Source organism: Semicossyphus pulcher, unplaced genomic scaffold (genome assembly GCF_022749685.1).
Source record: "Semicossyphus pulcher isolate SPU_LCO1_2020_fin unplaced genomic scaffold, fSemPul1.0.p SCAF_11, whole genome shotgun sequence".
NCBI lineage: Eukaryota > Metazoa > Chordata > Actinopteri > Labriformes > Labridae > Semicossyphus > Semicossyphus pulcher.
The window spans coordinates 28,243,750-28,367,579 of NW_027211615.1; the positions used below are offsets into that span (position 1 = coordinate 28,243,750).

The following is a 123,830-nucleotide window of genomic DNA, read 5'->3' on the forward strand; positions in this document are numbered from 1 at the left end:
CGTGCAGCAAGCACGACTCGGCAGCACGACTTGAGTCTTGAGGCTTTATTATGTACAAACTGTACATTAGTTCTGTTGTTTACACAGCTACCGATCACTCCTTTCTTTGCTCCTTCGCTGCTCCGGTCCCCGACACTTCACATGACTCGCACACACACACTTCTGTTCTCTCTCACTCGCTCTACACCCCACACTTGCACGCTTAGCTCCTCCAAAAACAGAGCTACGCTTGTAGTATAAGACCGTGCTACAACTGGTTATCTCAACACCAACGCACCTCCGAAGCGCTGCATGTACCACTACGTTACCAATTTGTAGTTGTTGTTTTTGGCGAAAAGTTATTTGGGGGATGGTTGACGTTCGTGTTCGATATAATTATTTCTGCTGTTAAGTTTAACAATGGGGCTCTAGGGGGACTGACTCACTGCTGGAGACAGCCTCAAGTGGACAAGAGAGGAACTGCAGTTTTTTGCACTTCTGGTTAGATGGCTGTTGACCAGTTGCCAGGACAAACACAAGCACCTTCACCACTTACATCACGCTTCTACATTAATGTAAGAGTAATAACAAAAGGAAACAAACGTATAGTCTTGAAACAGTCACAGGGGAAGTTTTCCTAAATAGACATGGATACTTTTTAAACACAGTACCTTGTTAGTGATCTTTCCTCTGCTCCTGCCACTGACACTCTAAGCTGCTCCGGACAGCCCAAAGTGCTCTGTGGGTCCTTCTGACAGTTTGATGGATAGAGGAGAGACTCCGCAGTTTGGCTGCAGGGCTCAACTTGAGGTTTGGATGCTGTGGTGGGCCTCATAGGAAACTGTATCCAAAGACACACAGAGCCTGACAGCCATAATGTTCCTGTCCATGAGAGAAATAAGAGTCCATTAAGTATCATTCGCTCTATTACCCTCTGCTCCATATCCACTGAATGCCTCTCCCTCACGTGTCCTACTGCTTGACTTTACCTTCAGGTTATTTCACTTCCTGTTTTGATTTTATGTAGGAGCGCCTCTTTAAAATCCCCAGAACAGGAATCAGGTAATTTAGGACCATTTATTTTCTCCTTGAGGAGCTTTGCTGTTTACCAAGATGCAGGGATGCAGTCTGACCACTGGGTGGTGCTCATGTATAGAGGTCAGGTAGTTATAAACTAGTACCTGAGAGGGTTTGTTACAGATGATTACAGACCACGGTAGCTTCAGGAGGGAATGGCTTCACATTTTGTGTGGTTGGCAAAAGACAAACTTTAGACTTTAAATCATATTACTGAACCTCTGTTCAGTATTCTTGCTGCCTGTGTAAGCTGAAATAAGCTGTGTTGTTTATAAGATGTTGGAGTGGGAGTACACTGATAACAGAAACTGTGATGTGGGCGGTCTTAGAAGAAGGAAACAATGTCAGGCATCACAAGCTTGTCTGTGTTTAAATAGACATGATGTTCAAGTTGCAGCAAATTCTAAAAGACTCAAACTGTCAGAGCCTAAAGTTATTTTTTTCCTGCAAAAAACACACTTATCTGAGACTTTTCTTATTTCTCTGCAGGTTCCTGGCTAAGTGTTTCTTGACCACAGAGAGGTCAAAGGTCACTGCCCAGGAAATGATTCTAGCAGCTCCACAAGCTGGCAAGATTTCAGTGGCCCAATCCCAAGCTCCACACTAAAGCCTGAGCACTGAACCCTCTCTGACGTCAGGCGTGCAGCGCTTGAGTCCGTGAGGGTTTGAGAACTGCAAAAAAAATCAGGAATGGGACACACGATCATGACATCACACGTTGCCTGGCAACAAGTTGCGCCATTAAATAATTGGAAAAAAAGCCGTCATCCAGTATAACTGTGTGTCTCGCATGAAAGTGTTTATTTTATTTACATATTTTAACAAACTATCAAAAGACAGACAGGAAGTGATATTAATCATTTGAGAATATTTCACTGAAAAACACAAACATTAATAAATATGCACATTAGTGATGAACCTCATGTTGTCTCCTGTTTACGGTTCCTGTCACCTCCATGCTCGCTTTGTTTACAGTTAGTTTTAGTTCAAACTTTATTGATTACCAATTCAATATAAAAACATTTGTTAACATTTAGTGAGGGGCTGGACTATGACGTTTGCATACGACATCAAGTTGGCTATGAACTCTGGGTAACTAAGGAAAGTCTGCTGAAATGCAGACGGAAGGAACGTCACACACTTGGTGACCTGACAGGTGGACTGCACCAAGCACTCACACACTTACCGGGAACGCGCCTCAAAGTCTGCGAGCGTGGAGACTGGATTTGGCCCATGTTTTGTGAAAGTGCTCGTCAGCAGTGTGAAGGGCCGTGATGACCTACAGACACACTGCGCCAAACAAGTACAACATCTCCCTGCTGCTGCTGCAGGGATTCAAACAAGCACCCACACGGCTGCAAACAGGTGACAGGAAGTACACGTGTACAAGTTTCATGAGTGTTTTTATTATTGTTCACAGCATCTTTAACATGTTTAACCTGTTAACAAGGTCAAACAGAGATTAGAACATTTTTATATCTAAAATACAAGAACAGTTAGAACACAATATAAACAGACGGCATTATCAAATATATAACACACTATATAACACTGAGCCTCTCTGCAGTACACAGGCCGAGCTGCATATTACATCTATTAATGAAACACATTCGTCCTCTGTCGTCTCTTATACAAAATAAAGCTACAAACATCCGGGTCAATCCGTCCTCACCTTCACCGTTACACCACGAGGAGTTCCATCAAAGGAAACATCTTCCCGACGATGGCTGAAGTGTTTGATTAACAGTGTTTTCCATCTTTGATTTTGTCCCTGATCAGGTTTGATTTGAATGACTTTGGTGATCTTTGAAGCTTATGCAAACATAGCAGCGGAGTATTATTTAAATATTGCACACCATGTGTGTTCAGTCAGTTCACGTCTCTTAAACGTTGCAGCCTGAGCTGTGTTAGTGACACTTCTGACCCGTCTGGTACCTGGAGACGATCCATTCGGGCTTCAGCAGTGTCTCCAGGCTTGTGTGTTAACTTTGAGGATTGCTGGCGCCCACTGGTGGTCAGCTGGAGGCTACACACTCTGCAATCTGCACACTCTGCAGACTCTGGAACTCTGCAACAACAAAAGCACATCTACAGTGAAATAAAAGCAATTATATTTAAGAGTGAAATAACCCACTTAGCATCTTCATAACATGTTTCATACTACCTTAAAAGAAGTAAAACAAGCCTTTATAACCCTTAATTAAACTTTATACCTTGTATGTCTGCTTTGTCTCCATGACGCTCCTCCTCTTGTACGGCAACATCTCTTTGCAGGACAGGAAGAGAGGAATTCACGGAGCCTGTGGAGCAGCATGAAATTTGTCATGTTATTTACACATTCTAAAGATCTGGTTAGGATTACAAACCATTCAGATATAAAATACAACATAAACATGAATCAGATTCTTTCACACACCTTTCTGCAGCTCAGACGTCTTTATCTGACTTTCCTCCAGTGATAAGAAGCAGCCGCTCTCCTCTCCAGTCGCGTCGTCTGTCTCCATGTCACAGGTAAGCACCGCGATGAGACCGTTCCCCGACTTCAGGTGGACCTGGATGTTGTCCTGTGGCAACAAACAAACCCACATGCAAGACAATCTGATGATGTTGCCTCTATTCTGCTACCTCTGGAATACATTTATTTGGTTTATTTAGCCTTTATTTAACCAGATTTATCCCAAATCAGCTCCACAATGAAATCTACATGAAATACAATTCAAAATATCACCAATATCAATAACCAAATTACTCAAAATTACATGCACAAGGCACATTTGAGTTTCTGATAATCATCCTGAGAAGTATTCTTGAGTCATTCAGAGTCTTTGTCGTCTTGTTTACCTGTGTGGGTGCAGCAACCTCCAGCTTGGTTTCATCTGGAGCTTTGATGACCATCACCGTCTGCTCCTGGAAGGCTTGCAGCCTGCTGATGTCCTCCAGAGTCACGTAGGCCAACGTGCAGGAAAGGGATAAAGAAACACTTCATCCTTTTTTTGTGTGTTATTGCATTTAATATTATGTAGAACTTTTTATAAAGTTATAGTGCTCCTTAAATCAAGTGTCCCTGAGGCAGATTCTGGATCATCTTTAAGCACTTTGGGTCAAATCCTGTGTTTTTTTACTACATAATTAAAGAGACTAAACTTAACTTCAGTATAAGGCCCAGCTATGCAGCTAATATAAGGCCTGTTGATACATCCAGCAGTTATGCGGCAACATGAGGATAAATTCAGTTTGGTCACCTCATAAATGAAATAATAATATTCACCATCTTTTGTTTGTTTTGTCTCAACCAGCTCCTGAGGGAAACAGCCGTCTCTTTATCGGCTAGTGTTCCGATGATTAGCAAAGATACTGACCTTTAAAATATGTGTACACCGGAAATAAAATGAGGGCTGTTTCTTTCTATTATGGTCTGTCCCTGAACTGAAGTGAACGTACCTACTAAACAGCACATCAGTGAGACTCATCCTGCGACACTTATCAGCAGTGCCTCTGCTGCTCTGAGCCGAGTCTGAAAGGATATGCGGCGTTTCCCCGGTCATCCGTCACGTCAAAGAGCTGCTGGGAGCATCTTTTGATGAGGCTGTCCAGCCTCTCCTCCTCCAGCATCAGGTTCTCCATCTCTCTCTGGAACACCTGCTGGCTCAGAGAGCTGGCACTCTGACTGCTCCCTCTGGAGAGAACAAGTCAGACCATAGAAGTGATAGTTTAAATAATAATCTAAACAGCTTTTACTCGGATAACAACAGAGCAAACTACTCCTACTGATGGAAGTGCTTTTCATTACGCTAACGTATGCTTCCTCGCCCCCTCCAACCTGGAAATAATTGTCCTTACTGCATCCTGGAGGTTGCATTGTTGCTTTAGTTGGTGTAACCATAAGAATAAATAAGTACATATATATTGTGTGACTGATAAATAAACCTAAACTCTTCCTCTCACTTCAAATCTGTTCACTCACAGCCACTTGATCCAGTGCCTCGACACCTTCTGCACCAGGTTGATGCCTTCCAGGACGTTGTTGATTTCATTGATGCGAGTCCGGCTCGTCTGCAGGATCGTGGACACCTGCCTGAGGTCCAGCGTGCCGCCCTGTGCCGTCAGCAGCAGCTGCAGGTAACGCTGAGTCCGCGTGGCCAGAGAGACACCTGAATACAACACGACACCCAGTGTCACACACTTTTTACAGCAGTATCAGAAGTGCATCATTACTTCTGATGTTAACCGTACAGAAAAACTGAAGAAATAATATTATATATTATAAGAGCGAAGATAGAACTTTATTAATCCTGAAGGAAGTTTGAGAGCCAGATTTCTCCTCAGTTACAGTACAAAAATAAGAGTAACACAACAGAGCATTAAATATAAGTAATATACATATAAATTATAAAGTCATGTATGTTCATGTTAAAAATATACTTTTATCAGACTCTTTTTCTTTCTAAAATATTGATACAAACGTGCAACGTTTACCACAGCTGCTAGTTTGAAACGGCCAAACAGCGGGAGGCTTTTATTGTGAAACAATCACAAACACATTTGTCACGGGGGTTTGTGTTGACAGTGATCGTGCATCACATTGTGGTTACTCAAAAAAACTAACCGTGGCTGAACTGACTTTTACTTTGGCTTCACACCAGATTTAAGTAGAAACGTCTAAATGTCTAAAAACTCAGTTTCAGTTTAAGGAGAGAAAAACTCACCAGATCTGACTCTCTTAGGCCGGTTGAGGTCTTTCCTGACGGTGGGAAGAAAGAGACGATCGATAAATCTCACTCAACATTAACTTCAATTTGTCTCACGTAAAAAAAAAAAAACAACCTTATGCCAACACCTGCAGAAACCTTCAGTGTCCAACTATAAAACCTGTTTACTGAGACCCAATTAAATTCTAACAGACGAATAGTTATCTGTGGTTTTCTGCACCTATAGAATAGGTGCAGAAAATGAATCCAGTGTGCTGCCTCTGAATATGTGAGAGAACAGAAGCTTGGAGGATTTTTACCCAGTGGTCTTTGTCTCTGAAGTCTTCTTGACATCTGGAACCTGGAATACAGGAAGTAAGAACAGAGCAGGTTAAAGATTCCCTTGTTCCTAATATGAGTGAAGTCTGATTATGATTGAACATGTTGTCAAACATTTTGATTAAGTCTGATATTTACTTATCTGTTACGTAAAAACTAATTTACAAAATCCTTACATACCTTTAAAACATTTAACTTATAATAACTTTATAATGCAGCATTCAAAACCAGAGTTACAAGGTGTCTCACAGGCAGACATTAGAATACAAGGGGTAAAAACAGGCAGACAGAAGACATTTATACTAAGATGCTAAAATATAATAATAAAAACATATGGAACATTATGGAACAAATGAATAAGAATGTGTTTAATAAACTTCACACATATAAAGATACAAAGATCCTGACCTGCATTGGTGGATTCATGGACGGACGTGGAGCCACTGCAGGAGGTTCTGGTGTAGAAGGATGGAGTGCAGGAGGATCTGGTGCAGGAGGTTCTGGTGCAGGAGGATCAGGTGCAGGACGTTCTGTTAAACAAGGTTCTGGTGCAGGCAATTTGGCTGCTGGAGGTTCTGGTGTTGGACGTTTTTGATCCCGAGGCTCTGGTGCAGGAGGCTTCGTTTTGGCAGGACCATAATGTCTACCTTCATAAGTTTCATCATCATCATCATGCCACTGGTCCTCTTCCTCCGACGACTCGGCTGCCCAGGAGCTGATCACGCCCATGGGCCCGTCCAGGTAGGGGGACATGATGGGAATGCCGTCACTGCTGACCCCATCTTTGGAGATGTCCCGTGGCAGGAAGTGGTCTTCACAGATTAAATGCTGCTCTGTCGAGTCCTGCTTGTCCGTCTCCCTCAGCGCCGCCAGCCATACCTGCAAAAAGTCAGCAGAGTTTAACAGCAGTCACATGAATCAGGAATAAAATGCTAGAAGTAATAATACATAAATGTAACACTTCGAATGGGGACATTCGCTTAATAAGTACTTTTACCCTTGATTGTTATTTATTGTTTATTGTTATTCTTGTTTAGTTATTTATCTACTTTAACATTTACACATTTGAAATAAAGATATAAATCAATAAATCAATCAATACTTTGTTGCTAGAATTCATAGTTTGAATGCATTACGATACTTTTACTTGTAACAGAGTACTTTTTCACTGAGGTTTTTTTTTGTTACTGCAATGATGAGGTTATTTTAAAAAAAACCCTGCTAATAACTCGGGTACCACTAAATTATCTTCAATGATAAATATGAACTTGGTTTATTGATTTACAGCTACATGGAGATGATTAAATCAATCTAACAAATGATTAGAAACGATTTTTTAAAATAAACAATCGTTATAAGTTATTTAAAGTGTTGGTTTGTCTTAAAAATCACGCCATTGACGTTTACACAGGTAGTTAAGGTCACGTTATCTTTTTTTAAATCACGTTAAGGGATAAATAACGTCAAATTAACTTGGTGCTATCAAGAAAACTTTCATTTGAAATTAAATCCCTCCGTACCTTGACCCGTATGGGGTCTTTGGGGAAGCTGAAAAACTTCTTCGGTCGTCGGTTGAAGATCCCCAGGTTATCGTTAGAGTTTCCCTCGTGGTTCGGACACCCGGAAACAACACACTTCACCATGGTAACCGCAAAGCAGCAGGGCTAACGGAACATCAGTGAGTTGTTTTTAACCGTTAGAATTACAAAACTACCGCCACGGTACACTCGCTCGGTTTGTTTACGTCTTGTTTCACGTTGGTTTCCCCAGACCGGAAGGGGTGTGTCTTCGACCCGGAAATACAACAATGCAGGCAAGTGAAGCTTCTTGGCGCCAGTTTTATGTTCATATACTTATGTTAAAGCAATTGTCAGCGTCTTTTGTGGTTATCCAAAAATGAATCATTTACTAATTTTTAAAGTGAACATCATGTTGTGTTACTTAAAGTCTACCATGTTTTTTTTTATATTCTTCTTTGTACTTTTCTTTTGATCGAACGTTTGATCATCTTATGTACTATGTACATTGCAAAAGACTATGGTTTGAAAACATTAGACTACATGTTTGTTTGTTTTTTGAATATTTATCCTTTGATACCCCAAAACAAGTGAAAAAATCCTGCACACTGTTGGTAAGTTCCTTACTTTATTATTTATATTTTGGTCCACAGATCTTGATCAGGTAAAATGTTAAGTTTGTTCCTAAAAACTGATGTTTAGGCCTAAACATTTTCTCACCGGACTTAAAGTCTGCACTACAATATCACTTGTTTATATTGCTGTAGATTAATAAGGAGGTATTTGGTCAACAATAAGGTTATAAGCATTTTGGACAGAAATGTTTTAAAGCTAAAACATAAAAACTTGCCTCTTAAAATAGATGTTGTACCAAGGGCCAGTGACATCAACTTTTAGTCAACATAAGAACAGCTCGTAAGCAGTGTTGCAACACAAGATTTATTCAGAGCAAGAGATGCCAACACCAGCATGATAAAAATTGTACAAACTTCACAAGTCAAATTAAAATATCACGTAGCAACTCGTGACCTGGAACATACAGCAAAAATACCAACGAAACCCATGCCATGTGGTAAGAAAACTGTTGCTGAAAGTTTGCGAGTAGCAGAGAAAAAGGGGTAAAAGGAGAGAAAATGAATGTTGTATAAAAACCCCTTATCAATGCACTGCGGAAAAGGAACTAACATTTTCATAAACTGATGATTTCACAAATATTCATATGGATTTCTTTTGCATTCTAGCATGTCACATGTTAGTGTTGAGATTCTCTATGTAAATAGTTACAGTTTAGCTTTTACATCTGATATTACAATATCTAGTCTATTGACTTTCTTTAAGTGGCAGAATTGTGCTTTTACTCCCATTTCCTCTGTTATCAGTAAGAATAACTGACTAAATTAATAAAAATACAAGCCGTCAGTCTATCTAATGCAGTAGTTTACTGGCAGGAAGCTGCAGACACAAAGCTTTGGACAGAGATGTGAAGTCAGGGAATGAGGCTTTGCAGTGAAAGTCCAAAGAAGAAACATCTTGAAAGGAAAACTCCCCCTGCTGGCTGTTTGCCCTTTGATTTTACTTCCTGTGGAAAACTGGACTGAGAGCAGAGAAAAGTTTCAGTCATCAAAACAATATCAAATTCATCTTGTTTTAGGGGTCAGTCCGACAGTCACCAATCAGATGGTGATGGTTTGGTTTAGTGTTTAGATGGTTTTCCAGAAGGTTCTCCGTTTCTCTGGATAATTTATTAACCAAGTTAAATAAGATGAAAATCATCATATAGTGAGGTATAGTTAAATTAGTCTTGTAATAGATCAGTACCAGAGTTACACTATTCAACTATGTTGTGAATTACTAGTCTACTATTGCCAGACCATTTTGCAAATGCAAAGTAGTCTGTAAACGTTCTACATCAACTGGTTCTATGAAATTCCCATTTTTAATTTTCCCGTTAATGTCATCCCCTAATTTAGAATCACAGGATGGTCCTAGATATCTAACACCTTTTTAAAGTGGAGAAATCAGGTTTGTAATTTTTGTATGAAAAATGGCTCAAAATCCAAAATCAACCCTGAATCGTAATCTCTAGCTTCGGGTTGTTATTGAGCTTTATGATTGGGTTAGCTGTTAATTGGTGGCTTGAAAACCAGCTTAGAGGTACATTACTGCCACCAACTGGTCGGGAGTGGAACAAGGGGAGTAGATTTTGAGAAACGATCAAAAGAATGGCCCTGAAGTACGACCTGGTTCAACTGGTTCGTACTGAAGAGCTGTTCCAAAGAATCAGATCCTAACAATCTAAGGGGACCAGAGGGAGAGTTTTCCTTTAATAAACAAATCAACTCCTTGACATTTGCTCCGGGTTGCTTTCAAACAGGAATCACCAGCACAAAGTCTTGTCGAAGTCACAGTTTCCACAAACTCGCTGTACAGTTTTTGCTTCATTTACCACGTGATAATACTTTTGACATACTCCAATAAAGTGCATGCATGATCGACGGTGTTCAGAAAACGTTCTCCACCAGTGCTGTGATTTCAGACTGAATGTCATCGTAAGGCCGATTCAGATTTAAATACTCAGTCGGTAAGATTCAGTGCACAGGCATCGCTTTAGGACTGCTGGCTCAAGTTTTCATTCATCTTTTCAATAACAATCAAAGATAATTAAAAATAAAAGTGCTGCTAGGTCATCATGTCGTCTGGCATCATGTCCCATCGTGGCTCAGACAGTAAGATGCATGATTGGAAAGACGTTTTCTACAGGACGAGTGCAATATACAATGACGGATGGGGACGTTTGACCCTGTAAGTCCAGTGGAGCCATCAGCCTTTAGAAAGAAAAATCATATCTACAAATCCTCCTGCCTGCCAAGTGCCTCTTAGTCGACAATAAAAACATCAAAACATGGAAACAAAGGTGTCCCTGTGCAAAGTCGAACATGACAGAACCAAAGTCCTTTCACCCGCGTCAGATTCCTAACACATGATTGTAGTAAAAGGTTTGTACAAAACGCAATACATTTATAGTTAGTAAAAAGATCTATCAGCTCTTTGCTAGTTTTATTCATAAGAAATTGCATATACCCAAACATTTTTCATATAGATTGCATCCCATATCTAAACAAACGATTTAATATTCTCATACCAATATTGCTGACACGTTGTCCTATTAGCTAGTCAAGGTAGATGATTAAAAGAACTTCAGAATGGCAGATTGTCTCCTACATTTTCTGTAGCCATTTGTCTTTACGCTTCGATTTTCGTACGAACAAAGTAAAGCGATAAAACAGGACAGTTTGAAACGAAACAACTCCGAAGGGGATGATGGGATTTGCACCAGTAAGTTTCCGTGTCATGATGTTTGAAATCTTCTTGCTTATAGCAGTGGTTCTTCTCACAATTTGAGCTTCAGATTTACAGTAATAAGTGGCCTCGTAGTCCACTTGAAAACATTAAAAAAACGAATGAATTAACATCATTAAACAATCTCCAGCTTAAAAGCTCATGAGAAAAGCCTTTCGAAAATGATTGCTCTTCACGTTAGCTTCCTCGCCGCTCTGCTCCCCTTTAAACCCGTGACGCCCAGATTTTTTTATGTATGTAAATCGCATTAAAAATAAAAAATGATTCAAGCTTACAATAAATAAATAAATACATACATATACACTAGAATGTGCATACATTAGCAGCTATAAACAGTACATCACATTATATTAGATCATATGAAAATGTACAAAACGTGAATGTTCGTTTAAAACGTTTTCCAAAGCAAGGCAACAACAATCAAAATGATAAAAAAAAAGAGATACCCATGGAGTTGAGAGAATAACAGCAGACAAAATAAAAGAACTATGGTAGATTACTGCAGCAAAAAACAACCAATTCCCTTCTATTTTTTTCTGTTGTTTTTGCTTTGCATTTGTTATTCTGGCCTCAGTCAGGGCTACACCTGGATACCCTGAACGGCCTGTTTGATGTTCTCTAGCAGCGCCTTGTTCTCCGGGCTCTGGTACTGGTCCTGGTGAGTGTACATGTCTGTCAATGTACTCACATAAGTATCAAAGTTCTGTTCATTCATTGGTTCCTGTGAGGGGGAAGAAAACCATGAAGACAAACAATCAGAGAGATTAGAACAGGTGTCTATGTGTCACAAATAATCAGCATACTGTCTGTCAAACATTGCAGGAAAGGAATACAGGCGGGCAGCAAGGGAGGAAAGGAACACCATCAGGCTCACTGAAAGACACCTTTTCTATTACATTCAGGATTATGATCAACATCTATACTGCAGCCTGTGGTCTACGCAATGCAACTTCAAGACATGCAAAATCAGGAAAGGGATGGTTAGCTTGTGGATAGATGGAAGGGCCATGGGAAGCATATGGAGACAAAAGCTGGACGCTAAAACTAATGGAAGGTGAGAGAGAGACAACCGGTAGTTCCATTTACATTAGACAGCGGGATGTTTTTGTTGCTTAAATACAGAAAGAGTGGCTTTGGCCTTAAAAAAAGCCTTAGTGGTTTAGTTGGGATTTCTGTATTTTTGTGCAAGCAGAATTAGTTTTATATGTGGTGTACCTCAAGGCTCAATTTTAGGCCCAGTTCCTTTTAGCTTATTTGTTTAAACTGGAAATTAATTGTACTATAACATTTTTGACGCATTTTACTCCGAAAGTTAAGTTAAGAAGTAATATTTGAAATTACCTCCTTAGGTTCAATTTGGTAATCTTTGGCTGTGGCTTCAAATAACCCGTGTTGCTTGAGTTTAAAGCAAAGCAAACAAGCATTACTCTTTTTAAACAGATTTATATTCATTCAGCTTCAACTGGAGAGGTTAGGATTTCAGTTTTAGCATTATTAGTTTCACATGTGGTGTACCTCAAGGCTCAATTTTAGGCCCGGTTCCTTTTAGCTTATACGTTTAAACTGGAAATTAATTGTACTATTACATTTTTGACGCTTTTTACTCTGAAAGTTAGATTTTGTAGTTCAAATATTGTAATAGATACACCTTTATAGCTTTTATATTACAATACATATTAACCAGTTTTGCCCAAAAAAATTTAAATGACCACCTTAGATTCAATTTGGTAATTTTTGGCTTCGGCTTCAAATAAGCCGTGTTGGTTGAGTTTAAAGCAAAGCAAACAAGCATTACTCATTTTAAACAGATTTATATTCATTCAGCTTCAACTGGAGAGGTTAGGATTTCTGTTTTGGCGTTATTAGTTTCACGTGTGGCATACCTCAAGGCTCAATTTTAGGCCCAGTTCCTTATACACTCAAACTGGAAATTAATCGTACTGACTTTATTACATTTTTTGAAGCTTCTGAATGGATTAAATTTGGTCATTTTTGGCTTTGGTTTCAAAAAAGCAGTAGGCAAAGCAAACAAGCACTACTCTTTTTTTTTTTTTTTTAAACAGACTTATATTAATTTAGTTTTTACTGGAAAGATTAGCATTTCTGTTTGGTTTTTTTGTACTAGTGCTATTAGTTTTACATGTGGCGTACCTCAAGGCTCAATTCTGGGCCCAGTTCTTTTTAGCTTGTATGTTCTTTCACAGACCAGTGTCTATGAATAGTAAGCACAGATGAAATAATTTTGATCTTGATCATGAAAGGAGTCTTATATTTGACATTTTCAGTAATATTTAGTTTTACTTTTCAGTTCATGTGTTTATGTTTTATGATTAATTATGATTCAAGCTTTCCAATGATGGTGAAATAAACTAGAGGTCAATCCCTGTCACTCTATGACAAACTATTTTACAAGCAGTTTTAGCTTCTCCAATATGATATGTTTTGGTCATTAGAGAGAACCTCATCAGATTTTTTTTGTCGGCTATTTGAACCAGTAGGTTTGTCATATCTAAATGGCTTGTAATCTGCAGTACTCATGGGAAGTTGTGATGTGCAGACGCCACAGCGGGCTAAAGGAGTTAAAGGAAGGGGGGGATGACAGTGCAGAAGAGAAGGATAATTGGATAAAGGATAAATGGATCTCTTACTCTGGGAGGCATCTGTAAACAGCAGTTATGCTTTACTGGGGCCTCTTTCTGTGGCAGCGGTCTCTACAGGAGAGGGTGTACAGAGAAGTCTATTAGCCTGCTAGACTCACGGAGGGTCAACAAGGCTATATAAGCTACACTGAGAAAAAAGCACTGTCCGCCTTAGCAGGTCATTTCCACTCCGACTGTGTGGCTTTAGGTTCTGAAACCAGCAAAACAAAATCAAATGCAAACCGTGTGTTATCATACTCAAATTGACTGTTTTAGATTTTCATGTGCACACAGTTAGAGCTCTTTTCTGAGGAACGATACGTATAAAATGCCCTGTGAAGACAGACATCTTTTTCATGCATTTTGATCTGAAGGTGTCCTGCACACTAATGGAAGGACAAGAAGCCAAGAGTCCAGTTATCAAGCACCTTGTGTTCATACTGTCTATAAAGATTATCCAATTAGCCCCAATCTTCTTTCTACACTGAGACAACATGATATCCAAACATGAGAAATTCACGACAACGTTTTCCTTATTTAAAACTGGTGAGGCGTTGTAAAGCACAGAAGAAGCACAGCATGGACTGTGGCGAACAGAAAGAAGCAGATGAGGAAAAAACCTGAGTGTCAGTACAGAAAAGTCGACGTTAACGCTTCCCTGGATTGAGATTGTGAGCAGAAGTTAGCTGGAATCAACTTTTTTATCGACCCACAAAGACATTTCAATGAATAGAATAGAGAAAGACACAAATGTAACACATTAAATATGATACAGGCAGCAGATCATTTTGTAAAGGTGACTCCTGCTCACCATGTGTGGAAGCTGGATGTTAGCTAAGCTGTTGATGAGCGACTGGCTGAGGTTGGCCAGTTCGTGCAGCAGCGAGTCGTTCTGCTGTTCGATCACCTTGTTCTCCTCCTCGATGGACTTCAGGTTGGTCTCCATGGTGGTGATCTGCAGGATGAGGAAACAATTCATTCTTGGGGGAGATTTTATGGAGAGAACAAGTCAAAGAGTATGTGGGCACATACAAGGACTTTGGTGCAGACCAGTCACAGCAGTTAACTTGGTAATGAAATGTTCGACACCAATTCAGTCAGTTTATGCTACAATAAGCACAAACGCTGTCTTACTTGTGTCCTCAGTTTTATCATGTCTGATTCCACTTGAGTGTTGGACTCGTTCAGATCTTTGATTTCTTCATCCAGCTGTTTGATTTCTTCATCGTTTTCGATGCCTGAAACCAAAAACAACATTTAATTTTGGCCAGATAGGTTTTTTTTCCCTGTTATTGTAGGGTGAGGGGTTTGGCTCTGACCTTTGCTTGCTCTTTGCTTGATTGTCAGCATGTCTACGCTGCTCATCCGGGCCTTCTTCATGGCCGATGTGGCCCGGGGACAACCGGAGAGACTGGGGAAAAAGATGCATGTTGATGAAAGTCTGCTTCAAGTTTGTCAGTCCGTGTAATTCAAGCAAAGACGTGCAACTGATATAGATGAAGACTTTGTATTGTGATAAAAACAGTCATAACAAACAAAAGCAAACTTTGATAGAGTTGAAACAGAATGACACAGAGCCACGCCCACCTCCGATGGGTCAGGAAGCTCCCGCTGACGTGTCCCGAGCCGTCGCAGCCGGGGGTCGGGCAGGTCATCCCGTCCGTCTTGCCAGATTTCCAGACAAACTGCGAGCCGTTGACGTAGCTGTCCTTCTGCCTCTTTGCCGCCAGGGGGCAGCCTGACGCACTGCGGTGGGAGGCGTACTTCCCCGTCACGTGACCCTGTCCATCACAGCCCGGTACTGGACACCTGAGAGGTTGAACAAGCACAGAGGTGTCACTCTGTCTGGATGACCACTGCTCGCTCCTCAGCTGCCTCTGCTCTGCCTCCCTGAACGCCCTCCACAGTGACATTTAGGCTGATTAGAATGAGCCCAGTGTCTGCAGGCCGCTCCCACCCGAGCGCAAGTTAAGCTTAATTATTATTTCTCTGTTAATGATGATTGTGGATGGAACGGAGGTTCAGCAACAGCTGGCTGCAGACTGACACCGGCTGAACTTTAGATTATTCACAAGGTCGTGTTGGCTTAACATTATGGCTCTGTTTTAAGGAAAATGTCAGACGCTCACTACGGCTAACCTTTGCTGCGCTCGGCCTGCTGGGAGCGGGAGGTGAAGTGGAGGTCTGATCACAGCTCCTCTCTAAAATATTCTCTCCTAAAGTTAGAAAGGTCAGCCTGCACAGGCGGCATTTCAAGAGTCAGGAGATGGATGAATCGACCCAAACGTATGACAGATAGAAGGCCTTAATGTGAACGCTATAATACACTAGCATTATAAGTGTGTCCACTAAAAGTGTTTGTTTTTTCCACTGACAGGCTCAGACCGTAACTAAGTGTCTGACAACATTACACAAAGGATCCCTACAGAGATAAACCTTTTCGTTAAAGATAAAGATCCTTTTTTTAAGCAGAAACCGTCGTTACATCGCTCCGTCAGAGCCACCAAACTTCACTGACAAAAACAGTGATTTTACAGCTGCTGCTGTTTTAAAGGGTTAGCTCGGCTACAAAACAACACAATCCAGCTAACCTGTTTAAAAAAAAATAGAGCCCTGGTTCTGCGTTCAAATTTTTTACTTTTAGTATGACATACTTAAAGTACCAACAGTAATCTTCATGCAGAAAAAAGAACTGTTTAATATTAATGCATTAATGTGAAAAACGTCTTACTTGATTGGCTCCTGGTCGTCCTTGTCTTCTTTGCTGTGGAGGATTTTGATGCCGCTCTTCTTGGCTCGAGGACAGCCGGACAGACTGCAGGACAGAAGACAAACTTAAAGAGACAGGTAATGTGAAGTGCTACATACATCTGTTTTATTTTCAGACAGCGGTCATTATAGAAACACGGTTACTGTACCTCCTGTGGGAGGCGTAGTTTCCTGTGATGTGTCCAGATCCATCACAGCCGGGGGTCGGACACCTGAGGCACAAACACGAAGGTTAACCGGGGTCACAGGAGGTCAAACATGATGAATGAGCACTGCTCTGTAGTTTTAGTTTTGACCGTTGAATTGACCCCCATTTGGTCTCAATCAGAATCATAGACTGTATAAAAAGATGGCCGACATGACGGCTCCCTCGAAGTGAAGCCAAACCCTCTCTGTCACCCCCTGCTGGCTGGCTGCAGTATAGGTCATAAAGCCCGCCCCCTCCATGTTAACAGATGGGACATGAGTCAAACTATAAAATCACGTCAAATACATTTTTCTGAGAAGTTTACTTTTAATAAGTTATTTGATGCTATAAAAAGGGGGTGTGGCCTCATGATTGACAGCTCTGTTGACTAATCGGGCTCCTGCAGCGTTCTGCTCCTGAGTAGCAGAGTAGAGGAGGAACGGCGAGAGGAGACGTAACTAACACTAACACTACAGTCACTGAACTTTCCATAAGCGTGAATATCTGCTTCAGACCGACACAAGAAGCTGTTCTGCTGCAGACTGAGCCCACCTGAGGGCTCCAACACGCCAAGGACACCTGAGGGCTCCAACACACCAAGGACAAAGGGGAAAGGTGTGTTTAGGGTAGAGGAAGGGGCGGGACTTCAGTGGGTCCACCAGCAGATCTCTACTGCACACACTCTGGATACAGATGGCTTGGCTTCACTTTTATACATCATCCATCTTCATGTACACTCATTGATCTGACTCTACAAACTGCTCAGACCCCGTCTTGTTTCGTGCTCTTGGCTGCAGCCAGAAAGCACTTTGCCTTTGCAGACTCACTTGAGTTCTTGAGAGTTGGTCGTCATCATCCCGCGGATGTTCTTGTCGGCCAGCTGGCAACTTGACAACCTGCAGGAGGAAGACAGACACAAACTGAGCATCACTGACACTTTGACTTCATGCTATTGTTTGTTTTTTTAACAATAAAACGCATGTGAAGTTTAGATAAATGGGCAGACGTCCAACACAGTGAAATGAAGGTGAGGTATCTGTTTCCCTCAGTAGGTGAGGATCAGTTGAAGTTTTCTCTGTCCTCAATACAGAAACATAATTTACTCTTTTGAGCTTTGTTGAGCAGGTTTGTACGAAGAATCTCAAGGCAACAAGTCCGATCTAAACACTTTGAGACATTCTATGCTAAAGTTTTGTCATCAGAGGTGCGAGCGGCTCTTACGTGATGAGCTCCTTCTTGCCCTCCTTGCAGGCCGGGTACTTGTGGTGTTTGGGGCTGGGCATGGTGACCTCGGCCGGGTAGCGCTGCTCGTCCAGCAGCTCCTGGAAGGGATCCAGCTCGTCGCTCTGGTGCAGGGACGAGAAATAAGCAGACTACGACATGTCACTACGGGCTGCACTTTAACACAAGCACACACAGAATAAACCTGCAGCTGTATGTTTCCTTTGTCAAGATTCTCTGTGTGCAGGATCTGTAGCTCTTCTTCATCTTATGTGTCAATAAACTGAATATCTTTCTTAGCAATGGTTGGACTCAGCACAACATTTGATGACATTACATTGAGATTATGAAATAACTAACAATCTTTTATTATTATTATTAATTAAATAAGATTTTTAAGATTTTATAGACCAAGAAAAAACAACAAAGAGAATGAGCAGCCCTCAGCTTTTTTCTTTAACATAGATTAGTGTTGTATAATCTCATCGTCATTCATGTTTGGCAACATTTTCGAGCGTTTTTCCTTTTTGTTGTTTTGCGTTTGTGTCAAAGAAAGTAGAGGTTAAAAAGTAATTTGACTTTTTATAAACACATTTTCACCTTTATAATTTTTTTTTTATATTCTTATGTCTTTATTTTAGAGAGAGAGGACAGTGGGTAGTGTCAGTAACGGGGAAGAGAGAGTGGGGATGAGGCGGGAGTCGCATCGAGGACTCTAGCCTCTGTATATGGGACACCGCATTTAACCGCTGAGCTGAACCAACGCCCCCCTCACACTTCTGACTTTATAGACACTACAGCTGAAGAGAGACAGGTAACACTGGGAGAAGAGAGTTGGGGATGACGTGCAGCAAAGAGCCGAGCGTGGAAGTCGAGCCTGCAGCCGCTGCGTCGAGGACTGAAGCCTTTGTATGCGGGCCGCCTGCTCTACCCACTGAGCTAAACCAGCGGCCATGTTTTTTTGCTTTTAATTTGTGCTGACAAAAGCTCATTGTTAGCTCATATCTTAAAAACATTTTTATTTTAACCCAGTAATACATCTTTGCTTATAAATGGGATAGATGAATTCTGTGTTTGAGGAAAAAACACTGAAATCATCCGTGTGTTTGTCAACTGTAAAATCAACAGAATTAAGTATGCATCTTTTCCCTCCTGCTTCCAGCATGTCCACCCTTACATATTAGATTAATCTGACTTATAATAATTGGTTGGTAAAATACGTCAGCACCAGTTACAGAGGTTCATGTTCCTCCTGCAGCAGTCAGACTAAGCTAAGAGGAGCTCTGGTGTCTGAGAGATCTGCAGTCTGCTCTGCAGTCCTCTCATCACACCTCCTCAGCGGGAGCACGAATCGCTCACAGGACTGTCTGCAGAAAATCCCATCAGCCGGCGAGCTCGTGGTCCCGGCCTCCTCCTCTGCCATGTCGTGCTTCATTAACAAACGCAATTACTCTCCTGATTAAAACCTCTCACTTCAGCGCTCTAAACCCAACCAGGCAAATGTAGCAATTTGCTGCATGGGTTGCTCTGTGTGATATCAGATCTGTGCGGACTTAAGCGTGCAGATGATCTATCATGTTTTACTTATGTATTAGCGGTGTAATTCAGCATTTTAATGCAGCATGCTCGAGCTCCTGGAGCGTTCACTCAGAGAGCTGGACGCAGTGCCGCTGTTCACCACATGAGAGCGCACTGTGCCCGCAGCAGAGACGGCTGCTTCCGTCAGATCAACCTGGGTCATTGAGACTGAAGCTGTTGCTGACTGACTTTGAAGGTAAAAAAAACACTCTGGTGGTCTCCTTAAAGTAGCCGCTGGGGTCCTACATGTGTTGGAGAAATCTTTTTAATTCAGAGAGTTCATTTTAAGGTTCAGATTTTAATTTGAAACTGCAGCATTTTCTTGTTTCTCTGGTCTGCAAACCACCAAACTAAAGCATTGATGTAGCTTGCAAACACTTATTGTCTGCACTCGTCAGTAAGGAGCTAAACTATTTTAAAAACAGTAAAATCACTCAGGTTTTTAGGAGGATCACATCCATCTATCATCTATACCGCTTATCCTGTTCAGGGTCACAGGGGGCTGGAGCCTATCCCAGCTGTCATTGGGCGAGAGGTGGGGTTACACCTGGACAACCTTTCACTCTCACATTTTCACTACGGACACTTTTAGAGTCACCAATGAAGCTAACGAGCGTGTGTTTGGACTGTGGGAGGAAGCCGGAGAACCCTGAGGGAACCCACGCATGCACGGGGGGAACATGCAGACTCCACACAGAAAGCTTCACTTCGTCACAGCTGAGGGCGAACTAGGAACCTTCTGTGAGACGACAGCGCGTCATGTTGATTGCTAGTTGCGTCTGAAAAGTGTCCAAAGGTTTGAATCATTTTTACTATTTTGTTTTTAACTTTTTATTTTCAAAAGGAACTTAAGGACGTTTTGATCTGACGTTTAATTTTGAGCAATCTTACAGCCTGAGTTGTTTTAATCTTTGTTTTTTATCCCTGTTGTTTATTTTTCTCTAATTTTACTCCTTTTGTTTCTTTATTGTTTTATTGTTCTAATTTTTTTGTCTTGCAAAATTCCTATTTTATGTTTTTGTTGTTTAGACTTCCGACTTCATGTTTGAATGACAGATTATATATAAAGAAGTGCGTACATGCGTCCATGCTCGGTGGCCTCAGAAGTCCCCGCAGCAGGATGAATAAAGTAGAGCTCACGGCACGTACGCTACTTACTGCTAACAATCCCACAATGCAGTGCGTCACATTTAATAAAAGGAAAAATTGCCCCTGTGCTTCTCCGCAGCCGACAGTGATGATGCAAATGAAGATGCGATATAGAAAATAAGTGAAAGACACAGCTCTCTGATTTCCTGTCCCACCTGTGAGCTCACGTGTCCTCGCTTTGCTCTAAGTAATAACAGAGTGAGTCTCATTCTTCTGTTTCAGTGAGCAGCTTTTTACTTAAGTCTCGGTTCATTCGTAAGTGTAATCTGATAAATGCAGGTCCTTCCCTTTATTGTCACACATATCCTAAGTTTTCAAAACTCAGTCTCCATCTTTTACTTCCTCCAAGAAGAAAATAAGCTCCTCTTTTTAACGGAGGCTATCTTTAGCGACATTTACACAAGCCAAATATTCCGATTCAAACCTGTTTAAAGGCCAAACAAAGTAAAAACGCTCCATTTAAACACCTCAGTGAGAATAAATCAGAATATATCGATCAAAAGGAATAAATAGTCTGCGTGTATCCGCAGCTCGTGTCTCTGTTTCTTATTAGTTATTCTGTTGTAGTGTTTTCTGTTTCGTGGCTCCAGGCTGAAGAACATCAACGAAACTGAGCTACGATTCACAACTTTGGCAGCCGCCGTCATTCTGTGCATTATTTGAAGCCTTCGGTGAGTCGAGGTGTTCGTGTACACACACACACACACACACACACACACACACACACCGGACCGTGCTAAACTCTCAAATCTCCTCTTATGTATGTAAAGTGATGCAAAAATTATGCGTGCTAGCAACCAGTAGTACGCCCTCGCAAAGCAAGTCCACAACTTCACCACGCTGCCTCTCTGCTCTGCATTCCTTTAAACAGCTTCTAAACTGTAATCATCACTTAATCTACGCACACACTCTTTAATACAAACTCTGGGTTCCTTAAATCTTTTAATTTCATGCTTCTAATTATCCTCACTCTGGATGATTAGGGGACTAAATATTAAATTAGGTGTTTAAAGCCCTTAATGAGAGCTATAAGTGCAGAGTGCGGAGCATGACAAACATTTAGAGATGATTAAAGTTTTGCCTTTTATGTGACTTATTGAATGCATTTGTTACTTTAATTCAAAATGAGATGTTTAAGGTGGTTTTAAGGTTTTTAAGCTCCGCCTCCTCGTCAACGTCACTGAACAGTTTGATCTGAAATGACCCCAAACATCCGTCACTGTGTGCAGTACCTGTGTTCAATATGCTGCCTGTAAACTCTCTGTACATACTGAACTCTATAAACTAACATGTCAGGTTTAAACTATAGAAACACTGAATTCTTACTGAACATGCTGATGGAGAATAAGCTCTGTAATCTGTTCTTTCTTGTCAGATGATATTGCACAAGTTCTTAACTGCATCTACAGACCAGCTGTGTTCAAACCTTTTTTGAGTCCCCAAAACGAACACAAATAAAACCATTGTGTCCCCATCTGAGGATTTTTGCTCTTGGATGTTTTATTACAGGAAGTGTAAAAAACACATGACCAAAATAGTCATATGTTTTGTCCTTGCGTTACTAATGGATGAAAAGATAGTAAAAATAAATACCTCGGGACCCCCTGGCATCCCCCTTTAATGTAACCCACTTTGAGAACCACTGCCACAGAAGTTTTTTTGCCTCTGTTAAATTAGAGATTCTATATTTAGTGAGTTTTAAAATTCTTACTAATTTTAGTTTTCTTTAAATTTTGTCGCTTATTATAGATAAAACAGCCGTTTTCCAACTCAATTACTCATAAAGTCACAAATAAATAAGTAAATTAAATATCAAATACATGAATTAATACATTTTGTATATATTTCTTTTAAGTAACTTTCAAGAAACAAAAGTGTTGTTTATTATTCTGTTCACTATTAAAGTCAAAATTACTTGAGTCTGCAAAGGTGTGAATTAAAGTACAAACCTTTCCTTTAAACACTTAGATATTAACTTGTCCTTTCAGCAGACTCTACCTTTAACGTCTGATGTGTTTCTGTGTAAAGAGTAACTTCACATTGTCGCTGTGGGGACGGGTCTCTTAAAATTGCCCGAGAGAACTTGTTATATGCTTTATATGACAATTCAATAACTCTGACGTTGTACTGACTACAGCAAACCAGTCTCTCTCCTGTAGTAGACTGCTGGGCCACATCGACAGGAAGTGCGCAAGGTGGAACTTTCTTTTTTGAACGCCGTAGCCGTCCCTTCAACTGTCGCTGCTTAAAGCACCTAATAATATAACTGTAATAAAAATATACATGGTGCTTTCGTTAACATAAACTATAAACAGTGTAATGCAGTGCTGTACTGCTTTAATGATATGTTAATTGTAAATGATGTATTCTACAATTTGTAAGTCTCTCAGCCTATTCAAACATATTTTTTAAACGCTGGAGTTTAGTCTGTTTAAAGTGACGCAGTCCTTCCTGTTACCTCTTTGTGGTCCTGCTCGTCTCCCAGGCGTTTGATCTTGGTGTAGTCGACGGGCAGGTCCCAGCAGTCGGCCTCGCTCAGCTGGTAACAGCGGCTGCTGAGCAGAGCCTGCCGCTGGGGCGACATCGGCTGCAGGGGGGTCAACACCGTCCCGCTGCCCTCCGGACCGCCGGGCTGACCGGCAACATCCACCGCGCCGCTGTCGTCCATGTCGCCAACCGGACTCTGATGGAGACACAGGTAAGATGAATACGTGTGCAGCAGTTGGGGATAAATCTGAGGGTCAGTGCAAAAGTTTTTAGCACTCTGCGCTGAGCTTTCTGTGATTCAGAAGTCACAGATTAAATTTAAAACGATTGGAGTTAAAGTAGCAGAGGCCAAAACATCCTGACCTTTAGTCTCTCGTATGAGTCAGGCTCCACAAACACTTGATCCTACATAATCTTTATACCCTCTCTGTAATCGCCCACGTCTTTCAAACTCCATGCACCAACTCCGTAACACAGGTAACCATCTCAAGAGATTTTCACCACTTACTTTACACTCAGTGAGAAATATCACCAGATTTTCTTAAATTTTATCTGCATCAAAAGTTTCATGATCAGTAAAGCTCCAGAGTGAAACTTTGACCTGAGGCCGTCTCAAACAACGTGCCCAGGATATGTTTCGTTATCTGGCTTCACTCAGCCTAACAAAAGCAGTCGGGCCAAGTGGTCACACGTTGCTGGTTATCAGCTCAATAAGTCAGTCCTGCTTCTCCCAGTCCGGCTGTGAGTGTGTTCTCATAACAGTGTTGATGCTTCTTATATCTAGTAGTTCTGTAATAATAACGTTGTACTCACCAAGTTGACTGCTGAGATCTGGAAACATGGAAAAAAGGGAGTTTATTCACATTATCTTGGACATTTGATTTAGAGGTTAAACAGCAAGTGAGCACACTGGAAATGTAAGTTATAATCCCTCATTGCAAAGGGAAAAGGTGCGAAAAACAACATTAAATTAAAAGTTAATTTTGTACAATTTGATAGATGTTTTAATCAGACAGTCTGGGTTTTCTTCTCCAAATAAAGTGGGACCTGTCTGATTGTCTTTAGTAAATTCACATTGTTCCCAGATCTCAAAATGTATCTCTATATATCTCGATATTTGGCACAATTGTATTACTTCTTATAGAAGAGAGAGAATTAACCTGATTTATCCTGTGAAATGTCACCTTGATGAGTCAAACTTACTTTCTGACATCATACATATAGTACATCCTTAAAATTCTGATAACTATTACAATGTGTATTTTCCCCCGTCCTACTAGTGTGTGTGAGTGTGATGTATAAAGGCAGACGTGCTGTGTTCGTGCTCTCCGCCTCAGACTACCTGTGTCAGCAGGTCCTGGGGTTTCCCTCCCAGAGCGTGCGGGAGCTCCCTGCACCTCGTCGACAGGTTCAGGATGGCCGTGGCAGCCATGTGCGCCGCCTCCATGTCGTGGGTGTAGTCGAAGCTGCTCTTGCTGCAGGTGCTGCTGGCGCTGCTCCCCCCTCCTCCTCCTCCGCCTCCTCCCCCTCCGCCTCCTCCTCCACAGCTCAGGCTGCTGCTGCTGCTGGGAGCGTAGCTGCTGGTCGTACTGCTGGCCGGGCTCGATGTCTTACAGTAGCGCTTAGCTGTGGGGAGGCACACACACGCGTGTTTGATTTATTAGATTGATGCTGGCGCTCGGCCAGACTGAGCAGCAGATGGATTGTTACAGAGGGTAAAAAATTACAAACACAAGTTCTGTTGCTTTTAAAATATGCAACAACAAAAAAACCCAGACAGACTGATGAGTAGAAACAAAGAGTGATGGAGACGTTCTGTATTAACCAAAACCTTTAATTAATTGATCCCATGAACAAACACTGTCTGCAGAGCCTGATGTATCTTCTTCCTCTGTGTTTTAGAGCTTCATTGTTCTCCACAAACTATTAAAAACACATCAATGAGGCGACACGTTGCTTCATTACCACGAACCAACACACTTATTTTCAATCCCGTATACACTGCCCTGCTTCCTCAAATACTCAATATAGAACCAAATGTGGATTCATCCGCCGCTCAAAATAGTCCCAAGTAAATGCTCTTTCTCCTCCTGTTTGAGTAACATTTTCTTAATCCTGCAGTAGCCAGCTGTTTAAGGACTCTATATTGAAGCTACATTTATCTAATCTAGGAGGTAAATCACAATATTTACACCACAGCCATTTTAGTTTGATGTCATCATCATGTCACTGCTTCTTATTCGGCAAGCAACTGGAAAACAACGGATGGTGAAAATCTGATGGGTCGTATTTCAAGGTAAAAAAACTTACCAGATAACATATAAGCTTCCTTTTAGACAAAAGCTAAAGCTAGCATTCAGCCACTTCTAAGCTAACTTATTGGATACGCTAACAGGATGCAATAGGAAAGGCATAAATTCCTAGCTAGCAGTTGTGTTAGCTAAGACAGGCTGGATGCTAATGCTAGCTGAAAATAGTCCCCAACAAATGCACCTCCTTTGTGTGCAACTTTTGCTAAACATACAATGGTCAACTCTATTAGGAATTTCTTGACAATATATTCAATATTGTAAATATTTAAAAATGTATGTCTAGAGTATAGGAGACAATTTATAATAATCACATGGCGGCCATTTTCCGCTAACGTCCTGCTACGGTTGGGAAACTCAGTTCTGTTTTAATGTTGTGTTCCAGGTGGCAAGTTGTATCCGAAGGGAAAAAGGTGGTGAAATGATAATGTTTCACCACCCTCCCATTGATAAGCAACAGAAAATACAATAAAAAGCAAACATCTGGAAGAGCATTGTGCCGTATTCCAAGTCAAAACAACTCTAAACCATAAGCTAGTTACACAACAGCTAACGTTAGCATTCAATCTGTTCTTAGATGAAATTACAGTTTGATATTCTTACATGATACAACAGGAAAGGCGCACTCGTTTAGCTCACTGTAATGTTAACCAGAAGGTAGCTGAGTGCTAACGTTAGCTGTGAGAGTAGCTAATGGGTTAGCAAAAATGCTGTTTTAGCTTTAATTATGGCCCAATATCCTTTTAGATTTTCACAGTTAATTCTTTTTTCCGTTGCTGAGTTATAGAGAAACTGTGAAATGATGACAATTTGTCAGATTTACCACATTTATACGATTTGCAAACTGGAAAACAGCAGTATGATTCTTTCTTTTGATGGCAGCAGAAAAATGGCCGCCATTGAATATGGTGAAGTCTGAAAGTAAAGACAGACGTACTAACAAATTGTTGGTTTCGGTCTTTTTACTGGATTTGTTGATAAGAAAAATATAAAGTATGACCAAACAAAAATACACAAAGAATCAGAGCATAAATAAGAAAGAAAGGGACAAAGAAGAATGGAGAAAGACATAACGATCGTATGCCGTAGTGATGGTGAACGGGGCTCGGCAGGCTGGAGTGATGCTGATGGAGGGAGGGAGTCGTGATGAAGGGGAGCGCAGACACCTCGTCTAAAAAACCTCCCTCTTTCCTGCGTCTCACTAATGGCTCCAAGCCAAAGAAACAGGGCTCGCCTCCATTATCTCTCTCCCGTTTCACAATCCCTCCATCTGCACCTCCTCTCCCTCCCTCTTTCCATCCCTCCATCCTCTGCTCAGAGGAGGCAGGCTCTTAGCTTGGCATTTCCATAACTCTGCTCGGCTCTCACTCGAGCCATGTGGAGAGGCGGAAAACACCGGCGCTTTCAGCTCTCTAACAAAGAGAATACACTGAGTACTGAGCATGTGTGAGAGTGTGTGTTTGCATGTGTGTGTGTGTTGTCAAGCTTTTATCGTCAAGTACAAAATGTTCTCCCTAGAATAGGAGATTAATAGAGGTACCCTATAGGAGGATTATTTCGCAAGTTTTATTCCCTTCAGAAAGACAAAAGACTGACAGGAAGTTTGTTTCTGACCAAATATTTTTATGCACATTTTGGATTTACTTGTAAGAAATACTTGGAAAGAAAACGTTTTGCCACAGGTGCAGAAAGAAGAACAGGGAAAACATAAATAATCATTGTTTCTTCTTGTTATTCGCCTTCTAAATTGTTTTAATTCCAACGTATTGCAAATGAAGCTACTTTGTATTACTGCCACCCTCTGTGACATCTTTCTTTCCTTGAGGAAGCCCAGAAAAGAAGCAAACATGTCTGTAAATAAGGCCAGCAAACCCCCGAAAAAAAAGAAATAAAAAAGACATTGGGGGAACAGAATTCAGATCCACTTGTCAATTTCTCTTACCGTCGTATCCCTTTGGGGAGGTGTCTCGTCCATGGTGGGATTTGGTCGTCGGGCCTCTTTTTCCGTAGCCGCCATGCTGGCTGTCGTAGCCGGTGTAGTCGTAGCTGGTCTTGGAGTATTTTTCCAGCTCCTTCGCCAAGTTGGACCGCGGTGTGCTGGTGGGAACGTTGTTTTTGTAGCCATACTGAGGGATCTCCAGCTGCTTGACGAAGCACATCGGCCTGAGAAGCAAAAGGAGGCAACAGAGGATAATTTACATGCAGGGATTTTGTTGCACCATTGGGCATCTCTTATTTAAGAATGAAGTGTAAAAATAATGAACACATTTCCCAAAGCCGAGATGACAAAAAAGAAAAAGTGAACGCAATTCAACATGTATGCTGTAAATCTGACTGCACCATTTAGCTTCCCTTATCACTAATTAGATTTAAACTAGGTTAGATTACATTTCACTGCATCATTTGACACACAAACTTTATGTGAAACATTTAAATGTTATCTAAATATGGTTCCAAATCTTAAAAAAAACAACAAGAAGAGCGTATTATGTGCGTACACCATTTGGCATCCTTGCTTAAAGAAACACAAATTGTCTTATGACATCTTATACTTTTTGTTTCTTGGACTACTCTGACAGGCTGGGCTGCAACTGCACTATTGTGCTTCCCCAGTTAGGTGGCTTGTGTGACCTTCAGCAAATCTCATTAACATAAGAGTGGGGATTTTATTGCACTATTTTGCATCCAATATTTGAGTTACAAGGCAAAATGTTGTCTGCTGGTGTCTCTCCATCCCAGAATGTAAACAAAACAAAACAAGTACAGGCTGGGTTTATGGTTTATACTCTAATTCCAATATGCCATTTAGCATCCCTTATTAACATTAGAAAGTTAGAGTTTAAGCTGCAAGAGCAAAACGTTAAAAAAAAATCATATCCAACCTGGTTCCAAGAATAAGAGTTAAAACATTTTTTTTCTGTTGTTGTTATTTAGTAGCATTTTGGCATCCCTGGTTTTAGAAAATTTCACTGCACCATTTGTTCGTTTACAGAATGTTTAGATAATAATTCAACATTTAGCATCCCTAATTAAGATATCACAACAAGAGGTTGCACTGCATGACAAAACACGTTATCGTAACTAATCTGACTCTGTAATAAGAGTGGGCGGTACCTGAGGACACGGTCTGACGTCTGATTGGTCTTGCTGCCGGTGTCAGTCGTGTGGCTCTTCTCGTGGACCTTCGCCATCTTCTCTGCGGCAGCGATGGGACAGCCGGACAGACTGGAGGAGGAGGGAGGGGGAGACAGCACACGACCTGGTTACATACTGTACTTTACACACACGCTAACACAAACACACACACACACACACACACACACACACACACACACACACACACACACACAGCATCTGGCTGTGAATGAAGAGTGGTTCAGCTGTCAGTAACAGAAGTTCAGAATGAATTATGGATTTTAAACGACCTACTTTATGAAGACGGCATTACTGGTTTCCTGATTGATGGTTCGTGACTAACTGACTGGTCTACAAACTCAAGTTTTGACTGGTTTAATGGCTGACTGATTTACAGCTTTTGGACCTGTCTGTAACTCCTTTTGTCAGCTAAACAGAGAGTTTGAGAGTTTGACGTTTATTCCCGGTGAAGATAGTTTGTCCCTTCAGCTCCCCGCAGCTGATGGCTTACAGTCATAATGTAAATAAAGTTGGTGTTTTTTGGACAGACAGTTGTTTCTGAAGTCCCTGACATAACTCTTGTGCTGTGAATTTGTGTTTAAGGAGAAGCCAATCGGATGTATTCACAATTAAACTTCCTGTCTCTCCCTCTGCATCACTCCAGGCAAATCCTAATCACCTCACACACAGAAGGAATGAGATATTGTTATTGCCAACAAACACACACACACACACACACACACACACACACACACACACACACACACACACCTTTTTAAAGCATGATAGGAGTGTGTGACAGATCAGCACGGCGGCTGCTGCTGAGGCTGCTGCTACGGAGGCGTTTCCATGGCGACTGCCACACATGAAAGCTGCGTGAGCTGGTAGCTAACAGTGGCTAAGCTAGCTAGCTAGTGCTTTGTTTCCTCTCCCAGCGGAGCTGTGCTACATAACACACCCTGCAGCCACGTCTGAGCGAGTGTGTGTGTGTGTGTGTGTGTGTGTGTGAGCTTCTCTGTCTGCCAGCGCACGCGTGCTGCTGTCTGCGAGCTAATTTGTGAGTGTCTTGCTGTGTGAGTGTGTATGTGTGAATGTGTGTTCCAGTTAGACTGTGTGTGCATAAAACAGTGTGTCTGTAATCTGACGCTCTACGTATGTGTGAGAAAATGAGTGCAAATCCTAATCACATTACATAATTCAAAAATATGCATGCATGCGTGTGTGTGTGTGTGTGTGTGTGTGTGTGTGTGTGTTTGCAGCATGTGATGCTCAGCTCTGCCTGTTAAGTGGCTGAGCTGCTGATGTGACGCAGACACACCTTCAGCTCACACATGCCAAAATTTTAATTAAAGCCTTTTTTCCCACATGCATCCAATCCTGGGAATGTCGGAGCAGAAAAACCGGAGACGATTTTGGACAATGCGAACATGTTTTATATCAGGATTAAGACAAACCAATGTTACATTTAAGCCAACAGCTCTTTATGAGACCAAAATTAGGACATTTACGGGCAAAAAAAGATTTCATATTTGAGGGCGAATGTAAAACGAGCAAATTACAAGAGACCTTTATTCAATGAAATCAACAGAGACGTGACATCTTAAGCTTTGACTTCAGGCCAGGGTCATGTTTTGGTCTCAGTTGCAGCTTTGAAAGAAAAATATTTTAATGCTGTGTTGTCTAATGGTCAGCCTTCAGAGCCTGAAAGACTCAAATTTTCTTTAATTTTCCTATAAACACTTGAGACTTGACCCTTGAAGATAGGGAAGAAGGGATTTGGGGCGCCGGTTTAGCTCATTGGTTAAACCACGCGTCCCATGCACTGAGGCTCAGTCCTCGATGCAGCGCGCCCTGAGCTGCATGTCATCCCGACTCTCTCTGTCCATATTTCCAACTCTATCCACTGCCCTATCTTACAAAGGCAAAGGCAAACGTAGACTAGGGATGGGCATGGGATTTGTTGTTGAGGGACTCCCAAAAAATACACAAGTTCAACTGATGTAAAAATAAACCTGGGTCTACTGGATGCAGATTTAAAGGAAGTAAATGTGACGTTCTGCGGCTGTAGATGTGGAAGTCAATCACAAACTGTCTCTGCCGCTCAGAAAGTGAAACTAATGTCGAAGGTTTGATTCAGACTTCTCCCTAAACAAACAAACGCACAGTATTTTCACTGTAACTTTGCTTCATTCACATGTCGGTGGTGTTCAGCTGTTAGCGGCCCGGCTGGAGGACGCTCACTCACCTGCGGTGCGAGTTCCTGTTGCTATTGACATGACCCCGTCCAGAGCAGCCAGGAGTGGGGCACTTTAAAACATTCTCATACATGGCAAGGACTTTGACAGACAGGAAAAGGTGAGAAAGACAGCGAGGGTTAGGAGCAGACAGGAGAGTTACAAAGCGATCAGCTACGGCGGTTAGGCATGCAAAGATGCAACACGGACACGGACAAGACGATGGGCCACTAACTGTCAGAAAACAGAGATAATGAACACTGTGACGACGCCCAGCATGAAAGGATTGTGTCAGTAGCAGGAAGTTGACACGCTTTCGCCCTGTTAATACAACAAAAACTGTTTCTACTTAGTCGTTTGAATCACCCCAAATGTTTAAAGTTTAGGTCTCTGTTCTAAATGAAAGAACAAATCCCTCCCAGTGGAAAAGTTTGTGACGAAGTTGGAACAGGAATCAGTTTCTTGCCATCACAAAGTACTCTGTGTTTCTAGTCATGTCTGCTCCGTGTAATCCTTTCCTGCTGGGGAAACACAAGTCTCATTTGCATGTTGATCACCGAGCTCATTTCATGAAATTTCATGAGACGAGAACATACTGGAAGCAAAAGTTTGTCATGCACTGTTAAGATCTGCTGATGACTCTGCAGATGGTACAGGAACAACGTGTGGGGTGGGGAACTTAATGAGTTTGCATCACAAGAGTTGAAACTTCTGTTACAGAAAAGTTACCGTTCATCTAAAACTCAATTTGTTTTCATATTTTGAGAAGTTATCGTCCTGTTTTTTTAAAATATATTTCTCTGCATCGAGACGGTTCATTTCCACCGTGCACTGTCTATAATATTCTGCTTTATGTTTATGACATTTTGCTGGTGAAACATCAAGTATATTCCACCAAAGCCTTTAATCTACTGCAACATGTCATCTGCGCGTTTGGTTTGTGTGATTAAAGCAGGTCTGGATGTTCGGAGGTTTTTTCTCATGCAGGTCTTTCTGTGAGTTTTTGCAGCACAGCCAGTGAATCAAGCTGATTTTTCATGCTGTTCACGTAACATCGGCAGCACAGACACCAAAACCAGACATCAGGCAGGTGCGATGAGGAGGAAGGAAGGAAAGTAAAGGATACCAACAACACAAGATAAAAAACCCTCTCTGTTGTGCCACGGCAAACATGAGACGACGACTTTTAAGAGCGTTTGTTCTATGAAGACTGCAGAACGACTGCATGTTCACTTTAGATACATGACAAGAAGTGATCTCTTTCCTTTTTAACTCAAAACTCTGATAATGTTTTAAAGCTTTTTTGTTTAATCTTGCTTCTTAAAACTGTAATATGTTTTGTCACACATGTGCTCACTGAATAAATATTCATAACAATGCAAATTACTTCTTGAAAAAATAGCAATAAATCCTCTGCTCCATCCGTAGCTTTACAGAGTCAAACCCAGCAAATAAACCAACACAACAGAACACAAGTGTAGAGTCATGCGGGACGGGTGCATGATGGCTGACGGCTAACATGCCCAACATTGTCCAACTTTACAGCTGCACAGTCCTTCTAACAAGTCATTTAAAGTCAGTTTTTATTGTATTCTTCTCAAATGAAGACACAAATGTTTGCATGTTGAGATGAATCCAGTTGTGTCCTCTGGGAATTTAGGAGGTTTTAAATCATCTAAAATCAGGTGATATGATCCTCATTTGACCAGTAAGTAAGTTTGGCATCATAAAGTGGGTGACATGTCCAACAAACTATAAAACTTAGTTTAATGTATTGCAGCCATGATAATGTTTTTTCTACATTGGCAGCAGTTATCCAAAATATATACGCGGGGTACTTTACGCCCTTTGCAGGACTTGTACACGTACAAAATAGGTAGCATGAATTAGTGTTAACTGCATTAAATTTACTATATAGCAAAGTGAGACCAATAAAGGCTAAATGATGACAAAATATAGAGAAATTAGCAGAGTATCAAGAATAAGCTCCCTAGCTATAATTAGCTTCTTGGCGCTAACCCCTAAATTTAATCTAGTAGTTCTTGATGTTTGTAGATGTTGGCAGCCTGCTGAACTTCACACATGATTATTCACGTCTTGCTAAATGTATTCATTCTGCAGGACTTCCTGTTTTGTTATCTAAGTTGGTTTTTTAGCTAACCGTATTATCTTACTAGAGGACAGTAAAATTTGTGGGTTTAGTCTCTACCAGCTGATGTTTGACTAAACCAGTAAGATGATTTCAGCCGCCACAGCAGCTCCATCGCTGAGAAAACAACCAACACAACATCAGACTGAAGCGCTACGCTGGCTGAAATGACTTGTCAGACTGTTTTTAAAGCTGGATGTGTTTTCAGTGCAGCATGACATCAGGCAGTGGGACCTACTCTCAGGCGGGACTCGGTCTTTGTGAGGACACCCAGACAGGCTGCGGTGGTGCGGGTACAGACCCGTCACATGACCAGTCCCATCACAACCCGGCGTCGGACACTTACTGTCCTTCTTCTCCCCCCTGGAAGAGTCTGGAAAAGGAAAGAGAGAGGAGACAGAGGAGGTGAGAGGGAGAGGGTGTTGGATGGACAGGAAACCAGTGGCAGAGTGACGGCGCAGTTGGCTGTGACCAAATGTCAGTCGGATCTGGCCCGTGCATGGGTGCCAAATTTGGCCAGTGGCCTTGTTGTAGATCTCTGCCAGCCACGTCTCAGATTTGATTAGCAAGTCAAATAGATCTGCTGTTGGACCCAGAGACAGAGAAACAATTGAACCATCAGGATTTTGAATGCCAAAGGGTACGGCATCTTCCTACATAGCTAGCTAGCAAGCTTGCTGAAAAGTTCGACAGAAAAATGGCAACATGGATGACAATAATGTAACTGTACGAGTTAGCCCAAGGTGACAACGGTCACATTTATTTGATCATTCATGTTGACAGAAAATTATGTTTGTGGGAGGAATACTTCACTTGTTCCTGATCGGTTTAGGAAGACAAAACAAAATGAAATACTCCCAACCTTCCACCCTTCCAAAAAGAAATCAGCTAAGGGTCCTAATGATCAAATATCAAGTTGCCAGTGAGTGTCTTTGGCCGTTTGTTTGGCTCTGTGTCTTGCTTTGTTGGCACTATAGTGGGCTCTTACCTGCAGCTTTGAGTATGATGAATCGAGGGGGTAAAGCCCATCAGTGACTCTTATTCGCTCTTATTAGCAGATTAGCTAACAAGAAGAGAAACTGAAGTGAGGAATGCATCGAAGAACAAGTTTTTTTTACCTTCACAAGCAGAACAACATGAGCTAACAACACGGGAACCAGTTGCAGCCTTTTATCCAACACATTCTTGATTAGCAGCTTTAATAGGAAGCCATCTGAGCTGTGAGTGATAGTGGTTAGAAGATGGTCAGAAAAACTACTTTATAATGACATTATAAGAAGGTAAGGTCTATGATGTGTCCCTTTTTGAATACGACTACTGCCACCTGATGGTATGGAGAGCTATTACCTCTCGTGCAGTCAGAGAACCTCAGTTTGTGCGGCCTTTGCATCTGCTCCTTCTTTAATGTTTGGTGTGCCTGGTGTCCGGCTGCGGTCAGCTCCAGTCAGCAGCGCTCGTGTCAGAAACACCTGGAACTGGCCTGAGTTTACTGTCCTTGGTCGGACTCGTGATCATAATGAAAGCTTTCCTGTTGACCAATACAAACTTCCTGTGGGCTTATAAACGCATCCTCCGTGCTAATGAAGCCCCTGTGAGTCTGCTGTGTGGCTGATGACTCCCCCTCAGCGGCGGAGGGGTTGTTTCTGAGTGGCTCGGGAGAAGTAGGCCGCAGAAAGCGTCCCACAGATGGATTTGCTCTCCTAACGGGCCGTGCAGATTGCCATTACTCATGCCTGACAAGCCGGCCGTCTGATGTTCCCACACCGGCCTATTTTAACAACATAAGCTGCTGTCAGAGAAAAAAAACCATGCATCTGCAAAAAAATAAAAACTGTGCTGGTCGTGAATGCAGAAAATGAGTGGCCATTATCTCATCTTCGCCCATGTATAGCATCTCTGAATAACACAATGGGATTTAAAGAGGTTTTAAAGCCCAGAGGTCAGAAAACTCATTCAACCCTGGAATGTGCTCAGAAATGTTTGAATCAGGGAGGAAAAGAGACATTAGAGTTATAGTTGTGTGTTTTGTTCCTGCTACAGCGCTCGTAGCCTCCGGCTGCTGCAGTGCTGAGGGTTACTATAAGTCAGGCAGACGGGATAGACTTCCTCCCTGCTGACCTGGGGTCAGATTTTTAGAGTAAAAGCTGATTCAGGTCAAATGTGATGCGCAGAGGTGGTGAGAAATTGGCAGAATTTGGAGAGGAAACATGCTCAGATGATGAATTTGTGAATACAGTTCAAATATTTAACATTTGTTTGAGAGAATAAAGAGTGTTTTTATTGTTTTTATCATCAAACTGAGATTCTGTAAAGCTTCTTTATTACTCTTTAAATGTTTAACTGTTAATTTAATGACTCATCCTTCTTTCGTTATTATAACATTATTATGTTGATGTGAACACTGCTGTAGTTTACACACTGACTGAATGAACTATAGTATAGTAGTGCTGGCATGGAAACACCTTCCTGTCTTTCCTGATGTGACACATCTGAGTGTCGAACCACACGATGAAGACTTTTCTCTGGTTGGAGCTGAAAGTATGATATCAATGAATCTGACGCGGTAAACTACCTCGACTTCCAGAGGAGTCTATAATTAACAGACCAGGAGAATCAACATGTAGTCTCACGACTTTGCCGAACACAGATCGATGCTGACACGGTGAGGGTCAGTGTGTGGGCTTCTGCTGCCTACCTTTAGGGTAGTACGCCCTCTTCAACCCGTCGTGGTGCATCCTGGACTTGCGCTCCTCGGCGGAGCTGCTCAGCCTCGGGCTGTGCTCGCCGTGACCACGATGATGATGGTGGTGGTGATCCCGACGGGGAAACGTGTGCTCTGAGGCCATCCTGTCCCTCATGACCTTTGCCCTCTCTGATTCCAGGGCGATGGCCTTCTCCAGCAGCGACAGGTTTCCCTTGGCCATGTCGAAGGTCTCGTCCGAGCGATCAGAGGCCACCGACGTGGTGTCTTCGTCGCCCTCCTGGCTGCAGCTGGTTGGGTAACCTCTGGACGCCGGGCTCAGCTGCTCCTCCAGCTTCATCAGGTTCACCATGTCGGAGTAGCTGCGCTCCAGAGACCTGGGCTCCCCCTGTGCACCCTGCTGGCAGCTGTCGTACCTGAGAGGTTTGTAGGACGAGAGATGACCAACAGAGACAAGATACTGAGAAACTGTGGCTGCTAAGTAGATGTTGTCGAGAAGCGAAAAAAGGTCCAAATCTATAGAGCCTGAAGAAATAAAGAAACCAGACATAACTTCAAACTTTAACATGATTACGATGGAGGTAAAAGCCTCATTTATATCCCAGATACCACCTTGTCTTACTAAATGTCCCCACGTAAGGGTAGTTAACCAATGTTTTCTGCCTGGTTCTGAGGCAGTGATGTCTGAACAGCACGTAGTTTAGAAAGTCCAACACCTTCTTAGTAACATGTTTACATAAACTTCTCTTTATTATTTAAAGTGCCCTGAATTCAACCTCAGCTGTAGCCCACAGTATTCGATCATTACATTATTTTGTCTCGTAAACAAACAGATGGCGTTCTCGCAAAAATTACATGTTGATGGCATACACAAAAAAACACGTCTGCCATCGACCGTGACTGAAAAGACGCCCATACACCGAGTGCTGATAACCGTCAGTTACATCTCTAGTGTTGTAGTGAAACACAGAACACATATTCACATATATAACTCGTGTTTTTGCCAAATGAGTTTTAACATAAGCTGCTGTTGTTTTGTTGGCTGTCACAAACAGACTGTTTTATACGTATATTTGATGTTTATATAATCAGAATAAAACCCAGGCAGTGCAGACGGATGGTTTTTATTCTGATGGGTCGATCAGTCGAATGTTTTATTTGCCCCTACACATGGAAGCTAACGGGAAGCTACCATGTGGCATATCCCTGTTTGAAAAGTCCTGATCTGGGAGAACAGTAAGCTTTTATGACATAAAATTAGCAAATGTTAGCATGCTAATATGCTAAATCAAGATGGGGAACACAGATGGTAATCGGCCTGTTAGCATTCTGATTTAGCTTAAAATACCGCTACACCTAACTGCAGCCTCATGGAGCCGCTTTGTAGAATCAAGAGAATACAATTCATCCAAACGCTTCTGATTCAACATAAAAAGAATTGTGGCGTGACATGATGTAGAAGCCAACACCTATTATTCCTTTGGTACGAACCAGTGACTGTATATAAAGATGGACAACACGTCTCCACTTCCTCTCGCACTAAAAAGAAGCCAATATTCCCCCTGGAGCGGGCACTGCCATCTCGCTCATTTCTATCCAGAGTGTGTGCAGCAGAGATCGGCTGGTGGAGCCGCAGTATTGACGCCCCGCCCCTTCATCTACCCGACACACACCTTTACCTTGTGTCCTTGGCGTGTTGGAGCCCTCAGGTGGGCTCAGTCTGCAGCAGAACAGCTTCTCGTGTCGCTCTGAAGCAGATATTCACGCTTATGGAAAGTTCAATGACTGTAGTGTTAGTGTTAGTGACGTCTCACGACATAAATCAGCATGATAAGAACTAACTATAATGACAGAAACCATGTTTGAGAAAAACGTATTTGACGTGTATTTTGATTTTATAGTTTGACTCATGTCCCATCTGTTAACATGGAGGAGGCGGGCTTTATGACCTATACTGCAGCCAGTCAGCAGGGGGCGATAGAGAGGGTTTGGCTTAACTTTTAGGGAGCTGTCATGTCGGCCATCTTTTTATACAGTCTATAGTAACGGGATAGTGGATTCAGGCAACTAATATGTTATCAAAGACCAAACGTACCTGTTCAGGTGATGCACCAGCTGCTGCTCTGTTGGGTTTTGGAGTTGGTGGTGGAGGGCGTGCAGGGCGGGCCGATCAGACGTCTGTGTCTCGCTCAGTTTCCGAGCCAGATCGAAGCACTGGTTCCTCAAACACTCCAGACTGCTGAGACACACCTCCTCCTCGCTCTCGTCGGCCTGAATCCTCACTCGTCCGTTAGCGTGGCCGCCGTCATCCACCATGGCTCCTTCTAGGTAGCCGTCCTCGTGCATCAGCGCGCCGTGTCCCTGCGCCAGGAGCTTCAGGGAATCCACCGTCTCCCTGACTACATCGCTGTCCAGGTCCACGCTCAGCTCGCCCTTCCTGTCGCCCTGATCGCTGCCATCATCCTCGTCGTCGTCATCGTCTTCTCCGGCGCTGTTGGAAGAGTTGCTGTTCATCTCGGACTCGGTCATGGCCTGGTAGGCGGCGTCTTCTGCGATCTTGCCCAGGTTGAGGAGCGACTTGGCGACCAGCTCGTCGTAGTTCTCGTAGTCCTCTCCGGTGCCGTTCCCAGCGCTGATGGTGCAGCTATTGTTGTTGTCGTCCTTCTGGATGGGAAGGAGCTTTGATTGTCCACCGGGTTTGTAGTGGTTCTCTACTGTCAGGAAGACAAAAACAACCCTCTCAGGCTTCACTGTGTTCGGGTATCTCAACACAAAACCCATCTCAGATCACAGCCAGGAACAATCAGCATGGTTTGGCTCAGTATTTTGCACTATAAACAAGATAAACAATGGTCAATGGTAAAAGGAAATGGATTTATTCTGTAGATAATAAACCATCTGTTCATTTATAGAGTAAAAATCCTGCAGATGAAGAGGAAATGAAGCTCCTACAGCCTCTGCGATTCTGATGAGCCAAGATTCCTCTCATATATTTCTGAATACATTAGACACATCCCTCCCAATTATGATCCTCTGTTTACTCACAAAAAACACACAACCCAGAGCTGTGCAGAGCAGCGCTAAGCCTCACAGTTGATTTTGGGGACAGAGACGACGAATGAGAGCAGAGGAATTGAAAAGGGAGGCGTGTGAGGCGCTCCGATTCAGGAGCCATAAATATTCTCAGGAGGAGCAGCCGAGGCAGAGCGCATGTGACACGTCCGCCGAGACGGGGAGGCGGGCGGGGAGGGGAGAGGAGGGTGGGAGTTAATAACTCAGCAGAGCTCCTCTCCCGATTATTCGTGAGGCGCTGTCAGAAGCGATTGAGGACACGGGGGGGGGGGTTTGAGGGAGAGCGCAGAGCATCTGGTCGACCAGAGATCCAGCTCATCGTCCTCCTCCTCGCAGACTGCAGACCCAAAATACAGCGCGAACCAAGACAGGACACCAGTGTGACCCAGAACAGGATCAGAATATTTCCTCCATCTGTTTAAGTAATAGTTTTCTTGCTTTCATACATAATTCATCTACCTTATGGAAAAGTTCATGTTGACTCTGTTTAAATATGTTTGGACCCCTGCAGAGAGAGCAAGATATCAGCGTCTATCATGCAAGACTGAGGCCAAGTCCAGACCAGCCTGTTTTAGTTTGATTGAACCGAACCTTCAAGCGTTTGACCCTTCGGTGCAGTTCGTTTGGGTGGTGTGAACGCCGGAATGTGGACCAAACAACTGGACCGAGGTCCGATATAAAAGATGGGTTTCGGTCCGTTTCCAAGTGAACTGCGGTCCGGTTTGATTCTGGTGAAAACGTAAACCGACTTAAAGTAGGATCTAATAAAGGATGCAAACCATGAAACTGTGCATTGCAGTGTTTACGGGTGCTGACATCTGCAGAGACACACAGTTAGATGAGCAGAGGACAGACGTGAGGGAGCGATGAAGAAATAGAAATATGGACAACCAAACAATTTCACAAATACTCGTGGAAACGCACGAGAACACGGAGGTGTTCAAACTGTGAGAAACTAAAGGAGATGGAACTGATCGATCTGTGGAGCGGTGTCGGTTAAAAGTAAAAAACTCCGACAACAAAACTTTAAAGTCGGCGATCATGTTGAGTGTGATCGATCAGTGTGCTCTCTCTTTTTGTTTACTTCAGGGAGTTTCCCACGTGGAAATTCTGACCAATCAGAGAGCAGTTTCCTCGCGTGTCATAACTTTTGGTCCGCTGGTAAAAGCTGCCGTGTGAACACAAAACAAACGTGAGGCAAAATGCAACTTTGTAACAGTTTGGTGTTTGATTCGGATCAAATGGGCTTTAGGTGTGAAAAGCACCCTGTGAGACTGTTGCTCGAAGACTTGAACTATGACCTTTAGTAACACTTTCCTAAAAAGTGACCTCATGTGGCCTCATGTTATTGTACTAAGAATATGATAATTATTTGCATGACCACATGAGGTCACTTTGAGCCCAATGTGAGTCCCATTAATGATCAATACATTTTCAAATCAGGTGATTGTTTGAGAAGTCACATGGGGCCAACTTCATGACAAGCATCATGACCTCTGCACCGACATGAAAGGACCTTTTCATACATTTTGCACGCTCAGCTCTTGTGTGCCATCGTCTGAAACAGATTGTAATAATTCTGGAGGCTTTGTGCAAATATTTGGTTTTCCACACCTGGCAACGCTGCGCCTCCGAAGCACTACTGTGGTTTCTGTTAACCATGAACACAATGCAGCTTTAACTGCAAAGGTTTACACTCTGCAGCAACCTCTTTAAATATGACTGTTTGTTGTTTGTGCACGGCCAAGTCTGTCATTCCTCTGCTAAATTTAAATCGCCTACATGGACACCAAAGACTGACAGGAAACGAGGCATGCATGTGATCGGGCAGCACTGATTTTAATTTAATGAAAGCTTTTATTGTGAAAGGGAACACAGGAAGCAAATCAGGAAACAGTAAAGAAATGCAAGAAGCAGGCAGGAAAAGAGAATCGGAAAACTCACCGCGCTGACGATTCTGCTGCTCCTCTTCCTCCTCTTCCTCCTCTTGCTCGTCTTCCTCTCCCTCATCCTCCTGCTCCTCCTCATCATCACCATCGTCCACATCTTCCTCATCAATCCCGTCCTCCTCCTCCTCCTCCTCTTCCTCTGCCTGCTCTCCCACCATTGTCGTATCCGCTCTCCCCACCTCTATCTCCTCCTCCTCTTCATCCTCCTCCTCCTCTCCCTGCTCTTCGTTGTCCTCCGAGAACTCGTCCTCCACATCACCGTCTTCTTCATCATCTCCTTCCCTCTCCACCTCCTCTTCCTCCTCGTCCTCCTCCACTACCTCGCCCTGCTCCCTTCCCTCCTGCCCCACCTCCATTGCTTCATTTTCGTAGCTGGTGTAAGTGCTGGCGTCTTCCTCCTCTTCCTCCTCCCCCTGGCAGGAGGTGAGGAAGGGCCTCCTCTTGGCAGCTGGCTCCAGTGGCTGTTTTTCCAGAGCCTTCCTCTTCTTGGCCAGCGGGCAGCCGTAGACGCTGAGGTGAGACAGAGGGCAAACACAAGATCAGTTACCATATTTGTTCTCTTATTTACTATTTGATCTTTTAAGCAAATGTATCTTCACCTCCACCGGCTCAGATCGTATCAGTTAGCCGTTAACTGGAGCTAACTCTGGAGCCGTTAACTGGACTCAGGCCAACACGTAAGGGCCTGAGCCAGCCCACATTTGATCCTGTAGAGCCAGAACACAGCCAAGGGTGTCGACACTCAGTCGACTAGAATAGTCACATATTATCTTTGGCCCTCAACATCCGCGTGACGGAAGCTCGTAGAGGCCAAGACGAAACCCAAATGATCTTCTAAGAATCGTGTTATCGTCATTTACATGTGCTACTCGCGTACACGGTTTGAATGACCCTGCAGAAAATTAAAAACATTTAAAATGCCATTCATGATTTCTGAAACGATCCAAAGAAAACGGGTCTTAAAGCACTTTAACATTTTTGTAAATCCAACACATGAAAGTGTTTTTTTGTGAGATCATAAGATCATAAAGGACGTTCAATCACCTTTATTACAATTATTTCAAACAAAGCTGATTTCTGTAACGATAGGAAAATAAAATCTGTGGCCTCTACGGCTTCCAGGTCGGACTGAAGCCGTGAGAGCTGCGCCGGTGTCACTAACATAGACTCTCACCATGGCTTAGATACAACAAAGACTCAGACTTCAGAGAGACGTCTAAATTCATGCGTTTCAAAAAGCAGTTTACTTCTTGACCATCTCAAGCAGGACTATGGCGCACTGAATTCTGGGTAAATTAAGACTTTTTTCAAAACAAAAAAAATGGCGAAAGCAGTAAGTAAGGAGTAAGCCCGAGAGAGCATCTAACTGCTCACGCCTGTGAGCAGCAGAAAATGTGTCGATTGGAGGAAAACAGTTTTAACGGCATTTTACGTCAACAAAAATAAACCTGATGTGGAAAAAAATTGCCGCAACAGTAAACAGTGTTATTCCAACCATTCAAAGAACCATCAAAGACATTCATAATGTGGCGCTACTGGTCAGCAGGTGTCACTGATTGTTACCATGGTAACATGAGCTGAGTTAGCCTGGGGGTAAGGTGTCTCATTTTTTTGGCCTTTAATTGTGTGAAACGGTCTAACTTGCATTAGACTAAGCTATGAGCAGCATTAGGACTGGCCTGACACTGTAGAGCAGTCTCAAACATCTTGAGCCCCTAAACTCTCGTCAGCTGACGTTTGAGCATGAGTGAAAAAAAAGAGGTCCTGAAAACGAAAGTTCCCCAATGGCTGAATACTTCATATGTCTGAGGTAAGCCCTGAATAATCTGAGCAATACTGTACAATAGTATGTACTATTCATTTAAATCATAACTTCTCTTATACTCTTCTTAATAGTTTGTGTGATAGAAAAAGAAAACATGCATAGCCAGCTGACCCAGAGGATGGCCTAATAGATACATGGTACTTTTATTTTGTAACTCTTATTTTGAAATGTGGGGAAGTGGTTTAACAGTTTCACAGCTGTAAATAATTTAACATCGGTCTTTGGTGTTGAGAGAGTTTTTCTGCTCCTGCCTTTCTGCCGAGAACTGAGGCAAACGTCTGCTGTCATTTTATACAGCCAGAATCAGGAGGGCCATCAGAGGGAATGTCTTTGTGTGTTAAGGTCAAAGGTCAAACTGCTGTTACTCCCTCTGCTGTGTTCAGACACTGCAGTGGATTTCCACTCGCCCTCGCCGAGGAGGAGAAGCAGCCTCTGAAAAAAACCAAAGCTTATTCAACCGGGGCCTCAATTACGCAAATCCCATTATAGTCATTAACTGTTGGGAAAATTCTGCTTTAATTGCTCCAAAACAGCAAGCACAATTATACAGGGCTTTAATGTGGATTTTCGGAAATCAATTAGTGCATTTCCATATGAAAGAGCTTATTTTGTGTTTGGAGGGCGAGTTGGAGGAGGTGAGGCTGTTTTTCTGTCTGAACCTGCTGTGCGTTTGTCTGACAAACCTGCTGAAATAAAACATTTTCAACCGTTTTACAATGACTCTCTTAGTTTCCTTTTTTTAAAGTGACATAGTGACACATGTTCAGTCAATGTAATGAGCTAGCCTGACTGTTATTTGTAGGAAACTTATTGAAGGGTGAGAAGTGCCACGAAGACAATTTAGCAAAGACGCATCAACCATGACAAACCTGCCACAAAATATACCTGTGACTGTCACACCTTACAACATTTAAATCACAAAGTGCAAAGTAACCGGCAACAAAATGCAGGAACATGCAGCACACACATAATGTACACATATTAGCTGACCCATAGACTGTATAAAAAGATGGACGACATGACAGCTCCCGAAAAGTGAAGCTAAAACATTTCAAGCGCCCCCTGCTGACTGGCTGCAGTATAGCTCATAAAGCCAGTCCCCTCTTCATCTGATGCTGCCAAAAGGATGATTGACAGCTCTGTTGACAAATATGGCTCCTGCAGCCGATCAGTTCCGGATTAGCAGAGTGGAGGAGGAACGGTGAGAGGAGACGTCACTAAAACAATCACTACAGTCATTGAAGTTTCCATACCTGTGAACGTTAACCTCAGACCAACACACAGAAGCTGTTCTGCTGTTAAACACGGCAGCGTGCGGGATCCTTGCTGTTTTTTCGGTAAGTTAAGTGTGTGTTTTGGTTAGCGGAAGTGGCCACACCTGATCTCTACTGCGCATTCTCTGGCTCAAAATGACGTCACCATCGCAAGATGGCAGCGCCTATCACAGGGCTATTGTAGTGACTTTAGCCGCTAATGGTTGCTAATGGGTTTTCAACATTTCAACAAAAACTTTTCAATTACGTAACGTTTATTGACCATTACACTGCCCGTTAACGTATGTTCTAAAACCAAACCAAATAATCTTGCCAACATAGAAAAACCGACAAAACCAAGACACAGTAAAAAACAATATGCCTCTGCCCATTAGCCACAGCTGTGCTGGCAAGACATGAACTTAAATAACCTTTAGCCAAATTGGCCTCCGGTGCCCGGAGGAACAATAAAAACAAATAATAAATGGCTCCTACAGCTATTTTGGCTTCACTTTCGTATAATGAGAGCAGATGGAGAGCATCGTCCATCTATACAGTCATTGAGCCAACCTTAAACCCTGACACTAACTGGTTCCTTAGTACTTGTAACCTAAACCATGATCTTTTTTCCAATACCTAACCAGGTACTTTTGGTTCTTAAACCACTTGAGTTCGATAAACGGACCTGTTTTTTGTGTATCTTATCACTGGCAACTGATTAAATGGATTTCAAATCATCTGCACTCAACCACCTTGGATCCAATACATCAGATAAGCAGGCTAAAATGCCAAACCATATAAACATCATTGCAGGACTGACAGAGCAACATAAACAGTAGCATCCTCAGCATATTTGCTGTCTTCAAAGACAACGTAACCAAAGTTGGCTGAAAACATCAGAGGACCCAGGATTGACCCCTGTGGAACTAATATACAAACTCATAGGCTAAAAAGGTGTAATACCCCATATTAATCCATTATAATAACATAATAACTTTATCCATTATACTTTTTAATATTATTAAATTCTTGTCTGTATTTTGCAACACTTAATATGCCAGAAAGGCCTATGTGAAACTTTAAATTGATTTGAGACAGGGAGAGGAGAGACTGTGATTAAATCAATTTCATTCACCACACTGCGACACACATTCCTACCAGATAACACACTTCTCCTCAAATGATCCCTCCATCTTTTACCTTATAGGCTGCTCATAGCTTGCCTGTGTGTGCGCGCGTGCGTGTGTGTGTGTGTGTGTGACCTCGGCCACCTTGCTGTCTCCCGCCAATTAAAATTCCAGTGGTAATTAAAGCAGATCAGAAACGAGGGAATGCTGCAGACAAGGGCGAGAGACTACGCATGGTAATTATGTGCAGGGAGAGAGAGGGGAGGGGAGGGGGGGGTTCACATCACATTTTATCCTCTTACTAAACGGATCTGCTGCAGCCTGGCATGATGCACATGATTAAACACATACAGTGTGTTGAATCAATCCATAACTTATTGCTTGTCAATATGAAGACCTTGACCCACAGATTTTAAAATGTACTGTGCAGTCCATTATTGTCTGCTAATGGACACCTGGAGTCCACTATTGTCTCTATGTAGAACCCAGTAGTCCATTATTATCTCTGTGAGGACACCTGTGATCAATTATAGTCTTCACATGGAAACTGGAGTCCATTGTTGTCTCTCTATATGGATACTTTGGAGAGCACATTATCTCTGGAATGTCTGAACATGGAGTCCATTACTGTCCACACGAGGACACCTGAGCTCCATTTCTGTCTCTACATGAACTCCCAACGTCCATCTTTGACACTGTAAGGACACCTGGAGTCCAGTTTACCTTTCTGTGGACACTTGCAGTCCATTATTGACCCTACATGGGTGTCTTGAGTCCATTATTGTCTCTATGAGGACACATGGAGTCCATAATTACCTCTTTAAAGACGACTCAAGTCCATTTTTACCCCTGCATTTACACTTGCTTTCAATTAATGTCTTTACATGGACGCCTGGAGTCAGCTTTTGTCTCTATGAGGACACCTAAAGGCTGTTATTGTCTCCACAAAGACACTGGGAGTCAGTTTTACCTCTAAGTTGATAGCTGTAGTCCCAGATTGTCTCGATATGGACACCTGGAGTCCATTTTTGTCTTTACAAGGACACCTGGGATCCAATTTTTCGGTATCATTCAAAGTCCATTTTTGGACACAATGAGGACACCTGGAGTGACACCTATTGAGACACTCGCAGTCCCTTATTGTCCCTACACGGATGCCTTATGTCAATTTTGGTCTCTACAAGGAGACCAGGAGTCCATTATTGTCTCTACATGCACACTGGAGTCCATTTGTGGCTTTGCAATGATATCTGGAGGCACCTTTTGTCTCTACGAGGACACCTGAAGACCCTTATTGTCTCATGGAGTCCAATATTGACCCAGTATGGACGCCTTGAGTCCATTTTGACTCTGGAAAAGCACATGCGGTCCAATATCGTCCCTATGAGGACACACGGAGTCCTTAATTGTCTCTATGATTTCCTTTTAACTCCTGTGTAGACACTTTCAATAACTGTATCACTATAAGCACTCCTTGAGTCTATTCGTGACTCCAAGAAGACATCTGGAGTCTACAAGGAATCCTGAAATCCATTTGTATTGTGTGTAGACATCTGCAGTCCGTTATTGTCTCCACATGGATGTCTGGTGTCCATCAATATCTCTAGAAAGACATCTAAAGACCACTCGTGTCTATGAGGACACCTTGAATCCATTATTGCCTCCTGAGGAACTGGAGTCAAATTCGTTATCTTCTCGGACACCTGGAAATCCATGACTCTCTAATTGGACACCTGGGAATCCATTATTGTCTTTATGAGGATGCCTCGGGGCCACTATCATCTCCAATACCGTTAACAAAGCAACAAGGAGAGATCTAAATCCACCTTTATGTTCTGAAGTGTGTTTGTAATCAGTTCATCCCCGGTCAGGTGAGTTTCACCGGTCACTTGGTACAGTTCCTACGTTCACCTGCGGTTAAGCATACCTTGAGAAAGGCTTGGACACCTGTCCGCCACTAATAAAAGGGTACTTTCTGAGACTGTAGTATCGTCATCATCAACCACAGAAGTGAGACTTGAATTTAAATTTAGTTTACGAATATCTGATAAACTCTCCACTTGTTCATTCATGAGTAAAGACTTAATTACTGCTCAAACTAACAGTTAAAGTTGCAGGAGTGTGATTTTAATAGTGTCACATTTAAAAAAGAACACAGGTGCCAATGACGAGAGCGATTCAGGCGACCGAAATATCAGCCGCAGTGTGATAATTACGTCCTGGTATGTGTGGTTAGGCAGAGCCATTGGAGGGGAATATATAAGAGATTGGGTGGTGGCTGTGAGACGCAGGGCTGGGGGGGGTGGGGTGCAGGGGGGGGTAATGTGGGCGACACAATGTTCACATCCTATACTAGCGGTTGCCATGGGATACAGGCTGCATCCCTCCTGGTCCTCATACTGCAGCATCCGCACGGTGCTGTCGCCATGGTGACATCCTCCAGAGAGTGAGAGAGAGGGAGAGAGAGAGGGAGGTAAAATGAGGGAGAGAGAGACAAAGAAAGGTAGGGGAGGAAGAAAGAAACAGAGGGGAGAGAGAAAGAGGGGGAGGCAGTGACTTTGAACCTGACTGAGCCCTCCCCACCCCACCCCCACCCCGAACTCATTCAGTACAATGAACAGCAGGAACTGTGGCTCTGCTTCAGGAAGTTGTAGATCCCAGCAGGGGGGATGTGGAGAAATGCCGTATCTCTGTCACCAGAAGGTTTAGTGTTAGGAACAGCATTAGGTTCACAGGACAAGAAATTCTGTCATTGTCTTAAAGGTAACAAATCCCATTAAAAGATGCCATAAGCAGTACAAGTACATTCACTTAAATACTATAAATTGGTACAAATGTCTGGTCTTTGTACTGGAGATATTCCGATACCAACACCAGTGTTGGAATCTGCTTCCGACACAGCCCAACATTTGGCAGGTAAAGTACAGAATTAGGAATCAGGAGTAATGTAGTCAATGCACCCATGCAACACCATCATTTATTAGCCTCTGGTTGAGGCCAAATGATCACCTGCTGCTGACAAAAAACAACAATGCTGTGCAGTCAAATCTAGTACATGTCACAAAGTGTTTCTGCACCTATAATATGTATTCTTTACATCATTCACCATCATCTATACTGCTGATCTTGTGCAGGGTCACGTGGGAGCTGGAGCCTATCCTAGATGTCCTCGGGCGAGAGGCGGGGACACACCTGGACAGGTCGCCAGTCAGTCACAGGGCTGACACACAGAGACAGACAACCTTTCATTAACCTAACGAGCAGTGTTAATTTCGTTAACGAAAATTATGACGATAAATGTTTATATTCCGTGACAAAGAGATCGTTGATAATAAAAACTCAGACGAGATGTTTGTTTTGTTTTAGTTAACATTACGGACATTGGACATTTAAAATCTACGATATTTTAAAGCCTCAAGTTCCAGTAGGAGAAAATATTTATCACGAGGGTGGTTATGAACTTCCTAAGGCTTTCTGCTTCAGGCTCTGAGCGCGCTCAGTAAAAGGGGCGTTTACGCGTCATTGGACGTTCTGCACACAAAGAAGCAATCACCGGCTGTCTGCTTCAGTCATATAGCCAAACATAATCCAGTGTCCTTCCATGCTGTGTGCTCATCGTTCACTACTGTTCGGATGATCTGCTGAAATTTGAAGTTGAAATTTTACCGAAAGCAAACGAGAGGGAGACTGGAGGGGGAGGAGGTCATATTTTCTTAAGAGAAATTGCTCGAATGTGACTAAAACTAATGAACATTTTTATCTGAAGACTAAGACTGAATCTCAAATAGCTGCAAAAGTTTACACTGCTAACGAGCATGTGTTTGGACTGTGGGAGGAAGCCGGAGTACCCGGAGGGAACCCACGCGTGCACGGGGAGGACATGCAGACTCCACACAGAAAGGCCCGCTACGTCTGAGCCGAAATGAGGAACCTTGGAACGGTGAGGCGACAGCGCTAACCACTGTACCACTGTGCAGCCTCCCGTATCGCAATGGAAAAACATTGAAACATCTCCAACTTGTACTTTCATGAATAAGTTTTGTAGGCTACTTTAACTTCACTGTGTCAGAAGGTTCCGGTCTCCATGTTGTCCAAATGTTCCCCATGCGAGGCATTATCCCCTTAATGTAGGTTTGCAGCTTTCCTACACACAGTTACTTTCATATTTAATACAATATTACACCAGAAGTAGGTTATCAGTTCCTGATTGCTTCCTGTCTTTGTGCTGACCTTTCTCTGTACTGTAACACAGCAGACCGATCCTTCTTTGTCTGCGTCTGGAGAAGAAGTTGTGCGACACTTCCACATGTAAAGGAACTTTTAAAAAGAAAACGAGGACCTGAATGATTCTGCTGAAGCTGTACGTCTTTGTAGAATCAGATGTTTGCGTACTGTACGCTCCTGTGATCAGCCCATGATTAACTGATTAACTGATTCAGCCGTCGTTTCCCCAGAGAGGGACCATCAGACGACCTACTTCTCTATTTTTTTCCCACTGTCTGTCTGGCTCCATCAGTCTCTACCTCTGTCTTTCATTCACTGTCACTTTCCTCACTCGCAGTAATTTGTCGGCACGACTATTTATCCGAGAAGATAAAAGGAGAGACAGTCCTGCAGAGAGATTGATGCTGCTGTTTCCAGTGTTAGCAGTGAACTTTGGGCCTCGGCTTTCAAGCGAAACATCAGACGTGCTTTAAGTTCCCGGAAATACACGGAAATTTGATCAGTTAGAATTGTGTTACGCTGACATCTGCTAATGAGGATCATGTATTGTGATTGAGAAGTCTAGAACACCTAACAAGTTATCCTGTAATGTTGTTTCAGACCAACTCTCTTTCAGAGCACGATGACGGGAGCTGCACACTGACCAGTTTCTGTTCAGCTGCTTCTTTGGATTGTTTTTTGTGCTTTTATGAAAATGCAAATGATTCATAACAATTAATATGAAATCAATAAAAACTGGAGGCATGTAAGTCAGCTTTAGGTTCAGGAGGAGTTGGAGTTTGGGAGTTTGTTGCTTTAGATTTGTTTTGCCTTGTTATCACGTGTTTCGCCCTCTGGGGTTTAAATCTTTGTGTTGTTGTGGTTTTGTGTTTTGGGCCATTAGACGTCCGGCTTTCCTCATCTTATGTTTTTAATTTTGGTTCCACCAGTGTTCATTTTTTTAACGAAAATTATGACGATAAAATGATCGTGAACAACCTTTTTTCCATGGCGAAGACATTGACGAGCTAAAAATCATTGATTAAAAAAAAACTCTGACGACGCGTGTGTTTTGTTTTCATTAACGAGGCGAGACGGGACCAAAATGTGCTCACAGAAAAAAGGGTTCTAAGTGTCATTTGCATTTCTTCTTTTTCTCTGAACGGTTGACCTCAGATAGTATGACAAAGAATGCAGTCGCTGCTCTATTTATCTCTCAGGTCTGCTGCAGTGTACTGTGGGGTTGTGTGATTTCTACCCACATCCCTGTATCATGTCTGTAAATGCCAATAAAAATGTATCAAAAAAAAAAAAACATCTATAAAAAGATGTTGCATTAAAAACCAACACTGCTGCTGTAAATAAGACAAGAGAAGAATGTGCAGTATGTGCTCCTGTACCTGCACAGCTTTGTTCTGAGGCTTTACATGCGTAACGTTACGTTCCAGAAGTTTCCATACACACACATAACCTCAGCTGAGGATCTATATGACCTGCGCATCATCGGGAAACAATTCATGTAAGGACGGAAACAGATATCAGGCTGACTGCATTAGTTTAAAGAAAGAAAATGTTTTGACTAAAATGTGACTTTTTATTGACTAAAACTGGATTCAAATGTTTTGAGATGTCGTCGACTAAAACTGTAAAAACAGTAAAAATGACTAAAATGTGACTAAAACTAACAAACTTTTTCATTTCATTCAAATAAATGTCTGTTGAGATATAACTTTATTAATCCTGAAGGAAATTTTAGTGCCAGCTAGCTCCAAAAATAAGTCACTATCTATCGCTGAATTAGTTGACACAACGGTGATTGAGCCTTTGCATTTGCAGTATATAGTATTATTATGGACTGGGTGAAAAAATCCCAAGCAGCGCCCTGTTAGTGACGCGTTTTCCATCAGCCAGCAGTGGTTGGTCTGCCAGAGAGGGTAGGCGGAGCTAAGCGGCTGCTTCTCCGCTCTCTGCGAGTGTTGCGAGTAAATAGTAATCTACTATGGCTGAACAAACAAAGAAAAGATGGATGACTACAGATACAACTTCAACAAGAAGTGAAAATCCAAAGAAGAAGAAACAAACTCGACGCTCAGATGAAGCAAACAGTCTGAGAAGGAAAGCGACCGTCAGCCAGGAAAATCAAGAGTTACAACCGGAGCCAACCGTGGACGTCACACATGCAGCACTGTCTGGATATCTGGGAAGTGTGCTTTGTTTCCCGTCAATCACCATTTATCGCCAAAGAGAACGAAACTCAGATCTTCAAGATGATATCTTTAAGACCGACGCTGCGTTCACATGGACGCAGACGGCAGACGGACACCTTTTGCACGGCACAGGAAAAGTAAACAAGAGATGTTGCTATGGTGATGTTATATAAACTATAATCAATACATTTATTTTGTGTCATCGTACTATGTAATTATTGATTATTATTTCCCTTAAAATGTAAGCTGATTCTTTATTTACAATATGGACAGTGAACGGAAAACTCGTATATTTGCGTCTGAAAAATAGACAACAAAAGCAAAAGCGCACGTGGTGATATAAAAATGATCAGCCTCTCGTTGTCCAGATCGCCCATGTTGTCTTGTTGTGTTAGGGAGGTACGTCCATCCGGTTGTAAACTTCGTTGCGGAGGACGGCAACAGTGAAAACAATTTTTACTTTGCACGGCAATGCCGTCTACCGTTACCGTTGCCGGTGATCTCTGTCTGCCTCACTTCATTTTACCGTTCTGTTCTCGTCCCACAAAATGACATCCAGTTTGTCGTCTGCCGTCTGCCTGGATCCACGTGAATGCAGCATAAGACTAAATCTAAAATAGCTGCCAACATTTTCACTGGGTTCCACCACCCAACGTGAATGCGATGCAGTTCACTGACACGCTGTTTTTCCATTCATAAAACTGCATTCAGCTCACTCAGCCTGCAGGTTTAGACCGCTTCACACTGGAAAGTGGCACAACCAAATTCAAACGCATGTTCTTGTGAAATATTTGTTTCTCGGAGCTCGGTGGCATTCATGCTTCTATCAGGGCTGGTGGTTCATCTCCTGTATCGGGCGAGCCAGCTTAGTTTTCCTCGTGTTACTATCACTGAGATTTCGTCCCAATGATTGTAAATAATTTATTTCAGTTGTTGAAGAGAGAAAAACGCTCTCTGATTCAAGCGTGTTAGCGTGATTGCTAATAGGATAATTACTTTATCAAGGTTCAACTCAGTGTGACAGATTTGCACCTGAGGAAACTGCAAACTGCTTCTGCTACAAAATTTGCAAATGTTAAAATGGTCGTGTGAGGCCGTTTTATAAAAACGATCATGCATGTAAGGATTTTAAACAGCATCCCTTGTCTTCCACAAACACCATTTTAACCCTTTAAAAACTGCCTGGTGAGTATTTATAGGAAGAGAATATTAGCGCTCTTATTTTGGTATCTGGCTCCGTACGTCTGCATGATGCTGGATTTTCCTGAGTTTCTCTGTGCCCTTCACAGCACCATCAGTCTGCTCTGCCAGCGATTCGCCATCCTGCCCTTCTCATTATCTCTCTGTTACCTCAGGCGCCAAACCACCGCTGTCCTGAGCCGTGCAACCTCTTTATGCCAGCCTCCCACACACACACACACACACACACAGAAGCCTCTACACTGAAAAACAATCCCATAGACACTTAAAAATGACCTAAAAACATATCAGCGAGTGCTTTGATTTCATAATGGATGTTTTGTTTGAAATGAATATGCCTACATAAATGAAGAATACTTAAATTTCCTCCTCCGCAGCCTCGCACTTTGAATGACCTTTTTTTTGTGATCCACTTTTATGCAGCCTTGATTTATATTTCACCTGTTTTTTAAAATGCACGAAGATTTGACCTCGATTTGTGCCGAAAAATGTATTAAAAATGGACTCAGCATTTTGCATTGGAAGGAAAGAAAACGTTCTGCCGGTCCTGATTTCACTTTTTAAGATGCATGTTTTTGCAGTGTGAGAACAGGGATCTCCCTGCAGGTTCACTTCAGAAGATTTTAACACTGGACACGAGCTGAAATGACCCACAGAGAGCGTCACTTTCTGCTGCGGCCCCCTGCATCTGTTAGTAATTCACTGTTTCCAAAGGCACCAGAGATCTGAGGCAGAAACTACCCAGCAGTCTGACCCCCCGGGCTGCGGGACGGCCAGCCATCGGTCGGTGTGACCCGAGCACTTCACAGCTCCACGCTCGGCTTGATTGCTTTTCTATCCGCGGCCCTGCGACGGAGCGACAGATTCACCGAGCTTCAGGCTGCGACCTGCAAACCTGCCGATCTGGGAGGTTTGAGAGCGTGACGTGAGCTGAATAATTGTGAGGACGATTTGGGTTCTGAGCTGCTGAGTGAGGCGTTTGAAGCCAGCAGGGAGGGCCGGAGCAAACCCCGCCCCCTACATCATAAAAAAAAAACATCAATAAAGTCTGAAGAATTTTCTGGTTTCTCTTTAAAATGTCGTTTTTTTTTCTGCTTTATCTCAAAACAAAGAAACAATAAATCTCTTCCATCTTAATCATGAATTTATCAGCTTGGTTTCACAAAATAGCACTGAAAATATTCAACAATATTGTGTCAATAAAGGCAGATTTACCCTTTAAATGACAACCATGGGTAACTTGAGTGTTATTATACAATCAAAAACCTCATTGTCACGTAGTTAAAAGTCTCCAGGAGAACACCTGCAGCGTGGTGCAGCGATGTTAGCTGCAGCTCAGCCTGCAGAGTCAGCCTCCCTTTGTTGCATCAAATTACAAATTCCATTTTACCTTTTATCTTTTAAAAATATGCATTCATCAGTCATGAACTGCACCAGGAAACGTCTTACATAATCTTAATCCTGGACTCAGGATTTTCAAAATAAAGTTGCAGAAAAAGGGAGGCTCTGAACGGCTGCAACCTGATGTTCTCGTCTGTGTGTTAGCAGAGCTCACATTTAAAGTTGTAATCTCAAAGATCTCAGTTTCGTTCTCTTTGGCGGCACCTGTGGTGATAAACGGTAATTGCAGGAGCACACTTCCCAGATATCCACACAGTGCTGCATGTGTGACGTCCACAGTTGGCTCCGGTTGATTTTCCTGGCTGACGGTCGCTTTCCTTCTCAGACTGTTTGCTTCATCTGAGCGTCGAGTTTGTTTCTTTTTCTTTGGATTTTCACTTCTTGTTGAAGTTGTATCTGTAGTCATCCATCTTTTCTTTGTTTGTTCAGCCATAATATCAATCAATCAGTCAATCAGACTTTATTTGTATAGCACTTTTCGTACCAATAAAATGTAACACAAGTGCTTCACATAATACAACAATGTGTAAATCAAACATTAAAATTGTAATAGCTAGTGGGAGGAGTTTGGCCCCCCCGCCAGAAAGCCCCCCCACAGAAACCCATGTCCCCCAGCAGGGGCAGGGTTTAGGGTAGGGGTAGGGGAAGGCCCCAGAGGCAACCTGCCCCCAATAAATACATAAATAAATATAAATAAAAGGTAACATACAATAAATAGACAGATAAATAAATAAAGCTCAATTTAAGGCCAGACTAAAAAAGTAGGTCTTGAGTTTGCTTGTAAACATATCCACATTCTCTGCTGCCCTCAGGTCCTCAGGAAGGCTGTTCCAGAGGCGTGGACCACAGTAAGAAAAGGATGCCTCACCGTGGGTCTTTAGATTAGTAGATTACTGTTTACTCGCAACACTCGCAGAGAGCGGAAAAACAGCCGCTTAGCTCCTACCCTCTCTGGCAGACCAACCACTGCTGGCTGATGGGAAACGCGTCACTAACTGGGCGCCGCTTGTGATTCTTTCAGCCAGTCTGTAATAATACTATATACTGCAAATGCAAAGGCTTTCACCATCGTGTGCGACAGATAGAGACATTTATTTGCATGAAAATCTTCCAGATTATCACTTTAACCATCACTCTTCTAAAATGAATGTTGTTGTGTAAAAAACCTCCTCATGCTGAGGCTGCCTTTGCCTCACGTTCATCTACTCTGCTTTGATAATATAAGTTCTCGATGCTGTGCAGTAAAGAGAAATCCTTGGAACTCAAGTGTTTCTCAGACTCAATAAAAAATAGATAGTTTCTTCAACCGAAAGACTCCAAGCACAAAAAAGCAGCAGAAAAAACACAGTCGAATTAGAACCAAATTCACAAACAGCATCAGCGCTGATGTCCTTAACATCAGGTGACACGGCTCAGTCTCCCTTTCCATCCAACTTCCTCTGAGACCTAAAATTCCTAAAGAACTGTTTAAATGTTTCATTATCAGCGGATAAAATATGTCGAGCAGTTCGTACCTGCGGTGTCTGGCGTACTTCCCGCTGACGTGACCGCTGCCATCACAGCCGGGGGTGGGACAGCTGAGGGGGAAACACACACACACAGTCAGAACAAACACACAGACAAAGCAGCACGAACAGAAGGTTAGGTGGAAGTGAAGTTCGTGGCATCTTAATAAAAGGAGGATTTTTTGCGAACATACTAAGAAAAAGTATATTTACTATATATTTATTCATTTTGGGGGCTTCGTGCTGCATTCAGGCTCATGTCATCAAACTAAGACTTCAAATCAGGTTCTTTACCTGAGTGTGGTGCATCATGGGTAATGTCAGTGTGTTGTGAGTTGGGTGGATAGTGTGTCTCTGTGCAGCGTCTCTGTTCTGGATGTCTTGACGCTGGAGGACGGGGAGCAGCTCGCTCTGCCTCTCGGCCTTCGCACACTCATCATGCTGCACTTTGTGCTGTTCAGTTAGTCGTGTTGCTTTGCGGCGCAGACGCAGGTTTCATGACCTCTTTGATGATTCTTCTTTACATCACTCGCCCTAAACCGGAAACACCTCCAAACAACCAATGCTGTTGTTTTGGGACCTGTGTTTCACTTTAACGTGTGACTCTCTTCCTGTTTAAGTGCAACAACAAGCAGCGTTTAAAACGCGACTGATTGTAGCAGCCGACGTGACACGTCTGCTCAAACAACGAGGAAAGCTACGCAACCTCGTCGCTTTTTCAACAGCTGCTGTAACCACGACAACCGCAGACGCATTCGGCTGAAAGTCGCCAGTTGCCACATGGTCTCTGTTGTTTACTCTTCCACTCTAAACTGATGCTGCGAGGTAGGCAATCATCACATGTCAGGCCAGCTCCCCCAAAAGTGAAGCCCAAACCTCTCCATCGCCCCCTGGGGGAGCGGCTGTTAGTTTAGGGAGCGCTTGATTTGATATGCAGCAGAGTTTTCTACGCACGGAGCATTTTAAACGTCAATAATAGTAAAGATTTTCCCATGAGTCTGGGTATCGAGGCTTCGGCAAAAATGTCACGCTCATCTGGTGAAGAAGTTTGACTCTTTTAAACATCCTTTAAATCTGTGTTGGCTTGTCAAATATCATCAAACGAGTCGGCTACGTGTTAGCCTCGGGTTGGTAAATATAATTAAGTATCAATCAAGGTTAAACTAGCCTGAGGTGTCTGTAGTCCAGAGTTTGGATTATTACAAGGCTAAGAACTGGAGGAAGTTAAGTGGAAAATGCTAATGAGGTTTGAACCTTATTTTGATCTGGATTTCACCTTCAGAATAAAAGCGGTCTCACTCAGCCGCTCGGTCCCTCTGCTGCAGCTTTAAGTGTTTCTGTCTGCTTGTTTTTCATGTTTTTTTCTTGCATCGTGTCTGCAGTCGGCAGCAGATTTCTCAGGAGCTCTGAGTCACTCCTCTGCAGCTTACAGGCTTCTCTGCCCCGAAGACACGCAGACCGCCAGCCAACGCACGCCGCCAGGCTTCAGGGACTCCACACCCGCGACCTCTGACCCCAGCTCTGCAGAGCTCCACCCACCCTCCACCCAGCATCACCTGATCTATACACTCTGTAACTGCAGGCTAAAACGAGAGCAGCACGAAGATGAAGGTGAAGATTTAACATCACGAGCGCAGGGAGGCAGAGGAGGAGAGTGAAGGGGAGGAAGAAGAAGAGGAGGAGGACAAGGAAGAAGAAAAAGAGGGGGAGAGGAGGAAGAGGAGACAAGAAATAGAGGAGGAAGGAACAGAAAGAAGAAGAGAAGGAGGGAAAGAAATAGAAACAAGTGAGGATAAAAAAGAATGTAACAGTAGAAAGAGGGGGAAGAACAGGAGGAAGAGGAGCGGGAGAAAAACATGATGAGAAGGAGAGCAAGAGGAGTAAGAGGAGGCGGTTCGTTCAAGGTGAGGCGGCTCATCAATCTGTGTGGGAGCAGAGACTGATAGTGTTGACTTATTGATCCCAGCACAGCTCTGTGTGTGCGCGCGTGCGTGCGTGCGTGTGTGTGGTCTTCTCTTCCCCGATACAAAGTCAAACACGCTTTCCAATCATGATAAACTACCCACAATGCCTCAGTGCAACCTTAACCTTAACAAGCTGTTTGCGCTGAGTCTTGTAATCCTCCTTTTCTTAGACTTTCCTTGGTGGTGACAAACTTTCCCTTGTTTCCAAAGCAACTGGATTTTTCTTTCAGGAAGTTTTGTGACCCCAGTTCCTGCAATATTTTCATTTTCTCTCTCAAACATATTCCTGTCCTGAGACCGGCTGCTGCTCACTGTACATGTAAATAAGAGGGGAGTGGATTTCTTCTTCTTCTATTGTTTTATAACCAGCTTGTAGGTGCAGTAACTCCAGACAAGAGTGGAACAAGGGGAGTGCAGCGGTGTGCGAGGGAAGTGTTCGGTTCATCTCACCAAAGAATCAGATCCTTCATGAACGTGACGTCACTGATCCATTAAACTTTTCAGCCAGTTCAGGTGTTGTTTACTTTTAACTAGCAGACCGGGTACCTCTCCCATGTGACACCAAAGGTCAAAGTTATGTAACTAAATTCTATCTTTTATATTTTCCTGATAGTTGTAGGAGTCGCGTTTTATTTACATTGTTTATGCATATTTCTGCTTTTTATGTGTGTGCACCCTCCACAGGTGGTGAGGCGCTCATCAATAAGTTGGTGCGCATGGTGCATCACGGGAGAAGACGGGTCACAGCCGATGCCGTCATTGACCGCACGCTCAGCAGCGTAGATCGGCATCTGCAACGTTATAGTTACAAATATGGACATGTTTATTTTTGCATTAGAATTAAACTGTGAACACTAAACTTATTTATTTCTGGAGAAAGAAGACACGTGCATTTAAACACAGGATGGTGGAAGGTTATGGGGGGGGGGGCATATTTCAGCTGTGCAACCAGTTTTTTTAATCGTTGGCAGAATTTGTTTCCTTTTAAAAATTTTATACATATTTTAATTATTTTTCAGAGCCTCTCCTTCCTCCTGAAACAAACAAGACGTTTTGCCATTCAAAGGTCAGACCTTAGCCACGATTGGCTGACTTAGCCCCTCCCTGATTAGCCCCTCCCCCACGTGTGCGATCCCACGTGGGGAAGCAGCCGCACTGCTCTTTCACTTCAACAAATCGAAAACATGGCTGCTCTAGGATAGAATCAGACCCTGAGTGGGAGGACGATACGCCGGAGCAAGTGCAGCAACCCTGGAGTTGATGATGAGTTGGGAGCCTTAGGTGAATGACGGTGAATGACGATTGGTCGATTTCAGCTAACTTTTTCTAAGAACGTTCTGAGAACGTTACGTGCGATGTTCTGGTAACGTTTTGAGCGGGAAGTTTTTATTTGGTTCCCAGAATGTTCCTTTTAATAGCAGGAGAACGTTCTCTGAAAACATCTTCAGAACGTTGCAGTGAGAATGTTCAAATCACATTTAAGGAACGTTTTATAAATCACGTTCTGACAGTTCAGGCCGAAATAACATCCTGAAAGGATCCTCAGCATGTTGCAGTTAAAACGTTTTGTCTTAGTTTAAGTTTCAACGTCACAAGAACTTTATTTGAATTGATAAACATCCTTAAAACGTTCTTTGCATATTAGATTAAAACTTGTAGGTAATGTTAGCCGATGTTATGGGAACGTTCCCTGCTGGCTGGAAGGGTTCTACGTAGAAACCTGCAGATGTTCTGAACGGCCCGTTTCAGAGGCGATCTTTTTAAAAAATGTGATTCCGGAAAGTTTTCATTTTTTCACTGTGAACATAAACACCCAAACATGTGAAACCCCTGCAGAATATGAGAGCATCCATTTAAAAGATACGGCCCCTTTAACAGCATCATTAGCACCATTTTGTACGTACAAGCAGAAACTCGGTTCTCGAGGAAAGGTTGGTCGATTTCACCCTCAAACGATCATAACTTTTAACGGCGTGTTTCATGAAAAAGTGGCCGGTCGTGGTTAAAGTCGCTGTGATGCAGCAGAAACTGCAGCTCTGCTTCCCACTGAGCTGACAGATGTGATGTGTTTATTTAGTAATTAGCATTAAGTCATGGAAGACTTTTAATATCACAGCCACATGTCTTTTTTCCCCCCAAATCTGCCACAGCACAATGACAAATTAATTTGTATATGTTTATCCCCGCAGATTAGTCAGATTAGTCAGCGACTGTGATGGAGAAAATTAAATTAATGAAAAATATTCAACGATTTCTCTCGGTATTTCACAGTTTTTACAGCGTGAGTCATCCCCACCATTACTGCTAACTTCAAAGTGTCTGTGTCCGCGTCCAGCCCTGAGTGCACATCCTTCAGCAGCACCCATCAGATTTAAATTCTGGGTGAATCACGCTGAGTTTCTGCTCCTCTGCTCAGGGCTCGCACGGCGCAGACAGGACATGTTGTTTACAGTAAAGCAATGACCTGGATCAAACCGGGTTCAACCATAATCTGCTGCACACACCAATATTTGTCAGTTTTACTAAATGGGATTAAGTGAAGCAGAAACTCCCCCCCCGCACACACACACAGGTAGAAGTCATATTCAGCATTTACTGTCAGCAGCTGCTGGTGTGTGCTTCTGCAGTCGTGCCAAAAAATGTAACGAATTACCCACAAATTAGATCAAAAATGTCGTGTAATGAAACAGCTGGGTATCATATTAACAAGCCACACCACTGACCCATTACTGCATGTCATAAAATTAGGACTTTTGCAGAGAGTACCTCGGGTTCAACCTTGAGGTTCCAAACACAGCTGCTGCTTTGTACTCGCTGCACTTAAAGGTGAAATAAAATCAACCGTGCTCTATTATCTGCAAAAAGCAATCATGAAATTCCAGGCCAGCACTTTGGCTTCTGAATCATGTGCAGCATTGATACTTTGAATACACTTTTCTTTTGCATTAGTGCTGCATTCAGCGTGTGAATACTTCCTCTACCTCTTATCAGAACTCCCGCTGTGCTGCACCCCCGGAGTACCGTCAGCATTTAACGTAATGTCAAGGACACGTTTCATGTTCTTGAAAAGTTCGTACACTCGTTCCTGGGTGAGTCAATCACACAACGCATGCATGGTGAATGGTTAAACTCCCATCACTCCCAGTGCAAGAGAAAAGAGGCGGTCCACTGCTCCAGAATCAGGACACGGAGCGCGTCGGAGAATCTGGGTTTCCATGATTAGCTGACAAGAACAAACGTCATCAGATCCTCTCAGTCGTCGAACTCCATCGATACCCACCTGAAAGCTTCAGCCTCCCTTTTACCTGACACGTTACTGGCAACACACTGGACCCCTTTGATGCACCATATTTAACATTAGTTTCTTTTTATGACTGTATGCTTACCAATAACACATGTGCAGCACAATGATGAATGTACTTTGGATTGTGAGTCAGCAGAGGTGCACGTACCTGAATAACTCCTGGGTTGCTGCTTCCACGGCGGCTTCAGACAGAAACAGAGCAGAAAGATTAAAGTCATAACTTTATCTAATAGCATTCTTAATTAGCCAAACAACAATTATTAACACACTATGCGGGGTTTAGATTAACATTTAATTATATTCAGAGTCAAGTATTTATATAAAGAGGGGATATTAGACACAAACACAACTGAACATTAATGTTCTTATAACTTCCGTTTTGCACAAATCAATGATGAAGTTGTAACAAAGCTTAAAGAACGGCTGCATCTCCGTCTTTACTCTCAGATGTACGCCGCTTTGGACAAAAGCATCTGCTAAATGAAACTGTTACATCGTTTCAAAGTCCGATTCACAAAGCAAATTACACTGATGACATTCAGGCGCATAAAGTCTCACAGATCCGTTTGCGTCTGATTGTGGAGAGAAGCTGTCTGCAGCTCCACTCTCTGCTGCGCCACGCTGACGGAGCTCAGCTCCATTCACAGATCGATTATGAGCAGAGAGAGGAGGGGACAGCTCTTTTACTGTACAGCCCAGACTCGACGACTAGTTTCACTGTCTGTAACACAGCTTCATTTATTCAAACGAGCGCGCAACAGCAGCTCGTCCGTATAATAATCCCCGCCCTGCGCAAAGGCTCAGGACCGTCTCCACACGTGGACAAAGTGTGCCCGTGTGTACCAGGGTTGAGCCTAAGACAGCCCTGTTCTGATTGATCTCCTGATTATAATAATAATGACACAATGTTAACATTTTTTTGGTCACACAAGGTGAAATTGTCGAGTGTTGACAGCCCTTATAATACTGCGCCGCAGTTACAACCAGGTCTCTGCAGACGGTAATATGTTCATATGTGCATAGAAAGGAGCCAAATTTGCTTGAATGTTTGCACAATGACTCATTTAAATACATGCAAACAGCACCGGAGCACAGAGACGCTGTTTGCTCTGCAGCGCACTTTGGGGTGCATTCAGCCCTCTGCGCGCGCTTCGAGTCTTTTTGTGTCATTTGCACAGGTTTAGCTGCACAATCCTTTGGTTAATTAGGCCTCAAGTGTTCATCCAAAGACAATGTGCTTCACAAGAACATAATGATGCTGTTAGACAAGCCTTAGATAGCATGGACGCTCGCCAGATAAGGACTGCTAAAGGCAGAGTCAGATATTTCATACTTTTTCAACGGGAACAAAAACTTAAATATAAATAATGAATATTTGTGATGGTTGGGACATGAGGGTTTGGAACAGTTGCTGACATATTAGCTTAGCTAGCCAGGGAGTGCTACTTTGTTCTCAGGGTCCTTGTACACTAGAAATTGAGAGATTGGTGGAGGCTAGGAGGATGGATGTTTCAAATGCAGTTTGAATAGTACAAATTTGTTCATCCACCGTGGAGAATTCAAAGTCTGAAATCAATAAAACTGCAAATTTGAGGCCATAGGTTTCGTGGAATACACCATGAGTGGGCTATCAGCTGTAGGTGGGTGATGTTAACATATTGACTCAGGAAAACATACTTGAACACTTGGGGAAAAAAACTTCTTAAGAATATTTAACTACTTGAAAGGTCTCCTAAATGTGTCATGTGAAGAGGTTAGTGAGCAGGAGAACATCGGACCCTGAGAGCTCAGCCTGGCTCCTCCACCAGCCTGCTTCTATAAATGTGCATTAATAACAAGTTGTTGAAGGAGAAGAGAAAGGAAGCAGACAGACGGGCTCATACCTCTGACTCCTTTGGATCTTGTGCGATGGCGTTTTTTAGTCGCATTCACCTCCATCTGAAGAGAAACACACGAGTCACACTCTGTAATTAAAACAGAAAAAGAAACATTTTCGTTCGTCATCATCTGTGACCGTGTTCCTACCTGGTCAGAGCTCGGTGTCGCACTGGTCATCAAGCTGAAGAGTCTTTATACCAAAGAGAGTTTCAGAAGCCGTCTTCCAGAGTCATGATCTGCAAACACAAAACAAACCACTGTCTGAGTTTGTCTGAAAGTCTGCTTCCTGTTGCGTGAATCAAACCGGTCGTCTGTTCCGCTTCAGTTTCCTTAACCCTAAACCCCGGCCCGCTCACTTCCTTTGGACCTGCTTACGATTAACACGACTCTAAGAACATCTCCACACTTGAAGGACTTCAGAATACCATCACCACATTTTTACCGATATTTACAAATGTGACATTAATTCATTGAGTCAGTGAGACGATTATCTGGGCAGGTTTTACAGACTAATTGCTGAAAACACTCCAGTAAGCCTGGCCCACACGACAAGATGTTTAAAATATTAAAATCAGATGTAGAAAGAGAGCCCACACATGATGACAAATAATAATAGATTGAACAATTTTGTATCTATAGCAGAGTCTCCAACCTTTTTTCATCTGAGTCAAAGTGGCCGAGAGCTACTTGCATTTCGTATTAATTGCTGGCGGTGCCCCATGTTGGTTCTCTTGTCAACTGAGACGTTGGTACCACAGCTGAGGCACACACACACTTGTCCTTCACATTCATGAATAAAAACGTTCCGACTCCCGATGGAAACAGCATGTTTTCTGCTTTTTCTTGGCGTGGCCGCCTCCTAATACGAACTCCTCACTTTAGCTCAACTAGCGTACAGAATAACTGACCCGACCTGTGGAGGTTGCTGCTACATTGCTGTGATGGGTAAGGTTCAGACGTTGACCAACTAGCCAGGAGCATCACCGTTTTTTATTGACATTTATTGATTATTTAGATTTTTATTGAAGTGGGAAGAGGCTTTCAAGGTGCGTTTATTGTCGTCTGAGTCTGTGAACCTCTTGGCGAGCTACTAAAATCCAGGCCCGTTGAAGACCCCTGATATGTAGTGTGTGGAGAGCAACGATATGACCCAAACAGACACACACACTAACACGGTCATTTACCAACAACCAGAGTCCGAATCTCACAGCTGGAAATCTCACTAAATCTCGAGCGGTCAAACGAGACTTTAGAGTAAACAAACATGGCGGACGACGGGCAGGAAGAATTGGCGATGATAGTTTTTGGAAGAAAAAAGAACAAACTGTGGATGAAGTGGTGGAGACGGCAAGAACACGGGCCACACATGTTACAGTGTGAGCCTCAGATTGCTTCCTGATTGGCTTCCTCGTTTGGTTCCACAGAGAGAGTGCTTGGCTGTCCTCGGAGTTCCCCCCCACACAACAGGATATCAGATCGTTAATATTGAACATGTTTTAAATCTGTGCGGCCACGACGTTCTTCCGAGCAGATCGGGGGAAGTAAAATCACTCTTAACATCCCTCGCACCACAGGAACCTCATCTTTAGAAACATCACAACATCAGGACTTTGCCTACTTCTATCCGAAGGGGGAATAAGGCCCAAAATCAGCCTGATTATCTTGTAGTGTGTACCCTGCTTAAACTAGATAAAATGACCTAAAACAAGGTCAAAACATGTATAAAAAAGTCTGTCAAAGTATTTTTTATGTTACTCCTGGATTGATGAATTGCTTCAAAGATAATTCATTGTCTTACTACACGTGATGTGAACTTTAAGATGGCAGAACAGCCTTAATCCTGTGAGGAATTATCATTGATGTTGAAGGATCTGTAAACTCCTGGAGCAAACTTTCAGACGATATACGACTTCAAAACTTTTAAATTCTCTGCAGCCTTTGAGCTCAATCATAAACACTCATTACTTTCCACCTTGCAGTTAATGTAACCCTGATATTTATTTAATGTTTTAATTATTTTAACTTTTGTTCTTGCACATTTTAATTAGCATTTAAATGTTTAATGCTATATTTCGGCTGTAATGTTTTTTAATGCATTATGTAAAGTACTCTCGGTGTATGAAATGCCAGGGCCAAGAAGCGTCCAATCTGGTGGGCACAAGCTAAAAAATTCCCTTTGTAGAAACCTGATAAAACATTCAGCGATTCAAATCAGCAAAGTTTCAGATTCTGGGTCAATTCTGGGTGAATGTGACAACGGTGACATCACAGCCACAGTGATCAGACTACAGCTCTGATCCAGCTTTTCCTCAGAGCAGATGTAGCTAAGCCTCCTGGTTACTGTAGTATCTACATGCCTACAGCTCATACATACAGCAGACTATCACTGAAGCTGATTTCCACAACAGAAACCAACAGTGTTGTTAAATTATCTGAAAGAATCTCTGAACTTACGGTACTGAAACAAATGCAAGTAATTCTGTTCTACCACCATGAAGTTTAAAGCAAGTCCGAGTGACCCCTGCAGCTTGTCCAAGTCACAGTTTCCTCTGGGACACACGACAGCGGTCTCACGCTATGCCCTGGTGACAGACTGAAACATGCTGGAGGTTGTAGGGACGGGTTTGGGAGGAGAGAGATTTTATTTTGTGTAGTAAAAATGTACAATTGGGTGCCTGCACCTGATTCCAAGTACCTTTGGCTGAATTGTTTCAAATATGAATGGTACTGCACGCCACTCGGGACATTCTTTGCTCTTGTATAGATGTATGGATGGATAGATGGATGCATGGAAATTCAGGTCCAGTAGCTTACAAGACACATGACATTACACATCTGTCACACATTGATAACATTGATCAAACTGATCCAAGATGGCGCCGCGGATGGCAGCCTCGGTACTGCGCTCTCTTGTGTTCGTCTCATCGTTCGGACACACGTTTTATTCATGCAAATATCATCCTGCACCTGGCATGCACACTGTTTGTTTTACTGTAAACACTGGAAACTATCTACCTCATGTGAAGTTACCAAATGTTACATAATTACATATCTTTTTAAAATCATACATATTTAAGCACTCCTCTTATTTGCACCATTGTCTTTCGTACCAACCACTCAGGCGATGCGCGAGCCAGCTGTAACCATCATCGTAATTTTGCAAACGCAACACTGACTACTAACGTTAACATTACATTTGCTAATTATTACATTTCAAGCTAGCTAAGTTTCAACAACACTGAAAAAAACTGGGAGTGCGATTTCCTGAGAGAAAAATAGGTAACAATTTCCACACAGAAATTCCAAGGAAATTTAACAGAGGATATTCTCAGTAAAGTCTACGTACGAATAAGCATTTAGTTTAACCAAGAAATTCTTGTGAAGTTTACCAGCAAAATTTGGGTGTTCATGAGTAAATTTTACTCATGATTCATCAGTACAGTTTACAAGCAAATTTTGGTTTTCATCAGTAGATTTACTCGTTCTTTGTAAGTACATTTTACTCAGACTACCACCGCATTAACTTACTAATTGCATTTAAAATACTTTGTATTTTCCAAGCTTTTCACTGGCTGGACCAAGTTAAAAGTTTGATTCTCTGAGTAGTTTACCTGCCATGGTAAGTAAACTACTTAGAGAATTTTAGAGAAAAAATAACAAATAATTTCTGTGTGGAAATTGTTACCTAGCTTTTTTAGAAGTACATATTACTAAAAACTAGGTCAGCAACCAAAATTTGCTAGAAAACTTTACTGATGAATCATGAGTAAAATGTACTCTTGAAAACCGAATTCTGCCGGTAAACTTCACAAGAATTTATTGGTTAAACTAAATACTTATTGATACGTAGACTTTACTGAGAATATCCTCTGTTAAATTTACAAGGAATTTCTGTGAGGAAATTGTTACCTAGGTTTTTCTAAGTAAATCGCATTCGATATGAAATATGATGTTAGCGAACATGCTAACTGTGCCAAGCAGAAGCAGAACACTGAGGCACAGAGTGGATCCTGCTGCTCTGGCACATTTATTTATCTGTGGTTTAGGGTTATATGTTGACAGGGTTGCTGGGTATATAACATAAATTATCAATGGCAACTACAGTTCTGCAGTTTACTTGCTTGCTTGTTTATTTCTATGTTTTTTTATCACCCAAAAAAATGTGTAAAATGTGTAAACCTACTTGGCATAATCATCAGTCTGATTCAGAATTTTTTTTTTTTATTTTGTGAAAATCTGTTAATTTGCATACAGTGGAAAACAAAGAGAAATCTGTGTCTCTCTGCTTCAAAATGTGTTTAAATAAGTAAAGTTTATTTGTTACCTTTCACAGAGTGATGTCTAAAAGTGCTTCACAAAAAAATCACAGTACAATAATATCAACAACAATAATAAAAACGAATAAAAAACACAGAATAAAAAATGCAATTGGACAAAATGATGTCACATGCTCCAAAGCCAAATTGAAAAAATACGTCTGTAACTGCTTTTTAAAAGCATCTGTTAAAACTGAAAACCGTATATGAGCTGGAAGAGTTCCAAAGTGTCGGAGCGAGCGATCCAAAGGCGCGGTCACCGTTTGTCCTCAGTCGTACACGAGGAACAACAAGGAGACCCTGGTCAGAGGACCTGAGGGGTCTATTGCGGATGTATGGACGGAGCAGGTCAGCAGTGTGTTCGGGTGTTTGGTTGTGCAGGGCTTTGTAGACAAAAAGAAGCATTTTAAAGTGAATTCTGATTTTTATTGGGAGCCAGTGTAGAGAGAATAGGACGGGTGTGATGTGAGTTATCCGGCTGGTCCGAGTCAGTAGCCTAGCAGCCGCATTTTGGATCAGTGGTAGACGGGCAAGGGAGGATTTATACGGCAGGTGAAAAGGGAATTGTAGGGTCAGGACCTCAATACATTGCTATTATTAAAACGTACTAATGAAATATGAAACAGAAAATAATGTTACAGAGTCATTAGAAACATATTGATTGACAAAGTCATGTAAAATTAGAATGATTGAATAAAACACCTGTCAGATATGACAGGAAGTGAAACTCTAGAGTCTGCAGGTACCCCTGTCAGCACGATTGGGGTTTTTCATGATCATGTTCTGTTGTCAAGGCAACCCCAACAAAACTACTGCATTTTTTTTTTCTTCTTCAAAATTTTGAATAATACAGAAATCTCACTCGGGCTGCAGTAATTACAGTAAAAAACAAAATGCTGTGGGGAGCCTTACAATGCAAACAGCAACATAAAAGAGAGCGAGGCAAGAGTGAAACAACAGTTTGATGATGAAGACGTGAACACAGCAGCCCTCCGACGCCTCTCTCTCCTCAGCTGCAGTGCAGCTCCGGGGGGGTTTGCGGCGTTAATATAAATGTAAATTCTGGACAGCCTCGCCTGAACTCTCAGCCTACTCCCATTATGGTGCCACAGCAAACCGAGGCTGGGTGCATCTGAGGCCGCCACTCCACTGAGCGCGCTCCAACGCACCCTACATCAAATACAGTCCTCCCTCCCTCCCTCCCTCCCTGAAGAACTCAGCCGACGAAAAAAAACCTCCGCCTCCCTGGAAACTATACGACTGAGTGGGCTGCACACTTAATGGGTGTGTGTGTGTGTGTCTGCTGCAGTGTGCGCACATATGTGTGTGCACGTTCCTGTGTGCAGAGAGTGTACTGACCTCACTTCATGAATGTGTGTTTCCATAGGCTGTGTCCTTGTTCTGCCTCTGCATGTTTGTGTGTGTTCTCGTTCTGCTATCTTTGTGAGGACCGTCGGTTGCAGGATTATCTGGAAAAGTGAGGACTTCTTGAATTGTGGGGACAATTTTTAAAAGTCAGAATGTAAATTTTTAGGAAAAGGAAACCTCATTACAAGAAGAGGACTTTTTGTATTTAGGAGAGTCTGACATGAAATGTAAAGTGAGGACATTCTGAAAAGTGGGGACATACCAGGAAAGTGGGGACCTTGTCTGAAAATCAGGATATTTTTGGAAAGTTGGGACATTTTTTAAGAAGATCAGGACATATTAGGAAATTTTACACATTTTTCTGACATTGGGACATTTTGTCCAGTCTTCTTCAAGGTTTAAACTTGGTATAAGAGGTAACGTTTTCATTAGATCCTCTCAAATATAAAGGTAAAAACATACATTTGGGCTTTTCTGGGTCTAACAATGTTCAGTATCGCTATTTGTGCTGTAATAGTAACGATAATGTCATAATATCATGCTCCTTTATAGAAGTTGTTTAACTTGTTTTCGTGTTATGGAAGACTAACCTAAATTATTGACTCGAAAAAATAAAAAGACAATCTCTGGCATTCTGTGTGTGTGTGTGTGTGTGTGTGTGTGTGCGTGTGTATGTGTGTGTGTGTGTGTGTGTGTGTGTATGAGAGAGAGAGTGTGAGTTTGTGTGTTGGTGTGTGTATGTGTCACAGTGTCCTATATGGCTGGCTTGGCGCTGTGTGAAGAGGAGCTTCCTGCTGTTTAGTATTCAGTCCGACACTCTGCCTGTCTGGTACAATATGATGCAGAGCTCTATACTGAGAGACACACACACACACACACACACACACACACACACACATCAATATACACACAGACACACACACACACACACACACACACACACAGGCATGTAGACAGAACAGAAAAGCACAGAGGGTTCACCCACTTTGCCACAAAGGTATAGAAGCGTACACTCTGTACTCGTCTGATTTTTCTCTCTTCTACAGATAACTGGAGGCTGCAGCGCCCCCTGTATGTCAAAGCCAACACAACACCCAGCACTGACATATTTTTCTTAATAGTATTTAATAACCACAGTGTGTGCAATATTATACCAATTTAACTTCATCGAGAAACAAAGAGAGCCTGTGTTCAAACGCTCCTCTCATGATAAGGTGAGTTTCACCTGTCACTTAGCAGCAAACAAGCATCAGTGCTGTTGCTTTGGTTACCTGTGGTTTAATATAGCTTCAGCACAGATTAAGACTGGCAGTTCAGTTGTTGTTGACCATTTCTCTATAGGTCCCTGAGATCTATTTCTAACAGATTACAGCCGTGCAATCAGAAAGAAGTCATTTCTTTTGCTTGTAGTGATGCTGCTGCTGCTGCTGCTGCCATACAGCTGAACTGAAAACGGCGAGGACTCACTAAAGCCACGACGGATGTAGTTATGCAGGATTGAGCTGTGCACACTTGTAGGTTAAGTCTTGGGGTAACGGCAAACTTTTTTTGAGACAGTTTTGCTAGCTTTTCCAAAAAACCTAAGAGCCAACACAATGTGAGCTCATGAAAATTAAGCACACAACACTCATAGCTTCTTTCACACTGCACTCCTGAAAATGTCCCGACGTTGTCTGTGTGAACGCAAACGCCCGAATTTTCCACCGCGACTTTACGCAGACTTTTTCCTGCCAGCCTCCTCGTAAAATGTCCGCAAGAGGTCGGGATGAGCCGATGTGTGAACGAGTCAGGAACATTCACTCTGAGCGAGTGGGCGGGGTGATGACGTGTATATCATGTGACCGGTGCGAAACCAGAAGAGCAACACATAACAGGATGATTAAAAACATCCGAGGTTGAAGAGGAAGGATCATTTACAAGACGACGCAAAGATGTCTGCAGACCGGAGAGATGAGGAGATTCCAGTTACACGGACTTGTGTCATATCCTACCTGGTGAGCCCCCACCCATCCAACGGGGAAAATCTCCCACTACTCTGGAAAAAGTCAGGGGCAAATCTTCTGGAAATTGTCAGGACTGCATGTGTGGAAGGGGCTAAACATAAAGCAGCACCCTCTGGTAAAATGCCGTGTATTGTATTCAGGAAGTTTTGTGAAAGCAGTGCAGCTTCGGTTGGTAGGCACAAGTCTCCTCCATCAGACAAAGGTAGATGTTAACTATGCAGAGCATGTGGTTTTGGACAGAGCAGCACAGAGATTTCCTGGATGAATTAAAATGCAAATGACTTCACGGTGCAGAGATTTTGGGATCTTGCTTTCTGTTACTAGTTGGAGCAGCTTGTTAAGCTGGTGTTGGTGATTAAAAGAGGAACAGACATCCACGAAAAACTGAGTGAAATAATGTTGACAAGTTGAATATAAAAAATTAGCAAACTCTGCAGGAACTCGTGGACATGCTTCGTGTCTAAAGTAGGATGTCCATAAAGTCATAACCAGCCAATTAGGACAAACAAATTGTGCAGAACTGTACGTCACATTTAGGGATAAAAAAATACCAAAAAACCTGAGATACTTAAAAATGAGTATTAGTCGTATAACTCCCTAAAAATGTTCCACTTTCAGGTCTGAAGAGTCTGCAACACAAACAGTCCCAGGGAAATGTTTGTGAGTCCAAACAAAGCACACACACACACACAGCAGACAGGTGAGGTGTGTGTGTGTGTGTGTTTGCGGCAGAGCCCGACAGCAGCTCAGTGTTTTATTACAGCAGAGCACTTTTATCAAACCCAACAAACAGAAACACCTGGCGTGTGATGTGACGCTGCAGTGCACAGACCAAACATCACGAGTGAACAGAGAGAGGGAGAGAGAGAGAGAGAGAGAGAGGTGCAGCGCTGCTTCACTCTGTTCTTCTTCTGTCTGTTAATCAGTTTTTTATTATCATGGACATAAAATTCCTACATTTTAAGCCACTCCTTAGATTGCGAGGTCGATTTAATGAAAATATTCCACCAACTTTGGGGTTGAATGCCGTCAAATACGGTGCAGATATTTATGGTAACTTCAGGATAAAGCCGTGTGACTCTGGTGAACCCCTGATTCTCCACTCAGCGCTACCTGCAGGTCAAAATTTCCTCTTATGCAGTCAAAGATCTCAAAATCTGTTTGGAGACGGATGGGTCAAACAAACACAAGATTTTTACTCAGCAGATTGAGGCTGGTGTCTCATGTTAAACAGATGCTACGTTAATGTTGACGTCTTTTAAATTATGAGTGTAATATCACACTCGTATTAAATTTAGCTCACATAATTAGCATACTTATTTTAACCAAAACAACTTCCTTTTATTTCTTCTGTTTCTTCCGTTTTTGTTGAGTAGGATGTGTATGCAGAGGACATGCTCTATGCTAGCATGTTAATCCCCTCTGTGTGAGTCATATTAAAGGGTTTAAACAGTTAATATATATGTGGTTGTACTGGTTGGATCAATTATTGCAGAGATGTATAGGCACCACATTTGGTGCAGACATTCATAATTCCCAGATGAGGAATTCTACTTAATTAAAAAAGGTTTTCAGAAGGTTTGTGACCAAAGCAAATTTGTGTTTTGCTAACAAATTAAAAGAAGAAGAAGATTATAAATCCCAAGGGGAAATGAAATGTTACACTGATGGAGGCATGTCAGAGTGAGGGGGCTGCACATAGACACGCACCACGAGCAGTTGGGGATTCGGTGCCTTGCACAAGGACACCTCGACAGTGCGCAGGGAATGACACGGCGCCTCTCCTGCTACCAGCCACAATTCCACACTTAGTCCGTACCGGGACTTGAACCAGCCACACTCCGGTTCCAGAGCCAAGTCCCTACAGACTGAGCAACCGTCTACCCCCACAACTAAAACTATGATGGTGAACACGACAAACATTTTAGATGGTAAACATGGGTAAGTTAGCATTGTCAGTGTAAAAATGTTAGCCTGCTGATGTTAGCATTTACAATTGTTCCAATGTTACAATTTCATTCAGCAGACACTTTTGTCTAAAGCGACATTCAGTTGATGAATGCTCAAATGTTTAAAACTTATATTTGTAATACTTCTACAAGGACCTCTTGTAAATCAAAGCGGTGTATGAGGCAATGTCCACACGTACACGGGTATTTTGCTAAACGTAGCTTTCTCTCTGTTTTGGCCTTTCGTCGACATACAAACGCTGTTTTAGGTCACTGAAAACGGATCTTTTGTAAAACTCCAGCCAGGGGGAAGACTTTTAGAAGCTCCGTTTCCGCAGAGACATGAAGACGGGGTAAACAGAGATTTTGGCTCGTGACGTCAGGCTGTGCAACATGGCATGCAAAATGACAGTGACAAAAACAGTGATGCTTAAAAGGACTTTTTACATGTTTACACATATGAACAGTTACTCGTCGACTATATGGAGGAACAAAGGCGTCAGGATAGATTCTTTCAGACTTTTGATTGGCCACAATTCTTCTTCTTCTTTGTGTGACCGGGTTATATCGCCGCCTGTTGGTGTGGCGTTCTCATGACAGTGTTTCTGTTGTGTTTTTGTGTTTTCGTTTGGACAGGGATTTTTTTTTAAACGGAGGAGGCAAAAACTCTGTTTTCAATAATACGTGTAGACATGGCCTTAGAGAAGAAGACGAGCAACAGCAGAAGTAACATATCGATGTTATTAGTGCTATTAAACTGCTTGTGTCTCGTCTTATGACCATGACCAGAACTTTTCATAATCTTAAACTAGTTTTGATGCCAAAATCCAATCACACACTTGAAAAGTGCAGAACATGCTCATGCGGGTCTCAACCACAAGCTGCTGTACAAGTTTCCAGAGAGTTGGAACATGTCGGCGTGACAGGATCTGCTGCCTGAGAGGCTCAACTCAGGGCGAAAACATGCATCTACATTCAAACCCAGCTGAGGTCATATTGACAACATGGTTTGCTGCCAACCTGGAGAGAGGCCAACGAAGAGAGAACATTATGTACTAAGGACTATATATTAAGCACATTAAGTAGTAACACCTCGCTACAAATCATAAAGATATATTACACTTTTCCCTCTTTGCATTATGCATGTGTGCGACTTAAACACATTTATTTATAGAATCAGAATCGCGGTGCACGTACGGTAAACATAAACTATAATAAAGAAATAGGAAAGCAATATTAATCATAAAATAAATTAAATATAATATATTACATTTTGATACTTTAAGTAGATTTTACTGGAAACACTTAATGTGGGAGCATTTGCTGTAATATTAAGCAAAGGACTTGACAACAGATTCCACCACTGAAGACTAATTAATGAATATAAATACAGTATACGAGGCAGCGTGTTGGTTTCAGCAGCTGCTAATTAAAAATGAAAGAATGAACGTTTAATGAGTTTCACTTTGACAGGCTGACGTTCAAACTGCTCTGCGGTAGCTCGTGTACAGTTGGTGGCGTAAACACACACACACAGTAACATAAAAAAAAAAATCTGCAGCAGCTAAGCCTGGTGTGACTCCCTCCTGTACATCAGCCCCACTCCTGGTTTCCATGGAGACTGGACTGATCGGGTGATTAGCCGCGTCAATTAACCTCTGACCAATCATAGAGAGCGCCTGAGCAGCAGCAGCTGACTGTGATCTGCAGATATGATCACAGCTGAATCCAACATCTGAACACTGCATGCTAAATAATAATGAATGCATGAGGGAATTCTGCATTAGCATAGTAAATCACATTCCTGCACTCGCTTTTATTCTCCTGTTTTTATTCCGGGGAGTCGTTTTCTGTATTTGTTTGTTTCCTCTGTTTATCGCCTGTTTAATCTGGAAAATAGGAACTAAATTATGAATCAAGATTGTGTTTCTGCATTTGTTTGCTTCATCTTGAAGCAGGAACCTCAATTAAAACCTAAATTAGAAAATTACACATCTTTTTTTTTATTCACTGAGTCTTTTTTGGATTTGTACATTTCCATTTTCCACTTTCATGTTCCCACTCCACACATGAACTCGTCTGATTCCCCCGCAGAGGTTACCGGCCGTAATGAACCCTGCTACACTTCATGTTCACCCTCTAAACCTTGTGAAAGTGTAAATGTGACGGGGCCACGCTGCAGATTTCCATGTCTCGATACAAGCGCACCGGCGGCCCGCTCGCCCCGCGATGACCAGGTCTGCTGGTGTCGTGTCAGCACTTCAGAAGAGATAAAGTCCTCTTCAGCCCTCAGACTATCTTCTGTCACAGCACATTCACCTCACAGCAGGGACCGTGTGAGTATCTGCACTCAGTCGCTGCCTGAAACGTCTGAAGGCCGAGTTTGTTTCACATTAAATGAGGCTGTTTATGACGCCCAAAAGCAGCTGTTTCTGTTGTCAGACGTCACCTGACTGCCACTCAAAAGGTGTCAGAATGTTGAAAGATTCTCAGGCTGTTTGTACGACTTCAAATCAGTTGATTATGAAGCTGCAGAAACAGAAACTGAGACTTTTATGTAAGTCAGCATCTTTAGAAAAGTGTTTCCGTCACAACATAGGCAAACAGGGGTCCCATTAGCTTCTTTCTTCGCCTCACATATGTCTAATTGTGGTGTTACTGACAGTTAGCGTGTTAGCTAACTATTTTCCTCCTTTGCAATAAAACTAATGAAGAAAATTATGCACAATCTAGAGGACAAAATGCCTCGGTAGTATCATCACCTGATCCATTGATCCAACACCTGATTAAGCACTTAAACGTCCAAGTACAGAGAAAACACTGAACAATAAAGGGAGCTATTGTGACCAACGCATGTAGCGCATCTTCTCAGCTGGCTAATGTGTTAGCATTTAGTAGTTTGCCTGACATATACATTTCTTTAAGTGTGATTCATAGTGGTAATGGTATGATTTAGTGCACTTAATCATTATTTTTAACAGCGTACGCGTGGTCCCTTCCTCCCCTGTCATCCTCCTCTGTCGTCCTGTCGGCCCAGAGCGAAGGGGGCGGGGCTCTGTGATTGACAGGTCACGGAGTGGATGTGGTCAATGAGTGAAGCTTTAATGATCTGTAACAAGCAGAAGAGGCAGGTCGACAGTGGCAACACAGATCCTCGATCGTTACTCCCGCTTGAATTAGTGCGTGTGTGCGTGTGTGTGTGTGTGTGTGTGTGTGTGTGTGTGTGTGTGTGTGAGAACAGAAAACATTGGGCTGATGCGGAGGATAATTTGTCTCTCTTCATGACTAGAAAACCTGGACAAAGACACATCTTTGACTTCCTTGTTCATGCAGACAGCCTCTCAGTCACAGCGACAGCAGAAAACCCTTCAGCTCAGAGACGAGAGACGCTACAGATAACCGACTGTGGGGAGGCAAAAGGTCAGAGGTCACAGCAGACGGAGCAAATTTAAAAAGTTCTGCATTAATCACGGCTCTAAATTGGATTCCACTGAGAGCAGCTGCCGGTCTGCCATTCACATGAATGATTATACACACACAAACGCACACACACACTTCATGAAGAACAGGATCTACCCACGATGAATCATTAAAAATGTGTGTGTGTGTGTGTGTGTGTGTGTGTGTGTGTGCTGTACAGAGTGTGTGTGGTTTTTACACTATGAGTCACTCTGAGCTCCAGAATAGAAAGTGGATGATGCCTTCTGCTACGTGTGTGTGCGTGTGTGTGTGTGCGCCAGCGCTGCCGACCTCCATTGATCAGAATGAGTTAATCAGATTGATGGTTGTCTTGGCAGCAGCTCAGATTTAATAAACTGCAGACAGACGGACGGACAGACAGACAGACAGACAGACAGACAGACAGACAGCAGCTGATCCTCCATCATGAAGGAATGTAGAGTGGTACACCTCTCACAGACATCATGTGATCTCTACCTCAGTGTGAGGCCCACAGCCTCGTGTTGTGTCTCTAAAGCCCCAGAGTTACTTCCCTCGCTGGGTTGGACTTTGCAGCACACACAGCTGGACTTAGGCCCAGAATTTGTCGGCTCAGACTAATTTTAGAACGGGGAGGAAGTCCTGCCAGATCCAATGTGATTTGACGCACAGTATTAAGTCACAACACCTGACTGATCACTTAAATTATACACGATGCGGCCTGTGGACAATCAGTGTCGATATCACCTCTGGCTTTCCGTGCCGTTAGCGATAAACGACTTCCTGCCGAGACTTCCTTTTCCGTGCGCTGCATTGTTTACAGTCCGACGAGCAACTTGAGAAGCGAGAGTGAAGCTGGAGTCGAGAAGTTTTAAAGAAGCTAAATCGCCATCAGATGACCGTCAATGGGAGCCGGGATGTCAGTACAGCAGATGGCGCTCCTCCTGTTTTGCTCTCCACCTGGACTGTTTGTCCTGCATGGAACCAAAGCCCACTGATACCCGATTGGTCAATATTAATGGACAGGAAACAGTTAACCAGAACACTTCAGATACCAAATCCAGTCGGCGCCTACAGGTTCTATTTTTAAGCAGAAGCTGTAAATAGAGATTACTGCAGAATCAGATTGATGTTGGCGGGCAGTCTAAATGTCTGATTTGCCAAATAAATGCTGTCTATATGTAGAACTGTAAAAAGCTGTGTGCTAGCTTGGGTTGGACGACTGTAACCGGTGGGCTTCTGCGTTGCATTGTGTTGTGATGGTAATTAATGATGCTGTGACACCGGGACTCTTCCTAGCCCGCTCCAGCTCCTCTCCCACCTCCCAGCTGTTCTCCCAACCATAAAAACAAGGTGAAAACATTCAATACAAAACAAGCATACCTGGCAGACAGTAAGAGAGACGGAACCTCCATAAAAACTTCCAAGCACGCTCCAGCTCCTCCACAGATCGAATAAAACGACTTCACACAGGTTAGCTTAACTCTCCATGCACGTAAATTAGCTTGACTTGCCGCGCACGTTAAGCTAGCTCACTGACTTTTAAAATAACAATTTTTAACACATCAAAAGTGACAGCAGACACTGTAACATGTTAGGAATTTAAAATATACAAAAGAATACGACAAATAAGAGGATGGATAAGACGATAATTAAGCTAAACAATCTCACACTGGGGAATTTTACAGAAGAGGAGAGGGGAGGAGGCGAAGCGAGTATATAAGCAACAACCACAGAAGAAGGAGGGGTCGTCAACAACAACACATAATGTTCTCAGGTCCTCCTATAGATGCTCAGATAACTGCCAGGTACATTCTGTGTAATTATAACAAAGAAACTGTGAAAGACGCAGGTGACATACGACCCCGTGACACCATCTCACAGTGTGAAACGTGCAAACACAAAGGAGGGGGAGGGGGAGGGGGCCTCCCACCTGTTACATCTAAAACCTGTAAGACTGTAAATTATTTTTCAGGAACCTTGAAGCTTCGATTTTATCTCGTGTCAGACAGATTTTTTTCTTCAAATGAAAACAAAAGAAGAAACAAATGAGAGGAAGTGAAGGATTCTTATTTTAAACAATATCTGAATAAAGTTTGCAGAATGATTACGGGGTGTTTTTGCTGCTGCTGCTCCGTCCCTTTATGTCCCTGTCAGGCTCGGGGATGGGCTGGGCCTACCTAGTTGCACAGCCAGTGCTTAATTAAAAGAGGGGCGGCCGAAGTGATGAGGACATTTCGAAACAGATGCAAAGAGGTTACCGCGTGAGGAAATAATTGTGAGTGACACAAGAGAGGACAGACTGTTGAGTTTCCCCCTTTGTTATCGAGGTTTTGTTAACAGCGTGTTTATGTCACATGAACTGTCAACAGGAGCGCGGAGAGCGAGCTAGCCGGCCGAAGAGGCGGGGGAGTCAACAACAGGTGGGCCCATTTCACTCACCTTTAGCCCGGCAGCCAAATGCTGCACCAAGGATTCATATGCACGAGCAACAGAGTCCTGGAAGCCCGAGACGAGCGCTGGTACTTTTCCCAGGGTTGTGTTTGCCGTGACACAGCGATAGAAGGCTTTGTCCGTATGTGAGTGTTTGAGCTAGCTTTGATATCACTGGAGGAGCATTTTAAAGTCTTGACTCAGACTGTGCTCGTGGTTTTACCCCGAACGTAGCTGCAGAACAGACGACATGTTTTCTGCATCTCCTCTTATCTCTTATGTAAAAAAAAAACTATCATTGATTTCTATTCAATAAAAGATTGGCGAATGCTGCCTCGCTCTCATTTTGTTTACATTAGAAACACGTAGTCTTTCCTCGGATCCACCGCCGGTCAGTCGAGTGTGAGCACGAGAGCTGCAGGTTGTGCTTGTGCAGAAACATTCAGATGAGGCTGCAGTCAGTTTCAGGTGCAGCCCGAGCAGATACACTGTAGATATACGGACTGATTAAGCAGCATCTTCACCGTCTCTTTTTGGGTGAGGGTAGGATTCAAAGGCAGACTTACATAATGCTGTTTGTGTTGTAAAAGAGACACAAAAATCGATACGCAACACGCAGATTGCAAATGGTGGCAGCGTCATCATGTTGCACAAATGACTGTGCTCAGAAATTGCCAATAATTTTTGCGAGTCCTACAAATCTGTGATGCTCTCGCAGCAAGTGTGGGCTTTAATTGTGAAAGGTGCCAAATCAAGGGGAAAGTATATTAAGTAGCAAATATTATCATTCAAATCTGGTGGAACAAAGCAGCAGTTACAGATCAGGTGAGTAAAGATTCATTAATATCACAGAGGCATAAAAGCCAAAACGACAGGATTATAGTAACGCCACAAGGAAAGTGCACATTAAAGCTCCTGCAGAGAGCTGCACCTGGCCTGGTTCTGCTGTGTGTCTGAGCTGTGATGTGAACAGACCCACAGGTGTGAGAGCAGAATTTATCTGTGACCAGCAGCAGGCTGGTGTAACTGGTCATGTGTGAGCCTGTGTTTAATCTGCTCCGTCACACACAGGTGGTGTCTGGCTGCAGAGAGGAAGGTTTATTTTGTTCTGCAGTTATGAATGATCTCCAGCTCTGCTCTGTGTCTGACTCCGTCTCCGCTGAGAGCAGACAGGAAATAAAAGAGGGTTTTTTTTTTCTCTTTCATTACTTTTCAGCCGAGTTCACCTGGTCTCAATGTTTACACAGAAAAACAGCCGTCTACTGGAGCCAAACAGAGACACAGACTCAGGTCTGACTGAGCCGGGTTAGTGCTTTGTCTCAGCTCGTTTTTCATCCCACCAGAGGAGACAAGCGTTAGCTCAGAAACAACACGGAGCAAATTAAAGGTCAAAGGTCACTCAGCGATATTCCAGTGACCACAGAATGATGAAGATAATGACGATGCTCAAAGAGACTGGAGGGAGAAACAGCCTCCTGAACACACGGCTTAAGTGACTAAACTAGCAGCAAGCTACATACCCAAACAACCAACAAGCTAACTGGCTAACAAAGTCAACTCACTTATAAACTCAATAACTCACTTGAAAGATAATTAACAAGCAAACTGACAAAGACATTTTTTGTCAGTTATGGATGTTATAATAATAGATGTCTTTGTCCACGAGGAGACCGAGGAACAAACTGAAAACACCAAAATACAGACGCTAGCATAAACCAGGGTTTGACCAGGGAGCAGATCACGACCGCCTGTTTGGGGCCGTCCTAAAGTACACACTTCTTGTTGTAACATCCACAAAGAATAAATGAATGTATTAAGATTAAATGTAACATTTAATTGGGAACAACTTTTTGTTGGAATATCATCATCTATTAATACTTTAACTACATACTTATTCATGTCCTGAGTGTAGCTGCAAGGAAAGCGCAATCACAAAACATGGCTGAAGCTAGCCGAGTAAATATGTGTATGCAAGTTAAATCTGTGCATGTGTGTGTTTGCTTTCTTTATTGGAAAAAAATTATTTTTGTTTGCTTTATAATTATACTGCGTAAAGCTAAAGTGTAAAGAGATATTTACTCTCCTTTTACCTCCGTTTTGGTCTCCACCAATTCTTCTCTGTTAGCTTAACATTCCACCTTGTTCATCAGGCAGTCGCTAACCTTTGCCTGAACTCCGCTGCATGTTGTGGCTACGTTCAACTTTTCTCTACCCATAAAGAACCTTTAAATTAGGGTCTTGGTTGGTAAAAGCTGTCAATAGTAACTGGTACATTTTTGGTAACACCGCAGCCGAGGATTCAAGCAAGCTGAGCAGATAATAAAAGGTGACGAGGACACATTGCAGACTACTGCCTGGCACATTAAGCAGTGTGAGGCATCAACTTTGCAAAGCATTAAAGAAACATAATACACAATGTTTGTATACGTCTCTAAACATACTTAGGCCTATAAGTTGATAAAGTAAATTACCTTATGTAGAAATCCTCCCTTGTTTGTGTAACATCGTAGACACTTATTCATACATGGCTGTTGCACTCTTACAGTGTGTTCAGACCAAAAGGGGAATTTAATTTCCTGTGATGAAATTATAGAGAGTCAACAATAAGATGCAAATTTGCGCAGGTTCAAAACATTTGACTTCGAGGCGCTGGTTTAGCTCAGTTGGTCGAGCAGCCGCACCACGTACAGAGGCTACTGTCCTTGACGCAGCGGCCGCAGGTTCGACTCCCGCCCTCTGCGTTTGCTGCATGTCATCCCCCACTCTCTTCCAGTCTCTCTTCAGCTAACCTATCTTTCTAATAAAGGTGAAATATTTCTGTTTGGGCTTCATCCCGGTGAAGTAAGCCAGAGTGCAGCCTCTGTGTAACTTACTGTTTACAGTGAAACTGAGACTCAGCACAAATATTTTCTGTCGCTTTTGGTCTGAACACACTTTTAGTCGCCCTGAAGATCAGCTAAGAACTCCACCCACAGTGAGCAGGTACTATCTGGGAATGTAGTAGAGAAAGTATAAGCTCCAAACAAGTAGAGCCAAGTCAGTACCTTGCTGTGTAAAGAACGGCATTTGTCTTTTGAAAAGTAAATTTAAAAAGTTAGGGACCGAAACAAGGAGCTGAAAGGCACTGAAACGTTCTGAGGAGGTGAGGGAAACTGAGTCATAATTAAGAGTACATCATTAAAAGTGACCACTTTAATTAAACTATACTCTTTTGGTATTTGTCCGATAAATAGGGTACAAGTAAACGTCACTATTATTTAATCTATGTTCATTATTTCTGTGGAATTTCTCCGTGTACTACTGTCGCTTGATTTTACCTCCTTTGTAATCGCTTTGGACAAAATCATCCAGTGAATAATCTCTTAACACTGATGCACACGCTGACACTCGTGATTTCCTGTCTGCAGAAAGGGACAGAAAGGCAGCGATTGCTCACCAAAGTCTCTGCATAATAAACCCAGACTTAGTGCGGTTTAAGCGTCTTTGAGCAGAAGTTTCTTATAAAATAAATAAATATATCTTTTTATACAAAGTCTGAAACTCTCTCTGGATGCACGTCAGAGAGTTGAAAGACTCCTGCAGTAAAGTTTTAAAGCGTATGAAACCAGCAGAAGCTGCAGACGCAGACTTCATCTCTGGTTTTAGGGGATCGAGTCCGCGCAGTCCAAGTTTATTCTCCAGCCTTTGATGTTTAACATGAAAATATCTTCACAGCTCACTGGAGCTCTGTGAGTGCACCTCTGCAGCAACGACACGTTTTAAATGAAGAAAATGAGGTTTGAAACTTTGATTATTAAGCTTTAAGGTAACTGTAGGCGACTCTGCAATTACTATAGAAGACATATTATGTGGTCGGATGTCTTTCAGGTGTTTATATTGTCTATTAAAGTTGCAGTCTGTAACTATAAGTTTTATCACATTTTTAATACTGTCTTAACGGCTGCTAAAACACTTAATAAAGCTTTAGTTAAAAGTCACATTTAATCCAATTAAATCTGAGTTAACTCACTGTTATTTATATATGAGAGTTGCGCCTGTAAGCTTGAGTTAATTCTGCGATGTTTTGCAGGAGTAGGAGTTTAACATCTGCTGTAAAAATCATGCAAATGAATAAAATACTTCTTAAAGTCTTTAGTGTAAAAAAGACACTGATTTAGATGCTGCGTGTATAAAATACATGTTCAAGGTAAAACAGGGGGATGAAGTTAATAAAAAGGTGCCATAAGGTCACTGCAGACTCACTAATTGGTAGCACAGGCACACTTCAGCTCACAGCGGAAGCATTATGGCGATATTATAGGAACAGTGACGCTCTCTGACACCCTGTAGGAATACAAAATATTACACACAATGGTCCCAGCCTGGATTATCATATCCTATTAGGCTCTATCCTATAGCTGCTATACAGAACAATACAGGCTTCATAGCACCCTGCAGGAACATTAGGGGAATATTACAAGGATATTATAGGAGGTGATGGAGCACTGGGCGCCTCGGAGTAATAACACGGCAAATTATATATGAGTATGATAATGAAACATGAGAATAAACAGAATCAAAGAGGTGCCTTAAGGTCACCACAGTGCAGACAGGACAGCTCAGAGTACGGATATTAAACTACATGTGAGATATGAACTCACAACAAAGGCACAGCTTATAAAACAGAGCAGGATGACACAGAAATATAAGATTATTATGGGCATATCGCAGAGAACAGCCTTGGAGCAGCACAAGCATGACTGCCACACTATAGCAGCGTTATAGGAGCATTATAGCAGACATAAAGACACACTGTCACAGCTCAGGAATATAAGAAGAAGGCTGTCAACAAAAGTGAGCGCTGGAACAACAGAAGCATGACTGACACACTACAAGAACGTTACAGGAAGATGTTAGAGGTGACCGGAGCTGTGGAGGCGCAGAAAAAGGCGCAGAAAAAGCGTCAGAAGCGTCATTTTATACGAACATTAAAGAAGAAAGAGAAACATACTGAAATGGCGAAGATGGAGACTCCTCTATCTCTGTCTCTTCTTCCTCCTCTGCTCTTCCTCTGTGCTCGGAAAGTCTGCAGCCTCCTTCACTCTCTCTCTCTCTCTCTCTCTCTCTCTAACACTCTCTTTCTCTCGCTCGCTCTCTCTCAGTCTCCGTCAAGGTCTCTCCACCTCTCTCTCTCTCTTTTGTCGCCGTGATAATCTGGCCGTGCCTTCACTGGCGGAGAGCGGGATGGATGAGGAGGAGGAGGAGGGAGGGAGGGAGCAGGAGGAGGGAGAGAGGGGGGGGGGGGGGGCAGACAGACAGACAGGAGGGAGAGGAGGATGATGATGGCGGTGATGATGAAGATGGTGGAGGGAGAATCAGACACTGCAGCAGGAGAAGAGGGAGAAGAAGAAGACGGCGGGTTTACGTCCCTCACTCACTCTCTCTCTCTTTTCTTCCACCTCTTCCTTTTTCCTCTCTTTCTTTATTTCCCGGTCACGCGCACGCAAACGAGCGGCGACGCGCCCGATGGAGAGACAGCGCGGGCAGACGGGCGCGCGCATAAAGGCTCTCCAAGGATAGGGCAACGCATTCCCTGCCTCTCTCTACCAGTTCTCCCTCTCTCTCTCTCTCTTTCTGTTCAATTCAAAGCATGTAGACAGTGTGTGTGTGTGTGTGTGTGTGTGTGTGTGTGTGTGTGTGTGTGTGTGTGTGTGTGTGTGTGTAAGAGGTTAATGCAAACATTTTGTCATGTATGTGTTCAGGCCTGGACTCCTATCAAACAACATTTTAGATTCAAGCACTCAAGCAGTACGCCACTCGAGGAAGTGATGAATATCAGCACAGCCGTGATTCAACACAACTTCAACACCACGACTGGAAGTTGACCTGACATGAACTCCTGCCAAGCGATACAAACACTCCCGCTCTGTGCGTCCACATGTAGACGACAGCTGTGTCCCAATCCACGCGCTGCAGCCGTCGAAGGAGGCGGTCCCCAGAGGGTGCTCCATTCAGAGCCTGCGTCGACGTTAAAGCCGAACTGAAATGAGAAGGTCTGGTCTACCCGTGCGTCACCAGATGCCGCTCCTGTCACCTAGCAACAGGTAGCTAGCGGGCTAACTAGCTAGCATAACTAATGTCATGTAAGTTAACCTGTTATTTTAAAGATAATTTAACTTTCGTTTTCTTAAACATGTGTAACACAGGCTGTTCGATTGAGTTGAAACCAAAAGCGTTTACATTTTAGAGTGTATTCCTCGGCTGTTTGAAAGTCCGCCATTTCGTTTGAATTAGCGCGCAATGCATCTCAGGATACGATGGGCCACAAAGGACGCACCCGATGGATCCTTCATGACCGGGGAAACAGAGGACACATTTGTCGGCCGCATCTGAAGGAGCCTTCGAATTGGGACAGCCTTCGACGTGCTTCAGTGACGCCTTCAAATACGGCCTTCGAAGGATTCAAATAACTTCATTTTCTTACCTTATAAAGTCTGTTTGTGTTATTATTCTCTCTCTTTTATGCAAACACATAATACATTTATTTTAGTTGAATCCGTGTTGCCACGTGTCCACGAAGTGATGAAAATATGGAGGAGAAAGTGAACCCTTTTTTGTGTTTGTTTGTTTTCATGGAGGAACCTTTTCAGTTAAATCAGTTGATGTGCACTCAGCAAGCGTAATATATCATGTTTCACAATAAAATACTCGAACTCGAAATACTTGAACAACAGTATAGAAGAATACTTAACAATGCTCTACAGAAATAATTTATTACAGTTTGTCTAAAGTTTTTATTTAAGTTTTAGACTTTATTTGTATTTTTAATCCAATTTTGTAAAGATTTTTTTGGGGCTTTTCAAGCCTTTATTTCAGAGACAGGACAGTGGATAGTGACAGAAATGGGGGAGGAGAGAGTGGATACAACACGCGGCAAAGGGTCGAGGGTAGGAGTTGAACCCGTGGCCACTGCATTGAGGACGACAGCCTCTGTATGGTCACCGATTTAAACGCTGAGCTAAACTGGCACCCCAATTTTTTTAATTATATCTGTGGGAGGAAACGTGAGCATCCCGGGGACAACCCACGCAGACGCAGTGTTTCAGTGTTTACAGAGAGAAACACTGTAAACACTGAACCACAGCGCTGCCTGTGGCCTGTTACAGCCTGTGTGTGTGTGTGTGTGTGTGTGTGTGTGTGTGTGTGTGGAGACCCTGCAGTACAGACTCTGCGTGTTGTTTGGATTTTCTACACTGCAGACAAGCTCACACACACACACTCACACACACACACACACACACACACACAAAAGTCTCTATAGGCGCTGAAATACATCAGTGTGTAATTTCCTTTGTTCAGCTGTGTGTAACAAAGCGGTTCGACTCTAATTGAGACTTTAACTTTATTATTAATGGTTGTAATATCCTGGTATTAGTGTAACTAAATCATTCCTAAAGCCTCACAGATTATTAATAAGCTGTTAATTAAAATAACTTCTTATTTGTCACGTCGTTAAAAGTCCTCTCGGTGTCCTCCCTCCTGTGTTTGACTCTTGTTTGGTCTTGTTAGACCACTCTAAATGTCTGCACTGCATCTGGACCAAACTCCATTCAAAAAATACCACATTTAAGGAAAATTGTGCAACTTGTTTTTTAACCTCAAAATAACAGCTGCATAATCATTTTGTTGGTCTATGACTTATATATATAATAAGGAGATGACTCATCTTTTATTTCTGCTCTGTACCACAAAAAACTGAGCAGGTTTGAACTCCTGCTTTATGGTATCTTTCTGACAGAAAGCCCCAAAGACAAACTTCTCCTGTTACCGGTCCAATCTCAGTATCCTCAGTATGGACATCAGTGTAGAGGCGAAGAGGATGTTGCTGAAGAAGGTGGTCCTGGGAGGTAAAAACCAAAGACATGACATAGAATAGAAGCGTAAGGCAGCATTAAATGGAAAACTTTTAAAAAAATTAAAAGTGCCGTAATTTATGCCGTATACTTGAGTTAAAGATATAATCTGGAAGATTTTCATGTAAATAAATGTATGTAAATCTCTATCTATCGCAGAATGAGGTAACACAATGGTGACTGAGCCAATGGCCCACTGATGAAAGCCTTTGCATTTGCAGTATTACAGACTGGGTGTCTGTGGTGACAAGCGGCGCCCAGTTAGTGACACGTTTTCCATCAGCCAGCAGTGGTTGGTCTGCCAGAGAGGGTAGGCGGAGCTAAGCGGCTGCTTTTCTGGTCTCTGCAAGTGTTGTGAGTAAACAGTAATCTACTATGGCTGAACAAACAAAGAAAAGATGGATGACTACAGATACAACTTCAACAACAAGTGACAATCCAAAGAAGAAGAAACAAACTCGACGCTCAGATGAAGCAAACAGTCTGAAAAGGAAAGCGACCGTCAGCCAGGAAAATCAAGAGTTACAACCGGAGCCAACCGTGGACGTCACACATGCAGCACTGTCTGGATATCTGGGAAGTGTGCTCCCGCAATTACCGTTTATCGCCACAGGTGCCGCCAAAGAACGAAACGGAGATCATCGAGATTATAACTTTAATGTAATTTTTTTTTTTAAAGGAACAAATTCCTGTGAGATGTTTGTAATGATTTCCTGGCAGGAAGCCCTGAAGGCAAACTTCTCCTGTTCCCGGTCTAATCTCAGTATCCTCCGTATGGACATGATTACAGAAGTGAAAAGAAGGAAGAGGACGTCGACAAGAAGAAAAAGAGAGTTACAAAGTAGAAGTGCATATCAGACTGGCGTTTACACGAGGGGTGCAAAGAGTGAAGAGCAATCAGCCATGTAGTCGCACCAAACTGAAAGACTACCAATTATTTTAGGTTTCTTCAAATACTTGACATCATTTTTCTCTCTCTAAAATATTTGTGCGGTGCAGCTGTGATGTGATCACGTCGCTCACAGACTGAAGAAACAACAAGAAACCAGTCAAAAGAGAATATTCAGGCTGTGCTCTGTATAAAGGAGCAGCGTGGAGAACACTCTGCTGACACTCACAGACACGCTCTTCAGTACAGACCCTCCCTCCAAAAGCCAGCATCAGGTGTTTGGACGGGGCCCTGATCACCTGTTTTCATTGTTAAAGGGATAGTACGGGTTTGGGTTGTATGAGGTACGTACCGTAGATAACAGTCAGCACGGCCCCTGTTAGGAGAAGCCGGCCAGAGTTCCTACACTGAAGCTAAGCTAAGCACCGCTGCAGACGGGGTCAGGAGCACCACGAACTTTAAAAGAGTCCAACATATAAAAAACATTTCAGGTGTGTGTCAGAGAGCCCTTTCCCTCTACTATGTATCTACTATGTGCTTTGTATCAAAAAGCTGTGAAATAACAACGATTGGTCAGATTCCCTCAATTTATACGATGTCTAAACCTAGCATGATGTCAGGAAAAATGGCTGCCGTGTGAATATGCTAAATCACACCAATGCAGACGATATCCTGTATAAAAAGATGGCCGACATGACAGCTCCCTTAAAGTGAAGCCAAACCCTCTCTATCGCCCCCTGCTGACTGGCTGCAGTATAGCTCATAAAGCCCGCCTCCTCCATGTTAACAGATGGGACATGAGTCAAACTATAAAATCAAAATACAAATCAAATACATTTTTCTCAAACATGGTTTCTGTCATTATAGTTAGTTCTTATCATGCTGATTTTTGTCCAAATGTTCATTTTTCTCACAAGTTTACTTTAAATTAGTTATTTAATGCTGTAAAAAGGGGGCGTGGCCTCATGATTGACAGCTCTGTGGACAAAAGGGGCTCCTGCAGCGTTCTGTTCCCGAGTAGCAGAGTAGAGGAGGAACGGCGAGAGGAGACGTCACTAACACTAACACTACAGTCAGTGAACTTTCCATCAGCGTGAATATCTGCTTCAGACCGACACAAGAAGCTGTTCTGCTGACGAACACGCCGACGTGCCGGATCTTTGCTGTGTCCCAGTCATCGATGCAGACAAAGAGCACACAGAGCTCCAGTCTAGCCTCAAAGCAACATCAAAAACAAGACTGAAATGAGACGTTTTCTTCTTGTATCAATGTAAGGAAGCTCGCAGCGTCCTCTCTTTTCGTGTAGGTTACAGACGCTCCATGTGAGCTCGTCACTAATTCATCTACCTTCTTTGCACTTTCACTTTGCATTTTTTATCGATACACCGACTTTTTAGATTTTAATTCACATTTTACACATTTAATCTTTATTTTATCCACAAATTAAAAATGCACAAACGAACAGGCGAATGGAGATGCAGCTAGTCCTTGTGGTTTGGTGTCACCTGTGCATGCAGTAATAAAACCTGTCTAACAGCAGATTAAAGAAGGTGACAGGTTTAGTGTCAGGCTTAAGGTGCATGGCTGGGACTGGGAATCATACGTACATATTAGAAGCCTGTTGACGTGTTTCTAAAGTTTTCTTGTAAAAATCTGTGAAATCCAAATTTTGATTTATTTCTCAATATTGTCCTTCCTTCAGTAAATCCATCCATCCCTTCATTTTCCTTCTATTTTTTATTTCTTTTTTACCTCCCTCATCCTTCTATCCAACCTTTCCGTTCCCCTTCTCATCAATCCTTTCTCTCTTCACTTCCCTCCATTTCTCAATCTCCACCTGTTCCTGTCCCGCATCTTCTCCCTTCATCCTTCTTCTATCCCTCCATCCTTGTCACTTTTCATCCCCGCATCCTTCCTGACTGTTTACATCCCTCCATTCATCTGTCTCCCCTCCTTCCCGTCCCCCCCCCTCTCCTCGATCTCTTCCTCCTCTTCCTCTTCTTCCCCGCGTCTCTTTGCTCTGACAGCAGACCGGAGTGAACTGAGGACACGGAGACAGAGAGAGAGAGAGAGGTAGAGCGAGCTTGGTTTGAACAGGGTGACCTAGTTAGACTCTGCCTTCAATAAAACATAGAGACTGAGAGCACACAGGTCTCTCTCTCTCTCTCTGTCTCTTAAAGTTCAGTCTTCAGTTTAAGGTTTAAATCTGGAGAGCAGTCTCTCTCTGAGCAGGTTGAAGCTGATCATTTAAATAAATATTAATTATAGATGTTGTAGAGATCAAATGAAGCATATTTTCACGTATGTCTTTGCAGGAATGTGTCATTTCATGAAATATTTACAAGTTCTTTTCATTTTTGTTTTTAATTTTTGCAAAGGAAATTCTTTTAGAATCAGCATCTTCAAGTAAAAGTTTGTGTTAGAAGAAGTACGCAGCTCTCACTGGGCGAGAGGCGGGGTTACACCTGGACAGGTCACCTGTCAATCACAGGGCTGACACACAGAGACAGACAAACTTTCACGCTCACATTACGGACACTTTAGAGTCACCAGTGAACCTAACGAGCATGTCTTTGGACTGAGGGAGGAAGCAGGACTCCACGCATGCACGGGGGGAGAACATGCAAACTCCACACAGAAAGGCCCACTACGTCTGAACCGGGATTCGAACCAGGAACCTTCCAGCTGTGAGGCGACAAACTTCCAAACTTTGGGAAAGTGGCAGCTGTTTGAATATCTCTATTAGCAGGTTGTTCTAAGTCAGTGATGATGACTCTGAAAGACAGAACACTGACCACTGTGTACTTTATCTTTAGACCGGGCTTCATTTACGTCCCGTCACATATTTATCCTTTCCAAATTGTGCATTAAAGAAACACGTGGAGGAGCGCTGGTTTAGCTCAGTGGGTAGAGCAGGCGTCCCATATCCCGATCATTCGCTGCATGTCGTCCCCCACTCTCTCCTCCCAACACTCTCTCTTCAGCTGTCCTATAAACACAAACAGCTGATTGACTACACTTGTGCAGCATTGACAAAAAAAATGCTGCACAAAGAGAAATCACAATCAACACGAGCTGTTGTTTACTTCCGCTTTCCAAAACCATAAACTGGCGCCTGCCGTTGCATCCTGCAAAATAAATCTGAACAGCTCCGTACTACATCATAGTATGCAGTATGTAGTATGTGTGACAAAAGTATGTAGTATGTGATTTCGAACACAGTTGACAGCTGTGTCCCAATCCAGGGGCTGTGTCCTTCGAAGGCCGCATTTGAAGGCCGATTGCACCACTGAAGAGCGTCAAAGGCTTTCCCAATTCGAAGGCTCCTTCAGGTGCGTCCGACAGATGCTTCCTCCATTTCCAGGAAGGATCCATCGAGTGCATCCTTTGCGGCCCACCGTATCCCAAGATGCATTGCGCGGCAATTCAAACGAGATGGCGGACTTTTAAACGGCCGAGGAATACACTTTAAAATGTAAAAGTTTTTGGTTCCAACTCAATCAAACAGTGTTACACATGTTTAAGAAAACGAAAGAAACAGATTATCTTTAAAATAACAGGTTAACTTACACAACGTTAGTTATGCTAGCTAGTCAGCCTGCCATCCAACCTATTATCCCCACAGGGTGACCTGTATTTTAATCTTTAAAGGTGTGTAATGTTGTATAAACTTTTACTGAGTTTTGTTTACTGCGACTTTAATATCCCCAGAACGCTGCGTGACACTAGAGACAGCTGATCCGTTCTAACGAGGCTCCGGTGCGATGGTCTCTCTTTCATGAGCTTCCTGATCCTCAACCTACCGAGTCTTTAACGAGACTCTTTACAGTGAATCCATGATAACAAATCCAACACTCGACGTCTTCAGGAGATCATTTATAGATGTTGAAAACTGTTAGCCGTTCACTGAGCCACTTCCTGCTGCCTTTTCCACCAACCAGAGGCTCCAGAGAGTTTGTACAGTGAGGTAGTGATCACAGTCTCTTATCAGCGGTTTAATACGTCGCGTAGCAGCTGAAATAACGAGTAGAGCAGCCTAACAGTATTAAATAATGTGTAGATTCTTCTTTGTGTATGGATAGCATTGAAATAGACACGTACAGTGTGAAATCACTGTTCCATGCCACATTATATTTGGCATCTTGATACGGAAATTGAGTGGAAGTGATGCTTTACTGGAGCGTTTGTCGCTCACAGTGGGTGTGTCATGTGTCACACACAGAAAAGCCTCAACACACAGCAGCTTTCATTGCAAAAATCAGCCGTGAAATCCGACGTTTAGGACGCAGAAGCTGTGAAATCCTGGAGGGACTGCAGGTGACATTATGAAGGTCTAACCTGGGTGCTCTCGTTCTGAATCGGAGCGTCTGCAGGTTGATTTTATCCCCGATACTCCTGGTTGCTTTGTTTATCGATCACCCTTGAGCACCAGCCCAAGCATACTTTATCGCTCTTTCTCCTCCATCACTCAGCTGTCGCTCAAAGCATCAGATAATGTCTACAGGAGAGTTTGTGCATCTGTTCGAGACACAAGGGGTATTGGACGACTCGGGACGGGGACGGCCCGGGTGCCCCACGCCTACATTTCACCCCACAGGACCCCGCGGTGCCACAGTCCGAAGCCTTCCACAAGTCCACACAACATTTGAGCAAACTACCGTTTAGTCCTCAGTGACCCGTCAGAGGTCAAAGAGCAGGTCCACTGCTCCACAGCCAGGACCCAATCAATCAGGAAGTGTTCAGACGTATTGATGATCGTGAAGAAGAGACGCTCAGAAAAGCAGAAAAGTTGACTCTGTTTATGAACTGATGGAGTTTATTCTATGGAAATGTGCATTACGCTGAATTTACCACGAACAAATCGATGTTTTACAACCCGGCCTTTGTGTGCATCAGCTCCTTGTTGAGTATCAGCTTCTATATGAGAGGTTACGGTGCAGCAGGAGACGCTGACCTTGTCCTCCTCCTCAGCGCGGCCTCTCTGTCGGCTGCAGGGCACTCTCTCCTCTCTGACAGGAACAGCAGACGTGATGTTTACTCTCTTAGATTACACAAACTTCTGCAAGTTTGGAGTCTCTGCAGGTTGGTTTTGTCTCATCACGTTCACACCTTTACACACACACACACGCACATCCGTCATCCTCACACAGATCTAAGCTGCTTAATCAGATTCCTGCCGCTCCTACCTGTTTGGATCTGAATCAACAGACGCAAGCTGTCGACTTCTGTGGATGGATTCAGAGACGCTCTCCCCTCCTCTCTCCCTCTCGCTCTATAGGTCTGCAGTGTGTAGGTGTGCAGCAGTGTGTAATAGGTTTTTCAGTGCAGCTCTGCAGCCTGAAGCCTCCACCGGGCTCAGTGGGAGAAAGTCAATTACAGCAGGGCTGAGCCTGGCCTGCGGGGGGGCATATGGGAGGGAGATAAGAACGTAAAGATGGCTGCCGCCGAGCGCTCCCCCGGCTGCATGCATGGGCGGCGAGCGCTGCACTTTGCCCTCCTGCAGCTTTCCAGACGCGGAGCCGGAGAGCTGCAGCGGGAGGAAGACTGACACACAGGAGAGGAGAGAGTGTGACTGTGCTCCGTGTTATTTATTCTTACTTACAAGTTTGTTATCGAGCGCTTCTATCACTTTTTTTGTTCATATAAATCTACAATAAATTCACTAAATACCTGAGGTTTCAAGGTATTTCTAGTTGAGAAGAACTTTTGTAGTTTTACTCATGATTTCTATCTGACATGCACTCACCACGTACAATCTGAGAACGCAGCAAGAAGTCAAACAGGTGCGTTCAGGAGATCAAAACAAGCCAGCAGTGTATCGAGAATAAAAACACTTCATTTTGAGGTAAAAGTTAAAGCGAGCTCACCTGAAGTGTCGCTGATAATCCCTCTTTGAACAGGGCAACAAAGGAAACCTAGACCATCCATTATCTGGGCGAGAGGCGGGGTTACACCTGGACAGGTCGCCTGTCAATCACAGGGCTGACACACAGAGACATACAACCTTTCACGCTCACATTACAGGTAATTTAGAGTCAATGATGAAGCTAACGAGCATGTCTTTGGTCTGTGGGAGGAAGCCGGAGTACACACACATGCAAACAGAAAGGCCCACTACGTCTGCACCGGGGTTCGAACCAGGAACCTTCCAGCTGTGAGGTGACTAACCACTGCAACATCTGCTCTGCTCTCATGTCAGAGCCAAAGCCAGCATGTTCAGACTCAGTGAATTTCTATGTTCGACTTTCTCCATTTATTTGAAACACATCCTCAAGATCTGCACATTTCTCTCTTCAGGAGAATTCCTGACCATGATGGATTCAACTCAGTCTCGTCTCCTTTTGATCAGTTTAACTGCATTTCTCAGTTTCTTGACATCAATGCAAATTTAGAAAACAACTGTTATTTTCAACACTTCAATGAAGGACGAATTAAAAGCTTTAAGATTGTTGTGAATTATTCTTGTTTCACTTGTCACTTTCCCTCGTGTTGCTTTACTTCCTTCCTGTGTTTCTTTTCTCGCCGTGTGCCCCGCCCTCGTTATTTTCACCTGTGCTGATTAGTCTGTCCCTGGTTACCCCGCTGTTTCTCTGCTGGTTCATTACCGCCTTGTGTCGTGAGACTCCCGTCATACCCAAGTTTTCCCGTGGACTACTTTAGCTGGTTTTGTGACCTGGGCTCTTTTGGTTCTCCTTGTGGCTTCTTGTGTTTTCACCTGTTTCGTTCGACTTTTGTTTCCCTGGATTCTTCCCAGTAAGTCTTCTGTTTGTTATAATAAATACCTGAGTCTGCGTCTGGGTCCTCTCCCTTTCTGTTTACACTTGAACCTTGACAAAGATAACGTAAGATCACCTTTATTGATCCTCATAAACACGCTTGTTACAGCAGCTCAAGACTCAAAATGAAGGGACGAGTAATCAAGCAATAGATTAAAAAATCACTATAATAACAAAAACAAAAAATAAACTGCTGCTAATAACGATAATAATTAAAGTAAAAACGATATATTTGGATGGGTTTTTGCAGAGAAAATGTTACAATGTATTATGTTACACAAGAGCAGAAAGGACATTTAAATACACTTAAAGATTGTAGTTTGATAAAAGTGGAAAACGCTTCATAATTAGGGTCCAGAAGTTTCCTTAAAGACACGTTTGATCTGGAGCTGTCCAAAGGGAAGCAGAGACTGTTCAGAGCTCAGAAGTGTTTATTGATTTCTAGGAGAAAATATCATTTAAAAAGTAAGCGAACAAATCAAACAGATTAAGGAAAGTTTTGAGAGTTTTGAGAGAGGGGACGTGTTGAGGTTGAACAGGCAGGGCTGCAAGTGCAGCAGGTCAAAGTTGAAACAGGAAGTCAGTGTTTTAACCTAAAACAGACAGTTGTGCTTATGATCGTTGACTCTGCTTTCTTCTCTGACCCGAGCTGTGATTAACCGGAATATCTCTTTAATATTTTCACTGTTTCTGCAGCTCAGAACGTGAAGGGTTAAACAGTCCCAAAGAGTATCGATCTGAGGATTTACAGGTCAAAGGACACGAGGTGAAACAGACAGGGCTCTGGTTTATTGCGGTCGCTGCTACAGTTGTTGGATTTGAATGACCTCTTATGAAGCAGCGGTCTGATTAAAGGCCTGAAGCAGGTTTGTTCCCTAATTTAAGATAACATCCAGATGAACCCTCCACCTCAGCCCGGACAGACTGTTTGACATCACATGACATCAGCACCTCCACAGCAGCAGCAGGAGTGCAAACAAACTAAAACAGTGAATTAAAAGATGCTTCAAAAAGAAAAACAGTTTAGACTTCTTTCTGACCTATTTACTTCTATTTACTATTACTTCTAATTACTAAGTGTTCAAGACGCATGCGCCAAAAAACAGTGCTTGTTGCAGACTGAAGTTATTTAGACACACAAATTAATTCATAATATTGAAATGTGCAGCAACATCCATTATCTATACCGCTTATCCTGTTCAGGGTCGCGGGGGGCTGGAGCCTATCCCTGCTGTCATTGGGCGAGAGGCAGGGTTCAATCACAGACTGACAGAGACAGACGACCTTTCACGCTCACACTCACACCTACGGGCAATTTAGACTCACAATGAACCTAACGAGCATGTCTTTGGACGGTGGGAGGAAGCCGGAGTACCTGGAGGGAACCCACGCATGCACGGGGAGAACATGTAAACTACACTTGGAACCTTCTAGCTGTGAGACGACAGCGCTAACCGCTGCACCACCGTGCGCCAAGTTCAGGATCATAACTGTAGAAAAGAGTTCTAGTTACCGGCTTACTGATGTTCTTAAGACGTTTACATAGCATCAAATGTTTGATTTAACAGTGTTTAAATCACAATATTCTCACGTGCAGAGGTGCAGTTAAAGAGTTAAGATGTATCACAGAAACTTCCTATCTTAAGTCTTAAGTCTAAAGAAAAAGAGTTTCAGATATAATTTGATAAAAATGTTTTTTTTCAGAAGCAAATCCTGATTTACTTTAGGACTCTTAGCTTATCTTACGTCTTCCTTATAAGTTAAGCCCAGTTCAGATCAATGATTCGCAGCGCAGCGGCTTGAGAATGTTTGCAGAAGTGTGAACTGGTTAGCTGCAGAGCGTCTGAAGCCGTTGCCTGGAGAGATTTGACTTGTCAAACCGCCAAATGCAGTTTTAGAACGGTATGACGTAGCTATTTCACTTCAGCCAATCAGGAAACAGCACGCGCCCGTTAAACCGCAGAAGAAGAAAGCACGGCAACTTTAGCAGCAGGGAGGACGAGCTCATGAAGAACAGCACTCGCTGTACGATTAGAGCTCAAAGTCGTCCTCGAACAAAGTCAATAAAAACAACGTCCTGGGTGTGTCCGGTAAGTTACTTCTTGTTGTTTTTCGTTTGGCTACATATAACTAAGTTTATTTAATTAAGCTCTCAGTGAAGGGGTTAGAACAAAAAACGTGGTTACGTTTAATCTCTTCATAGATAATGTTAGCTAGTAACGTAGCTTGTGGGCTATCTTGGTCTTGGTCACTAGCTTATAGCTAACGTTAGCTTATAAAGTTACTTTAGCACAAGTCACATCCCTCACAAACAGAGGATGAGTCTTGGATGATCTTTCCAATCATCTAAAAGAGGAACCCCACCAACTCTGACCAGCTGGAGTTGACCACCCCCCCACTGCTCGGCATGCAGGTGATCCGCGGACCGACGTTAAGTTTAACATCAGTTTCACACCATTAATACAATCCCTGTGCCGAGTGACAGTGAAAGGAGAAAACTCTAAATATTCAAATATAAACATCACTTAGCATCGAGCTAATAAAAACAAACACTGACACATGCAAAAAACATTGTGCAAAAACAACTACAGGTCCTTTACTAAGGGCGTGTGAAATCGAATCTTTCTGACTATTTGTTGGTTGTGTTAAAGCATTAGAGAAGCCAGCACACAGATAAACAAGTAAACTAAAACTACCTGGTGGAAAATATGAAAGTTAAGACAGCTGATCGTACCTGTCCTTACATTTATTTAAGATTTCAGGAGGTCAGGATTGTGTGAGACACTTTTCCAACTAATAAGGATAGGAACACGAGTAACTCAGTAGCCGTTCATCTGTCTTTATTCCTTAGTTAGATCCCAACCCTAAATACGAGGAATCAAACAGTTAATGTGGGATCTGCAGGGCAGGAAGTTTCTATAACATGGCCCCTTCACAATAAAATACGGCCCCTAAAATGCATCTTTTATGTCTAACAAAAAAAAAAATGACATAATTCAACCCATCCGGCCTTCTTTAGCCTGAAGATCAAAACGTCTTTCAGCCTGCAAACCAGCAAAGTCTCCACAGATTGAATCACAGCGTTTGATGTCAGAGACCGACAGGAAGTAAAGCAACAAACTGCAGGGAGACAGGAAGCAGAGCTCAGCCGTAAATCCTCGGCTCAGACGACAGAACACCGGAGGCTTTGAGGTTAATGTCGCAAAACACACGCATGGCACACTGTCATGAGCCACACACACACGCACACACACACACACACACACACACTGTTACAAACATATCTATCTAAAGAGAGGTTGAGACAAGACACGTATAGATGGAAATTACCACACAAACATGCACCTGAATGCATCATATATATATAAAGTGAGAGCCTTGTTCAGGTACGCTTTCACACACACACAAACACACACACACACATACAAACACACACACACACACACAGTGGAGACAATCACACAGGCTTTCAGCTGCTGTGTTTGTGTGCGTTTTCTTCCCAGCAGAAGCAGCAGCAAAAGCGACTCCAGCCAGGTGTATGTGTGTGTGTGTGTGTGTATGTGTGCGTGTGTGTGTGTGTGTGTGTGTGTGTGTGTGTGTGTGTGATCATGATCCTCTATATTTATGAGGACTGATTTGAGTTTAACACCTTAAACAGCAGATATTTCAGGGGGTGGAGGGCGGTCGAAATTAAGTTGAGTTTGTGTCAATATAAGATCAGTAAGAGGAGCACATTGTTGTCACTGCTAACCTTGTCAAACTATTCATGTGCGACTAGCTTGCTAGCTTTAGCTTAGCCCCTGACTTGTGTCTCAAGTAAGGGGCTGCATCTTTCAGAGGACGTATTTGAAGGCGCATCGAACGCTGTCCCATTTCAAAGGCTCCTATAGATGCAGCCGACAAATGCGTCCTCTTTTTCCCGGGCCGCGAAGGATCCATCGGTGCATCCTTTATGGCTCAATGTATCTCAAGATTCATTGCGGGCCAAATTCAAACAAGCTGGTGGCCGAGGAATACAATTTAAATGTAAAAGTTTTTGGTTTCAACTCAATCGAACAGCTGCGATACAAATGTTACAATTTCATGTAGCAGACGCTTTTGTCCAAAGCGACGTACATCTGAGAGTCAATACAACACAAGCAACGATCGAGACAGGAGGGAACGAAGTCAGTCAGAGCCAACAAACAGCTTCAAGTGCGACCGGACACTGGTGCTGACAGGCTGTGTGTAGGGACGTCAACAAGATCAGTACAGTCATCATAGTCATCATGAAAATCCTAATCAGCATAAACTACATCCTCGATGTCATCATCATCAACAGCATCGATATCATTAAATGCTAATGACAAAAACAAATTTGGCCTTATACTTCAAATTATCTTTAAAATAATAGGTCACAGGCAGTTAGCTACCTGTTGCTAGGCAACAGGAGTTGCACATTGTGACACAAGAGCTGTGTCTCAATCCACGCGCTGCAGCCTTCGAAGGAGGCGGTTCACTGAGGACGCTCCATTCAGAGCCTGCATAGACGTTAAAGCCGAACTGAAATGAGACGGTCTTGTCTACCATTGCGTCACCAAACGCCCCTCCTGTTGCCAAGTGACAGGTAGCTAGCAGGCTAACTAGCTAGCATAACTAACGTCGTGTAAGTTATTTTGAAGATAATTTGTTTCAAGGGCCTTTCCGTTTTCTTAAACATGTGTAGCACTAGATATTCCATTGAGTTGAAACCAAAAACTTTGACATTTTAAAGAGTATTCCTCGGCCATTTAAAAGTCCGCCATCTCGTTTAAATTGCCGCGCAATGCATCTCGGGATACGGTCCGATGGATCCTTCGCAGCTGGGGAAACGGATGACGCATTTGTCGGCCGCATCTGAAGGAGCCTTTGAATTGGGACAGCCTTTGACGCGCTTCAGTGACGCAATCAGCCTTCATGGACCGGACCGTCTCATTTCAGCTCAGCCTCAGCGTCTACGCAGGCTACAAATGACTCATCCTCCATAGACAGCGTCCTTCGAAGGATGCAGCCCCTGAAGTGAGACACAGCTGTGGTGTGTGCAGAGAAGCAGGTAATCTAATCATTACTTATTAAAAACGCTCCCCCAATACTATTTTAACCTCCAAAAATACTTGTTGATACACATACAACTTGTGGATGTTTAATCTTGTTTGAAAATGATGTGAGTGATGAAGGTGATCCAGAACAGTAAAGTTTTAAGAGAGAGAGAGTTTAAAATCACTAAAAAGCTCTTTATAGCCGCGGTAAGTTAAAAATTCTCTCTTTGTTTTCTCATTTGATTTGTTTAATGTGAAGTACATAGCTGCTTTGAAGTGAGGACATTTAGTGCGGTCCTTGTTGCTGTTTGAAGGTCTGATGTCAGAATTAGGTTTTATTTAAAGGTTAGGAACAAAAGAATGTGGCACAACAGATGAGGGTCCTCACAAGGACAGGAATACAATGAAATGCGTGTGCGTCCGTGCGTGCATGTGTGTGTGTGTGTGTGTGTGTTTCCAAAGCCTAAAGCTCCTGGCCGCTCAGGATTAGCAGTCTTGCGTTTCAAACAGAGCGAGCGACTGTCGGCCTGATTCTCTCTCTCTCTGCAGAAGCTAATAAGCTCGGCTGGTTCTCCTCCTGCAGAGAGCTGATTACAGCATTATATCTCATATACCCACATTCACCTCCCAACACACCAATACGCTCCTGCACTACAATATACTGTACCTCCTTACCTGAACTTACCCCACCATATATCCCAGTGCACTCACATAACCCTGGGTTATTTTTGCAGCTCATTATGTCTGCATGTGTCCTCACGTACTCTCCCACAGGTGCGTCCTGACTGGCCATTTTACACCCTACTTTCTATGTGCACTGCATTCCACAGGACAGCAGCACGATGATCGTTCAGTCTGATGATGTTTTATTATTTTCTTATTGTTAATTATTCCATAAAAAGACAAAAAGCAGTGAATGCATCTACTGAGAAGTATTGTGTTTGTATTAAAGCCTGATATATCTTCTTCCTCTGTGCCACAGAGCTCCAGTTAAACTATTAACAACACAACAATGAGCCCTGCACAATGAGTGTACATAAAGATGCATCTCCACCTCCTCGGCAACGGGCGCTGCCATCTTGCTCATTTGTATCCAGAGCGTGTGCAGCAGAGATCGGCTGGTGGAGCCGCAGTATTGACGTCCCGCCCCTTCCTCTACCCGACACACTCATTTACCTTGGCGTGTTGGAGCCCTCAGGTGGGCTCAGTCTGCAGCAGAACAGCTTCTCGTGTCGGTCTGAAGCAGATATTCACGCTTATGGAAAGTTCAATGACTGTAGTGTTAGTGTTAGTTACGTCTCCTCTCGCCGTTCCTCCTCTACTCTGCTACTCAGGAACAGAACGCTGCAGGAGCCCCATTTGTCCACAGAGCTGTCAATCATGAGGCCACGCCCCCTTTTTATAGCATCAAATCAAAATAAAAACTTGGACATAAATCAGCATGATAAGAACTAACTATAATGACAGAAACCATGTTTGAGAAAAATGTATTTGACGTGTATTTTGATTTTATAGTTTGACTCATGTCCCATCTGTTAACATGGAGGAGGCGGGCTTTATGAGCTATACTGCTGCCGGTCAGCAGGGGGCGATAGAGAGGTGTAAACCCTTCATAATCAGTTCAATAGGAACCCATAAGCTCTTATTAACAGTGTAAGAGTTTCATCTGTGTCTCTCTGGATTTATAAAAACATTCTTTTTGTGACATTAAAGCTAAAAGTTTTCATGTCAGGCTGCTGAAAACATTTTGAACTGCATGACTTCAGTGTGAGCTCCCGGTCTAATGACCAGTGCGAGCAGCAGTTTGCAGTCCGTCTGAGACTCTGGCAGAGAGAGCAGCAGAGCAATAAAGAGAGCGGCTGGAGTAATGGCTCTCTGAAGATACATGTAGCGTCTCTGCAGGTTCACACAGAGGAAGGGTTCATGGGTAATCGTAGGCTGCAGAGGAGCTGACAGAGGAGCCGACAACCGTCCTGATCAGGGAAAGTGACGGTAAACGTATTTATTTTCAGGTTTAGACCACAGCTGGGCGATCTTAAGAGGAGGTTGCATTAAAATTTACAGTGATCTCATAGATATTTTTACTTGATATGTGTTAATCACACAGCCAATCACACAGCAGAAGTAGCGACAACAGCCAGTCTGCAGTTTTTTCCACTTTGGTTTCAGAAGCCGCTGAAAAAAGTGGATGTCTTCTGTAAGCTAGAAAATTAATCAGCTGAAACTTGTGGCACAAATCAGCTCGACGTGCAGCCTCCTCAGTGGACTTAGCTCTGTCCCAATCAGGGGCTGCGTCCTTCGAAGGACGAATCTGAAGGTCATTTGTGTCACAGTGGCGCGTTGAAGGCTCCTTCAAATGTGGTCAAAAAATATTCTCCTTTTCCCCGGCCACGAAGGATCCAACTGGAGCATCCTTCACGGCCCAACGTATCCCGAGATTCAGTGCGTGCCAATTCAAACGAGATGGCCGACTCTCAGCCGGCAGAGAAATACTCTTTAATCTCCTAACAGGGATAGAGAAGTATTTCTTGGCTGAGCCTTGTGAAGTTCGCTTTGTGTCAGATGGGATACGATGAGAAAATGATGCCGCTAATGTTACCTGCTTCGTAGCGGGTGTTTCAGGGCTGCAGCCATCTCGTGCTGCTCGCAGCGCCACACTCGTCTGCGTGCCTCTGTTTGAGATGTTGGAATAAGTTAGTCGTGCTGCTGCCTGTAGTCGCTGCTGACTGACTTTACAGCGGGGAATTGTTTCGGCGTTGTCGGACGCTGCAAACCCGAACCACTTCCAGACGACGGAGGAGATAGTACCTTTCTTTGGGACGACCTCGTCCCTTTATCAGCGCATGCCACAATGTTTTCCATCGGCCAGCAGTGGTTGGTCTGCCAGAGAGGGTAGGCGGAGCTAAGCGTCTCTGCAAGTGTTGCGAGTAAACAGTAATCTACTATGGCTGAACAAACAAAGAAAAGATGGATGACTACAGATACAACTTCAGAAATGAGTGAAAATCCAAAGAAAAAGAAACAAACTTGACGCTCAGATGAAGGCCCTCGTTCTTTATCAGCGCACGCTGCAATGTCGACATTTTGCCTTTGTGTCTGAAGGAAGCTCTTGGGACGGGGGGATGGGCGTCACTGTGAACTACAGAGCCCTGCCGTGTGCACCCAAGTGAAAATCAATTTTCATTTTTTAAAATCTTCTTAAACCATAAATTTGAATTAATCGATAAAATCGATTTATCGCCCGGCTCTAGTCCTCTGTAGACCGTCTCATTTCAGTTCCACCTTAGCGTCTACACAGACTACCAATGACTCATCCTTCGAAGGAAGCAGCCCCTGAATTGAGACACAGATTGTGTTGGAGCGTTGGAGACACATTTTTCACCTCTTTGTTTAGAGGAGGAACTCTGCAGTTAATTCAGCTCCTGTTAAAAACGTTTTTATGAATGAACACTGGAGCAATCTTTGAAATAAAACAAGCTGCACTCCAGAAACCAACGTAGGTAACAGCAGTGACGTCGTGTTTCTGCCACAGAACATCAGAGAAACATTTATTTTAACGTAAAAATGCTTTTTTATGGTTTTTACAGCTTTAAATGACTTGTAATTAAAATAATAGAAAAATACAGCATTAAAAATATGTGCTAAATAACTTAAATTCTAATATCTTTTAGTTTCTTCAGGCCTTTTATAATCAGAATACTTCTTTTATATCCTGAGAAAAAATATCGACATATATCAACTGAGAAAAAATGTTTCCAACATATTTCCCGGACTTAGTTTAGACTGTTGGTCAGACAGAAAAAGTTCTCTGACGGTGTTTAAAGGTCTGTTAAATTATGAATGTGATTAAAAAAACATTGGATTGATTAAGAGAATAATTAACCAACATTAAAATAATCACAAGTTGCAAAAAAAAAAAAGTAGTGAGAAAGATTTGGTGCACCTCAGCTGGAGGAGAAACTGCTGCTGAAACATTAATGCAGGAGTGACAGCTGCACGTTCAGAGCTGCATGTTCCAGCCTGAGGGAGGAGGGAGGGATGGAGGGACAAAGGAAGGAGGGAAGGTACCGAGGAAAGATGAAAGGATGGAGGGAAAGAAAAGACAGAAGAAGAGAGACGGACGGTTCCTTTTGTAGCTCTCTTTCTGTCTCTCTCTCTCTCTCTCTCAGTCTTTCCTCTATCCATCCATCCCGAGAGCGTCAGTGTGTGCGAGAGCGAGAGTGAGCAGCAGAATATAAAGCAGGGGAGCAGAGACACCCGGGATACACAGTCTGTCCCAGCACACACAGAACAGGAGGCAGCAGGAGAACAAGGAGGCAGCAGGAGAACAAGGAGGGAGGGCTCAGCAGCTCTGATGAGGCAGTCTGCACGAGTATGAACAAAACTAATCACAATTATCCTGTTTGCTCTGAAAGTTATGTCAATCAGGACTCCATGATCAGCTTTTACCTGCATGTAGTCAGACTGTGTGAGAATATGGGCCCACAAAGCGTCTCGATGTTCGAGATAAACCATGTATATACTGGGATGTATGAATGATTGTAGGAGCATTTATGGCAAATGTAATGGATAACTGGTACGCAGGGTTATATGGACAAACCTGGGACCCATAGATTAGTCCTGGATGGAACTGTAAAGGTGTTTAGAGCGCTGATATGTTTTGCAGGCTAATCAGAAGTTAGCGTCGCGATGGTTCCCTCGAATACAGGCCGAAACGATGTTTCCAGAATGTTCAGACAATAAGCTCTGTGGCAAAGAAAAGTTCATATAAATACTTGTTAATCTCCTCTATGATTGCTGAAGTAAAAATGCTAACGTTATAAGAATGGAATAGGAATAGGAACTACGCTACAACTTCAAAGTTGTTTGTGTTTTCTAAGTGGAAATGAGGGGAACATCTGAGTATCATTCACATCAGGAGGTCCTAACCTGCTCTGTGCGTCAGGGACAAGGCTGTGCAACGTGTCGCTTTTTTGATTTCCAACTAGTCCTGGTTCTTTTCTGCAAAGTTTTGTGCATCTGCAAAAGCAGCCAGAGTCCTCTGCTGAGTGCAATAAGACAGGTCGCATCTTTATCTTCTTTTAAATCCTCTAGTAAACCTTTCTGTTATACGGAAGCCCTAAGAGGACATGCATCCATACATTTTATTTACTTCTGACTTTCTGGGTTTTAAGCAGGAGGAGTCAGAAAAGTTACTGTCCAGGGATACTGGCTTGTGGCGACATCGCTTTTTGATCCTTCGGTGTCGGCTCTTCCTGTCATTGTGCAGCAGAATTCACCAAGCGTTGGATTAAGGGAACATTAGGTTTAGACCGTGGAGAGACAGGTAAGGATCATGTTTTACAGCATATACATGCTTTAGAACAAAAGGTAAGAACACAGACTTTAAGTCAGGGATCGAACCAAATTCAAATCCCAACAAATGACCCACTGGACGTACAAACGTGCTGAATTGATCCATTTAAGAGCATCGATTACCGATGGAGAATCACTGTAATACAGATAATTTTGCATTAAGAATCTTAAAGGTAAAAATGTGCTTCCTGCAGGACAACGAGGATACAAACATAAGATGCATAGCTGTAGATTAAAACAGTGTTTAAATCAGCTCAACCTCAGAACGCAGCTGAATAACATGCAACATGCTCTTTCATGCTAATCAGAAAACATCATATATAATAAATACTGTAGGTTTAAACAAAGGACTGAAAGTGTTTCCACAATGAGCTGTAGGTGTGTTCATTAAAGGACCTGAATACTTCCTCCACGACTCTTCTTGACGTGTAAATTATTGATTTACAGTCTTTTCATATAAATAGATTTGTGTGTGTTGGTTGTCATGGTTTAACGCGCTCCATGTTCAGCACATCTTGTTCTGGTATAAAAACGTCTGCCGGTGCTATAGTAACGTCACGCTGCTCGCCGTTATCTTCACGGCCAGATGAGGCTGCGCGTCAGGAGGAGATAAACACGGATCATATTTATAGGATGGGGCTGGCAGCGTTCTATATTTCTTTATTGTTCACAAATCACATGTGAAGAGCAAAACCAACATGAGTGTTCTCACATGTGCACAGAACGTCCTGCTTCCTGTTTGGACTTAATCGCTTTTTATGCGACGTCGCTTCACGTTTTTTCACGCCGTCTCAGCACAAGTCAGAAAGAACTCAAAGGCTTTTGATGAAAAGCAAATATTCAGTTCGGTGCAACAGGGCCGGTTATAAAAAGATGGCCGACATGACAGCTCTCCTAAAGTGAAGCCAAACCCTCTCTGTCGCCCCCTGCTGACCGGCTGCAGTATAAGTGCGCCTCCTCCATGTTAACAGATGAGACAGCGACAGTGCTTTAGTACACTAACTACAGCATTACAGCGGCTTCTCTTCTAATGACTGTGAACAGGAAGTCATTTTGGGTCAGCGGAGGTCACATGACTTTCCATTCGTCGCCTCGCCGCACCGCTCGGCTGCTGCAGGTCTGTTATCAGCTCAGACCTGATCAGATCAGCACACAGAGCACAGCAGGTGTGTGTGTGTGTGTGTGTGTGTGTGTGTGTTTGTGTGTGGCATGCAGTGATGTCCTTTCTGTAGGTCATTCAGCTGGCTCACACACACACACACAAACATCCCAAACCTCTGCAAAGCAAACACACAGTGGATGCCTCTCTCTCACGCAGCAGTGCATCATGGGTAAAAGAAACATCTGGTTGGCAGTAAAACAAAAACCTGACTCCTCTTTTGCATCCACCTCCTCTGAGCCTCCTCTCTTCTCTTCTTCTCCTCTGCTCCTCCTTGTCTCCATTGTTCTCCTTGTTTCCTCATCTCCTTTCCTATTTTCCCTTCCTTTAATTCCCATCCTCTTCCCCCGCTCTCTCCTCTTCTATTCTGATTTCTCTCCTTTTTCCTCTTTCGCCCATCTCATTCTGCTCTCTACTCCTCTCTCCTCTTCTCCGTCATCACATCTCCTTTCCTATTTTTCTCCTCTTCTTTCATCAGTCCTCTTCCTTCTGTTCATCGTCTCCTCTTTTCATCTTCATCCTTTTCTCTTCTGCCTCACCTCCTCTTCTCTCCTCAGCTTGTTTCCTTTTCTCCTTCTCTTCTCCCATTTCCCCCTCTCCTCTCATGTTTCTTTCTCTCTCCTGTTTCCTTTCCTCTTCTCTCATCTCTTGTGTCCTCCTCCCGTATCCCCTCCTATCTTGCTCACCCTCTTCCTCCTCCTCTTTGTTCCCTTCTCCCCTCTCTTTACCTCCTCTCTTTTTCTCAACTTGTTTTTTCTCTTTTGTTTCCTCCTCTCCTATTTCCTTCTTCGCTCTTCTGACCCCCTCCCTTTGATTTGCTTTCTACTTGTTCCTTGTTTCCTCCTCTCCTTCCCTTTCTCTTCTCTCCTGCATGTCACTGGTTTCCTCCTCCTTTCATTTGTTCTCCTCTCCTCTACTACTCTCCTTACTGTCCTCCTCCTCCTCCTCTCATTTCTTCCTCCCCTTATCAAATTATTCCTCTTCTCATTTCCTCCTCTCCTTCCCTTGTTCTCCTTGCCTCCTCTCCTCTCCTTCCCTTCCTCTCAAGTCCTCCTTGTCCCTTGTTCTTCTCTCCTCTCCTCTCTTGTTTCCTCCTCTCCTTCCTGTCCTCCTCCTCTTCCTGTCTTTTCTTCTTCTCCACATTATTACTCTTGTCCCTTGTTTCCTCATCTCCTTCCCTTGTTCTCCTTGCCTCCTCTCCTCTCCTCCCTTGTTTCATCCTCTCCTTCCCTTGTTCTCCTCCTCTCTTTTCTTCTTCTCCTTACCTCACTATTCCTCTCGTCTCTTCTCTCCTCATCTCCTTCCCTTGTTCTCCTCCTCTCCTCTCCTCTCTCATTTACTTCTCTCCCTCCTGTCCTCTTCCCTTTTCTTCTTCACCTTCTATCCGCTCCCTCCCGTCAGAAAGTTTCACCTGTGGTTTCTCAGAGTTGGCGCCTTGGGTATGCAGCTCTCCTCCCAACACCTCCTCAAAGCCTATCACCTCCTACATCACACACAGACGCACACACGCGCACACACACACACACACACACACACACACACACACACTCAGGATCCATATTTGAATTCAGTTATCTGACGTTATTGAGGCCTGTCATGTTGCGGTGGGCTCCACGTTCGATGTTGGGATGGGGAGATTTGGGAGTCGTGTGCGCGTAAATTATTCATCAGCCCTTGAAATGCAAACGACAGCCGAGGCGAGGGAGCCGCCACGCTATGTAGGTCACTTCCTCTCTCGCACGGCCTCGGCGCTGGAGGAGAGAGAGGTATTGAAGCGAGGCGACCGGCTGATGAATCGCCAATCAGAGATGCACGCAATCACCGCTGACAGGAAGGGGCGAACTCTTCTTCACGGGTTTCCTCAGAGGGACGAACAGCTCTGTGAACTTCTGCTGGAGGTAAAGTTAATCCCTCATGTGACACGTTCTCAGGTGTTCTCAGGTGTTCTCATTATTACTGTCAGTTTGTCACTAAGAGCTTTAAAAAGTCTTCATCAGTCTCTCTTTGTGATGTCCGATCGGTGTTGATCATTAATAAAGTTAATAAAGCAGTACTTCCTTATTCAGTGTTGGCTTTACAGAAGCTGATTCCTGCTGCTTGTGGAGATGCAGACAGGGCCTACATGTACCAGGATGCATTGCGTGTGAGCAGTTTTGTTCTCTAATCCAATTGTCTCCCCATTCCTCCTCACTTGTTTCCTCATTTCCTTCTCTCCTCTCCTTTTCCTCATCTCTTGTTTCCTTTTTACTTAACCTCTCATTTCCTCTCCGCTTGATTATCCTCACTTGTTACCTCTGCTCCTCAAGCCTCATTTCCTTCTCTCCTCTCCTTTCCTCATCTCTTGTTTCTGCCTTACCTATCCTCCTTTATTTTGTCCTCTTGTCTCCTCCTCTTGTGTCCTCCACCTTTCCTCTCCTTGTTTCCTCCTCTCCTCTCCTTCCCAATCTCTCATGTCCTGTTTTCTTTTGTTTTTTACTCTCCTCCCCTGTCTCGCTCGTTTCCTCGTTCCTTCTTTCTCCTCTCCTTTCCTCATCTGTTGTTTCCTCCTCTCCTCTTGATTCCTCTCCTCTTCCCTCCTGTTCTATTTCGTTCCTGAAGAATCGCGCCTGAATGGAAACAAACTCTTTGTGTTCAGGACAGGTGCAAAGCTTGAGACCTCACCATCGCATACAAAGACAATGAAAATGTGTGATTACCTGCATGAGTTGAAAATGTTGTTTTAAGAGTAGTATGTCAATTTACGCGTCTGTACATTGAGAGAGTTAAATTCCTTCCATGTGCTCACATGAAATTGATTCTGATTCAAACTGAAGCTGGAGGATTTGGACGAGGCGGAGCCGGTAACCACCAGGGGGCGCTGTTCTAAAAGACGAGCCTCAGGTTCACTGTCAAATTAAACTTAAAGAAACTCTCTCTCCTCTATGGAAAAAGGGAGGTTTGTTCATTCGTACCCTTGGCGGGGGGGGTCTGTCGTCTCCGTGGAAACGGGCAGCCATTTTAGATTCTCACAGGGAAGCTGATGGCGTGAATACGGCTGCTATCAATCAAACTGTGGTTCCCCCGCGGTGACGGGAACGCTGATCAGAGCTGCAGAGTGTGCTCTCTGTCACAGTCACACACACACACACACACACACACACGTATAACACAGTGAATGTAAGGCAGACACTCAGTCATCATGTTGGTTTACAGGACAGATCACTGATCCACAAGAGGAACAAACAGCTTGTATTTTTTATAAAATAATACAATGTTCTTATTAGTTATGTAAAATATTCACTATATGCACATCCATCCACTGACCCTGTTCAGGGTCACAGTGGGACTGGAGAGAGGCGGGGTTACACCTGGACAGTATCACCAGCCAATCACAGGGCTGACACGTAGAGACAGCCAAACTTCCACGATCACGCTCACACCTACGGGTAATTTAGAGTCACCAATGAACCAATGAACGAGCATGTGTTTGGACTGTGGGAGGAAGCCGGAGGGAACCCACGCATGCACGGGGAGAACTCCACACAGATGTCCACACCCACTACGTCTGAGCTGGGATTTGAACCTGGAATCTTCTAGCTGTGAGGCAACAGCGCTAACCCCTGCACCACCGTGCAGCCCAGAAATGTAATATACAGTATATTATATTTTATTATTGGTCAAATTCATAAGAATGCTTCATAACCGTGGCCATATTACAAAGCCATGTTGCTATGGTAGCCCAGAATGGACAAACCAAGCAGTGACAATAAGTCGGGCCTTCTGTGTGTTTTGCAGCCGTGGTTATTCACCACTACTGCAGATATCAGCCTGTGCAGGTCTTCAAAAGGCGTCGCCTTGGACCCAACACGTGAAGAAACACGTCAGTGAACATACTAAGAGCTGTCCTTACCTCAACCTCTTTTCCAGCAGCTGCTTTAAAGCAAAGATAACTCCGATGCCTTTCCTGCCCAGCATCCAAACGCACACAGAAATCTGTAGACGAAGCAGCTAAATATTCAGCTAGCTTTCTCACGAGCTGGTGGAGACCAAAAACAGAGCTCAAAGCAGAGTTAATGCTGGAGTAACATTCATCAGTGGGTCACAAACACGACTCCAATTGTTTTGTTCATCCTGTCAGTGGATTAAATAAGTAGGCAGCTACATAAGCTCAACTTCTGTGGATAATTATCAACCTTAGAAGTTTATTTGGTTGACCCCTTGACCTTTCCTCGAGCACCACCATCAGGAAAAAGTTCCTACCTGTAAATATCAGATCTTTACGATACATATCTACAGTCTTTAAGCTCCCTTGAGGATGACCCTGTGACCCTTCCTGCGGTAGCACCGTCGGGACAGAATTAACGTGCGTCTAAGAATAACGATCCGTCTATCTCTCCGCCTCGTTCTGAGGCAGCGTGCCGTGTCTCTCTGCAGGGTTTAGCTTTGAACAGTTTTTTTGGCGGGCTGATTTCTGCATAAAGAATGAGGAGAAGATTTGGAGCTGAATTAAGAAACACGAAGAGCGAGAGCCGCTGAGTCTGCAGGAGGCTGATTAACATTTAATACAACGGAGAGACAGACAGACGGAGAGACAGACAGACGGTGCTGCCTGTGTGACTGAAGGAATTCGTATACGCTGCCATAAAAGAACAAAAAGCGCAGCATTCAAAAGTCTTCCTCCTGACGAGCATTATGCTGATTTAATGAACGCCGACTTAAGGACAACAGTAAATGTTGTGCAGCTTTGACTGTATGGTTTTGTTTTGTGTGCAGAGAGTCACACATCAGTCCCTGCAGGGTTTCACAGGCTGTTTCTAGAAGGGTCAGCTGCGATGTACAGGTGTACTCCAGGACCCTGCGGCGTTATTGTGACTTGTAGTTACAGGTGCAACTACCTACAGTTGAAACAGGCTTTAAACTTCCAACAGGAAGTTACTCTTTAATCAGTCCCTCCAGGATTTTGCTGCTTTGTCTGTGATTGTGTTACGGCCACAACAAAGGACATGTTTGGCTCACGTTTCAAAAAGATAAATTTACAAAGAAAACAATGCCATGATAATTACCAAAACTAAGGGAGTCTGGAGGTCTGGCCAAAAGGAACAAAGGAGTGAGGAAGTCTGGGCCAACCACGCGATGTGCTGTAAGACCCAGCTCCCCCCCAACCTAAAAGTTAAAAATAAACTAAACTAGAAATGAAGCTGCGAAAACAAAACTACCAGACCTCCAGCGTCAAGAGGAAAAGAAAAACCAAAGTAACTTAGGATCAGAGAGAGACTGAGCTCCTGCTCCAGCCTCATTTATATAGGAGGGGCAGGGCCAACAGCAAGGGGCGGAGCCAGCAGCAACCAAGCCACCTGAGAGGAAGGAAAGCAGAAGGCGGAGCACGTAACAGATTGTTGCGGCCGAAAATGCCCGATTTTGTTTCAGCTGTTTTAAAAAGTTGCGATGCAAGTTGTTTTAAAGCCATGGTTCTCAACTGGTGGGTCGGGACCCAAAAGTGGGTCATGGAGCTGTTTTCAGTGGGTGGCAGATGCGTGCTTGAAAAATGGTTGCAAAAAGTCTATGCTGTGCTTTTATGTTGAAGGACACGTGTTTCCTAAGACTTGTGCAGTAGTGGTGTAGTTTATTCACACTTCATGTACTCACTGATCTGGGTAATCCCAGCTGCAGTTACAGTCTTGAAACTTGATGAGCCCGACAGTAGTTTCATTCATGTTGCACATTTTTATTTTCTTCTGTTGAAAAAAGGCGGCAAATTGAATATTTTAATGTTTTGCGCTGCCACTCGCTGTCATTTTACCTGAATATTATAATTCTTTTGAAATTTGCAACAAGAGGGCAAATAAAATGTGTAAAAACTGAATGAATCTAAAGTCAAAAAGGGATGAAATGATCATCACAGCACTGTAAATGTATAAAACAAACATATCCATATGTGCAAAGGACATTTACGCTGCTACGCTAGAACTTTGATAATAGACACAAGGGTTTACTCTACACTCTGTGGCACGGCTCAGACCTGGAATCAACATTTGATCAGCGCTGACAAAAAGTAGGAGAGCCTCTGATTGGCTGACAAATAAGGCATTGTTAGTACATGTTAGTGCTGTCTGTGAGGACTTTATCTGAAAAGTGCTCCTTCTCCACCGTCCTGCTTAACTAACGGGAGGCTAACATCAAGCCGTTAAGAAGTATTCGGCTGCAGTACTCGTCGTAGTTTTACGAGTACAACTACTTAAGCTCCGATACCGCCCGATACCCGATACTGGTATCAGTATGGGTGCATCTCTAGTTATTATAGATATAGTTCTTGGTCGCCTCCGATGTTTTACACGACATCACAGACATCAGGGGATCAATGTTGTGAATATCAAAGAGCTGTGGTGCTGCACATGAAGACGCACGCGTGATTTGACAAAATTGCAAAGTTGCACAGGATGCACAGGGATTGGTGTGTTTATTAAAGAACCGACCAACAGACATGCCCGTCTAGCGACGGAGAACATGCACAGGACCAGAGTGCAGATAAAGGACTGAGAGCTGCTGCAGATCAACAATTATTCACATAAAGTTTTAAACACTCGTCTGAGCCTTCAGCTGTTACCGTGCACTGCGAGCATTAAGCCTCTGAGCGTTCATGAATATCTCTTCCCTGGGTTTTGCCTCTCAGGCTGCCCTACTTTATCTATACATGCTTACACCACCTCGACTTGAGCACACCCTCTCCTGCATGATAACTACATTCATTTGATTGTTTTGGTTGCAGAAATGCAGACTTCTGAGACCAAACCGACTTTGAAACGCTCGCTGCTCGATAGATATGTTTTTTCATACCGAGCTTTTCAACTAAGCTTCAGTGGGACAAAAACAAATCGAAACAAAAACAATTACTGCACCACAGCCTCGGAAAAATCTATAAAAATCTGTTTTGATGAGAGATTTTTGAGAGCGCAGTCTTTGGATCATTTCTAGGTATTGTAACATCCTGGCAGCATCTGACGCTGGAATCAGTGAACATCTCTGAAGAAAGAATTTAGGTTTACAGACTCAGAGATTACTAAGCAAAAGAAAACGCAGAACTGGAGATATTTGTTGTTTTTAGTCAATTAACTGACGCCTACGTAATAATTATTCCTCCTGTAACTGAACCACAGAGGAAGCTCAGGTTCCCCTGCAGCTAACGAAGTGAAACACTTGATCAGAGAGAAGAAATGAGCCGAAAACCAAAAGGCTAATTTATGTAGAAATATGCGTCTGCTCATTGGCCTGTGGCAGACCTCAGAGGGGCTCACTTTGGCTTCTGTAATCAAGTGATGCAGCAGGAGCACACGACGGGTGGAGTGTCATTGTTTGTGCAGCTGCTTTGGTCGAACTCGGACCACATTTCCCATCAGCCCTCATTTCCCCCTCGCTGATAAAAACATAAAAACCTTCCAGATTTTCCCTCCTTATGTTTTCGTCTCCTCCTGATTTAAATGTGACGATGTATCGCTGCTGAGCCGCCGCCTGTGAAGGTTTGGATGTGTGCATGGAGATGTATTCTGTGGGGGCAGGATGTGTGTGTTTGGGATTCAGACTGTCTGCCTCTCTGGATCTCAGCCTGCTGCAGACCTGAACAGCATTTTAACAGCCAGCAGGCAGCTCGCAGCACCACAGCGTCCCATTTCTACCACAGCACCAGAACGGCAGCACAGAGAGCAGAGCTGCAGCGTGATGAAGGACTTTCTTTCTACAGTTCCTTCTTCTTTAGCTTCATTTTAAAGACAAATATTGTTCTGTTTAATCCATAAGATACATTTTACGGCAGCAATCTTAAGTTTTATTTGCAGCACCTGCGAGCTAGTTGAGGCAGGCAACTCGAGCTGCACTGATGTCACACCTGACATGTCTCCACTGTCACCTGACAAACGCTTCCTCCCAATTTGGCGTCTATTTAAGCTGCAAGGTTTCCTGTCTCTCCCTCTGCTCTGTCACTGCCACCGCTGCCCTGCACCAGTTCTGCACTCATACTTTCAGCCCCACCACCGCCCCAGCATCCACCTGCAGCCTCTGGCTAGGGGGGGTTAAAGATATGATCTCATCACTGCTCAAATTTCTGTTGATAAGGTGAGTGATGAGGTCAGAGCCGAGACGCCAAACACAAGCTGTGTTCTGCTGCTGGAATAAACATTTCAAACTGTCACAAACGTGCGTCGTCTGAGTGAAATACAAACACGTTAGCTGAGAGGCTACAGGGTGCTTTGAGCCATGCTCGCAGCAGAGCCCTAAAGATGGAGACGTTGGTTGGTAAGTTGGTCCGCCAGCTGCTGCAGACTGAAATATATTAACAAAAACAGAATTAAATGTTGTACAGACATTTTAAATTGCATTTACTGTTTGGTTGCTTTGGCATCAGGGGCTTGAAAGTTTGCTGCACATTCATGCACATGTGCATTGCAATCAGAGCTTAACACACCATTAAAGGAGAAGTTCGGTATTTTTAACCCTGGGCCCTATTTGTATAAATGTGTGTGACGAAATGACTCATGGGAACAAAACGTTTTGGAATCGGTCCAGTAGGTGCAGAATGTTGCTAAGTGCTACTCATGGTGACTCATGTTGGGTCTCTCTCTAAATAACAAAGAGAGCTGTCTAGACCTGCTCCGTCTGTAAAGTTTCTCAAGCTAACTAATACAAATAAAATTTGATTGATTGATAGGTAGCATAGCCGCAGTACGGTCTAGGGCGACTGTGCTCGATTAACACAAAAACGATCTTACTCTTTAAGAAGAGGCCGATCTTTGTAGGGATCATTTCCATCACGTTGTCTGAGCCCGGCAGAAACAAGCACTGTTAGTGGACGCACGTCTGTGGCTATGGCAGAAGCTACCTACTGGACCGATTCCAAAACATTTTGACTTATTTCGAGTCATTTCGACACAAATTTATACAAATAGGGCCCAGGTTCAGCTTCTCCTTTAAACCCTTGAAAGCAGCTTTTTTATTCCTTTGTACTTTACACAGAAAGAAACCTGCCTCCCTGAGCTCTTATACATACAGACTCTCCATGTGTACAATCTTTAACACCTACTTCCCTACGACTTCAAATGTGAAGAAGCATCTGCAGCTAAACACAGCTCCACAACACTGGTGGGACTGAGAGCCTGTGTTGTATTGTTGTCATGGAAACAGCTGTATGCCTCTGCCCAGTTCACTGTCAGACTGTTGGCATAATAAAGAGCTGTAAAGGTTATACTGCGTCTGTCATCAGGCTGTAGAGTTACAAATTATGGGCCATGAACAAGGCGATGCAATGACGGTAGAGTCGATTAAATGTAGACGTACAGCCGTCCTGACAATATGACTGACATGTGTAACGAGGTCAAACTTTTCTGTTTATTTCTTTGATTAATGATCGAATCCTTCCTCATCTGTACTTCGTCTTCAACGATTAAATTAGAAAAGAATTGTGCAAACTTGCATCTTCCGCCAGCGTTGCCCAAACACACCTTCACCTGGAAGTGTGGCTGCTTTTTGAAGCTTGTTTCATTGTCTAATTTCTTACTCCGTTATTCGGCTAGTTAATTTCCCCTCAGTGACCCTGGCTTCCCTCCGACTCGTCTTTCTTGCCTCACGTCTCCTTCATCCCTCCATACAGGTGTTCTTCCTTCCTCATTTCACTTCCTACTGATTCAACTTTTCCTTTTCTCTCCATCTGTCTCCAGCAGGCGTCTTGCTTCCATTCCCTCGACCACCTTACTTTTCCTCCTGTTCATCTTCTTGCTTTTAAAGTTTTTCCCTCTTTTCCTTCAGCCTTTCTTCCTCCCTCTCCTCCTCCTGTCTGTTTCCTCAAATGTCCTCCGATTCCCTCCCCGTCTCCCCCTTTTTTTTCTCGCTTCCTTTTCTTCTCTCTTCCCTCCCTCGCCAGCTCTTTCTCCCCCTCCTCTTCCATCACGTCCGTCCTCCCTTTCGTCTCATTTCTCCCGCTTCCTGCCTTCTGAAACATCAGCGCTCACAGCGGGCTGTCGAAAGCCACCCGCAGATTCTACCCACAATTCACCTCTCCTAATAATGAGGACGGCGGGCGCTGGCGGTGCAGAGTTCAAACACTGAAAACAGCAATTAAAGGAGGTTTATGAGTCAGGTTCTGTGAAGAGGTGAGCGCAGGGTTGTGGTGTTTGATGCTGAGTGTTTCCTCTGATGTAATGTGTTATGATAATTCTGACACAGACGCTTTTATCCTCCCCGTGCTTCTGCTGCAGCGTCTGATCAGGTATCTAAAGTCGAACCTCACATCCACCAATCAACTGTGATCAAAACACAACTAAGATGGTCCCTCAGCACAGAATACTGTACTACTGAGGGTGTTCTCCACTTCCACGTTGGTTTTTAAGGTGTAAAAACGGAGTAAAAACAGAAGGAACTGCAAAGGTTCTTACTGCTGGGCAACGAACAACCCCGGCGGTCAGCCAAAAACATCCACAATTACCAAAAGTGGCTTAGATGTAATCTCTATCTACATATTCTGCATAAAAATGGTATCAGAAGTGTTCTCAGTTTGTAGTTTGAGTAATATTGACCAATCACGTACCAGCAGGCTTTCGTTGCATGCAGGAAAAACAGTCCGTGTGGAGAGCAAAAGCATCCCGTCTCCCGTCAGCGTCACCTGACGACGATTTAGCTTCTTATTAATCTCTATAAACAGACATCTGCATGCTAACAGCTAACAGCTAACAATCTGTTACACATCAAACATTCAACTTCAGACAAATCTGCTCCATGCTGTGTCATGAAAGACATTCAGCCTTTAGATTTCCCTACTTCCTCGAATGCATCATAAATGACCTCCGTACAACAAACGTCTCATTTTAAAGTCGTTTTCAGCTGAGAAGATGCGCTACATGCGTTGGACACAATAGCTGCCTTTATTGTTCAGTCTTTTCTCTGTACTTGGAAGTTTAAGTGATTAATCAGGTGTTGGATCAATGGATCAGGTGATGATACTACTGGGGCATTTTGTCCTCTAGATTGTGCATCATTTTCTACATTAGTTTTATTGCAGAGGAGGGAAAAAGTCCTCTGAGCTAACACGCTAACTGTCAGGGACGCTAATTTACTCGATTGCTAATCTCTATTTATGTAGAGTCTGTAAACGAAGGACTGGAGCGTACTTCCGTTTGTTGACCAATCACGTATCAGCAGGCTGCGGCGTATGCAGGAAAAACAGCGGAGAGCAAAAGCAGGCGGATTTAGCTTCTTAATAATCTCTATAAACAGACGTCTGCATGCTAACAGCTAACAATCTGTTCTAGATCTAAAATTCAACTTGAGACAAATTCCCTTGATGCTTTGTCACGAAAGCTGTTCAGCGTTTCGATTTCCCGACTTCCTCGAACGATGGCTCCGCCCTCCGTTCAACAAACGTCTCATGTTAAAGTAGTTTTCTTCTCCTCCTGAGGACAGACCTGACAAAGCTTCATGTTGTTCCTAATCTGCATCATGATGTTGTTCTTTCAGCAAACTGAAGAGCCGTTAATTAAAGTCGATCACAAGAAAATCTGTTTCTGTTTGGGCTTCATCCCGCTGCAGTAAGCCAGAGTGCAGCCTCTGTGTAACTTCCTGTTTACAGTGAAGCTGAGACTCAGCACAGACAGATGAACGGGCGCTCCTCCGGGGGATGGGACGAACCAAGAGATGACAGCGTTTATTTAGCAGACACATCTAGAGGGAGAATTTCACTTCACTTTGATCTGAACACACGGTCGCTTCTCGAGCTGCTGACTGGACTGTAAACAATGCAGCGCACGGAGAAGGAAGTCTTGGCTGGAAGTCGTTTATCACTAAACGCTGGCTACTTCAGAAGCCGTGAAAAAGTTGCCCTCGCTCTCGGAGGTTAAATCATCAGACGATGATCAGAAGTATGTGCAGATCTTTGAATAGGCAAATGGTAAAAAAAAAGCCTCTAGTGAAATGTCCAGTTCCTTCCTCTTGTGGTCTCTTGTTTTAGACATTAAATACACACACGCAGGGAGACTACAGCCAGTCAACCTCAGTCACAGTCAAACTCATCTGTCACACGAGGACTTTTGGGCTGACATTAGAGGCACAGCAAAGCAGCAAATCAAACATCATCTCAGAGCTGGAGGCATCTGTGTTTACGTTCATATATGAGGAATGTCTGGGGCCTGACTCTCAGCTATACAGCCTCACATAATGATGCACACACACACACACACACACACACACACACACACAGGCGAACACTGATGCAGGCTGACAGACACACAGACAAACAGATGCACTCTCTCTCTCTCTCCTCTGGAGCTCCATCTGTGTAATGACATCTCACGCTTGGTTAGGACTCTGCTGCATAATTAGAGCTCTGGCAGCTGATGGATGGCACTGCAGCACCTCCACCCTGTCGACCTTGGCTTCACCTCGGGCTGAGTTTCAGACCTGCACGGGTCCGAAAATGTAAACCCGGACAGAAAGGGGACAGTGCTGTGGAGCAAACATGCGCACTGAACCTTTAGTATGTGCTCTAATAGGCCTTATTGTTTATTTAGTTTGCAAAGTAGGACGATGTTCTCACCCCGTGCAGGGACACTGAATCATTCAGTTCATCACAAAATATCCAAATGAAAACCTGGAGTTTCTGACTTCACAGGTAGGTGATGAAAGCTTTCAGACAAATTAAACAAGAGTTCAAAATACAACATTTACCTCTGAGCTGGAGTGGAGCATAAAACAAAACTACACAAGGAAGAAAAGTTCCTGCTCCTTTAAGGACCTTTCATGTTGTGTGGATGTTGGCGCCCCCTGTGGACAAAGCAGTACGTCTCCTCTCTTTGCTGATCTTGTCCTGTACATGTGCAAGTCATGTTTCTGTTTCAGATCTGCTGGTCTGACACAGACCCGGTGGCAGCGCTTACACACATCAAACATAAATATATAGAGATAATCACTGTTGGTCTTGATGGTCTGTTTGCTTTTGTAGCTCACAAAGAGACATCAGGATTAAATGAGTCTGTCTCATAACCAGATAACGTCCTCACAGTGAGTTAAAGTAGCCTATTTATTTATTTTTATTAAAGATAATTTCTTTGCCTTTATTTGACAGCTAAAGAGAGAGAGGAAGTGTGGGAAGGAGCGAGTGGAGACGACATGCACCGAATGATCGGCAGACCGGGAGTCTAACTGCACCAGTGCATTAAAGACTGGGGCCTCTATACAGTACATTATGGGCTCAGCAATTTCTTCAGACAGTTCAGCTCAATAAAGTTTTTCATAAGTAAACAGGTGGAAGTATTGCAAATGGCTGGGACTATTTTCAGCGGAGTATTAATACACATTTGGTGCTCAGGTTGCAGTTTATATTGGACTGAGGTCTTTTTGTTGACAGTAATAAAAGTGAAAAAGTCGACAGACCTACTATATGTTTCAGTAAGGAGTCATGATTAAGATTAACGCTGTAATTACTGACTGATGAAAAAAAACTTCACTTAAAGTCTTCAGAAAACACGAAACGACCCCGGAGACGCCTCCTCGTTTGCAGGCAGATCCCATGAATAGTCAATAAGTTCAATGAATTTCCATAATGAGTTTTACTTTCCTTTCCAATGTTTGATTTTCTTCTTAATCAGAGTAGGCGTCATAATTTCCAAACGCTGTAAATCTGGTTCTGGAGTGAAACTTTAGACGCGCAGAGATGGCTGCAGGGAGGCAGAGCGCGCCAAACTTTCAACGAGGGCACAAATTGATTCATACGTTTCTGTCCACGATGCAAATCAGCGGGGAGACGAGATAATGAAGCCCCCGATGACGGGAACCTGCCAAGCTGCTAATAGCTGATACGCTGATCGGTTAGTGTACGGGAAGAATTGATCAGGCTCCATTATGGCGATGTCTGAGCGAGGCCTGTGGTGTGTTCACTGACCCGACGGACCAGCAGCCACAAAAACAGCAAAGGTTACTGTTGTACTGGCAGGCGATCAGTCTATCAGGGTTACTTCCCTGTGCATATGCTCGATACTGAAGGTGTAAAGGGTTATTCCACCAAATTAGATAAAGCTTCTGTGTTATGTGCAAAGAAATGAGAGAGAGAGGTTTTGTTTTAAAGATAAATCTGATGTTTTCTTAAGAAATCCAAGCAGCAGGGTTTGGCAAAGTGAGGAAGCAGCTCCTAATAGAGAGAAAGATTCTTATATAACAGTTTTTTGACTCAATGCTCTCCCCTAGAAAGCCAGTAGCCTCACCAAAAACCTTCTAGAAATCCCCTTTTCCATCAAATCAAACGTCATGTTGAAGCGGAGCAGGTGGGTGTGCTGGTTTCAGAGCCAGATGCAGACAGCTGTCATGGAAACAGACACCACTTTGTTCAATTTTTCCATCTTTAAATGAGACTTCTTCTCTGCCGTCTCCATCGATGCACCGCCGAGCCGAGCCGTGCTTCAGAAAGGAAGAGACGTCAGCGGGTTGGATAAAAAAAACAATCTGTTGCTGGAGAGAAGGAAAAGATTCAGGCGTGGGAGCAACGTCGCCAACGCCAGATGTGCAGCGATAATTAAAAGAAACTCAAGGTTTTACTCTCCAGTATTCAGCTGAAGTTCTCATCCAGGACAACAGACGGAACGTTTTTTAAGGGTTCTTCTTAAAACCTCAGAAACTCGGCTAAGAGAGTGACTCCGAAACCTCAGAATGACCTCAGACGCTCAGATCCAACCTGAGCGACTCAGAGACTCGAACATGCCTCAAAAAATGTCAGCGACTTACAACAAAGGTCGACTAGTGTTCACATTTGAACAGATACGAGAACCCAAGCTGGGACGATTCTAGAAACTGCCAGTGGGCAAGAAAATTAACTGCCAATCGCAACGCACTTGATGGAGGATCAGCTCACTTGATTCAGAGTTAGAAGGTCCCAAAATCTTGTAACACAGGTGGAGTGGTGCCAACTTCTCCCACTCCTTTAGTGGATCTGTCAAACTGGATCTGAACAAGCTGCAGGGTTGACGCGGTCTCTCTCTCACGTTATTCTTTATGCAATCACAAGTTTGGCACCGATTGATTTAACTAGATCAGAAATAGATAAGGGCCGGTTGAATTTAGTTGGAGTTTAATGCTACACCAGGCGATCTTAGCGACGCAGACATTAAAGAGGTTTGGATGAAGATCTCAGTTTGTTTTCTTTGGAGACTCCAAACAGCATCTTTGCTGAAGTTTTCTTCGAAGCCTCATCGTCTGTAGTCTCTCAAACACGACGTTAGCAGCTCCAGACATGACGTCAGTGACTCAAACATGACCTAAAAGAGACAAATATGATGTCAGCACATGCACATATAACCACCGAGATCTGGAAGTTAACTCTCAGACTGACATGAGCTCTGAAACGTAAGCATGTTTTTTAAACAGGTTCCGCCTCAGCGCCGTGATGGAGCTCCGCCCTCATGCCACCTTTGTCATTCTACACTAGACCACGCAACGCCGGCGTGAAGCCGCCCCAGTGTGTGTTTTTACAACGTTCTGTTGGAAGCAAAACGTGTAAACAAACAGCGCGTGCTTCAGATACAAACACACACACGGCGCTGTTCCGCCCTGCCGACTCCGCTGTTTAACTGTACACTGTTTAACTGTTACAGTGTAACTGTAATAAATAACGTGTAGATTCTCCTCTGCATGTACAGATAGCTATGTAATGTACAGCTGCAGTGTGAAATGAGCATTTAATGGCTTTACTTTCATTTTATTCCGTTTTTACACATTTTATTTGGGCTGTTGACGCTGAAATCGAGCAGAAGTGATGTCACAAGACAAACAGCTCGCTCAGCTTAAAGATGGTTTGATTGCAGCGTTTGTCCAAGTTGCTCAGTCGTGTGTGTTAAATGGGGAAAGAAAACACTGCAACTTGCATTGCAACTTTTTTAAAAGCTGCAACCAAATCAGGCATTTCTGTGTGCACCAATCCTGGAGGGACTGATTTAAGAGTAACTCCCTGCTGAATGTTTAAAGCCTGTTTCGCCATCAGGCTGTTGCACCTGTAACTGTAACTGCCGCAGGGTCCTGGAGACACCTGCACTCTGCAGCATTAAGGTGAGAAGCTGACACTCTGGAGGGGAAGAAGTCAACACTTCATCACATCAGGGGGTGTTTGGTCACTCTCTCTCCATGGCCACAACAACTTGGACCACAGTTCAGCTGGCTGAACATGAGTCGCTCTCAGTGGATGTTTAATGTGTTAAACAGGAAAAAAGCCTCAAAACAACTTTCACTGCAACTTTTTAGTTGTGTTTAACCATCAGGTTGTTGCACCTCTAACTACAAGCCACAATAACGTTGCAGGGTCCTGGAGACACCTGCACTCTGCAGCATGAAGGTGAGAAGTTGACCTCTGGAGGGCAACAAAACGTTTTCAGGGGCTGTTTTGTCACTCTTTAACTCTGTGGCCTTTGGAGTTGACCTCGACAACTTGGACCAAAGTGCAACTGGTTGGTACGTGACCTCTGTGACTCGGACACGACCTCACTAACTCCTACACGACCTCAGTGATCGGTCATGACCTTTTACAGGAGCTCAGTAACTTAGCTGTGACCTGAGGGACGAACACAGGAGCTCATAACTCTGGACTTGATCTTGGCAGGACCGCAGCAGCTAAGCTAAACACGGTGACACGACGCTCTAACTTTGTGGGACTCAACTTGTTCTTCGTCTCGAACAACTTTAGAGCGGCGGCGTAGTCTGGTCTTCTTTCCCGTCAAAAGGGTGAATGTCTGCGTGAAGTTTTCTCTCTTCCCCATCAGAACTGCGAGCACTTTAGTGAACATCCCCCGCTCCATGTCAGACGGTTTGTGGTGTCAGAGAGTTTTTCAACCCCAGCAGAAGATTGCGGTTTATTTTAGACGCTGCTGGTCTAAAAATTGACGAAGCCTCTCACTGAAGTGTAAGCAGGATGTTTCTAATGTCTGCTTTGTTAAGTTTCTTCTTCCCCTCCAGCAGGGCAGCAGTGGACCAATGCCAGAGCTCAAGTCTGCTGAGGAGAGATGTGTGTACGCGTTGAGGAGGAGTGCTAACGAGGCTCAGCCAGCTAGGAGGTGAAGCTGCTGCGGGGTGACCTTTGACCTCCGAAGAGCGCTCTCTCTCAGACTGGGCCGCCTCTGGCGGGGTCGTGGCGCCCCACGCTCGCCGGGAGGCAGCAGCCGGGGTCAGAGTGAGGAACCCCGAGCCTCCGTCCTGCCGTTTCCAACATCGACACCGACCAATCGACCGGCCGCAGGAGGATGGAGGAGGAAGAGGAGGACGAAGGGAGGAAAGGAGGGGGGGTGACTCTAATTTCTTTTTCTCTGTTTCCATCAGCAGAAATTACTTTTTACAAACACGTACAGTATGTCTGCTGGAGGAGAGGAGACGAGGAGCGGTGGCATAGCAGTGAAAGTACGGCGGTACAAGTAAACGTCCTGAACTCAAAACTTACAAAAGATCAGACGTAAAAGAACACACACACACACACACACACACACACACACACACACACACACACGCTGTTTATTTATTGTTTTAAACACACAGTAAATATATTTTAGGGTTATTATAACTGATGTGAAAACAACCTTTTAATGTTGTATTAGTTGAGACTGATGCTTAAAAGCTGTGGGGCATTTTAAGCCTCAAAAACCCACAAAATCATGAAGACATGAAAAATTCTTCTGTCCCTAAAACAAACATCAGTCGATGCAGTACGAGCACATAAACCCAACCGGGCTGAAAACCAGCGGCGACCACTCGTTTACATTGTGGAACGAGCTTCGCCCTCACGTCAGGACGGCCCCCAACTTTTAAATCACGCCTGCAAAGTTATTTTTCCTCCTTGGCTTTTAACGCAGCACGAGAGTCGTTTAGTCTCCGTCGCTCTGTCGTTTTATTGTCTTATTACTGTATGTTTTATGTGTTTTATGTGTTTATATTTATTTTACAGTCTTCTTGTGTGCTTTTTATGTTTTCTGAATTTTACTGTTTTTATTCCTGCTTTTTAAATTCGATGTGTAGCACTTTGTGGTTTTTAGAAAGTGGATTGAACCAGTTTGTGTTTTAAATGAGCTCGTTTAAATGCAAAAGGAGTGTCGGTGTTCCCTGTTCTGTTTGTCCCTTTCCAGCTTCCGTTGTGTCATCCCAGCTCTCCCCAGGTGATTGCTCAATGAAGTTCACCTGCTTCAAAACCCCAGTCATGACATCTGAAGTTTGTAACTTGTTTAAATGTCCTTTAATAAATCCCATGTATGCGAGTGTTTTAAGGAGTTTCACACGGTTCGTTGGGGTCAGCTTGTGGATCGCTGTCAGCCCCAGAGGGCCGCCTGAGGACGGGGTGTAACAGTCAGTGCTCGAAGCAAAAAACAGAGTTAACAAAACTTTATCTAAAAAAGGATTGAAAGCAGAACATTACTGTTACTGCACTGAGTTTCTGCAAAGAGACATTTTCCTTAAGACTCAATTTCAAACTAGAATAACCCGATAAAAATGCACTTTAAATGAAAATTCTAGTAACTCAAATAAGTAGAAAATAGTTTCATGAATTAGAGTAAAAAGTTTCAAATACAAGATGATGATGGTGATATACTTTATTAACCCCCGAGGGGAAATTCAATGCAGGAATGAAAAACTCAATTTAAGTTATTTTCCAAGTCAAGAGAGGAAGAAGGAGACAAGGAGCTGGAGGAGGAAACAAGCAGAAAGAGAGGAGATGAGGTGGTGAGGGAGAGAGAGAAGGAGGAGGACAAGAAAAGGAGGAAGGGAAGCGCCGTCTCCACAGTTTGAGTTTAAGTTTGGAGGTAAAAAGAAAAA

The 123,830-nt window shown here is 43.3% G+C and overlaps 2 protein-coding genes across 8 annotated transcripts; both read right to left on the reverse strand.

Moving 5' to 3' along the window:
* Positions 1–2,557: 2,557 nt before the first annotated feature.
* Positions 2,558–7,822, reverse strand: LOC138612020 (transcription factor E2F1-like). Its single transcript, XM_069685314.1, has 10 exons — positions 7,604–7,822; positions 6,492–6,962; positions 6,065–6,105; positions 5,763–5,797; positions 5,021–5,207; positions 4,583–4,732; positions 3,898–4,012; positions 3,473–3,620; positions 3,270–3,356; positions 2,558–3,124 (listed from the first exon to the last, which is right to left on the reverse strand). Exons 1-10 carry the CDS (start codon positions 7,724–7,726, stop codon positions 3,072–3,074), a joined length of 1,410 nt encoding a protein of 469 aa, XP_069541415.1. The 5' UTR covers positions 7,727–7,822; the 3' UTR covers positions 2,558–3,071.
* Positions 7,823–8,520: 698 nt separating this feature from the next.
* myt1la (myelin transcription factor 1-like, a) lies at positions 8,521–83,106 on the reverse strand. 7 transcript variants are annotated; one of them, XM_069685853.1, is made up of 25 exons: positions 82,904–83,106; positions 62,554–62,642; positions 62,412–62,466; positions 60,677–60,710; positions 55,270–55,332; positions 40,535–41,049; positions 37,614–38,229; positions 35,513–35,934; positions 33,056–33,190; positions 30,680–30,770; positions 28,414–28,524; positions 27,242–27,462; positions 24,333–24,616; positions 23,804–23,821; positions 22,962–23,186; positions 17,777–17,928; positions 17,383–17,451; positions 16,518–16,580; positions 16,331–16,414; positions 15,187–15,408; positions 14,919–15,010; positions 14,734–14,837; positions 14,411–14,554; positions 13,609–13,671; positions 8,521–11,681 (listed from the first exon to the last, which is right to left on the reverse strand). In XM_069685853.1, exons 2-25 carry the CDS (start codon positions 62,581–62,583, stop codon positions 11,541–11,543), a joined length of 3,954 nt encoding a protein of 1,317 aa, XP_069541954.1. In that variant the 5' UTR covers positions 62,584–62,642; positions 82,904–83,106; the 3' UTR covers positions 8,521–11,540. The 7 variants fall into 7 exon arrangements, with proteins under 7 accessions (XP_069541954.1, XP_069541926.1, XP_069541935.1 ...); XM_069685825.1 differs by having other exon boundaries at positions 15,181–15,408; XM_069685834.1 differs by having other exon boundaries at positions 37,614–38,232.
* Between the last annotated feature and the right edge of the window lie 40,724 nt (positions 83,107–123,830).

What these genes read in the sequence shown, in the direction of transcription:
- myt1la (XM_069685817.1), bottom strand. Translation starts at nt 62,583, where the DNA reads ATGACCAGTGCGACACCGAGCTCTGACCAG. An exon ending in ACGAGCAGGACCACAAAGAG is followed by an intron (nt 17,929 to 22,961) that starts GTAACAGGAAGG and finishes GACATGTCGTAG; the next exon opens with TCTGCTTATTTCTCGTCCCT. An exon ending in GACGACCAGGAGCCAATCAA is followed by an intron (nt 15,409 to 16,330) that starts GTAAGACGTTTT and finishes TCAACCTCTCAG; the next exon opens with GTGTCCAGTACCGGGCTGTG.
- LOC138612020 (XM_069685314.1), bottom strand. Translation starts at nt 7,726, where the DNA reads ATGGTGAAGTGTGTTGTTTCCGGGTGTCCGAACCACGAGGGAAACTCT. An exon ending in GATGACCGGGGAAACGCCGC is followed by an intron (nt 4,013 to 4,582) that starts ATATCCTTTCAG and finishes CCTTTCCTGCAC; the next exon opens with GTTGGCCTACGTGACTCTGG. An exon ending in AGACAAAGCAGACATACAAG is followed by an intron (nt 3,125 to 3,269) that starts GTATAAAGTTTA and finishes TTGTTGTTGCAG; the next exon opens with AGTTCCAGAGTCTGCAGAGT.